This window comes from Zeus faber, assembly GCF_960531495.2.
Source record: "Zeus faber genome assembly, chromosome: 14".
Taxonomy (NCBI): Eukaryota; Metazoa; Chordata; class Actinopteri; order Zeiformes; family Zeidae; genus Zeus; species Zeus faber.
This window is the reverse complement of record NC_137200.1, coordinates 24,094,240-24,238,418: the sequence shown is the minus strand read 5'-3', so window position 1 is coordinate 24,238,418 and position 144,179 is coordinate 24,094,240. Positions and strand designations below refer to the sequence as shown.

At 46.4% G+C, this 144,179-nt stretch overlaps 3 protein-coding genes across 10 annotated transcripts in view; 1 reads left to right on the top strand and 2 right to left on the bottom strand.

The window, feature by feature from the left end:
• mtmr4 (myotubularin related protein 4) overlaps positions 1–42,581 on the bottom strand; it is a 52,122-nt gene extending 9,541 nt beyond the window's left edge. The window contains exons 1-12 of one of the 8 annotated variants that reach the window (XM_080014096.1): positions 39,025–39,145; positions 38,522–38,564; positions 37,921–38,019; positions 16,368–16,457; positions 10,078–10,194; positions 8,445–8,474; positions 6,546–6,628; positions 5,667–5,833; positions 5,040–5,136; positions 2,234–2,347; positions 1,362–1,546; positions 178–330 (exon numbers count right to left, since the gene is read on the bottom strand). In XM_080014096.1, coding sequence (XP_079870222.1) covers positions 178–330; positions 1,362–1,546; positions 2,234–2,347; positions 5,040–5,136; positions 5,667–5,833; positions 6,546–6,628; positions 8,445–8,474; positions 10,078–10,194; positions 16,368–16,457; positions 37,921–37,923 — 1,039 coding nt within the window. In that variant the 5' untranslated portion in view covers positions 37,924–38,019; positions 38,522–38,564; positions 39,025–39,145. Of the gene's footprint in view, positions 1–177; positions 331–1,361; positions 1,547–2,233; positions 2,348–5,039; positions 5,137–5,666; positions 5,834–6,545; positions 6,629–8,444; positions 8,475–10,077; positions 10,195–16,367; positions 16,458–29,651; positions 29,802–37,920; positions 38,100–38,521; positions 38,565–39,024; positions 39,146–42,473 lie in introns of those variants that run through there. The other 7 variants (XM_080014095.1, XM_080014098.1, XM_080014097.1 and 4 more) reach the window with 7 other exon arrangements.
• Positions 42,582–47,894: 5,313 nt separating this feature from the next.
• Positions 47,895–52,282, top strand: hpda (4-hydroxyphenylpyruvate dioxygenase a). The gene is made up of 11 exons (XM_080014284.1): positions 47,895–47,978; positions 48,079–48,121; positions 48,225–48,307; positions 48,438–48,527; positions 48,640–48,746; positions 49,252–49,329; positions 50,044–50,206; positions 50,304–50,375; positions 50,517–50,639; positions 50,732–50,848; positions 52,105–52,282. Exons 1-11 carry the CDS (start codon positions 47,898–47,900, stop codon positions 52,207–52,209), a joined length of 1,062 nt encoding a protein of 353 aa, XP_079870410.1. The 5' UTR covers positions 47,895–47,897; the 3' UTR covers positions 52,210–52,282.
• Positions 52,283–55,753: 3,471 nt separating this feature from the next.
• Positions 55,754–130,093, bottom strand: rnf43 (ring finger protein 43; the record flags this gene model as incomplete). Its single annotated transcript, XM_080014104.1, has 9 exons — positions 129,972–130,093; positions 84,119–84,232; positions 60,212–60,286; positions 59,918–60,052; positions 58,981–59,082; positions 58,457–58,624; positions 58,262–58,364; positions 56,663–58,180; positions 55,754–55,779 (listed from the first exon to the last, which is right to left on the bottom strand). The coding sequence occupies exons 1-9, from the start codon at positions 129,975–129,977 to the stop codon at positions 55,754–55,756; spliced, it is 2,247 nt and encodes a 748-aa protein (XP_079870230.1). The 5' UTR covers positions 129,978–130,093.
• Positions 130,094–144,179: the final 14,086 nt, after the last annotated feature.

Below are 144,179 nucleotides of genomic sequence, written 5' to 3'. Positions count from 1 at the left end.
TAAAAAGATCTCAGTGTTAAATACAGCTACATTAGGAGCCACTATAAACTATTACTACCATCAAAAGCAAATGTGCCACAACACACTCGAGCATCCCTTTAAGAGCTTGCCCCCCCGGTTGTTTTTTTTTTGACCTTGACAAGGTGTCAAAGCAGCAGTTTCACGGACAACACTAACCCTCGCACTCGCAGCCCCCGCCCTTGGCGCGGTTGGCCACGGCCGCGGTGTAGGAGCGCGCGTCCAAGATCAACAGCTTCTGCCGCGCTGCGTTGTCATCAGCACCGGGGCCTCCTGCCAGGGAGGAGTCTGGGAGAAGAGACAGGGAGACGACTTAGTGGAAGAAAAAGGAAGAGGAGCGGGGACGGGGAGAGGTCAGAAGAGAGGAGGAAGAGACGTTAGCGAAAAAAAATAGATCAATACGCTCCCCCGGTGACACGACTAGCACGCACCGGGGCAGGAGCTGAACTCTATTAGCGCGTGGAGGAAGACAAGTAACGACTCCTGGAAGCTACTGCTGATTTTACTCTGCAGTCTTCCTCAATCGGTGTCACATTGTGCTTTTCTAGCGTGCCAAAAAACGACGACCTGATGGATATGGACACACTGTACTTCACCCTCTCTGGGCAGGCCCGTCGGTCCTTTCAGTAACAAAACATATCTCAGTTGATTAGAACGGCGTTGCGCAGCTGGAGCCACTGAATCTCCTCCAGTGTATCGAGACATTTTACCTGCTGTAAATGTATTCATGACTGTAGAAAGAAACTTGACTATGTGTGAAAAAGTCAAGGGGAAAAAACAACTACATTTAGAAAGAAAGGAGATAAAGCTAAATTATCTGTCAATTATCGGACAAATCAGTGGAATTAGCTCTTAAGAGAAGTTCTGTTCAGTATCCGAATAATTGTATATACACCATTCTAGTACAACTGATCTCAAAACAAATAAAAATAAATATTAATAATAGAAATAAAATATTTCTATTGTGTATATTCAAGATTACCTGGATTCCTAAAAGGACATATGACATAACAGGGCCATAAGTAGAGAACATTAAATGCAGCATTTAATTCAACCTAACAAAGCCGCTCTATGTTGATGACAAGCTATTGTGCGTCTAATGTATGCGGGCATAATTGAGGACCGCACATTCCCAGGCACTTGCATCATGTGCTGCCTCACTGTCTACGTTAGCTCTCATTATTATAATTGGGTCCAGTTTAGAAGCAGGAAAATGAATGAAACAGATTATCACAAGTGAATCCTGAAATAGCGGTGGCCTTTTTTCGTTTTTAAAAAGAGGGCACGTTAGGAAATCCCACAAATGGCTGCACGCGCTACGCGTCGGCCGGAGTGGCTCGTACCAAAGTCGCTGTCCGAGGCATCGCCGCCCTCCCCGCGCGTTCGTGCCGTTCCCTTCAGCCCGGTGTCCATCTGACAGGCCTTGGCGATGGAGGTCACCAGGTACTCGTCCTCGGTGTTCCTCCAGCCCCACCAGCTGATCTCAGGCTGACTGCAGCGGGCGATGACTGCCCCGTTCCTCTGGTGCCTGGGTCACAGTCATTCAAAGACAAGAACACCGATTTTACTTTCTGGACATGGAGGAGAACGATATGCTTCGTGATTCTCTCAGTACTCTGGGATGGTTTGAAATATGTCTGCCTGTGTGTGTGTGTGTGTGTGTGTGTGTGTGTGTGTGTGTGTGTGTGTGTGTGTGTGTGTGTGTGTGTGTGTGTGTCTGTGTGGACAATCCAGCTAAAGACAAATGTTCATATAAAACTGTAAAATTTAGCTATATAAATAAGAGGATAATCACTGGAGCACAAAAACGTTACTATTTTTCTTTTTTCACGAGTACTGCTGAAGAACCAAGTAAACATGTGTTGCTCGGCTGGAGCTTCAACCACAGGGAACGCTATGCAGTAACCAAAGCCATATTCATTCGACACACTTTACAACTTGTCCAGATAATTCCACGCCCTCCTATGGGCCAATAAATTACTTTTTGGGACTTGGACTGCAATTCCCCTCACTCTCATAAGCCAGCGTAGGTTAGCATCTGGAATTAATGTTCTTCAACATTGGAGGGAAATTTTGAGGCCAATTTTTTACAGGTATCCAATAGTTTATTTAAATTTAGCTCCGTAACCATCGAACCCGCCACACGTTATATATTGTGAACCCTGTATTTCGTATCGTATTCTAAGTCCAATGAACGTGCGAGTCTGTAGCCCACCTGTAAACAACCACAGGAATCCTCTTCCAGGACCTGAAGGAGGCGACGCTCTCCAGCTCCTTGTCGGTGATCCAAACGGGCACCAGCAGCTTCTGTGGGTAGCTGGAGCAGAGTCTGAGGAGAGCACAGAGAGGGTTCACATTACGGCCGCCACTCCTCAGAGGTAGATGAGAAGAGTGATTATCCAACAGGTATACGGAGGCCAGATTTAGAGCTGGGTGATATTGACACAATAAGGTATCATTGTTTCGTTGACAAATATCAAAATTTGGGGATGGTTTTTGGTGCTTTCATTAAATATTAACATAAAATAAATATTTCAGAAACAATACTTATGGATATTACAACCAAGCAGCAAGAGCCATTGATTAGTACAGCTATTACTGGCTATAAAGTTCAGAAATATGCGTTACTTAAAGACAACATTTGACTTCATCACAATATTACAATAACTATAATCTCAGAGGATATCGTGTCTCATATGACAATATCGAAATAATATCAATATAATGCCCGACCGTAGTATGAACTCTGTAACCGTGGAAAAATATGGCAACAAAATGTTTTACTGGGCCATAGCTGGCGCATTTTATTCAGCCCAAATTCTCCGTTTCAGGAACATTTTTGTCTCCTTAATCCATTCAGTAAAAAAAACAAAAAAACAAAACAAAACACATAACACCTTCTGGCACCGTCTCAGTACCTTTTACTGCTGTGGGACATGACCGTCCCCTTCCATCTGTGTCTCATCTCCCCATCTCCCATCATGCATCATGCTCCCTCCAGTCTTTCCACTGTTAACCCGCTGACAGTCTAATAACTACTTCAGGTGGGTAAGCGAGAGGGAGAAGCAACGGAGGGACTATGGCAGCGTACTGAGTCATGGGTCCCAGCAGGCGGCGGCTTGTTTAATTAGCCCGTCGTCCTGTGTGTCCGTCTCTCCCAGCGGGAGGCTCTCTCTCAGAGCCGACGGAGCAGACTGCCCTTTTGTCTGTCGCACTCCTTTACCCCGACGGCAGAGGAGACTCACAGGTAGTGGTACAGTACCGGCACTCGACGCTCATTTTGCGCTTACTGAAGAATTCATTACAATATAAAATCTCCTTGGTTCCTGTCAACAATCGCTGCAATCTGAATTTTATCCCAACATTTCATCTGCATTTTTCTTTTTTATTGATCAGCCGGTCCTCATCACTCATTTTCGATTTGAAGGTTTGTTTGCAGTGCATTGGGAGTAACTTTAAAATCCTTTTTAGTATACTGCTTTATCTGTTTGTTTATATCTGTTTTATTTTTTATTAATACATTTATAAAAATGAATTATTTTAATAAATGTTAAATGCATAATAAATACATTAAATGTATGAATGGATCCATCAACTAAGGTTTTTTTACATTACATTTTTTTAATGTGTTTTTTTTTTTCATATTACGAAATTTTAAATGTTGAGGATAACACTCAATATAACAAACAACAGTTTTAGGATCACTGAATACTGAGTGACACCAAAGTAAGCTTGTTTTCGTGTCATCTGGGCCGCCTTTCGTGGGCGTGGTGGTCAGTTTGCATCTTTGGTTTCACTGGCTGTTTCGGGTTGAAACCCCTCCCATAAACACAACGTATGCTTGTGTCTGTTCATCTATGATGAGACGGGACTAAAATGTGAGTGGTGGGCTATCCGACATTTAAAAAAAATGTTGCGCCGCAACACATCAGAGGACACGAAGAAGAAGAGCTTACGTCACTTCTGTAACAATTTTTTTTTTAAGAAAAAAGCACAGATAAACACCAAAGCCGGAAATTTCACTGCTCCGTAAAATCAGTTCATCTCTGTGATGGATCATAAGAAGAGTGCGACAGACGCTCTCCTTTATATCGTGGCGCTCCCAGAAAATACTCATTCCCAGAATGCAAATGGCTGAGAAGACCCCCCATTTGCATTCTGGGAAATGTTGTCTGGTTATAGGTTGGAAAAGTGAAAGATCTGAAAAGCGCCACTTTCTTAAAACAATCATTGTTATAAAGCAATAAATACAGAAAATGGGAATGTTTGGAAGTTAGAGAATAATAGAGGGGGCATTATATCATAGTGAGCATGAACTTAGAATGAAAAAAAAAAGTAACTTCAATTTAAAATTAAAGGAATAACCTGAATTATGCATTTTCCAATATATATATTTTTTTTTTATAAATTAATGATATAAATATTATCGAAAAAATAAATAACATACTCAGGGAGAGTATCATATATTTTCATGTGTTATTTTTTATACTCTACATACTTTACACACACTTAACCCACTAATAATGACAGGAAGTCTAGTGGGGGAGCGCTTGGGGTTGGAGTTAACCAGCTATTGTTCCCACCCATTACCTGCCTCTGAAGTGGGAAAAACCTCAGGAGGGGCGTTTTCCCTGATAGATCCGTTTAGGTGTACCAACACTCAAATAAGCATATCTCCTTCCAATATATTCTGATTTCAATGTATGACGTTTTCCAAAGCTTAAAACCTGCACTTTCAAACGTGTAAAAAAAACTGAAAAATGACCTCGGCCTACTTGAGACCCAAAACACGAGTCGCCGTCAAATACATAAGGGATGTCTTTTGATTAAACACTTCTAGTGATAATGCATTAAACATCATTATCAGTGAAAACGTTATATATAATACAAGTAAAATAGTAATACTTAAGTCGTTCATGAGAAGAACACTTTTTACTTAAGTATTTAAATATTACTTAAGTAATACTGAAACTTTTGGGGGGCCTCCCTTAGCAAGGCCCCTCGTCAGGTCTGCGACATACTTGTAGTTGGAGTTGATGTCTGACACTCTCCAGGCGTTCTGCGTGTCAAAGCCCATCCTCTTCACTTCCATCTCCATTCGGTGGCGCACGTGATCACCTGAGTGCAGGAAACCGGTTTTGAAATCAGCAAAATGAGGTTGCAAAAGCACCCCAAGGACTCTTCGTTGTACAACTACAGTCTAGCAATTCCTGTGCGGTAACTGCTTTTGGATCATATGTGTATTGCATGTGTACCAAAAGTACAGGCATCACATTTTATTATCAGTTTACTTTAATGAGATGTTGACTAGTTTTTTTGTAGTTTAGAGTTTTTCCTGACTTGTCAATTGGAAATGTGTTTTTCATTTTAGAAACGTATTTCAGGGTACTTTTAGTTCAAGATAAATTTAGAAACAAAATTGAAATGTTCTTAAAAAAGGGCCAAATAACCAGTTGACTAGAGGGAGCACAGAGTACGGTTTAACTCAGCGGCAATTCTCAATGCAGCAGCAATGCGTCTACGCAAAGTGCCAGTCTGGAATCAATAACGCATAATACAATTCAAACGTTTAAAAAGTTTCAAAACTGTAATTTAACCATAGAACGCATATGCAAGACAACATTGTGTGTGTGTGTGTGTGCGCGCACCTGGGCGGCAGAGGTGCACGTGCTGATCCTCGTCGACCGTGCTGCCCCCCAGGCACCAGGCGTGATAGGCCAGGGCGAACAGGTCCTCCAGCCTGGACGGGTGGGCAGCAGCCCTGTTGAGACGCTTCACCCACTCCTGGCACAGCTTGAACGTGGAAAAGTGGCATCTGGACACAGACAAGAACGTGTACGTTAGGGAGGGGGACCGGAGCTTTCGACGAGTCCCTTTCGGCTTCTTTTTGAAGCGAGCAATCCCCACATGGGTTCTGAATCCAAACCGATTTAGATGCTCAGTGTTTTTATCCCCCCACAGTCTTCAAAGAGCCTGATCATTTTGTTGCTCCATTAAGGAGACAAGTTTTTTCCGTGGAACATCTGTCGCGGGAAACACAGGGCCGTGAGGTTCAAAGAGTTGGGAAATCTTCGGATGTTTTAGAAGAGAAGAGGGTTTATTTGACATTTGTCTCTGTCGCAATGTAGCTTGAATGTTATTCTCCCTTGTAAGTCGCTTTGGATAAAAGCATCTGCTAAATGAGAAAATGTAAATGTAAATAAATAAATCTCTACCTTTATACTGTACTGTGTAGAGTACTGTGGTAGTTACTGTTGTGTGATTGTTTGTGACTTTCACATTGAAATGTGAGAAGCTATGCCTACGTGTGTAGGTATGTATTACCAAACTGAGAGAGGAAAAGTGGTAATCCGTAAGATTATTTAGTTAATTTATACCATATTTCATACCATATTTAGCTGGCACTTTATAAGAAAAAGCCTTTCAATGTATTTGCTGTAATCATGTACTCTTCTATATGCAGTTTCCAGCGAATATCCCACATATAACACAGGTCAGTGGGGTTATCGTGACGCATGCCTCATTACCTGACAACTTTGGAGTCCTTGCAGATGATGTGCAGCTGGAACATCTCCCTGCTCTCCACACTCTCTATCAGCCTGAGAGGCACCTGCAGGGGGCGACAGAGAGCAGGTCTAATCAGGCTGAGCCGGGTCACGGCAGCTAGCGCATGTATTAAACAGCTGCTCTTTGCTCTAGTGCAGTCAGTCACCCAGCAAGACCCTGGCACACAACACAGGCTCTGTCTCCTCTGTCCTTTATTAACCCTTTCTGTCCCTCTCACTTTTTGACAATCAGCACTCCAGAAAGCTGTGATAAAAATGTAAACCCCCCCCCCCCCCCCCAAAAAAAAAGTGTTTTCAAGGACAGCTAGCTGAGGGCAGGGTTATCTGTGAGCTATACGGTCAGGTTGAGCTTGGGGTTAAGGCAAAGTTTAGGTTCATAAATTAAATGCTGTAAAATTGGGGAGTCCCGCTGTGACTACTTCTTGGTTGCCTCTTGTTGTGTTTTTTTTTTTTTTAGCTTAACAACAGATCCAGCTACAGCAATAGTTGTGCTACAAATCCATGATTAGCGCAGGTTGGTCGGCGCGATTCTGTGGCGTCTCTGATGTTCCGCGGACCTTCTCAGTTTTCCCACCAAAAATAAAAACAAAATAGCTAAATCACAGCTTTCAGGGGAGCCTGTTCAATATCTATAAGACTTGCTGGATCAATATCTCGTTCTATCCTGCCTTCTGATTCACTATTCTAATGAAACAAAAGCTTTTCAGTGACACTGCGGACTTGAGTGTTAAGGTCCAATCCGTTCACTTGGTCTTAATCCAAGACGATTCAGCAATGACTCAAAGTACATATTGCGTGACTCAAGAGGTGAACAACCACTCCATGCTAGGGCTGGGCTGGCCATGACATTTTTGCTGTCGATCGATCGTCACCCAATAATCGAAACGATTGGCATTATCGTTTTTCTTTTTTGTGTGAACGGGCATCAAGATTTAATTGAAAAAACCCCCAGCTGTTTTATAGTGTATATGGACTTAAAGAGGCGTCCCCGACCTGACAGAGCCCTGTGGGGGACAGTTGGAAGGTGGGGTACGGATGGGGGAACTGTTTCTCCAAGAGAGATGCGCAACGGCAGAGTGGAGTTGAGAGCGGAGCCTTTTTTTATTCAAAATCCGAATATCAATTATCAACTTTGGATAAAATACAATATAAGCCCAAATAATAACCATATTATGGCGGGCCCCACTGTGTGGTTTTAGTGGGGAGAAAAGACGATAACTCCTTTCCCGACATTATTTTTTATAATCATTGCAGGAGAATAACGTTGCAACTATAGTGTTCTAATGAGCGACAGCCCAGAATAAATTATTTTATTTAGTCAGTAGGACAAAGGAGAACGGAAAGTCCAGACAAGCAGCGGGGAGCGGGTTTATTTCCTGCGCAATTTCTGAATATTCATGAGGTACACGTTCTCAACTCATTAGTTGAGTCCAAATTCATCTTCAGTCTTCACCATCACTATTATCAATATTATTACAAAGTCTACTACAAAAGGGAGATTAAAAACAATGCTTGCTTTGCAATGCACGGTAAACTTTATTAACCGCCAATCGCCCGATTATGAAATAACCGGCCCAGCCCTGCTTCATGCTATTTGGCTGAGAAGGACTCTGGCTTTTTAAAGTGCACAAAGTGCCTCCATGAATAGAGGGGATCGTTTTTAGCCAGTGTTGGCTGACTAGCAATACTAAAATCCATATGACGGCTTAGACAAAAAAACGCCAAACAAAGACGGCATTTGATTGAAAGGCTTAATCATATTTGTCCCATGTGCAACTAAATCCTGTAGAAAGCCAAGCTTCAACGCTAAAAGCTGTCTAGACAGTGGCGGAGGGTGTTGTCGGTTCACACGGTACTCACAGATATCTCATTGTCCACACCTGGGGAGGTCTAAAACACAGTGAAACCATGGAGCACAGGGAGAGGGTGAGAGAAGAGGAGGAGGAGGAGGAGGAGGAAGAGGAGACACACAGAAAAGTAGGAAATGGAAAATCTATTAAACCAAAAAATAAAGAAAAAAACAAAAACAAAAACAAGCAAAAGCAGGAAAAAATGTTTAAAGTAATAAAGCGGGGCAAAAACATGAAAGAGGTGGATGGACGATAAGAGGCAGTGATTCATACTGGATCTATCCACCTCACGCATAGTCGAGAATTTTATATCAACAAAGAAACGAATACGATTCCCGACTGCGCCTACGCAAGGTAGATAGATCCGGTGAGAAACACGAAATAGAACAGCATGGAAGCAGTAGGATGTGGGAGGGAGGGGGGTGAAGAGGGGCGTTGGCTCGCTGGCGTTCAGGTAGATTTCCCTCATGTTGAGGGTCAAGGTGAGCGTCTGTTCTCAGACCAGCTGTGTACGCCTTCAAACTCACCGTCTCAAACGCTCATGCAACAGTTTAAAGGACTGAAGCGCACCAAGCCGTGACCGCATGCAGAAAATCTTAAGATCTATGTTTAAAGAAAACTAAAACAAATTGGCGAGGCCGATCGGAAAAGACGAGAGCCACTCGGGGAAAGTATAAGTGATTTCACTGCCAGCGAATGCAAACAATTGGGCTGTTTGTGTTTGAACAAGGCCTGACGTCAGCGGGAGTACGAGCCGCCGGTGTTGGCGTCAGCTGGAGGCCTGGCCTGTGGAATCTGGATGTCATGTTAAACCTTCCCTGCCAGGCAGATCACAGGCGCCCCGCGCGCCACGCTACGAGCCTGGCACACGGCGTGCCAACTCGGAGCGGGCGAGGTGATCCAGTGACCGTTAAAGCTGCAGAAACGGTCAACGTGCTGGAATAACCGCTAGAAAGACTTGCAACATATTATGTGTTACCTTTACATTGCGGTTGGGTATCATTGGAACGTTTTAAATATGGAAACCAATACCTTAAATTAAATACCAGTTCCTAAATGATCCAAATGTTATTTTTCATACTGGAGATACAAAGCTAAAGGCCAAACACTTGTTTGAAATTAATACATATTTTTAACAAGAAGAAATGTTCATAGCACATTTACTCCTAATCTGAAATCGGAATCTAGGCCTCAAAGGATAGGTTCGCTATTTTTTAAGCCAGGCCCTATTAAAATCATTTATGACTGTTCATAACTAAGTATTGAACAAATTATACTTATGCCATTTATCATCCAAATAGTGGAATAGTGGAATTCAACACCAGAGTTTGTTGCGTAATTAGTTTGTCTCTTCAGTATTTGCGAGCCATAAATAAAAGTAAACTACAGCGGTAAGTTTCTCAATAGTAAAGCGTTGAGCAAGATCCTATTAAAGTTTTGAATTTTTATACCCAGCCAGAGTTTACACAAATGAGCATTTTAAAACTCATGCTGTAAAGCGTCCTTTCTCATGCTGTGGATTCAGGCACTGCCCATCGCGCCACACTGAATGACGCAACACTTCCTGGTGCCATTTTCAATAAAACTGAGGCCTGCGGTTCTTCCAGTTGCCTTTGCGTCCAACATTCTCACTGTGCACTTACATTGATGACAGAATCCTTGAATTTAATGTGAAGCCTGTAGTTAGAGATGGCGATGATGGCTTCATCGGCGCGGCCAAGATACTCCACCCCTTCCCCCTGAAGAGCTGGGAACGGTATCTGGGGACGACACAACAACAGCCACTGTTTAGAAAAGCAGCAGCAGAAGGAAAGAGGAACGCTACACACTGGCCTTCTTAATCCCAATGAACTTCACTGAGCCAAGTCAAGCCGCTTTGACTTGAATCAGCAACCTTCATAATGTAGAACTTAACCAAGGTTGGGAGTGTCTGAGAGCCTATTGCAAGTAAGGACAGTGTTTGGGTGTCTTGTTTGCTAAGGCCATTGTTATTTTCTCCTGTGAGACATCAGGCAATTAGGCAGTCTCAGCCTTTTTATATCAAGGACCCTCGATTTCATATGCATTAAGGCCAGGGTCATGATACAATTTAGCCCAGAGGACCCCAAATCTGACAAGATTTTTTTTTTTTCTTAGATATGATTTAGCCCAAACTTCCTTAACTGTCTTCTACTATAATTCGATTGATAATAGTGAAACTATGATTTAAAAAACAGTCATTATTTTATATTATCGAATGGTGCTAATGTCTTATGAACAACAAAATTTAATTCAAGGACTTACAAGTACTTTTTTTCCATTTTCAAGGACACATAACAAAAACCTCTCATTATTAACTATAATCTCATGTATTATTTATATTAGTATATTTATATATCGATTAATAATCTCCTCGTCACTTACTATTCTTTTTATTATTATTAAGTGTCCAACCATGCTGGATTCAATTCACATTTCACTGGCATAGTCTATGTCGTAAAAGTGATTCTAGAAATGTTTTATTACGTTACAATTTGAATAACAAAACCAGGGGGAATCATTTCCAGCACTTCAGCAAGAAAAGGGGCTATATCTAAGGTATTCCAGTACTTCAATTTCCGAGGACAAAATTCAAGCACTTCGAGCACCTCAAGGACCTGGTAAGAACCCTGCATAAAATAAAAAATGTGAAGTTGAGGTATGAGAAGGTGAAGTTTAACTATGAATCATTTGGGGGTCCAAATCGGGGATGCCCCCCGGAAAGTACACACCCAAGACCCAAAAGTCTGCAAGTCCCAAAGGTGCGCAAGTGCTTTTACAAACAGCTGGTTATTGGAAACGCTCAATGTCTTTAAAATTCATAAAGAAATAAACCGGCTAGGGTGGTAATGAGCCAGACAGCTGGACTGCACTGGTCTGAGTGCTGTTCTACTGCAGAAATCTGAGGGAAGAGCAGAAAGGAGTGGCAGTCTTCACGTGCAGCAATCCAATTAGCAAGCAGCGGTTTTATCGAAAGATGTTTTGTGGGCAGAGGGATTTGCCGTTGAGCCTGAGTGAGCAGAGTGGGCTGGGAGGTCGACATCAGTGTCTACAACAGTGTTGACAGTACTGCGTGGGGCTCTCAAATTTTCCATTAACATTCCTGGTTCCACCGTTTTAAATACCAGAGTGGTCCGGCTCAGGGTGGAGATGGAATGAGACCCTGCATTAAGATAATTGGTTCCCATCAGAGGATAATAGAACACATTTTTCATTTTCTGAGGCGGAACGTTTGCGGCTTCAGTGGTTCGGCCACGGGACGAGTTGGCAGCGAGGGGCGGCTGCCAACTTTCTAAATGATGTCTCAATTCATCTATAAACAGGAGGAGTATACCACTACTAAACATGGACGCTGTTCTTTTTCCTCACAACGGGAGATGAACTGGGAACTTTTATCTGAAATGCTGTGGAATTGTTTTGTGATTTACCAAAAGTGAATGTTTTTTGGATAAAAACAAGACATGAAGTGGATGATGGATGGATGACGTGCAAACACCCACATGCCATCTCGCTCTCAGTCAAACCATGTTGATCATTTCATCTCACCTCATATTTATTCATTTATTCCTCATTCGATTCATTTCCGCATCATAGAATTCATTAAGGAAGCTGTTAAGAGTGTTTTTTTTCCTGCGAATTGTATTTTTAATTAATTTGAACAATTCTATTATCCATTAATCTAAGTGAACAAATAAGTATTTCTCTTGCTGTAATCAGCCACCGGGGAGAACACGGTGAGGTGCAGGCCTGCTTATTCCATTACAGCGTTGCCTAGAGACCATGTAATGCATTACCTCATCTCACATTAGCATGCATCTGCTGAGTCACAATGAGGACGACAAACTGATGCATGGCAAAGAAAAGAGGCCATGCAGCGGTGCAGATTGGGGGGGATTAGGGCAAAATGTCAGAAAAGCTCCCCGCTTGAAACCTGCTTGATGTGTAATCGCCGAAGCAAAAGTACAGCTCCTGCTGCTCCAAATTCAGCAGCAAGATGTTTCGAGAAACAGGCTGCAATTTGAACATATTTCTCATATAACATCTCGGCAGCATTGGCTACTATCAAAATAGAAAATAAGAGATGCGGTATTCAGGCCTCTTAAAGAAAACATAGACTGGCAATTGGCAATTAGACTTCTACCAAATCCTGTGTGAAGTACGACCAGCACATGTTTCTTTTTAAGAAAAGCTTTGAAGAGAAAATATACTGTTCATTTGGTTTAATACTGTCACCCTAGAGGACTCAACAGACCGTTCCACGTCAGCTGCAGCCATCTTGGTAAGGTGCGCCTCAACAGTTCTCCTCCGCATCGTCATGGTATCAAACCTGCCCCATATTAGACAAAAAGTTGTGATTGGCCCGGCCGTGGCAAAGTCAGGTGGAAAACTGTTTGAATGGGCGGGCGCATCAGACATATTCTGCAGTGCAAATGAAACATGAGCTGCAGGTTGGTCTGGTTCCCAAGCTAGTATATTAGGGCAGCAAAGCTGAACGGCTCGTTTTAGGACATGTTTTCTGAAATAGCTCACAAAACTGAGTTGTCTTTTTCCACAGTTTGTGTGTTAGTAGGCCCATCAGAGACCCAAATGTATGTGCACAAGCACTGAAAAAGGTGAGTTTTGCATAATAGGTACCCTTTCACATGTATAATATATTACAGTATAGTAGATATAGTATTCAGAAAAATCTGGATGCATTTTAAAACCTTTGATTTTTTTTCTCTTGGGTCGGCGGGGGCGAGTACTCACTCACTGTGATGAAACTACAATTTGAAATCAATATTGCCTCGACTGTGGAATCAATTCCCAAAGTCAATGTGGCTGTGCAGCAGTGCTGCTCCACATTGGAACGGAGTAAACACGTGCAACCGAGAGTGTCCCGATAGGCATGCTGTGCAGCCGTTGGCTCTGCATTAAACAACCTGTGTTTCAAGGGTAGTTGCGTGAGTCACTGGCAGCTTGCTAGAGCGGCACAAGATACTATGTCAAGCTTCTCCGGTGCTAGCCAACATCAGAGAGGAGAGGACAGTGGGGGGCGGGGGGCCAGGGGAGGGGAAAGTCCTATGAATAACGCCGTCCTGCTCGGCTCCCGAGTCGTGACTTCCGGTCCAAACGCTCTCCATGAGGCTGCACGCACTGCGCGCGCGCACACGCACACGCACACACACACACACACACACACACACACACACACACACACACACACACGCTTGTGAACACATGGATGCACACAAAGGAGGGAAGAGATGCAGCAGAGCGGTGTGGCATTAAATACCGTGGATGTAAACATTTTTCAGCGCTACAGCTTTTGGTGAGAGAGTAACTTGAGACCGCAGATGAGACGAGGCTGAGCGAGATCGTGTGAATTTTGGTGTGAACTCAGGAGATAACCCAGACAAACCATGTGAGGTTGCCCGACAGGAAGACGACCGTCGAGAGGGAAGGAGGAATAAACCAACGCCAGAAATACACCCATGCTGGCGGGTAAACCGGGAAGTTGGTCGTCAGAAATTGCCGTTAGTGATCAGGGAAAACATCGGCCGGGGAATGCGCTGCTCCACAGGGGCAGATCGGAAGAAGTAGATTTCTGATTCAGAACATGTAGAAATGTATGTTTTACGCCCCTAAATAGAGCTTAAGATACAGCGGGCTCTGATCGTATTTGTTAGAATGTCATGCTTCTATTTTTGAACTGCTAGCCCCCCGCCCCCGCGCCCCGACCAATTCCCTGTTTCATTGTGGTTAGAGAAAGAAGTCATTGAGACCCATTAAACATTTTTGCCGTTCGTCGGTGGAGTTCACGGAAAAAAAGCAAATGGTCGATCAATGAAGATCACAGCAAGTAAAAGCTTTGTTTTCGATAGATTTTAAGGCGGCCCCTAATTATGCTTAACGCGCATGCTGTTCTGGCACCTACTTATGTTACTGAGCTTTAAGAAACCTGTTGACAGCCTCAGGCAGGACACTCTAAGCCGTACATCAGTCAAATAGAAAATGTCAGAGTGACCGAGCTGTCTGTCTGCTCTGGAAACACCTCCCTGAGGGCAGCAGACCAGCCACCAGCATCTGCACTAACAAGGGTAAAACCCACTTTTGTTTTTTGAACATTTTCTTGAGGTTACGGTTTTCAATTAATTGTTTTATTATTTAAAATTCTAAATGAATCATGTCTGGACATTTTATCTAATTTTATACTTTTTACCTGTGCAGAATTGATAATAGCTCTAATAACTATATTATAAGTAGTATAAATAATTATCTTAATATTGTTATAATATAACAATTTTAATATAATATTATGATTGCATTCAACCTAAGTATAACATTCCATTATTGCATTGTTATTCAATTATTCTCTCTCTATTCTCTAGTGGTGCACTGACTTGTAGTCACAACTTAAGAGGCAGATCCACCGTCTGAACCTTCTCGATAACCATCAAAGAGGTGCCGAATAATCTCACCGAGGTTGACGAACACAAAACCTTTCCAGCCTCTGGTTTCAATTAAACCCCCTGTATCATTAAGGCCTTGCCTTAATGTGGGAGGGCTGATTGGGCAATTCATTTTACTCAGGCGCTCTTATCTAACTTAAAAAATATATATGTTTCTATTAGCACTCTGCTAAATCACTTGTAGGCAGAGTGGACAGCTGAACTAATCTTTGAAAATGTCAGCGCCTCGTTAAACACTGCGATGCATGATTAACTTTTTCCCGCGCCGAATGCTGATGAATGGAGGCAGAATTGGATAAACACAAATTTGTTCCTCTCACTCTGTCGAATCCGCCCGAGTTTCTAAACTCCTTGGAGCTTAAAGAGAAAAGAACAAAGAAGGGCAAAAATAAATGCCTCCGTCTTGAGTTTTTGGTGTGGCGATGGTGCAAGGCCACAGAGCAAAGACTTCACCAGTTCACAAACCCCAAATACCACACTGCATCTGGAGTGGCATACTAGCATAATATTTAGGACACAGAGTTAGCATTTAGTTTGTCGGAAAGCATACTGAAATAACATGCAGTAGTACCAGGATGACACACTGACACAATATCCTGTGAAATATCGTGGTATGCAAACACGGCACATCATGCTCATAAGTGTAATCCACAATGCATTGCCACACATTTATTTTACAGTTCATCTCATTATTGTGATCATACTGCTCCTCAGTGATGTGACGTGGAGTGACAAAACAAAACGTGAGATTCCTGGATTTTGAGTAAACCGACAAGTGTTTGGGGGATGCTCAGTGGTGGTTCGTTCTCGCCAAGTTATTTCTTTGTTTGTAGTATTAGTGCCCACTGCAGCCTGCTGGGTCATAGACGCCACTGACCGCGGCTCCTCTGCAGCTCTCTGACTGACTCGATTTCTGTAACCGTGTCACTGCAACACTGCCAAGGTGTGGCTGCAAGAGCTACAATTTGAAGTGATACAAGGTACAACTTTTTTCAATACCAATAGGAGTACTGACATCTGCAGTATCTGCAATACTAATGTAAATTTAATATGTTTTCTTTAACAGCTAGTAGGCTTTAAATAAGCATTTTATTTTTATTATTGATGCACTTTTTTATTAAAGGAGAACTGGTATTAACGTAGAAATCGAAGCCTTAGTTATTGATCATTGGTAGTCAACCTGAGTCGTGGCCCGGTGGGCTAGGCTAGGCTTTAAGCTAGCCGTCTGGCTGAATTAGAAGGTAGACAAATATTTAACCTCTGCACCACACCATGAGACAGATTTAGCTTGACTGCCACATGATACACTCTTCACCACGGGCTACCTAATCCACCAACAAATAGATTGTTGTCTTTGCAGAGCAAGCAGTATTCCAGACCGGTGATTAAGCGACGATCAAGAAATTATGCTTTCACAGAGGCGCTTTTCAAGAGCTGATAAAGGAGCAGCATTCCTTCCTCACCTGAAGGCTCTCGTCCTCCTTCACCAGCTCTTTCTGGGGGAACAGGTCCTTCGCCTTGATGTACTCCAGACTGGGAGGCCCCTCTTCACCCTGTCACATACAAAAAACACAACAGTCAGACAGCGTGCACAAACAAGACAGCACTGCTCTTAGACAACGGCACGTACTGAAGGTATATAATGGATAAATGTCATAACATTCTTCAACTGTGTACTGAACAAATGACTATAGTGATATACTTTACTGTATACACATTATACCTAAACAACTTTATTTATCTAAACCTAAGAGTATCAGCCAATACAGAGTCCTATCATTTCCTTTCACAGAACAGAGCTCGAGTTTGGGGTCATGAGAACGTAATGATTTAATTTACATCTAGACCATTTTTACATTAGAAAAGGGGTGGTCACATGGCCAGGGTTAGTGTTTCTTAGATTTGATCTTTTTTTTCCCCCATTTTGATAAAGTCGTCTGTTGTATTCCTTATTTCACTACAATTTTAAACGATGACGAAAACCTGCTTTTTTTTTTCCTTTCCCCTAACCTGATCTAAACGCTTAACTATAGGCAGAGTACCAATAGCATTATTTTAGCCCTATAGACTGTTCCTGAATTGATCATTGAACATTTTGGTATACTTCTGATGCAAGATGCCGTGTAGGTTGAATTTCTAAATCATAAGGAGCATATTCACAGGCATTACACATAGGACTAAATATTGATCATGAAAGATCGCCAATGCCCCTGATGCAGGAGGCAAAAGACCTTGATTTGGCTCAGAGGGGAGGGGAGGGGCAGCATCGCCTTAACGTTCCCTTGAGAAAAAAACACCCAAACTCTTGATAACGTGTAGGGCGACAAGACGAGGGCAGCCATGGCATTTTGAAATCACTGTTGACTGTTTGGGCATTCACTATTAATTATTGCCCATGTCAAATATTTACCTGAGCCCCTCCACCAGAAGTTGCTCAGGAAATATTTAACCTCTGCTGAGAAAAAAAACAACAACAATTGCACACATTGTTTCATTAAAGAACCTGCTATAGATTAAACAGCTGAATGAGATGGAATATTCCTAAATATCTTCTACAGCTTCAAGTAACAAAATATGGACACAATATCATAAATCCTTGATGCATAACCACTATGAGAGTGGTCTCTATATCTGCCATCCTCTGGTCTAAAACAGCAATTACAGCAGAAACTGTACTGTTGAAACACTGATGAAAGCCAGGAAAAGACACGTATGTCAGGGGTTTATCCTCCTGCCGGTGCCCCTAAAGGCACCGGCAAAAGAGCTGTAGTTGGTCCCCGGGTGGTGCACTGCGGCCGCCCACTACTCCTAGGTAAAGGATGGGTCAAATTTTGTTGTAGCCCACTTGTACAATGACAACCAGAGAGATATACTACTCTAAATAATTAGAAAATGTGTGTTGCAAATATCAGCCTCTCTCCTCTAGTATGTCACCATATTTATCATATTTTGTCATCCTGATTTGCTGCATAACAGACCTTTTTCCGTTTATCTCCACACTCTTCTTCTTGTGTTTTAACGGCAGCTCGCATCGAGCTGTAATGTTGCATTACCGCCCTCCACTGTGACTTAATGCTATATCGCCACACTCTTCTGTAAACAAAACTGAAGTAACTTCCATTACCAATCCATTACTTCGTTTTTGTGACATCATTAAGTTGTGCCGTCACAAAGGCATCACATGGTAATGCCTCTTGGTAGCTGCGGAAACCAGGTGGGGGGGGCTATGTGGGGGAATTCCCCTAAATATGTACATGTGTTTTCATGACGACTGGATCTCCTGCTCACGCCCCATTCTCCCATAGGAAACCTATTTTATCACTATTAACACAAACATTAAAAACACCTATAAACCTGACACACTTTGGGGCCATTAACAATACAAACACCAATGGTTGCATAACTACATTAAGTCACCATGATTTGAATTTTGCAACGAGAACATTAGAAGTGTTTTTTATTGTCACAGATCTTTGTGGAGAAGACAGAAATGTAAAGGACAACCCCATGGGAGCGCTGTACTGGGGGGTGGTGTTAGGATTTATAATTCAAAATGCGGTGTTCATGAATGGAAATGGTTGCAGAGGGAAATAAAATAACAAGAACTGTCTTGAAACAGCACTAACTTGGTGTTCCAAAAAGTGGGAAACTGAAAGTCTGGTGAGATCATACATTAAAAAGCATTATATTCGCTGAGTGAGACAGAGAGAAATTCATTGATGCAATTTCAAGGGGACCTATTATGCTCCTTTTACCACAAGTTAATATACGTCTGAGGTTTTCTTTTTGCAGAAAATACCACTCAGATGATGCATTAGAGCCATTCTAACATATCTCTAAATCCATTGTGTTCCTGATGCTCTGTTTCAGTGTGTGTAGCCACCCTCCAGACACCACGAGTTCTGTGAGCCAAGAAGGGGTTTGAGGATGGCTTCCTGGTTTCTTTATATTTTCTCTGTAACTTTCACTGATTTCACCTCATCAGTCCACCAAAATCTGTTTCTGAACAAATTTGAGACCAGAAATAATAACTGCAGTTGCTGAATCTTCACTCATATTGGATCTACTAGGCCTCATTTAAAAGTTTGTTCCCACTTTGTTTGCGGTGCTCCAGGCTTGTGGGAGACACCGTGACGCGATCTTCGCATGCGGGTATTTTTGTTTAATGTAAAAGTCGGGAAATAAATTTAAATAAATAAAATAAATACATCTACAATAAAAAAAAACACAATTTTAATTTGTTTTGTTTGGAGGAACACACAGCGGATGGGATGCAGCAGATGACCATGTCAAGAAATCTGTGACCAGCTGACGTCAGCTCGTACAGAGAGTAGAAAAAAGCTTTGGAAATGGTGCGTTCAGTGCAGTCGGAATCCTGAGGGTTTGTTTACAGCCATTACTTTGTCATAAGTTTACCTCATTATTTGACACTGTGGCCACGCCTAATTTGAACATTCCATAATGTATCATTATACAGTATATATATGACTTAAAATAAGGAAAAGCATAATAGGTCCCCTTTAATCTCTCAACATCTGTCAATACATCATTTTTTTCCCAGTGAGCAGATTTATAGACTTTATTTTTTTATAATCCTCTCCAAGACTGCAGTATAAATGATTGGATAAAAAGCTTGGTTCAAAGGAACTAATGTCCCGTGTATCGCTGGACAGAGAACTGCTCCCCCTCTTGATTTCACCGGAAGCTTTACTGTATTAAAAAAGGCAGAATTGTAAGGAAGTGATTACCCATAAATCACTAAAGTCAGTCCAACTTTACTTACACAACCTAATACTCCTCAGAAGAGGCCTTGTTGATGACCACCAACAAGGGAAACACAACCTACCACCATCACTCCCGATGGTAGGTGGTATTACTGTGTCCTCTTTTTCCTCTAAGTGATGACATTAGGCTAATGCTATAATCATTCTCATAATAACAGGTTGACACAATCATGTGACAGACCTTCAAGAAGCAATATGTACTCAATAACCAACACACACAAACCAGGATGCAGCCCTTGTGAAAGTATTGTTTACATTTTGATTGAACTATCATTAGCCGCTCTTTATTTATAGATGTCCAATCAATTGTTAAAGCCTTTAACTTGCCTTAAAGCTTCTCCAAATCCCCTTCACTGAGCAATCTTGCAAATCTCTCACTCCTGTGACCAGGGTCAGCCCTTAGCCTCAGTTGAACTATGAACCAGTACGTGCATGACGAGTGTCATAACAACAGCCATCAGTCACTGCGAGGGCCGCCTCATCTCAGGTAGATCTCTACTGTTGAAGGCCAGTCCGTCACAGAGGCACAGGGCATTTGCTATTGCTGGCTGGAATAAGGCGTGGTGGGAATTGCCAGGCATGAGCCATAAATTATCAGAAACACATCGGTTTAGAGTTCCACTTCAGGGATTCAATGCCAGTCACTAGTGAGGAGCACATACTTGACACAGCTCCATAATCAATCTCTTCTCTATTGGTTGCTATTTTTTGTCCTGCAAAACTTGCCCAGTAGATGACTTGGCACCATTTACTGGAAGCTTTTACAAGGCAGTCCTGACATTGCAGTCCTCTGAGAGGCCTGCGAGAACATAGTGTACTTCCAAGAGCTGGAGTCTACTCAAGCAGACAGGTGGGCTCGGGCTGATGCTTTGGTGCAAAATTGCGTTTAATATAGTCAAACTTTTGAATGAAGGAGACAAGGGGATGCGACTACCATGTGCAGAGAAATATTCTTACTTTTCGCACAGAAAAGGTGGATACGGAAAGTTCATGCCCGATTCAAGACGCAGGCCATCAGCCAGATTTGTTGTTCTTGTCACCCACATGCGTAAGTGGGTGAGAACAAATCTTAGAAATTGACAGGCATAATATTGAATATTTAATCATTTTTACTATTTGTAACTCTAATATCCCAAATGCATGTAGTCCATGTCATTTTCTACAGCTCTGAAGCATTTATGATTTGTGCATGCAAGTGGTCTTAGGAAGTTCTAAATTTGTTTCTAAGAACAGATTCAAGTGAGGAAATATTAATGAGTCCTGACGTTTTGCTTATAACGTGCATACGCAGTGCGGTGCACTGCTCTTAAAGAGGCCCATAGATTCTAATAGCAGTGGCTGTCAAGCCAATAGAGATGAGGTGAGAAATTTACAAGAACAAAATGGCAGATAATACAACATATGGATGAAACTAGGATTTTTGTGTAAGGATAGGGACAGTGTTGATTTAGTGTCAGAAGGATGTTAAACCTGTGCTGCGCACCACCAACGATTACATTCTGATAACCTTTGTGAGGCAAAATACCTGCATCCTTGAGAGCAGGACACATGCTCAGTTGTCAAATGTAAAATCCAGATACAATCAGCTTACAGCAGATTTAAGTAAAATAAAAAAATAAAAAGACCTTTCTCTTTAAATGTCCAACTGAGGCAGAACGATGGAGAACAGCATGTGCTGTGCCGGCACGTTTCTGCTTCGTCACTGCTGAAAGCCTTCCCCCACCCCCTCTATCCAGCAAGCGATCAAAAGGCTGTACCTAAACACACACACACACACACACACACACACACACACACACACACACACACACACACACACACACACACACACACACACACACACACACACACACACACACACCTCTAAAATGCATTAAAGACTTAATGCATTATAAAAGCTTTGATAAGATCATCTTTTCTATATTTTTCCTTTGAACAAGCATCTGGGATTGTAAAGACAGTTATTTCCCAACGTAATGCTGTAATCACTCCAGAGAAAGCGTGTGCATGTAAGGCCAACTGAGGATTAGAGTACTGTGCTTGTTTCAAACAAAAATCAAAATACACAAATGGCCTAAAAAACAGACAGCTGCAAAACAAAACAAAAATTAGATCAAAATAGACATTGGCACAGATCTCACGAAAAATAGTCTGTTGTCATGGATACAACAACCCTTTTGGCAGAGTTTGTTTTCTGGTTACCAAGGGGATCGGCAGAAAAAGACTTCCCAAAGTGCTAACTCCATCTGGAGATGAAACAAACACTGGATCAGAGACTCACTTCACAATGCAAAGGTGAACTTGTCTATCAACAACATGCACAAATCATGCTACGTCTGCAGTTCATTATAAAGCAAAGGTTAACACAAAAAAAGACGTATTTGTAATGATGCAAATCTTTTGGGGCGCTGACAACATTAACAAAAAGAGAAAACATTGCACAACTTCTTATTTACATTTGTTTAGCTTGTCTATTTAATCTTATCATAAAGAGGGAGTGAATGCAATAGAAACCCAATGGCGTGACCTTGTCATGTGATTTGACACATCGTTTGAAAACAAACTTGATAGCAGCAGTTGTATTGTCGTGCGTTGTTACTTATGAATGATGTCTTTAAAAGGCCACTTCCAAACTAATTTCACTTCCTGCCTTTGCCCTCAATTTGTTGTTTGTTTTAATTGAATTTGTTGTTGATATTTAGGTTGGGGTTGGTGTGGACCATCATAACAGATGATAAGGTAAGGCATATGGCAACAAGTGAATAAAAAAACTGACTCTCAGCAACACTAGCTTACTAGCTATCATCAATAATAATAATAATAATATAATAATAATAGTAATAATAATAATGGAGTTTGGTGCCGCCTACTGGCCATTTATATGCACCGTTTGCGCTTATGTTCTGTCCCTCCCAATTGTGGCATCACAGCTGTGGCATCCCAATCTGCATTGTGACATCAGTGCTGCGGCGTCCCAATCGCCATTGCGAAAAGGTAATGCTGTGAATTCCGCTGTGAAGCTGTGACATCTAGCTTGACGCTGTGAAGTCCGACTGGCCGTTTTTACACCAAAATTAGGGGGGAATACCCGTTTTTTTTGTTTTGTTTTTTGAAACGCAGGTGTTGTGGCGTCTCCTACCACCTGCCTCCTCATTGCCCTTGAAGCAGAATCTGTAAGTTTATTTGTTTACACACACATTGTAAGAGTGACAACAACTTATTAATAAATTAATTGCAATGCATAGAGATTGATTGTTGATCTGCATACTCCTGCGCTGTCCCACAGTTTCACACCGCTACCATTGAAAACACCTAAAGTCAGCCCCTGTATTGGGTACTTTTTGGGAGAGTGTTTAGCTCGCTGCATAGCTATGTACACATCCTCCGCTACCAGAGTGGGAGGTAGGAGATGATGCGTATAAATGGCCAGTAGGGGGGGCAGTGGCTCAGGAGGTGGAGCGAGTTGTCTAGTAATCGGAAGATTGCCGGTTCGATCCCCGGCTCCTCCTGGTATCGTGCTGATGTGTTTTTGAGCATGACACTAACCGCTCCCTGGGTGCCGCTATATGGCAGCCCACTGCTCCTGCTTAGCTTCTCCAGATTCGGCGTCCTTGCCGGTCGCCGATATGGAGTCTGGGGTTGGACTTACGGCCAACATATCTTGGGTTCCCTACTTTGTGTGGTAATGTTTAGCTCACTACGTAGGATTACACGTGGTGGCGGCAGAAGAGAGAAAATACTGACTTCAACCTCGAGACCACCACGTGGCCTGGAATCCCTGAAGCACTGCTGAGAGCAAGGATGTCGGTCGGCCCAGGCCCTTGTGATCAGCGCAACTTGGAGGACAGACCAGAACTGCGAAGTAAGGCATCCACCCGATTCCTCACTTACTCCTTGAGTTTAGGTTCCTGGTAATTTGACATCTTACAGATGCCAGACGGAGAGTGCTCGATCTCTCCTGAATCAAGCTTTAATCGAGGCTCTGCGCTCTACAAATAATGGAGTTCGGTGGAGCCTACTGGCCGTTTTTATGCATTGACCGTTTAAATGCAACTTAGGAGAGCCAGAACGCTTCCCAAAGGGGTATTACCAAGGGCACCAACGAGGGAAGAAATGTTTTTATTTTGCGTTGATGGAACATGACAGCTTGGATAATTATGTCAATGACTTAGAAAAACATCACTTAACAATGTGAGATGAATACCGCAGGTAGCCAAACCAGACACAACACGTCACGGTCGCGCAATCGGAGCCAAAAGTGTCGCGCCATTTTGTCGATGTGCCATTTCACACCGGGTCCGTCTTCATTCCAACAGCGACGCGGCTAGCGAAAGCAGCACTCTCCAGACTTTCTATCACTGAAACTACAAATTGTGGAACGTATCAACCTTTAATGGAATAAAGTAAATCCTTGTTTTAGTTTTCAACCCTTTGCGTTTCATTTCATTTGCATTTTGGAGTCTGTTTGTTTATGAACATAGCTGGACTAGTTCATGAGATTAGCACTCATTGTTTATATTTCACATTTGCGGATTGAAATATAAACAATCCTTAGGACCCCGACATGTATCTGAGCTGCCCTTAGGTGCCTGACTGAAAATAACGCAAATACAACAGAAATATAACGGGGAATTCAGAACACCTTCCCAGGTAAGAAGTAAAATCTAAAGTCTATTCCCGTGCGTGATATTTGTTTTCCTGCTGGAACGGTAATGATTTAATTACATAGGTGAGGTTTAATTTGTTGAAAAGAAAAATGTATTTAACTCAGTAATCCGTTAGGGCCGCACATCAGCAACTTTATATATGATTAATGCATACCAGGGTTGGTTATTAAACATTTTCAATACATCTTCCGGATGGACCTCTATGGGAATCTACGCTTGACGCGGGCAGACCGGAAAAATAGAGCCAAGGCATACATTTAAAAAAAGTGCGAAGGGTTAAGGAGACTTGCGGCATGTAGCTTTCGCTACGATGACTCTTCTGCTCAGTGTGACCTTCCATAATGATTAACATGGCAGCGCATCCATGCGCTTTCGTGACGCTCACGTGTCGCTTCGGGGGTTGCCCGGGGGTTACTCCGTTAAACATCAATGGGATGCCCACACCGTCCTGCAAACATTAGAACTTTTGTCCTATGCGTGATCAATACCTTGCTCTTGGTTGCTTTTATACTTTTTCACGTACTTCTAGAAGAACATGAAGAGATTTCAAATATGGTCTCCTCGGCAAGTTCAATATATTTGGGTTGCTTTGTTCATAGTCTAGGGTTTGCAGTTAGATTTTTATGTGTTCCGGAGCTCTGGAAACTTGGAGAGAAATAAGGTTCTCCGCGATTTCAATCACCCGCTGCTCACCTTGTGTTCCCTCACGCTCCAAAGACTTTGGTTGCACTTTTAAAGGTCAACCAATTTGACCTTTGAGTGGAGCACTGCAATGCCTGGTTTGAATCCACAGACCTTACCAAAACAATGGCTCAGCCAGCATTGAGGTATTTGATATTGGCATTTTGGTATTTGGTATTGAGAAGAAAAAATTCTTCTTATAACCTGTAGGTTGCATCAATTTTCTGGGGGACAAATAACTGGACAAAGAATTGACAAAATGTCAAAAGGTCAACAGATGAGTTGAGTTGTGAGAAAGACCGAAAGAGAGAAGTACAGGAAGGGATGGTTTATTATTTATCCTTTTTTTTAATCCTTTCATTATTTTTTTATTTATTACACTACGCATAAGTGAGAATTTTGAAAAATAGACATGTAATTATAAATGTCTATTTATACTCTGAAAACATTAAATAAAAGTAGGTGGGTTTATCAAGCATTGATTTTAAAATGAATTTGCGGGCCAGATTGAACAATATGTTAACACATTAAATTGTCTCGCAGGCCAGATGTGGCCCCCGGCCTGTAGTTTCAGACCCCTGCCTTAAGCAATCAAACTAATCAGAACCCATTCCAGATGCAGGAATCAGGGTCGGGGTCAGACGAGGACTATGACGAAGGCTCTGAAACTCACTCAACTCTTCAACATTTTTTTTCCCCCTCACTTTCTCCCCTTCAGCAAGTGTATTAATATTTCATCGAGCACCATGTTTCAAATGGGCAGGCCATTTTTTTGTTTTAAGATGGGGCTCTCTTCCATGGATTTGGGGAGCTAAAGAAAGGCAGAGTGTATTCAAGCATGAACCTTTTATCATCAAGTAGAAAGATGCAGTGACACCCAACAACAACACAACCCAGCAACTGTACCCGAGTACAAGGTAAGGGCATAAACAAACAGATATAAGGACAGAAATCAAAGCAAAGAAAATATTGTCTCTTTCTCTGTAGTCATACTAGAGATAACAGCTGAATTGATAATCAGAATAAGGGCATTGTTTATTGAACTTAGGTTACCAATCACCGATTCTACTGCGCTGACGAAAGTAAAACCTAATAAAAAAAGAAGCAAGAAAGACATTTCTGGATGGACTCCAAAATCTATCTCCTAAGTAGGAGTGTGTTGTGGCAAAAAACCCTGGAGTCATGGCAAATCCCATCGCCATGGGCCACAAGCTGGCATATTTAGGTGTTCTTCCTCACCAAGCAGGACAGCATAATCCAGCACAATCACCGGTTCTGATACTGGCTTACATACTGAAGCTCGAATCTTATGCTTGTTCGTCTGTGAACATAGGCGGGCGCCATACGCAGACGTTCCCGTTGGTGTCTGCCAACATACTCACGCTTAATGTTAACTTGTACACTAGTGGGCAGTGTTGCACGACCAGAATGTACAGGAAACAACTAAACAAAGACCTCGTTTGGTACGATGTCCTGACGTCCTTCCCTGCTGAGCAAATTGTTAGCTTAACCCACAGGAGCAGAGATTCAAACAACCTGGAGTTGAGATTTCAGACCTTATGCACGTCCAAGGGATTTACGGTAAGACATATACCCAAAAATCTCTCATCTCCAGTTTCACTCCTGATTCACTTAGCCAGTGGGCATTATAGTATCTGAGTCACGGTAAAACGCTCCTTCCAATTCAATTTGACTTTTTATAGTACCAGTTGGTGGTGACAACACACCACAGATAGAAAAAGACATTAGCTACAGAGGACAACAGGGACAAAAAGTGCAGTTATGAGTTATTTCTTTTTTAGTACCTCAACAACTCATGAGTGTATGTGTCATATACATTCTTGACTTCCTGCTCACTTTGCAATGCTGAAAGAGACGTTGTCTACAGAGGCGATGGGGGACGTTGATACTAAATTATAGAGACACTGAAGCAGGAGAAGCGCCGCCGACTGAAAGGCGGGCAGTAAAAACACATTCAAGTGGGATGATAAATTGTGCAAGGTCTAGCCGGTCGAGTCACAGGCTAGCCACAATAAAAAAGAGTGATGGTGAAAAAAGCCAAAACCCTCACTGTTTTCGATGCACCTGCCAAGCACAACAGTGTTTCAACAATTAAAACGAGTGTGAAAGGTATTCAGAGGGCAAAAGTGATATGGTTCAAGAAATGGACACATCCATCCTTGCCAGTTTGAAAACAAATTGCAGCATGAAAAGTTATAACACTTGAGGGATATCTCAAGAGTTAGTTGAATTAAAAGGCTTGAAATAAAAGACAATTTTCCCTTGTTTGGTTATTGTCTTACCTTGTGTTAAGCTGCTTTCACACAAGCACTCCGGACAATATTCCGATAATCAGGTCCGGACATCATCCTTAGTTAGCCTTTCACACATGTAGCACACAACCGGAGATTGGCTGTGTCAGATGCGTTACTTACTGAAAATACTCCATTTGGTTTAGATGACTGGTTGACCCGGGTAGTGTAGGAGGCAGGATGTGACGCAATGACACTGCACAGTTACAGTACACCCAAGATGACGGACGAGGATATGACTTGTCTTTTTTGGCGTTGATACTCCATGTATTTGGACGTATACAATCGCAAGTCTGGAAAGGAATATAAAGGAAAGCAGAAAGGAGGAGCTACAATCCATGCACGAAGAGCCGCACAAAGGTAAATAACTGGCGCATGATAGACGTCATCAACACGCAACACGCCCACATACTCGCTGTGAATGCCCCGGACAATCACCTGCTCTGTTTACACACACCGCTCAATCGGACATCATGCAGACTTTGTACTAGGGTGCTGGCTGGATAAAGTCTGGGTAATGTCCGGTCCAAATGATTCAGACATTTGCGTTCACACATACAGCTCCTCCGTGTAATGTCCAAACAATTTCAGGGTTGCAGTGCATGTGTGAAAGCAGCTTCAGAGAAAGCAGCTTTCTGCCACTTTCCTACAAATGCTGCGTTCAAGTCACGTGAGAATTGACAATCAAAACGACTTGCGGCTTTCTGCTGCTCGTAACATCAATCTGTTTTCTATAACCATAACCACTCTACTTATATTAACTTATGGAAAAATATATTTGGAAAAAGGGTTTGAACAAAAGTACCATCTAAATTACGTAATGTAGCCGAAATGTTGTCCAAATGTCCAAATCCACAAATAAATACTGTATTACTTGGGTTGTGTAAACCCTTTTTACAAATGAATGTAACTGAGCCGAATGAATAGAAAAAAATAAACTATGCTGAGACACGTTTTGCTTTCGTTTATGGTCGCGTTGCTTCTGTCACACCATGGGCGGGGCTCACACACACACACACACACACACACACACACACACACACACACACACACACACACACACACACACACACACACACACACACACACACACACACACACACACACACACACACACACACACTTTACTCGAGCCCACTTTATTCACTTAGAACAGGGGTACAAGGGAAACATGGGTTGTTGGCATTGTTTGCATGATTCATCGTCAATAATTTGCGATATCAAGCAATAAAACTGAAATGTGTGAATTTGGCTGGATACAGAATAGGCTTTTTATTATTATTTTTTTACACACTATTTTTCATGGCTGCATATTGTACAAATTGTGTGTTATTTTGGTTAAATGAGTAGATATTTTTGGGTTCAAAAACATGCTAAAATGTTAATTTACTTATGAGTTGTGGTTGTTCACTATTTTGTTCAAACTACGTTTACATTTTTTTATATATGTTACAATAAAATGTTTTCTGAAGACATGATTTACGGTATGTGTTTTATTTAATCATAAGTTTTGATTGTACTTTATTAAGATTGAATAATTATCAAGACAATAATGTTAGCATTTAGATAATTGTACTGCCGAGAAGCAAACATGTAGCATACTCAAGATCATTTAAACCAAAAACATTGCAAATTAAGACACGTTGCCACACAAGTTATTGGTGCTTTTACTGTTATAGGGGGGGCTCGCTTGCCACGACACACTTTCACCAAAGACGAGGCTTTAAAGCCTAGTATGACAGTGAGAAACAGTGAGGTTGGATTTGGAGTGCCCGTACCACTCTGGCAGGAGGAGCGTGAACCAAAATTAAGTAATTCACTCGTTTAAAGCACCTGTGCATCACAATGAGGCTTACTGCTGGTGAACACAGGTTCCACTATAGCATCACACGGAGCACCGCACAAGGTGTCTTCATCTTCTACAACAGAAGCGATTCCCTGCCTTCCCGCTAAACATGCTTTCCCTCCCTGAGGCCCCTCACGTGGCCCCCCCGGTCCTCGTTAGAAACAGAGGAGAGGACGTGACAGCCGGGACTAGCGGGGAGGCTTTTAAGCGACCCAAGGCACGAGCAGAATCTGATTTATTTCAATTATCCCAATGAGATAGGGAACCGACTTTGATTATTTAATAGCTGCAGTACTCACGTGACACCCGGCCCCCCCTCGCCTCCAACCAAACCCCCACACCCCACCGATCGGCAGCCACGCACTAGAGAATGAGCTGCATAAAAAAAACACAAGGACACAGCGCCGCGAGAACAGAGGACACGGCTAAGAGCAACACAAAACGCCGGTCGACTTACGAAGCAGCTGAGCATGGAGCAGGAGACCCGTCCGGTGAGGCTCATGGCGAGGGGAGGCCGGGCCGCGCCTCACGGACGCTCAGCCTATGGAGGGGCAGCAGCGGCAGCAGCGCGAGCAGAGCATGAGGAGCCGGCATCACCATTCTTCCCTCCCTGCCGGAGCCTCCCTCTCTGTCCCGCTCCGAAACCCCCCCCCCCCCCCCTCCCCTCCCCTTTCACCCACCCTCCCCGCTGCCGGGAGGTGATAACAGAGAGCACGCCAGTCGCAGCTCACGCTCACTGAAACCCCAGGCTACTCCACCCCACACCAGCAACGCCACCCCCCACCCCACCCCCCGCACCACATCGCTCAGATGAGGGAGTAGAAACAGAGTGAGAGCATGAGTCCCTGTTACACTGCCAAGAGGGAGAGGATACCCTTTGAATGTACACAAATACATACACACAAAACAACGGTAGCAGTCCACCCAATGAGAGGGGTAAAAAAAAAAAAAAAAAAAAGACTTGAATAGGAAGAAAAAAAGGTCTTGATGGAGATGAATGCAGCAGCAGTGAGCTGATAGGGAGGCTGTGCAGAGCAGCAGAGCGATGGAGGCAGGCAGAGGGGAACTGCCTGATGCTAGGCTCCGCCTCCTTCTGCCACATTCACATGCTCCATCTACCCGCCCCATCCACCCCACCTACTTCCCTGTCACCATTCACCGAGATCCCCTCGTAAGCAGGCTCCCATCTACCGCATCTAACAGCTGGGTGCATAGCCTTCTGCCGGTAAGCTGGGGATGCTCCAATCGCCATGTATACACAGTGGCTTTCCTAAAACATGCACATACATGCTGTTGGTACGGTCGCTCTAGGTAAGCTGTCACTACGGTAGCGGTCGGTACATGCATTGTTAAGGCTATTGCACCTCTGCTTTTCTCACTGAAAAGCAGAGGTGGAAAATCCGGGAGCAGAAAGAAAATTCCACGACAGGACGACTTCCACGACATGATTTGCTAATTGGCATAAATATTGGATCCATCTAATGAGTGGAATCGGCTGCTCAGTGGAAGGGGTGGGACCAGAATGTACAGGGGACTTTTCATTCCTCAACCTAGAATTTTCCACCGTTGCTGAAGAGATAAGGAGAAAAAACAAGGCGCAAAACGACAATGCTCAGTCTGACACAGCTCCACACACACAGCTGCAAACGGAGACACGAGGACGCTGAGCACACGGCGTAAAAGGGAGAGGAACGCATCGTAGGACAGAGCTTGTTCCTGGTTGGACGGCGCTTCCCCCCTGATGTGTTCTCATTGGCAGGGATTGATCATAGTGCAGCATGAAGATGCGATGGAGCCAGCGTACCGAGGGAGGGTCGTGGGGGGAGGGACTATGCGGAAGGTTCCAGTGACACAGCATTCTACATTTTCCTCCACTCTGGGTGTCTCCCTGGCAGCTAGTTGATGCAGCACATCACGGCATTATTTCTCCTGGTCAGGGGTGGTTATTGGGGAACAGCATCCATGTATAGGTATCGTGTCTTAAGCTAAGCATTTATGTGTCTGTCTGGAAAAGCACGATCCCACTCCTGGCATGCTGACAGTAGCAGCCGCTGCCTGCCAGTATTTTTTATTTTTTTAATCCGACTGTTTGGTGCCTCACAGCATGAAGCACGGCTAATCAGGGCTTGGACTAATCGATAGTCCAGTATCAGCTACATCAGTGATTCTCAACCTTTTTCATTTCTAGGACTTTCTTCAATTTGATACGCATTAGGGCACAGACAATCTGAGGTGCAACCGGTCTATACTACAGTTGGGAGGACAACAGGGAAACTATGATGAAAACAGTCTCACATTATTGTGAATCTCCCCACATTGTGAAACACTGAGATGCATTTGACAAGTCTGCAATGACAGGACAGTTGGTCTAATTTCTCTTCATTATGACCTTTTCATTACATTACATGATGTAATGTAAACCTCTTGAATTTGAATTGATCAGATGCATTTGTCTAAAGTAAATAAAAGTATAAAGACAGTATCAAACCAACTCTATGTCCCAGTCAGCTAAATATCTATCTAATCTAACTATAAAGAAGGAATCTCAAAGAAGCAGAGTCACTGTCTGTCTGTCTGTCATTAGAGTTTTTCGACAACGGTTCATCCGATCTACTTCACACTTGGCGGGTGTATTGCTGGGGACCCAAGTGTCAAATTTGGTGCAATTTGGACACGCGAGACGTGTAACAAACCTTCGATAAACAGCGAGCCACTGAGTCACAAAGAGTGTCTTTCCCCGGTGTATGTAAAGGTTAAATCAAACAGGAAACCTTTTTTTGATAAAAATGTTCAGTTTAAAATCAAGTTTGAGCTTAACCGCTTCATGCACACAGCCTTAAGTGTACACACTCAAAATCTTCACTTCGGCAGCAAAATCCTTAAACTGCAAAGGAGCCATGATGCAAAGCCCTGGAATGCAGCAGAACTTTCACCTAGTCTTGCCGATGGACGATCCCCCCCCCTCACAAAAGGCAAATAATTCTTCTTCTTCATTCGGCTGCTCGGCTCTTTAATGAATTAAAGGAAATCATGCTCGCAATCTAAGAAAGAACATTAGATTTACAGGCGTGCATGTGTGTATGTTCGAAACACAAATGTCTGTTTCTGCTAACAAATCCACATATCTCTGCATTGGGTAGAGTTCCCAATAAGTGGGAATAAAGAGAAAAGAAAAATGGTGTAAATTAGTTTCCTGGACCTGCCCACCTTGATGGAGTCTGGGGAAGGGACGGCTGAAGGTTGTCGGTTGATAAAGAAAAAAAAAAAAAGTTAATAAAAGCTCAAATGAATTTGAGGCCACATAACAGACGCTTAACCAGGAGAGTTCCTATAATTAATTTTAATTAGATTGTATTCTATTCAATTTTATAACATATCCAGGTTTTTTATTAAACTACAGGCAGATCGTACTATTTAACTTTTTTCTCCTTTATTATTCTTGGAGTGTTTTGAAACTTTCTTGAAACTATTTGCTGACTGAATCTCCAGCAGCTATGTCCACATGTCCAGTTACACCGCCACCCTCAAGCCAACATCATCCTTCCTCTCTCTCAGATGATCCCGGCTGCAACAGTCAGTCAGCTCCAGATATGGCCTCCTCTGTCTCCAGTTTTATTTTAGGAAAGGAGGGCAGGACCTAACCCAAGCAGAGAGCCTGCCACTATGTTGACATATGGCTATCAGAGGAGGACATCACAAGACATGAGACATTCGGAAGGTCAGTCTCTATGGTGAAAAAAAGTATTTTGATGTCCCGTGGCCTACAAAAAAAAAACCCATACATTTGTGTGAAAAGCTAAATAAATGTGTAACAATATGTGCGGTCATGTTTGTGTGCACTCATAAAGATCTCATCATTTTAAAATCTCTCAACCACGTTACCTCTGCTCTTCAACACTGTTTTGTATTTTCTTAAGATCTAGAAGGTGGACCAATCACGACCCCCACAAAAACCCAAACAGAAACCTCTAGAACAGGGTGGTCAGTTTTAGCCAAACATCGAGAAAACCCTGCTTTACCGCGTCATCACCCCAACAATGGGATTATCAATACATTACATTGATAGATCAATGTCTTTGGATACTTCTGTCCATTCCACATTCCCCAACTGAAGGCTGACAGCTGGCATGTCACGACAATCTCTTGACCGTGGGTGCATGTGCCTGTTTTTGGCATGGACGTCAACTGCATTGGATTTTAACAAAGGCAACAAAAGAGAAAGTGAAACCACAACTAGCAGCGGTCAACATAATCACTGAATATTATCTTGTACTTTAAAGCTGAGGGGGCACATAGGTAGCACCTTGATTCACAAGACACAGCTGTTCTTTTCCCCTTTTATAACAACTTGAATACAAACTGCCTAAAAGAGTCGGCGTGTGTTGGTGCCTTTTAACGATCTTCCAACGCCTTCCACTGGTCATATGCAGCACTGACAGCCGTATGCATTTCTGCCACTTGTTATATTCCCTTGTGACTTCGAGGCTTTCAGCAGACCAATTAATTTTTCTTCATAATAGCCACGGCAGCAAACTTGCACCGTCTGCTACTAGAGTGACTCTCTACCTCATAATTAATAATACATATACCACATAACTTCCCACATGGTGTTATTCTATTACAAAAAGTGCGTTTTACTTTTAAAAAGTAGAGAAAAAAAAAGGTTTTCGTCCAAAGCAAACAAATACATAATTAATAGCTTTAGGCATAGAGTACATTGTGTTTTTGTTTTTTACAGTCATTATGTCATGTTAAACAAGCAGGGAAGGATATCCATTGTCACTCTCCCCTTTAGTTAGTCCTGGTTCAATAAAACTCAGCTACTGAACCAGTCATATTCTCTTCAGTAACGTGAACAAAGTCTACAAAGTGCCGGAAGCAAAGGTTCATTCAAGGAGGGTCCACGTGAAATCATTTACCACAACCTGGAATGAACTCTCTGGTTGTAACAGGAACCTTGCCCTGGTGTCTGATCAGAGACCAGCCGCTGTCCTGATCGTGTAACAATCACACATACAGGCAACCTGGTTTTTAACACACCAGGGTGACATCACAGGGGGAAAAAAAAGAGGTAGCCTGGCAGTGCTTTGTGGGTCCGCAGCACGGGATAAAATAACCCCTTTGTCCTACTCTCCATGCTCCCATTAACCTGCGCACAATACAGAGACTCAAGAACGGCAGCACGAACCTGATAGTTCCCATTTTGTTTCAGCCGGGCTCGGAAACAATTAAATGCTGCTTCACAAGACAGTGTAAGAGGGATCATATTACCTGTGGAAAGACAGCTGGAGAACACTTCAAAATACACACAGTGCAAAAAAATATATACAGTATATAAAAAAAATTAAAAAACTTTTCAAAAATATATGGCTGAGATACAAGTAGGTTAGGTCAGGACTGGGGTTTGAAGAGCAAATTATGCACCAGAATTATGCACCAGCCCAGCCAGCAATTAGGCCAGAAGCTGGCTTGTCTGGAGACAAAGGCTGAAGTCTGGACAATACTGTGGCCGCATTCTGTGGACCCAGCCGACCAGAACTTTGGGACAAAAGTTCTCCTGTTACATTTCCTATTTCTGTCCCATGATGCTGCACCGAGCATTGAAAAAAAGCCGTTGCTCACTATGTCACATTTTCCTTCACTGACTAAGTGTTCAACTGCACTCTGGCTGGATGATATTGACAAAATCAAATATTATAACTTTCTTTTTTAAGAACACCTTGACATTCATAACTCCACAATGTCTACTGGTTCTTTCATAACTTACTTACACAAAAGAGAAACCATAATTAAAGATGTAGATAATATAACCCAGCAACCAAGGTTTTGATTAGAACATTTAGAACAGTCTTATACCAATACCAATGACAATCTGGTTTCTGATGTTATTTTAAAGCACAAACATCCCAACGTTGTCACACTTTCCTGAATTTACCCCCAGGGGATTAATAAAGTTTCATCATATCTAATCTTAAAAAGTGATCTGTAGGGTTTGCCTTTTCATTAGCCAGCATATCTCACTGATGCTATAATGACTTCCCTTGGGAACACAGTAGCAGCAGCATCTGCTTGCAGCACATACAACAAAACCTCAGACTCATTCACCCAAATTAATCAATCTTGTGTAATTTGTTTTGTCTCCCTCCATACCTGTAAAGCATCCATGGGTCCCTTGAAAGGCGCTATAGAAATGCAAGCCATTATTATTATTAGTTATTATTATTATTAGCCCGCAGGGCAGGAAACTCTTTTGTTATTGCTTGGGAAAAATTATCTGAATTTTTTGATAATTTTTCTAAAACAATTTAAAACAGAAGAATGGCAGAGGCTATGAAAACGGTTGACCGTGGTTGGTCTATGTTTCATCCAAATTGATCCACATATGGAGGAGCAATGAGTTGAAAAACCCACCAGATTTGACCCCAGATATCCAGGTAGTCGTGCTTCATCGACCATGCCACTGTTCATAAACAAAATAAAGGAGATGAGATTTAGAGTAAGACGCTTTATGACGTCATTATACTATTTACTATAAATGTGCAGGTTCTGATTAAGAATGGAAATTGGACTGGGTCCAGTGTGTGGTGTAGACTCAGTCACTCTGTTGTGGTTAGAGATTACAAACTAGGCGTGTGTCTATGTTTTTGTACCTTCTTACCTGGTAGATGTCTGTGGATCTGTTCCATTGATATTAAATTTTTTTGTTCTCCATTACTTTTACGGATTCATGAAAAAATACAAAAAAACATCAGTTCACAAAAACTTGTGAACACGTTGAATCGAGTCCACTCGACTGTACAAGTGTGAGTGACGCTTTCAAGATCCAGCGAGGCGTCGAAAAATACTCCAAACATGTGACATAAACAGCCAATCGTACACAGTAAAGAAACAACCATGTTACACAAACAGCCAATTGTACAACAGGAGCGCCGGTGCTTCCACCACTCTCTCCCCAGCTGCAGCGCTCTCCGACCGGGCAGCACGCAGCGGGGATCAGGCCCCCCGGAGCTGAGACGGCTGGTCTCCCTAAAATGCCAATTTGAACTGGAACTGTCACTCCTCTCAACCCGAGCCCTGCGCGGCCTCCATCCCCGCAAAAGGATAGTGATTAAAGAAAGAATCCACGGTAGGAAAAAGTCCCTTGGTCCGCTCCAAACGTGCAGATTATGAACAAGTAGCAATGGACAAGATTCTCAGGTTTACCTGCAAATGCAACCAGGAGCGAAAAGAAAATGAAAATAGGCAGCCCCAAACAGGCTCTCAGAGTGTAGCTGCAGTAGGGTTGGGGTTAGCCCACAAAATAACTCCAAGAACTTTGAAGATATTTGGCATACGCATTTATATATTAAATGACACACCAAGATTGATATACAAAGACTAATATTATTGACAGACTACATTTTGTTGTGTTGTGTGCACTTTTAAACTCCTATACACTTCTATAAAACATGTATATTCTTTCTGTTAAATAAAAGCTTTTTTTTTTTTTTTTTTAAACAAAGATGTGTGTCGATCATGCTCACATTTCCTCAAAACACAAGAACAATGCAGAGATTGCCCCATTCAGAAGGGTGTCAAGTGGCAAGTAGCCATGTGCCTCTGTTGGTCCTCCAATCATTTGCATTCTGGGAGCTGGCTGAATGAAGCCAAGTGTTGGGGAAACCTTGAAGGTGATTATCTCAGAAACACAGTTTGCCGCACCCTCGTCATTCACAGGCCATAGCTTTAAAGATATTTACTTGATTCACACAAGTGACACCTTGTTTTGAAGCTCTGATTCTCCACTTTCAAATGACGTGGGGAAAAAGGCAAACTGCACCAAAAGTACCTAAAACCTGCGGTGGGTCACAAATGTATTTTATTTTTCTGATTCTGCATATCCAGAAACCTTTCATTACCATTATTCACATTTTTATTTATCATGTCACTCGTAATGACCTAAGGGTCTCTCTAACCACCAAACAGCTCAGTCAAGAAGCAGCCAAGTACTGTTTTTTTAGACATGGCCAGGCGGAAAAGCCACAACAGTGGCTGATGTGGGCTGTGCACCAAAAACAGAAAGGGCTTCAGAAAAGTTGTACGGGAGTCATGTGGCAAGTTAGTACCCAGGTGACTACATGAAAGACTGGGGACATCTGCTATGTGCCTTGCAGCACTTTTACTGAGGCAGCAGCAGGTTCCTGAATGAAAGCGGAAGTTGTCTGAAGTCTATTTGCTTCTAACACTCCAAAGTGTGACATTAACTACTGTAACCTGTCTACAATAGGACAGCATAAATAGGGGTTTATTAATTATCTTACTTTTCTCTTGTCATAATACTATGAATGATATTATTAACCAAAATGATTAGGCCATGATGCTTTGAGAACAAATTACTTTGGTTCACCTTTAGATATTTAAATGACCACATTCAACTCCAGCTGGTAAGCTTTGTCATGAGTTTTGAATTTGAAAACTGAAACCATAATGTCAGAATATGATCAGTTCAAATTACAGCCTTATATGGTGAGAACAATGAAGTGAGCCCGAGTTGCGTTGAAGTATGTGTGTATGCAGCATTTGTGTGAAGGGGAAGTAATCTCCAACATTGAGCAACACCCCGTGCTTTGTTTAGGCACGTAAAAGTATGGTCTCAACTTCCTGTTACAGAAAGACTGAAAAGTGTGAATCCTTCAGTTATAAAGAATTACTTTTCTCTGGCATTTTCCTCAGAGTGATTGACTCACCATGATGTCTGTCAGCGGCGTGGGCAGTCAATCTGGGCTCCCCACTCAGAGTCCCTTGCTCCTCCCGTCTTGAGACCTCCGCTGGGTCAGAGACAGCTCCTGCAAACATCAAATGCTTACTTGTTTCGGAGATTGTTTGTTTCAGTAGATGAAATGTACATAATCACTCAAACCCCGCTTCAAAATAAAGCCAGTCACTTAGATAAACTGATAACCATACGATGAACACAATATTCAAAAATTATTGCAGGTAAGCAAATAGAGCAATCACAAATGATGAAGTATACTGATAATACCAACAGTACCAAAAAACAAAACAGAAACAAAGTACTCCTCATCCAGTGAGAAGGCAGCCAGCACTTATGAATAAAAAAAGAAAAATGTTTCTCCATAATCCATCTTTTAATGACACAAATAGCCAGCTGAATATGGGTTTAATGTATTTTATAACATTTTGATTGTTTTTTTATAATGCAATAATAAGCAAGGAGACACTGTGACTAGCGTTGAGTATCAAAGTCCAAACCTTCTTCATAGTACTGACTGAATCTCATAGATGGTATCGAACCATTCTGCGGTATTCAGTACCAGAGTTTGATACCTTAGGCGTTAATCCCTTCAGAGTCAGGTTTTGTAGTGCAAGCCTAAATTTAAAAAGAAAGTGTAAAAAGAACAAAACAGTAACAAAGTGAAGCTATTAGTACTATTATTGAAAATTGGCTGACAAACCCATTACTATTGCTGCATTAGGAAACAATCACAATATTTTCAGTTTGGCCAATAAATCAAGCAATGAATCCAAACCAACCAAACAGCAATGCATTGGAAAACCAAGCTTTTACCTCATCTGGTCATGCACACACAAGCCCAACCGGAAGGGAAGATGACTCAAATACCATTAAACAGACACTTTTTAACTATTACAGTAGCTAAAATGAAAACACATGCAACTACAACTAGAAACTAGCAAGTAGGTAATAAGCAGTGAGGTATTCTCATTTCACTAAACCTGCCCGCCTCTGTGACACACCCCCTTTTGCGCACTGCTCTACCTACACAAAGAGGGCCGAAGGTAATGTTCCTCTAAACTTTGACACATCTTACCTCAAAAGTGCTGAATCAGTAGTCCGCGTTTTGATAAGTGTTGTTTTGCTGGAGCTTCTCTAACCTTTTAAAAACACAACCGGGACTAAACTTCTTGCAATGTGCAAACACTCGTAGTCTGCTAAATGCACACTGGTCCAACTCCAGGGCATGACGTCTCTCTCTCTCTCTCTCTCTCTCTCTCTCTCTCTCCTTCTCTCTCTCTCCCTCCCTCCCCTCCTGCCCTCTTTCTGACTCTATGCCAGACTTCTCAAAGTAAAACTTGAAACGTGCTAGGGTGCATGGACCAGTGGGATGTCATATACTGTGCCACCCTCTATTTGGGAGAAGGTCATTTCCAGCTTGTAAAAGGCTAATTTTAAATCAACAACTTTGTTTTTCAACATTACTCAGCATGTTAATGTGCAGATAAGAAAACAAAACACATAAGATATATTGCAGCCACAATGGGGATAAAAAAAACATATCACTTAAAACCCAAACAAAATATATAAAAAATGCACAGTTGAGTCAATGATGTTCCAGACAGTGATAGGCAAGACAGAATTTTTTTTGTTCCTATTAATTATTTTCAATATCACTAACCTTATATGATTATCAGGATATTATTATTGTTATCATATATGATCCTATAATCATATGATTACTAAAATGTCATTAATTTAATCAAATTTTTATTTAATATCCTAGTATGTAAACAAAAAAAAATCCAAGCATTTCAATGAGGGCAACAGTATCTGCAGCATACCCCATTCCTTGTTGGATTCATTTTTACTTTGCACCAGTTACCAAAGTGAAGACCACAATAAAGTTGGTCATTCCTTTATCGCTATAAATCAGAACTTTTGAGTACTAACCACAACCATAATTCCATTTACTGCAGAGTGTGAATATCATAATGAGAACTTTACTACTGATCTTTCTAAACATTCAAATTGCCACACCCATGACAGGCACATGCAGGCCCATACATGCCAGACTAAGTTACATAAGCAGTATGCCTTGTAAGGCATCGTACAGTACACTATACTGCACATATTGAGCACAGCTGGCTGTATGCACATCATACCAGTTTTACCAGCACTTAAGCTTTAGTTTGATGAATGTAGTATCCAAGCTAAACATTAAAATCCATTTAGAATTTCCACACAGCGTCAATTGGAAATTACACCCAGAGTGCATTTTTTGCCTTTAAATCTGCTGCCTTCAGATTTTTTGCTTTTAAATCTAGAGCCTTCAGAAGACGATAGATGTATAACAGATGTTAGGCAGAATTGCAATAGTGAAAATCTTTGTTATGTCTTTGACGGTTGTTGAAAAGTAGAAAATATTATTCCAATTCCAAGAGATGTTTTTAAATATCCAATAAAAAAAGGGAAGTGGGACAAAACAAAAACAAAGCAATATCAATTATGTCAAGGTAAAGGACAGCAGAGACAAAACAAATGAAATAATTCTGTACAAGAAGGAGCAACAAAATATAGTTGTAGTAGTAATTGTATCTGAATATTAATAAATTCCAGAGGAGCTTTCCTGGAAAATCTTTTACACGGGTACTTAAATAAAATAACACATTGAGATGGATTATTGATTTGAAATGATTTTATAACTAGTATGACCAATTTTACATTGTCCGCTAAGGTGGCGACAACAACGTAGATAACACTCCAACATCATAGCAAACTATTTTATCCTACAAAGAAAACTTTGCACTATTATAACAAACCTATTTACTGTTGTTTAAATGAGGCATATCCACATTCATCTCAAGAAGTCTTTCATTGTAGATTCTATGTACCTTCACAAGATGTCACCACCAGCTAGTGATAGTATTAGTACGCAGGTGGAGCGATTTGAGGGAGGGGAAACCAGACAGGGAAGTGGTTGCCTGTGACAACAGTTATTATTAACAAACGGCACCAAACTCGACACTGCACGTCCTTGGGTCCCCAGCAATAAACCCGCCAAGTGTGAAGTAGGTTGGATGAACGGTTGTCAAGATAATTGAAGGAGAGACAGACAGACAGCCAGCCAGAGATTCCTTCCTTCATAGTTGGGATTACGTTTGCCGTTCCTGTTCTTTATGATCGCAGAACAGTCCCGGTCCCCGGTGACCAGGGAACCACAGCAGACATGAACGGGGGAGGAAGAAGAATGCTCCACGCCTGGTCTGAAATATGTTCAACGTATACAGCGTAATGGCGACGTAGACGTAGTCAGCATATCCGGTGAAGCGTCAGAACACAACAGGTGGGAAATAGTAAACATTCCTGAACTTTGCCCCTATGACGTTTTTGCTGTTCTTTCATAAACCGGGCGATCGAGGTTAACACTGTGCTTATAATCTCCAAGTTGTAAAGCGTGTGTGTGCGTGTGTGTGTGTATGAGATAGGGAGAGCGTGTGTGTGCGTGCGTGCATGGGTGACGAGGCGTCCCTCTGTACGTCGCACTGAGCCGCATTTCCACCCCTCGCCCCCCGTCCCACATTTCGATCGCCCCCCGGTTTTCAAAAAGTCAAAACGACCGCAGCACCCACGCTTTGCCCCCCCCCGAACGTCTGGCTTTCGTCCAGCGGCTGTGGAGGGAGCAGGGAGGAGTGCCGTCGGTCGAGCGGCGCACACGTGGGTCACGCAGTACAGGTGGATCCGTCGCCGCCCTCGCCACGTCCACCGGGGAGGGGGGGGGGGGGGGAAACTAGCGAGGCGCCACACAGTCACCAACTACGCCGGTGTGGGCGGAACGCGGTGGCAACGAGTGGGAAAGGGAACGCAGCTGCAACACGGGACTGCGAGGGCACTTGGAACCGGGCGAAGGCGGTGGGAGGCGATTCGCACAAGATTCTTTCGCTAAATTTGCCAGGTTTTCATCCGTTTATCGGGGCAGGGGCACAGCCGAGAGATCGGGGTCACTGACATGGGCGGACACGTGTGCCGCCAGGAAACCCAGCTCGAACCACTTCAACTCTCGAATCGCCGCGTTCAAAAACTGGATCACGTCCGCGTCCTTTTAATTCGCGTCGTTCAGGCGGAGCGAGCGCAGCGGCTTCACATGCACGAACACGCGGTCTCACGTGTCACGAGCTACGGGGCGGAACACGAGCGTTTAATTGTTTCTTGAGTTGGACGGACGTCACATCACAAAGTTTAGACTAACCTGTCCCGCACAAACACACTGTCCCGCACAAACACACTGTCCCGCACAAACACACTGTCCCGCACAAACACACTGTCCCGCACAAACACACTGTCCCGCACAAACACACTGTCCCGCATGCGGTCTGTTGGCATCTGGGCACCCTAGAGAGTGTGCGCGCGCGTGTGTGTGTGTGTGTGTGCGCGTCACAGACGGCGCGCGAGTGAGGGCGAGAAAGTAGCGTTAGCATGCTAGCACACATACATAGCCGCCGCTCAATAAATGGACATTTCTTTCTAATATTCCAAATTCCTTACGATTCCCCGCTCACGTCACAGCCGAGCTGCGACGTCACGGCCTCCCGCTCCCTGGCAAACGAACGCAACGTACGGCAGCCGCTTAACGTCGGGAAACGAGAAGACGAGTTACTCACTCAGAAAGAATCAGCTGATACAACGGTGACTCAGTACGCGGCGCCACTTCCGCATTCCTGCGCGATGACACGCACGCGGGCCAATGGACGGGCGGCGCCCTCGCGCCCCCGGCCAATGGCGCCGGCGCCGCGCGCCGCGGCCGGTGGCGCTCCGCGGCAGGTAGCGCGCCCACGCCGCGGCCAATCGCAAGCCTCCCCGCGGTTCGGCGGCGGACCAATAGAAAGTCACAGCGCGGCACGACTTGACCACGCGGACACGCGGACACGCAAGCGCACACGCGGGCTGGTTCGGGGGTTCCCAAGCGGGGCTCCGCGGCCCCTCGAAAGACTCGCAGCGGAAATATCTGTATATTTATTCTGTATGATATTATGTATATTAATTATGTATGTTATCATATCAATTATATTATGTATATTTATTCTGTATGATATTATGTATATTAATTATGTATGTTATCATATCAATTATATTATGTATATTTATTCTGTATGATATTATGTATATTAATTATGTATGTTATCATATCAATTATATTATGTATATTTATTCTGTATGTTATTATGTAAATGTATTATGTATATTTATTATGTATATTAAATATGTATGTTATCATATATATATTTATTATGTATGTAATTATGTATGTTATCATGTATATTTATTATTTATGTTCTTTTGTATGTTATTATGTATATTTATTCGTTTCATTTTACATTTTTATTGAAGTATCACAGAAATAATTGCATACATATTTTTTGTAATATACACTTTCTTTATTTTTTATTTTTGTAATACGTTTTTCACAAAATATTTACTCAATCACAATCTAAATCAGAATCTGTTCATTGGGAAAAGTACATTTTCATATTCATATTTTGGTGCATTGTAGTGCAGACAGAGTAGCATCAAAAACAATGCTTGACAATCTAAAAAGCGCTAAAAAAACAACAATGTGCACAGAATATACAGAATGTGCTCCGTGCACTAGATAAAGATGAAGTACTTCATTTGGTATACATTTCAATACAACAAATAAGAAAATATACATTTATATATGATAATATAGTATGGTTGGATATTTTTTTTGTCAGCAGTGTTTAAGTTCAGCGTATTACAGGCAAAAAGTGTACACCTTATAGGGGGAGGGGGCGTACCCACTTTACCATGAGAAATTTTCCATTTCTACTTCAAGATAAAGTGTGTACTATTTAAATACTGGAAGTTTAATTGTTTTATATAATCTCTGACTGAAAATTGTGCTATTGTTCATCTGACGAGGTGTTGGGGCTTGTGCTCCTTACTGTGGAAAATCAATGACCGGGAGCTTTAAGTTAAAAAGGGCAATGATTCCAATTTATTTCCTTATTATGCAGCATTTCAAGACCACCTATCAATGTTTATGGTAACATAAAAATAAATGATAATAGAGAACCATTTAAAAAAAACACTAAAATGAAAAGTAACTCATCAATAACGGAAGTGGATAATAATGTAACCATGTGGATTATGAAAGATCTGGCTTTGTTTTTATTATTATTATTATTTCTTCATTTATATATATTTATTTACTCGTAATTTTTCGAATTAAAACTGTCTACAACAGAACAACTGCAGGAGCTACGAACATGGTTGAGGTGTCGATAGAACCACGACGTCGCAAATATGTTGTGGTTCAAGTTTCATTGAAATCGATCCACATACGGAGAAGAAAGTAGAAATTTGGGAAGTTTCGAAAAACTAATGGAACGAGATAAGATAAGATAAGATCAGGGCAATACTTGACATTCTACATGACTCTCTACTTTGCCGGATTTCGCGAAAGAAAACACGAAAAAACATTAATCCACAGAAAGTCGTCACCACGTCGAGTCAAGTCCACCCAACTGTGGGAATGAATGATGCATTCATGTACTAACAACGCGACGGAAAACTAGAAGCCGTGAAATGGTAATTACTCACAGAAAGACGTCAACATTTTACCTATGACATGACTTGGCTTCACCTTCATAAACCTCCGTTAATACGTCACTATTGCCCCACACGAGACCAAACGCCAACTTCCGTCACTGTGACTTGAGATCTATTTACACAAACAATCAGGTGAGTAAGAGCAATGACAAGGTTTGGTTTAGAGACAAAAATAGACAGTTGTTTAAAAAAATAACTTGATGTACATGTAGCTTCCCACAGCTTAACATGGAACTTAATTTCAGACTTAAATGAAAAGGGAGGTGTTAAATTGTGATGAGTCCTTCCATGATAAGTCCAATTTTTTCTGTTCCATAAATGCTGTCTGCATTACAATATAGACAAGTCATCCATTTAACAGAATTTTCCAGTTGTAGATTGTTAACCAAAAAAATACAATGAAGAACTAATTAAAACTAACATTTATTTATCATATTTGTGAAATCACATGTATTTATTATTATTGTTGTATAAAACAATTCCAAAGATCGTGTTTATTATTGTTCTAGATACTTAAAAAATAGTCGGAAGTCTAAGGCAATAAAGAAGCAATTGTCCAAACATCCAGCCTTAGAGGTCAGTCACACTGTTCTAAAAGAAAACATAAGAAAACAAAACGTGAAGAAAAAAACAGATGAAACATATCAAGAAAAAAAAAGAAGAAAAACACAGAAAAAAATTATTGAAATTATGTCTCTAAAAAAAAGTATGTAGATGACAAGCATTGAAATATGAGTGTTGATTCCTTGTACATATCGGTGTTAAGAGGCTCATTTCATCAGGATGATTCACAGCTTGGAGACTCCAGGAAGAAACAGTGCACAGCTGTCAGTTTAACAGCAGTTCTTAAAAACAAGATCCAGAATGTTTGCACATGGACACCAAATGAACTATAAGACGTTTTAATTGAAGGAACTTATCTGGTAGAATAAAAAATATAAGATAATAATAAAAGAAAATAAAAGATAATGTTCCAGGAAGAGATTATATTGCAATAACATGACTAAACTGGACCCTGTGTATTGTTAAGAAAGAAGAAGAACAATTTTGCTGCCTAAGCCTATATTTATTATGATTATTATTATTATTTTTTTTTTATTGTATTATTATTATTATTATTATTATTATTATTATTCTTCTTTGAATCTTGCATCACACAAACACAAGAGCTAGGGGTACAGTATTACAGACAGATCTTATACATGAGGGCAATACCAGAATTTAATACCTGTACTGTTTCTTGGTGGACCGCATCAATATAATTTTTAAACTTTATCTAAGTAGTGATTGGCTGGATAGCTTATTCCTTCATCTTGCTGGTCATTCAATACTTTTTGGTCAACAGCCAAATATTCTTCAGGTTTATCACTAATGAACTTGTTCCAATAATAAGAAGGGTAATGGCGCCATCTAGCAGTGAAGAACGAAAGTTACGTTTTTAATAGTATAATAATATACAGTATATACAGTACGATTGCTTGATATATTGCTATGAATAAAATGGAAAATAAGGTCAAACAATACTTAAGGTGTATTCAAATAATTTAGAGATAAACCCCGCTGCCGCTTTGTTTTTTTTCTACACCGCTTACTACACGTTACCATGTGAAGGTCATTATTTCCAATATGGATGGAAATAGTCCTAAAGTGTGAACGAGCCCCAGACAAAGGGAGAAAACAGAATGGAGGACGGCAGTGACACGGGAAACACCAGTTCCTCAACACATCGCCCGCCGCTGAGTATCCACCCCGTGCAGGAGCAGGGGGCGTCCGTGTGGGTGTTGATCCAAAAAACCAATCCCCATTGGCCCTCCGAGCAGTGCTTATCTGAAGGCCCTGGGGCTGGGCGGGGATTTTCATCCACCTCCACCCTATTTGCATCACATCCAAAATCACACAATGGTAAGGACATTTCTAAAATATTGAATTTTGACCACATTGATTATTGGCTTATGCCCAAAGCTTTGGACACAATAATTGTGTTGTGTTTACTGAATATGATGTCATCAGAGAGCATTGTTAGATGAAAGTGTTGTAAATATCAAGTTAAGATGATTTATCTCTTGTTTTTTTAGACTAGCTACACAGACAAAGGCGAGAAGGTAAGATTCAATGAACATATAATGAGCGGTATGCATCTATTATACCTGATACATCTGAGCAAAATGCAATATACAAGCAGCATAGCTCCAGGATAAATGTCGACGAAGGAACCAGCGGAAAAGATTTGGTTTACGGTTTCAGATGAGCTGTCCCCAACGTTTTTAAACAAGTTTTTACCTCTTGAAGATTCTATTTCCAGAATCAAACCGTGAACGGTGTTTGTCCCTGAGGCCCGAAGTGGCCCCCATGATCCCTTTTCAAATGAAAGAAACCGACACGCGGAGAGCGTGCATCCATTTCTTGAAACTGTGTTATTCGGGATGAGTGGACGTGGCTTCCCCCAAACATCGGTCTGACCAACTCAGAATGCGACGTCTCACCTCCACTGTTTGTTTTCCAGCACAAAAGGGGAAAGTTTGTCCGCTTTCATCACCTCACATTCTGGGTGGGAAACGCCAAACAGGTAAGTGGAAAATCAACTTAAGGACAAAAGACTTTATTATTATTATTATTATTATTATTATTATTATTATTATTATTTATTTATTTATTTATTTATTTTTTAAGATTCTGTGTATTTTCTTATGTTCTAACCACCTGTTAAATAGAAAAACCACAGCATTCGTTTGTGTGTGTGTTTAAATAAAACACTAACTCTAGAAATATAAGATCTATTGAAATATGCTGCACGCCGTGATATCATTCCAGCAAGGTTTCATACTTGTGCAAATTAAAAAAACAAAACAAAAAATTATTATTATTTTTTTTTTTCTATTTGGCTTTAAATGACATGGCAGCCATCGATTTGGTGGGTGAATGTGGGTTATAAGTCCAACTCTCCATGCCCTACATGGACAGGGGTCTCTGCTGGAGGGAGTGATCTTTACACTCGGGAGGCTCACGCACGCCTTTTAACGATCACTCGTGTGTTGACTTACGCCTCGGACAAACGAAAAACAGCGGCGGTCCAAACCTCTCTCTCCCTTCTCTGGGCCGCGCATAAAAACAAAAAAACAAAACAAAAAAAAAAAACGCAGCGAAAGCGCGGTGGCTGTAACCGGGGACAGGCGGCGCGTACAGGCCGCGGCTCGGACGCAACTCCGACCGGTCGTCAGAGACGTCGGGAGGGAGGCGACGGGGCCTCGGCCGGTCGATGACGAGGCGACCGCCTCCCCCTCACAACGCCCTCCGTGTGTCCTCGCCCTCCTCCAGGCCGCGGCCTTCTACTGCAACAAGATGGGCTTCCAGTCGTGGGCGTACAGCGGCCTGGAGACCGGCAGCCGCCAGGTGGCGTCGCACGTGGTCAAGCAGGACAAGGTACGGAGACGCGTCCGAACCCGACACGCCGCACAAACGCGCGCGCAGGATTGGTTAAAGTCCCGTCAGCAAACCGGAAGCTGTTTGTCTCGCCCCACAGATTGTATTTGTGTTTCAGTCCGCCTTGAATCCGGGAAACAGAGGCAAGTGCTCGCCGAGAAAAAAAGTGGTTATGGGCTGGACCGGAGGTTCTCGAAACGAGGAAATGGAAATGTAAAGATGTTGTTTTTTTTATATTGTTATCAGAAATAGGAGAACACTTGATCAAACATGGAGACGGGGTGAAAGACATCGCTTTCCAAGTGGAAGACTGTGACTTTCTGATCAAGGTAATGATGAGGACTGCGCGTGTGCGTATGTGCGTGTGGACAGAGGGTTGGGGTTAAGTTCAGTCCAGAGATATTATCGTCTTTCGGGGGAAGCGACAACAGCGCGTGAAACTGTCCCTGAAACCGACAGACCGCGAAGGAACGAGGGGCGGTGGTGGTCAGGGAGCCCTGGGTGGAGCAGGACGACCACGGGAAGGTCAAGTACGCCGTGGTGCGAACGGTGAGTCGGGGAGGTGGGTTCACGCGAGGAAGAAAAAACGAAGAAAAACACGACGACGTCGCCTCTCGGGTGAACGTTTTCTGACAACCGAGAACATTCTGTCCCCATGCAGTACGGAGATACAACACACACCCTCATCGAGTACCTGGGACCCTACGAGGGCCTGTTCCTGCCGGGCTACAAGGAGCCGCTGTTCAAGGACCCCCTGCTGCCCAGTCTGTCAGTCCCCGACTCAAACGGCAGATTCGGTTCTCCCCCCCCCCCCCCCGTGCGACGGGATGGATCCCAACCCAAAACCACAAAACAAAACAAAAGGCTTCAGTTTGTGCTGAATTGTGGTGGTTGGACGCATCTTTTTTTTTTTTTAATTGAATTGGGTCGGAAACTTTCTGTTTAGTTTGGGGGGAAAAAATAAAAAAATAAATAATATATATATATATATATATATATATATATATATATATATATATATATGAATATTGATAGTTGATATGAATACTCAAATTGAAGGATTGCAGCTTTTTAAATATTATTTATTATTTTCTGTCAATAACACCGTATAGTTATCGTGATGTGATTTGAACAAGTGACTCCTCATCAGCTGCATTTCCTGGGGTTGCGGTGGTTGAAAGTGTCCCCCCCCCCCTTTCTCCTCCGACGAGGAGCGGGTTACATAACGCACCAGACTTCCTGTGACGCCGCTCTGTGCTTCCTCCCTGCGCAGTCCGCCAGGAGGTCTGAGCTTCATTGATCACATAGTGGGAAACCAGCCAGACGACCACATGGTGCCCGTCTCGGACTGGTGGGTGCAGTGCACGTACTCTGTCTGTCTGTCTGTGTGTCTGTCTGTGTGTCTGTGTGTCTGTCTGTCTGTCCGTCTGTGTGCCTGTGTGTCTGTGTGTCTGTCTGTCTGTCTGTCTGTACACACGCCGGGAGCAAAAGGACGAGCAAACATCCTCCCAGAGCCCAGGGCCCCACACAGCACGGCTCCGGTGTTTGCTTCGAGTAAAATATTTTCTATGGCTAATAATCGGTCCTAGAGAGACAGAGAGACGGATCGATAGATAGACGGATCGAAAGATAGACAGATCGATAGATAGACAGATCGATAGATAGACAGACAGACAGATAATGGAAATCTACAGTTTAAAATACCGGAAACAATATATAGAGCATACACACAAAATGCTGCAAAATACCAAGACAGAGAAGTTGAATACACATTATACTGTATACAATATCAGTATATATAGTATCAGTATTAGTATATAGTAATAGTGTATATATTATTTCCATACCCACTAACTCCAGGTTTCCTGAGTATTTCTTTCTTTTAAATTCGATACATCGACCGTTCGTAGTGAAGCGGGTCACGCCTTCAGAGACAAAGTAAACAAAGAAGAGAAGCGGGTATCGAACCAGGTACAGCTGTAGCCTCATCGACAGGTGCTTTTTTTTTTTTTTTTTCTTTTTCTTCCTTTCTTGGCTCTCGCCTCTTCGGCTCGACCGGCTCCAGGTATCAGAAGTGTTTGCTGTTCCACCGCTTCTGGTCGATAGACGACAAGCAGATCCACACGCAGTACAGCTCCCTCAGGTCCATCGTGGTGACCAACTACGAGGAGACCATCAAGATGCCCATCAACGAGCCGGCCCCCGGCAAGAAGAAGTCCCAGATCCAGGTCCGGATCTTCCCCCCCGAAAACCTCTCTCCGTCCACCCCTCCACCATCCCCCATCCCCTCCCCTCCACCCGGCCTGACACGTTTCAACTTCACAGGAGTACGTGGACTACAACGGGGGTCCGGGTGTGCAGCACATCGCCCTCAACACGACGGACATCATCCAGTCTGTGAGTCCGACGATCATCAGCAGATCGCCCTCAGCCGACAATTTTCTCTCCTCCTTTCCGCCCCGGCCTCCTGAACGTGGCGAGCGAAAGGCGAGTTCTTATGTCCCACGTGTTCTTCTCTGTCCCGTCGCCGCGATGCAGATCGTGAACCTGCGCGCCCGGGGGATGGAGTTCCTCTCGGCCCCGGACTCGTACTACCTCAGCCTGCGGAGGAAACTGGAGACGGCCAAGATCCGGGTGAAGGAGGACCTGGAGCGTCTGCAGGTGAGGCGGCCGCGACCTGACGGACGCCCCGGCCCCCGGTCTTCGCTTCCCGCGTTAAGTTGGGGTCCCGCTTTGTTGTTTTTCTCGTCAAGGAATTGAAGATCCTGGTGGATTTCGACGACAAGGGCTACCTTCTTCAGATCTTCACCAAACCCGCGCAAGACCGGCCCACCCTCTTCCTGGAAGTCATCCAACGGCACAACCACTTTGTAAGTTCCGCCAACCACGGCGGTTCCCGTGCGTACCCGAGCGGGGTGAAGGGAGTATCTCCGGCCGGGGGCGGCCATTCCCAGCGGTGGGCACAATTCATAGAGTGCGGAGACCGGTGGACGGTTCCAAACCTCGATTTAGTTTCACCGCCATCTTGGCAGGAAACAGAGCCTGAAGTTTCTAAGCCGGCGAACTATTCCTTTTCATTTGCGTTGAGCACGTCTGAAACCGTAGTGTTTGAATCGTGTGCAAAAAGGCTGAAGCGTCATGGTCTGCAAACGCCGCACACCACGCCGGCGAGCCTATCCCACCATGCATTGTGAGGACAAGACACCAACCGTTCCCCTCCTAATATCGTAACGGTTACCAGACCTTATCTGTCTTTGGTTGACTTCAGTGGAGTTTATGTGCAAAATTAGGGTTCAGAATTAAGCCATTTAACGGAAACCTTGCCGACAAAAGCAAAAAAGAAAAACAAAACCCCACGGACGATCCGCTGTGACTCGGTCCCAGACCCCTGGAGGGTCCGTCAACCTGTCCGGGAATGCTCTGCCGGAGATCACCAGGGCTATATTTGAGCTTGTATTACATCCAGTGCAAGGGCTCAAAAATGAGATTTACACACCAGCCGTGCGTGTCATTTCATTAGCCATTAAACAGCCGGCACAGAAGAGCCGCACCACCTGCTTCCAGCTCCCACCCCACAGGAGAACACCAGTAAATCTATCATGGGCGCAGATCGAAGGCTCCCCGCGCCCCGGCGGAGCGGGGTGGGGGGATCTCTGGATTGGGTTGCACCCCGTGGCACATTCATTCACCCACACCCGACCTGTCGGGGCAAGCCCCTCGCCTTCGCTCGGGCTGCCTTGGGTGGCGCAGATGAGAAGCCCAACCAATCAGAGCAAAGCCAGGATTGAAGCGTGTGAGCTCCTGCTCCCAAATTCAACCAGATACAGGTGCGAGATGCCGCAAGGAATGAGAATAAAATAGTGTCGCTGGTCACATTCTTCTTCCTTGTTTTTTTTTTGGGCGTACTCATATGTTGTTAGTGCACTGTGTCAAAACAACAACTTCAAACTAGTCGACGTCAACGGTGTCGTCAGGAGTAGAGATGTCTGCGGGTAAAAACATCTGACATCAACACGGTTCATCTCTTCGATGGTCGTCTATGAGAAGGCCCCGCCAGAAGGGCGCGCGTGTCTGGGGCGGTTTTCCCATGCGCGTGCGTGTGCGTGTGCGTGTGCTGTCTCTTCAGGGCTTCGGCGCAGGGAACTTCAAGTCTCTGTTTGAGGCGATTGAGAAGGACCAGGAGGCCAGAGGGAACCTGACCGTGGAGGGACAGAGCGAGGCCTTCTACTGAGCAAGACAACACCCAGCCCCCTTCCTAGACATAGATGTGTTGCTTATACCTGGGTTTGTTGAATTTAATAACAAACGAATAAAAGTCCTATTAAAACAAATCTCCACGTGTTTTTTTAGTTTGAAATGCACACATACACTCTATATAGATATGTTTATAACATATAGATGTTTATATATATATATTTATATATAAATGTTTCTTAATTATTATATGTTGTATGTAAATATGTTGTATGTAGATTTGGAGCTGTAACAAAAGTAATTTCCCCCTGGGATTATTTAAGTATTTCTGAATCTGATTCTGATTCTGATTCATACACACACATGTATACATGCATGTGATCCCATAATTGATCCTCTTTTTGTCTGGCAATTTATGAGAAAAATCGGAAGAATACATGTATTAGGGCCGGCACCCCAGGAGGTAGCGTGTCGTCTAGCAATCTGAAGGTTGCCGGTTCGATCCCCGGCTCCCCCTGCCGGCATGCTGAACCGTCCTCGAGCAAGGCACTTAACCCCTAATTGCTCCGGCGTCCATCGGTGTATGGATAATTGTAAATCGCGTCTGCTAAATGATGGGAGGAGGCATCCTGTCGAGAAAATGGGACTGACGTTGAAAAATAAACTGGGATTTGTGGTGTGATCCACCCGATGAAGGCGGTGTTATAGATTTCCTCCTTAACCTTTCCGCCAGCGAAGGGTGTGGCAAGATAAATATTCCAATTGTCAGTGCACAGCGAGTGTCCGGTGGAACCTACTGTGAAAGTACGATCTCACTTTAAATGCACAGAGCACCAATCCATCCCAACTGCTGAAATGTAAAAATGAAAAAGTCGAGACTGGAACGCTGGAAAAAGTACATATTCAGCACAAAGGGTATATTTCAAAATAATTTATTTGCATATAATTGGAATGGAGCCAGGTCGATACATCTGTGATGGCACTGGTTAGTTTCATATAGATGCATTCTATACACAACCACTGTTCTCAAACCTGGACAAATGGATAAATATATATTAGTAAATAAATATATTAGTGACGTGTCACCATATTGAAATGTTCTATTATATATAAAATACAACACTATTTCATTTCTGTTTTTGTCTTTCTCTTTTCATACACAAAGTATCCAAAATATACTGACACGCCCCTCACAGTTCTACAGGGACTGGACTCTATTTTTAAGGCAGTTTCAGCTCATTATTCTTGCACAACAGCAAACACAGAGAAAGATCTTATATGTCATAAAAAAAAAATAGTGTCCGATAATCAGAGTTTTGTGTTGACGCCACTGCTATTTTTTCTAATGTGGAAAATGGCTGAGGGCCGTGGGTCAGTTTTTCAGAATAATCTTTTGAAGCCAAAAGTGCTGCTTTGAATTCAGTCATTTTCCATTCTGGGCACAATAAATAACAGAGGAGCCAAACCGGGTGTTTTAGCTGGAGGACTGCTTTGACACATTCAAAAATGAGGTATAAGCAGCACGAGGAGTTTGGAAAAAAAGGTACGATTGTCCTCAGCTCTGATGGGAAAATGTTCTCCTCTTTCACCCCGACATGCTACTTCTTGTCAGCTTAAATACGTTTAATTGGTTTGAGATTTTGAGGAAAAGGGCGGGGAAGGAGGCTAAGGCGCGGCAGGTTCACGGCGTCGGAGACTTCTTTGGTTAGATAAGTGGGTTGGAAAGGCTGCGGCTTTTGGTTCACTGCGCAAGGAAGCGGGATCCGGGCGAATTAAGGCACGTACGGCGTGGGGAACATTTGCAAAACACAAGTCAAATCCGGGCAGCAACACATCGCATCACTAGAATACCTTCTACAAACACGCTTTCTGTAAATCTTCTAAGTGCTACCAGCTCCGTTGCAAAAAAACCCCAAAAAACAACCCCTAAATAGCTCCTTGTCTGGTGTCCGTGCCGAGCTGTCCGGCTGCCGGGAAGAAGAAAAGTCTCGTTTCACATTTTGTGAGCCTCGAAGAAAGATTTCACCCCAAGAGTTCCCATATGATCCGCATAGATATTATTTTTGTCCTTGTCATACAAACACACTCCCTCGAAAAATAGATTTTTTTTGGGGGGGTGGGGGGCATCCAATGGGACGCCATCTTTTGAGACACTCATTTCTCTGGAAGACTACTCTCCATGACTTCTTCTTTTCAGCCGAGCAACTAACTGAGGAGGGGAATGTGATTCAAGTGCTTACTTCTGTTCAATCTAGCTTTTAGCTGTCTGAATATAGACATATAATAAATGCATTGAGCTCAATTATGCTGATGGACAACATACATGCATAGTTACAAAGACGTCTTTTCGGGTATTTGCCAAATCTCAATCATTGTTTTCTCGTTTCCAGTGTTTGAAATCACCTGAGGCATCTCTCTCAGACATCGCTTTCTGGCCGTTTCAGCAATAAATAAAGGGAAAGTGCTCCCTGAGCACGACAGGCAGGTTCCGAGACGCTCCCTGTAAAGTCTAACCAGCATGGCTTGGCTCCAGCTCCATTATTGGATGAGAGTCACCGCAGCCGATGGACGACTGCAATGGGGCGGGCAATGGGGGGAGGAAAAGAAGGGATGGTCGCATTCCTCCTGAACACTCCATGAACAACAGCACTGAGGTCAAAACATAACAAGAAATCAATCAATTAAAAAAAAAAAAAAAAAAGTAATTCAGTCAAAAACGGTTCACTTTTAAAAGAACGCGAAAAACAAAATGAAAGACTCGTAACGAATCAAAAAAATCCAAAACAAAACAAAAAAAAAAAACATGAACAATTGTGTGGTGAAAACAGCTGCCATTATTGAAATATTGAATACAAGGCCCGTGTTGGTGGTTTGAGGGGTTCTCTCCATCCGGACGAGTCCGACGGTTTGAGAGAGAGAGAGAGAGAGAGAGAGAGAGAGAGAGAGAGAACAAACATGGCGTTCGGTTTACAGGAGCTTCACGGTTCTATTCACTACAGCAGTACCTTTGCGGACCCGACACCGGGGGGCGGACTATTTAGGAATCGGAGCTGAGGTAGGCGAAGAGAGAGAGAGAGAGAGAGAGAGAGAGAGAGAGAGAGAGAGAGAGAGAGAGGAGGTTCTCTCGGCTGAGACACAACGGAAGACAATGGCGGAGCGTGCAGAGCGAACCGCACGGACGAACCAGGTGGCCCCGGGGTCTCGCCAGGGAGCGCGGGGGAAGTCGGGGCTGAGATGTCCGGCGTTAAAGACCCAATTCCCTTCTCGTCCCGGTGTGTTCCGCCGTGGTCCACGTGAGAGCAGTCTGCCCCTCCCCGTCTCGAAAAAAAAGCTTGAAATTAATCTCGGGGACGAACGGCGACATCATGCACTCTGCGTTTAATGCGCTCCTCCATCATACAAACCCACAGATATGCGAACGTCACATCTTATGCATTGTTATCGGGCAATCAACGGCCGATTAAATACCCGGCTGGGGAAACGGGCGTGGCAGTGGGATGGCTGAGGAAGATGCGGGAGCGATGGATCGTCCGTTCCGACTCCTGTGTAGCAGCGCGACAGTTTTGGGATGTGGCGAGTTGTCACACGCCGGACTCCTCCTCTGATCCTGTCGACACAACAAGAGGCTTTGGTTATCGTGCACACATTCCGCGTGAAATTAACTCCTGGTTTATTGTAAAGGACCAAACCAAATATCAAATAGACTTTGAGCCAGTTTACTAGTCAGCACACACATTTTAAGATACGATAAAGCTGCCTTAATCCCCATGGGAAAAAGGAAATGATAATTACTTTTATTATTTTATTATTATTATTATTATTATTATTATTATTATTATTATTATTATTATTATTTTATTTTATTTATTTTTTAACCTGTGCTGTCAGCATGCTGGGCATACAACACACAGTATTTGTGTGCCATTTGCATCCAGGACAGAGTTCGTCTGCAAGAGGAGTTCAAGTTCTCAACCATTATTATTATTATTATTATTATTATTAATAATAATAATAATAATAATAATAATAATAATAATAATAATAATTACAGTAGCATTGTCAGATTCTAAATATCTTCTCAATTTTCGTCTTTTGGAAAATGTAAACGATATGGTCAGAAACCAACCTTAAAATGATCCCACATATTTTTGTGGAAGGGATGTCAGGGGAATTAACAAATAAAAAACACAGCTACATTTTGGAACTGACAATATATGTGTTACAAGGAGATCATTCCCAGGTCGGTTTCTCACCATGTTGTTAGAATTTTCCAGAACGCGAAAATACAGATAATGTAAAAAATCGAACAACGTGTTCACAATTGTTTAAAGACCAAAACATGGCAAGGTGGTTCTCCAAAGAGGGTGACTGGTGGCGGTTAAAAATTAAAAAATGAATACGTGAGCCACCTTCGGGGGTAAATGTGTGTGTTGACTAGGAAACAAGATGAACCTCAGGTTGACTGAGGTCCTACGTGCGGAGACACCCACCCTGACTGTGGTGATATTTGTGGCAGTACAAACAAACGTCCGCGCTGCAATCAGCAGAACGTCCGTGGTGGAACCTACACGGAGGCCTGTCCATTGAGGCCCCGGTCCCCAGGAGCTGTGGCTCCGAACGGGCCTGCTGTACGCGCTTCTGCCACACCACATGGGCCCCGCCACAGCAGGGCCAGTCCTCCATGCCCCCGGTGTCCAGAATGAGGGGCACGGGGAGCAGGGCTGGGGCCGGGGCCGGGCAGCAGTAGCCCGGACCCTGACCGTAGTGAATGTGAATGCTACAATCGTCTTGCAGGTCCAGGCTCTGGTGGAAGCGAACCGAGGGACCGTCGAGCACGCAGCCCCCCAGCCTCCCGCTCCTTCTGTGGGCATGTCCGTGGCTCTGATGGCAGCAGGGGGCCTGCAGCTGCAGGGAGACTGGGGAGACCAGGACAGGGGGTCCTGGGGGGGTGTTGGTGTCACAGTCCTGACCCTCTGTCCCAGAGCTTGGCCTGGGCTCTGTGGGGTTCGCTTTGAGGTTCACTTTGGAGCACTGGAAGGGGCTGTGCTTGTGGGGGCATTTTGGTGAGTCCGTGTCTGGCTCCGGGGCCACGGACGCAGCCTCAGCGGGAGCGCCCTGCTCCTCCTCAGAGCCCCCCCTGCCCGGACCCTGGCCGGGCTCCCCCTCCTCATAGTGGTGGTGCCTGTGACGGTGGTAGTGGATGTGGCTGAACACAGTCTGCGGCTGCTCATCGGGGCAGCCTGGTTTGTTCACCACAGAGTCCAGGGACCTGGGCCGGGCCTGGGACCCGGCTTCCAGGCTGTTCCTGCGGTGGGTTCGCCCCGGGCTCGGCCCGTAGTACGCAAAGGGATCATAGTCGCTGCTCAAAGAGCTACGGAACGTGGAGCAGCTGCCGTAGACCCCCTCCAGGGAGACGTCGGTGCAGTTGAGAACCGAGTCGCTGGAGGATCCGTGGCAAGGCCCCGAGCTGGAGTCGCTAGCGGGCCCGTCGGCCAGATAGCCGCTGCGCTCCGTGCGGTAGCTGCCGCCAGAGCAGCTTCCATCGTCCTGCCGGCTGTGCGCCGCCGCGCCGTGAGCCTGTGCACCGGAAGAGGCCGCGTGTGGCAGTCTGGAGCTGGAGGCGCTGCGCTGAGCCGGGCAGGACGAGCGATAGTTGTGGCAGGAGTGACGGGGGGCGTAGTGGTGGGTGGAGGTCTTGCAGTTGCCTCCTGTCCTATGGGGCCTCCTGGGGCCCTCTGCAGGCAGGTGGTATCCACAGCCAGGGCCGAGGGGCCCGCTGGTGACGAAGCGCAATGTTTGCGTGTCCATGGGAGACGAGCCGCTGTAGTGGCCCAGGGAGGGGTAGGGTCCGGAGGGCCCCCGGGGGTAGTGGGGCCTCAGGGAGAAGGGGATGGCGTGCTGGGGGAAGGGGTGGCCGTGAGGGCTGCCGTAAGGCTGGGGGTGCAGGAAGCCCTGGCTGTGCTCTGGAGTCTGCTGGAGTCGGTTTCTCTGGGGCTGACGTTCTGTCCCTGCAAAAGCACAGGATCAGTCGGACACACAGAGAATACACACACGAAGGAGTCACGACGGGATCACTTCTGGTTACGTACCCATGATGTTGTGCATGCAAAGGGGACAGGTGTGGTGCTGCAGCAGCCAGGGGTCCACGCAGTCTTTGTGGAACTCGTGAGCACAGGAGATGATCCTCAGATCCTTGGGGTAAGAACACACCACACAGAACATTCAAGGACAACGTTCTCCTACATTCTAGCACAGTTGTGTCTCCATCCGGCCCTCCGGCCTACCTGTCCGTCCTGGAATTCCTCCAGGCAGATGGCACAGACGGGGCTGGAGTTGGAGCTCGCCGACCCCCAGGCTCCGCGCTGACGCTGGGAACCCGAGCAGAGCTGGGAGCTGTAGGTTTTGGTCTCCAGACGGTTGATGGCTCGCATGGTCTGCTGATGGGCTGAGTCCTGCGCGCATAGAAGCAAATCGGAAAACGTAAGTCGCTGGAAAAACCTCGGCACATTTTGCCGCTGTCAGAATCCCTTCCCAGTATCTCCAGTTCCAGCACCAGCACCGCTCGCCTGCCAATTTCCCATACAGGCTATGTAAGTACAGGGTCAGTGGTCTTTGCTGCCCACGTTGTAGTTCACAGCTTTGAGCACCAAGGCTTTTGTCATCTTTGTTTTGATCATTTAACTCCAAGTTATTTTTCTTTCCGCGGCATCCTAACTTGCCAACTCATGCAGTCATGCTCTCATACTTGGGAACGCACCGCAGGCTCAAACCAGCAGCGTTTAAATGTGGGGACGCCGTGTTCGCTCACCCAGGTTCTGTTGGACTTGCACTTGTAGCGGAAAGCAAAGATCAGAACGATGGTGAGGATGGCCAGCACGATGGTGAGCAGGATCCCGGCGTCGTAGTGGGGCTGCGGGCGGAGAGGGGAAGGGAGAGAAAACAACCTGACGTCGGGCGATCTCACGTGCGGCCCAGGGGCGCCGACGCCCGCCTCACGCTCTCCCGCTTCAACCGATGGGGAAGCAGCGACGCCAAGACGCCGCTTCCTTCCTGCGCCGAGTCCAGTGACGGCATTAATGCCAGGCAGCTGTTTTTTGGCAGGTTTGAAACGTGGCGAATTATCGCCGTCAACTCGACGAATGAATGCGATTAACAACTCGACGAATGAATGCGATAAATAAAGCGATTCATTATTTGAATCATTTCACAGCCCTAAATATATACATATTTCTATATGTTATTTTTCTGATGTGCACATCGGTTTCTCTGCGGGTTAGCCAGAAGCCCCATTTCTTTATTTCTACTGAAGGCATTTTGGTCGTAGATCTGTTTTTCATCTCTCCAATCTGTTAAAGTAGGTGATGGATGAGCAGCTATCAACCCACACCTGAAACAACCAGCTCCCATCACTCGCCAAGTTCCCATTGGCGAGTGATTACCACTAAAGCACGAAGAAAACACTAAACTAAACGCAACACTGTGCAGGTATTGGTCACCGATAGAAACGCATCTTCAACGATGAAATCAAGGAAAAGAACGTCTCATTATTATTATTGGCAGAATATATCATTGAATATATCATCAGAATGCTTCTTTAACGCTAATGCAGCGAGTCAACCATCAGGATTTGCTCATTGGCACGAACAAGAGTGAAGTCTGCGGGATCAGTGCATGGACGGCGCAAAAAGACGTGGCAGAATTTTTTTTTGCTTTCTGAGCCTGGAACGGGACAGGAAGCTGCTTACCCATTTGGGTGGCTCCACCATGATCTCGATGCGGACCCTGGCCTCCTCGTTCTTGTTGACCAAACCCATCAACTCCTCCGCATTCTCAGCCTCGACCAGCACCACCGGGTGGGGAAGGGAGTCCGTCTCACGCAGCTGTGTCGGCGCAGCAGGGCGGCATCAGCGTGGGGCGGAAAGGAGGACGATCCGGCGGAAATATAGATGTAGAACTTTGCACCGTCACACAGACACACACACACACACACATGTTTTGCGCTCTTCCCTTTCAGGAAGTGTCTGTGCCTTCATACTGACCTCAGCGGCGGCGTTGGCGTCGTCGGTGACGTCGAAGATCACGGCCTCCGCTCCCCTCTCCAGCGCCAGACGAGCCTGAGGGAGACAACGGAGGAAGACCCTGAGAAAACCTCAAAAACTCAAGAAAAACCCGAGCATGGGAAGGGGAGAGCTCGCCGCATTTCTAACCGCCACCACTAGAGGGCAGCCACGACACAATCTTGCCACAAAATGCAAGCTCCACCTTTTGCCGGCCGGTGTTCAACTTCAATTCTGATTTATTACGAAAAGTGATTTGGTTAGTCTGATACCTGTTTTTGGGGGACATCAGGAAGGGTGGTTGTGGTTGGTTGCAGTACAGGACGAGTCCATATTTTGAAGGACTGTGTCCTTGACAGTGTTGTGGCTCAGGCTCGATCTCATTTCAAGAACAAAACACCACAATTTAAATGTAATGATGTAAAGTGTATGAGTGCGTGTGGGTCGGTAAGTGCGTGGTGGGAGTGCGTTTGCGCGCATGTGTGTGTATGCATGTGTGTGTGTGTGTGTGTGAGTGTGTGTATATGTATGTATGTATGTGCGTGTGTATGTGCGTGTGTCTGTGCGAGTGGGTGAGTGTGTGTGTGTGTGTGTATGCATGCGTGCTTGTGTGTGCCTGCATGTGTGCATGTTTTTGTGTTTGTGCGCACGTGTGCATACGTGTATGTGTGTGCATGTGTGTGTGAGTGCGTGTATGTGTGTGCGTGCCTGCATGTGCGCATGTGTGTGCGTGTGTACGTGTTTGTGCGCGTGTGTGCATGCGTGTATGTGTGTGTGTGTGTGTGTGCATGTATGTGTGTGTGTGTATGTGTGTGCATGTGTGTGCGTGTATGTGTATGTGTATGTGTGTGTGTGTGTGTGTGTGTGTGTGTGTGTGTGTGTGTGTCCCTGATCCTCAGGTGCTTTGGAAGCAGCAACAGGCAGAATGAGGATGAAAAATGAACACGACTCCTTTGATCTGCCGTCCAACTGTGGCGCAACTGACGCGTCAGACGGTGACTGTGCACACATGGAAGTGCGGTATGGCGCGGCGGGGCGGGGCGCAGGGCAGGGCGCGGTGCGGCGCGTCGGGGACGTTACCTTTATCTCTGGTATGTGGAAATACGCTTTACCTGGGGGATCAAAAGTTCCCTGCCCATGATGTCCTTTTAATGGAGGCCGTAAACGCAGTGAAGCCTGCGTCATCCCAGTGGGAACAGCTTTTTAAAGAGCGAGCTCCGGCTCGGAGCCGACTAACCACGGTCAGGATATATCATGAGAGATTTCCAAAACGACTGTTGTGGTCTTATTATGTCATCTCAGTATTAGTGGAGCTGCCGCCGCAGAGTGGTCGCTGGCCGAGGTCGGCGCCCCAAACCTTCTCAATCCCAGCCACAGGCGGAAACGGCCCAGCAAACGAAAAGGGAACCACGACATGATTACTGGGAGCTATATTTAACTTTTAACAGCCACATTAAATCCCGAGTCAGACTCTAACAACACAATTAAAAGAAGTGCCAGCGTGAGGCATTTTGTTTGGGCTGGAACACAGAACACAGCGCTGCGCTTCACACTCGTCCCGGCTTCGCGGCCGCGAGCGCGAGGGCCGTCCGTCTGGAGACGCTCGCTTTCATGGATCTCCCTCTGGAAGGTGAGGCCGCGGGTGACGTGGTGCCGTCCCCGAATGTCCAGACATATATTTCGCGTCGACAGGGAGGAGAACTACAGAAGAAACAGAGTTGTGGCGCTGGCGTTGACTGGCACAAACACTCTTGTGTTTGTGCCAGTGGGGTCAGACTTTTTAAAGACAAAATTCTAATAGAATTGAAGAGTTATTTCTGGACAAGTCATCTCTTTTTTTAAATCAATAATGTATTTCAGGTGAATGATGTACTGTTGTGACTGCACACACACACACACACACACACACACACACACACACACACACACACACACACACACACACACACACACACACACACACACACACACACACACACACACACACACACACACACACACACACACACACACACACACGCACCTAACCGACAGTGGCCTTGCTGACACAGATTTGAAATGCAAAACACACGGTGACAGAGTGAGGCCGGCGTCATGCGATACTCCTGCCCGACATCAAACATCTGCGGTGGATGGAGCTGAGGATGAAGATGGTGATGATGAGGTTAAAACGGGCCCTTCCCAATCCAACGCCAAGTACCACGTCGGCCCCCGGCGCCGAGCTCATACGTCGACTTCACACGGGACCATCTCGCTCGTTTCCTCACGGAGGCGGAACCCGCACACGGAAGAGTCCGCGCCTCTGATCCAGAGTCCGGAATGCGACAGATATTTTTTTGGTGGAATCATACCGACCTCACATTAAACCAGTGACAGGTGAAGTGAATAACATTGATCATCTGGTTCCAATGGCACCTGTCAAGGGGTGGGGGGGTATCAGGCAGCAAGTGAACGGTCAGTTGTTGAAACTGATGTGTTGGAAGCAGCATAAGGATCTGAGACACTTTGACCAGGGCCAAATTGTGATGCTAGACGACTGGGTCGGAGCATCTCCAAAACGCCAGGTCTTGTGGGGTGTTCCTGGTATGCAGTGGTTACCACCTACCAAGAGTGCTCCAAGGAAGGACGACTGGTGAACCGGCGACAGCGTCATGGACGTCCAAGGCTCAGTGATGCGCGTGGGGAGCCAAGTCTAGACCGTCTGGTTCGATCCCACAGAGGAGCTACTGTAGCACTAATTGGTGAAAAAGTTCTTGCTGCTATGATAGAAAGGTGTCAGAACACACAGTGCATCACAGCTTGCTGCATATGGGAGCAGTCAGAGTGTCTGTGCTGACCCCTGTCCACCTCTGAAAGCACCTACAATGGACACGTGAGTGTCAGAACTGGGCCATGGAGCAATGGAAGAAGGTGGCCCAGTCTGATGAATCACGTTTTCTTATACATCATGCGGATGGGCGGGGTTAGGGTCTGATCCGATGGAGCATCGGATGCATGTGCTGGAACAACAAGCCTCGATCCTTGGGGGCCCCACCTCGTAACTTCCAGGATTTAAGGATCTGCTGCTAACGTCTTGGTGCCAGATACCACAGGACACCTTCAGAGGTCTGGTGGAGTCCATGCCTCCACGGGTCACAGCTGTATTGGCGGCACAAGGGGGAGCTACACAATATTAGTGGGTGTTGGTGGTGGTTTTAATGTTGTGTGTGTGTGTGTGTGTGTGTGTGTGTGTGTGTGTGTGTGTGTGTGTGTGTGTGTGTGTGTGTGTGTGTATGTATATATATATATCTATATATATTCAGTCAAACCGAAGTTAAGACATATTAAGGGCCCGCAGACACCCTGATACACACTGATACTGATAGATGAACAAACTCCTCCAAAATGTCTGTCTATCCATCTATCCATCATCTATATCTCATTACCACCAGCAGCCTTTTAATCACAGCTAATCCAGGGTAAACCCGGCACACTGCCAGGGACGGCCCGCTCGCTGCTTCCTATTTACCTCTTTGGCGGTCGGGCAGCGAGTAGTGGCGCTCTGATGTCTTCATTTCGATCAGAGGCGGGGCCAAGGTTTCACCACACTCCCAGTTTGTCACGAGGGAGTTTTTATGTGGTGTGGAAACTTCCACTCATCTGGCAGCCGTGACCCAAAGTTATGGAGGGAAGGAGATGGGGCAGAAACGAAGGTAATGCACGATAACGTCCAAATGCACACGCACGCGCACGCACGCACACACACACGCACACGCACACACACACACACGAGAGAACCCTCGCAAAACATCTGCTACATTAATTGACCAGCTATGATTACAGGACTATCTTCAGAACAGGACGTCGACACAGGATCTCTACAACCTTTGACTTTTTCACAGATTGTACAACGACCGTTTTACATCTGCACAAGATAAACACGTGTGTTAATTTTATGTTTTTTTTGTTTTTCTCTCAACGTGTCTTATTTCACACACAATCCCACGCAGTCCTCGCGTGTCCCAAACAAACCAGAAGGTCTGAGGTGTGAGACCGAGAGAGAGAGCGAGAGGGAGAGAGAGAGAGCGAGCAGTGAGTGGTGTCGTAGTGAGCGTTTAAAGGTCTAATGACAGTGCAGCCTGCAGGACCGAGGCCCACGCTCTCCCCACCCCGCCCCGCCCCGCGACACACCGCACAGCCCAACGAGGAGCAGGCGGGTGGCGGCGGAGGTGGGAAGTCCAGGTGGAGAAAGTAAAAGTCCGTCCCAGGCGCGGTTTGGGTTCTGGACAACAAGCGGACCGAGCAGCCACACGATACTTTATGAGCGCGGACGCTAAGAGGTCGATGGATTAAAAAAAAAACAAAAAAAAAAAACTAAAAACAGGGGGACTGGATTGTTCACGACTCCAATTTCTTTTTAATAATAATAATAATAATAATAATAATAATAATAATAAATAAATAAATAAATAAAAGGTTCTTGATTTGGAAACTGTTTCCAAGCAATGCCCCAGAACGTTTTTCTTACGAGACCGCTATGAGGGGAGGGAGCAGGTCGTCCTGCGCCAGGTGCGGACTCTGCTCTCTGAGGGTTTGGAGTCAATGCCGTCACTGGAGCCTAATCGCTTAATAATAAATAGTTTGTACCTGAGGAGTCTGTACGTGTCTCGTAACAACCCCACGGGCTGTCTCGCACACATTTAATATACGTGTGTGTGTGTGTGTGTGTGACTGCTGGTTGCTTGCCACTGGCTGCACTGTGGTTGAGTTGGTTGGAGTAGGGAAAGGTGTGGCCCCGCTGGGTATATCTATTACTCACAGTGCTGCTTTGATGTGGAGCAGCAGTGCGCGCACCCGTGTGTATGTATGTATGTATGTATGTATGTATGTGTGTGTGTGTGTGTGTGTGTGTGTCTATGTGTGGAAGCGGGGGGGGTGCAGAGGAGCTGGCATGCCGGGACAGGTATAGAGACTCTGCGATCTCAGGAAAGCACTGCACTGAGCCTGAGGGGGCTCAGTTCACAGGAGGTTAACACTCTCACGCACGCACGCACGGGCGGGCGCACACACGCACACACACACACACACATACACACACACACACACACGCACACACACACACCTAACCGACAGTGGCCTTGCTGACACAGATTTGAAATGCAAAACACACGGTGGCAGAGTGAGGCCGGCGGCATGCTATACTCCTGCCCGACATCAAACATCTGCGGTGGATGGAGCTGAGGATGAAGATGGTGATGATGAGGTTAAAACGGGCCCTTCCCAATCCAACGCCAAGTACCACGTCGCCCCTCCCCCCCTGCCGCCGAGCTCAGACGCCGACTTCACACGCCGACTTCACACGGGACCATCTCGAGTCCGGAATGCAACAGATATTTTTTTGGCGGAATCATACCGACCTCACGGCCCGGCGCCATTATGTCCTGTGGCCTGGTACCGGTGGTTGGAAAACCCCTGTTTTAAAGGGCAGCGAAACCGTCTCTAGTTATGTTCACATTTTAAGTCTTGACTGACAGACAGTCTAACTGACAAAAATGCTCTTTAATATCTGATACATTTCTCCAGGAATTTCACTGAAATACAACCATTTTATACCTCATACTAGAGATAAACGGAGCTTTACAAATGTTCAAACGCTCAAACTGCTTCAACTCTGACTGTGACCTTCCAGTTTGAGTCCTGAGGATCAACTTGGGCTCAAAACCTCTATTTGAAATAACCTTTAATTTTAATTGTTATTGTTATTAACTGTATTGCGTTTTATTCGTCATATTTTTCATATATATATATATATATATATATTTATTTTAATTGTTCATATTTCTGTCTGCCCTCAAAGGTTCTTCTAAATAAAGTTTATTATTATTTTTTAAATTAAAGGCCGCCTTCTGTCACGGCCACTCCCGGGGCACCCACCATGATGCACGTCTCCGTCCCCACCAGCAGAGGGCGATCTTCAGAGCTCTGCCTGAATCAGTCAATTAGCGCTCCCTCTCCATTCGCCCAATCACAGCTCCCGGCCAATTGGCGCTCCCCTCTCCATTCGCCCAATCGCAGCTCTCGTTCAATTGGCGCTCGATCTCCATTCACCCAATCACAGGTCTCCCTCCCTGGTTGCCGGCGCTGGGAGTGCCCTGTAAATAACCGGGTCTTGGAGCAACACACGGTCAGCAGAGCTCACTCACTGTGCGGAGGATCCATCTGTCCTGCATTTCTAACTTATTGTTTCTTTTCCATCTGGACTTCTGCTCCGGCTTTGTTTTTGTTTGCGCTCGTTCGACCGCGTCCGTCTGTGCCTGGGTCCCCGGGAATAACAAATCAACAGGATAACAATCTGAATAAAGCCACGTTCGCGTGGATCGCGGCGGATGGGAGACGGCGGCGCCCTGTGGCGTCAAAGTTTCAATATTTTAACTTCTCGCCCGTCCTCCGCCACGGGATTACAGCCGGATATTACGTGGCCGCGACGTGGAGGGAGCCGGAGCAACATGGCGGATCAAGTCCGGTGCAGATACGGACGACGATGACACCCGGAATTATATGATCGGAGCAGATGGTTTTGCCGTCCCCCACTGAGCCCGTTACCCCGGTCCCGTCTGCTCCATCCGAGCGCAGCATTATGCAGTCATTCAGCTAAACCTCTATTGACCAAGAGGGCGAAGTTTTGCAGTTTGCGTCGACTGTGTCCCGATGGAACCTGGACTCGGAGCACACGCCGGGCCTTTTTTTTACCCGGATCCCACTTTTAGACGGACCCCGCTGAAAGTTCCCACGTGAGACACGCGGCGGCAGAGGAGGCGTCGTCCGATCGGAGGAGGCGTCGTCCGATCGGAGGAGGCGTCGTCCGATCGGAGGAGGCGTCGTCCGATCGGACGCGATCAACATGTCGGGAGGAGATGCTACTATAGAGCTGCTGGTTTGTTTCTGTTCTGAGCTCCGACGCTCTGGTTCGCCAGAGTATCAGTGTGTTGATACATTCCTATAGAGCTGATGGGATTGGGGAGGGGGGGCAGAGAGAGGGAGGGGGAAGAAAGGGGGGGGGGGCGAGGGAAAGCGAGAGAGCGAGGGGGAGCGAGAGGAAGAAGGGGGGAGAGGGAAGGAGGGGAGGGAGAGAGGAAGAAGAGGGAGAGAGAGAAGGGGGAGAGAGGGGGAGGAAGAAGGGAGGGAGGGAGAGGAGGGGGAAGAGAAGAAGGGGGGAGAGAGAGAGAGATAGAGAGAGAGAGAAATAAATATTTATTTACAAGTCGTTCAAATGAAAACATCTTGTTCCAAAAAAACGTTTTAATTTCACGTCAGGGAGGGAGGGGGGGAGAGAGAGAGAGGGGGAGAGGGAGAGGAAAGGAGGGAGGACGGGCGGGGGCAGCCAATCAGAGTCCTTCCTGGACGTCCAACAGACAGATAATGTTGTTTTCATAAAGCATCGTGTTATTTAATCAGGCTTGTAAGTGAGCTCCCCCCCCTCCCCCAGCGTGTCGCTCCCTCCCTCCTTTGTACTACACAACCCCCGCCCCCCCCCCCCCCACGCATCCTCCACCCCTCTCCCCCTCCCTCCCATCATTCCTGCCCCCCCCCCCCACATCTCATTCAACAGCTCTTGTAAGCCTGCAGGAATTCATTCTTGGAACAGACCGAGCAGCGAGCCGTGTCTTTCTGAACACACACACACACACGCACACACGCGCACACACACGCGCGCACACACACACACCTAACCGACAGTGGCCTTGCTGACACAGATTTGAAAGGCGCGCGCCTCTGAAAATGTGGCGGGTGAAGAGGCGCCGAGAAAATCCAAACCGCCCGAGCCGCTGCGGCCTTGAGCAGGTACGTCAGTGAAAGGTGTGAAGGCGCCCGTTTGAAGCTCCAGTTTTCGACTCGACTCCGTTGAGGATTCCAGGGGAAAGAGTGTAATAATACAAATTAATGCGACGCGTCAAAACACAAGGTCGCGGTACAAAATCTTCTAGAGATCTATGCGCTGCGTTCAAGTTTAACTGGGGGAAAAAAACAACGACAACCTGCTTGTGAAAAACCACGAACTTGAAAAACCCGGGTCGGTAATTCGGGACGTAACAATAAAAACATGGCGGCATACCAGTTCGCGGCATGATATTACATTTATATTCAGTTATATAATTATTATAAAGTGTGTGTTTGACATCTCCATGTGTAACCCCACAGAGGTGTCGCAGCGGGGATGGTTGGGTGTTCCGTCTGGGCCTGAACCTGGCTGGCTGTGCTAGGCGCGGGGCTCACCATGTGGCCCCCTTCGTGGGTGGCCTGTCATCCCACCGGGCGGCCGAGGTACCTGCCCTCTGACACTCTCGGTGCACGGGGTGCTCGTCGCTGGGGGGTCGGGCTGTGGGTGGGGGTGCTGTCTGCCGCCCTCTGTTCTGTAGTCCGCATGCTTGGCGGCTGGGGGCTGACCAGGGGCCTGATGTGGGCGCAGAGCTGCCCAACATGGTGGAGGCGCATGGCGGACGCATTGCGCCCCTGGCTGATCGCTGTGGGTTGGCTGCCACCAGGTACGGGAGGTGGGCGCACTGGGGTGCGTTTGGGTCCGGGGGGAGGGGGTCCCCGGCCTGCTGCGCCCCTGGATCGATTCGGTCGCGACTCGCCTATCTCTCCCAGTGCCAAAACGCTACTCTACTCAGCACATACACCACACAATAGACCGAGGGCTTGCGGGATGGCGGGGTGCAGGTATAAAGGCGGAGGGCCTGTAAACCTGGCGGCCTGCCGGCATCGCCGGGGGGGTGTAACATCGAGGTGCTACGTGTATGGTCACTTGACACTCATGCCAGGCGGGAAGCCTGGTCGGCTGTGGTGGGAGGGGCCCCCCCCCCTTGTGTGGGGCGTGGGTGGGCGTGGGGGTCTTGCCGGCCCGCCCATGGGCCGTGCTCCCTGCGACTTGGTCATGCTCCTCGGGCTGGGCGCGGGGGTTGCTCCACGGCCCTCTGGCTTCTCTGGGGGCCCGGGGGTCTTCCGTGGCCACAGGGTGGGGTACACGGGGATCTCCTGCAGCCGGGGGTTGTCCGCGGGGCTGTGGAGTTCTGGAGGCTTCGGGGCCCCTTGTGCTGCTTAGAGGCACCGCAACATAATACCGACCTTCTACACCAGTACCAATGGGGATTAGTCATATACACTCACCAGTGGACATCTTACACACACACGCACACACACACACACACGCACGCACACACGCACACACGCACGCACACACGCACACACGCACACCTGCTTGGAGTGCACCCCAGTAACCGGGGGTGCTTTCCTCTCCTTTCCTCCCTCATTTACTGCCATAACTTTGACAGGAAGAGGCCACGGGACCAGTTATAGTTCCAGTTTTCCTGGACCTAATTCAGTTTTTCAATACATGTTGTCGTCCAATGTTTTTGTGTAAATGTTGTTTGGTTCAATTTTCTTCCCCTCCAAGAGGGGGAGAATCACCCGTGGTGATTCTCCCCCTCTTGGAGTAGTGATCAGTTGTTTATAGACCCAAACATGATAAATAGTTCTCCAAAGTGGAGGGTTGGTGGTGGCTCTCCATAACCAAAACTGTGCTCTTCTCATCCCACAGGTCGTCCACAGGACAGAGTTATTGCAGCTGTTCTTGATGATTTAAGAATTAATAAAGAGTTGCATTGCAGGTTGAGAACTTGAACTCCTCTTGCAGACTAACTCTGTCCTGGATGCAAATGATATACAAATACTCTGTATGCTGTGTTGTATGGCCAGCATGCTGACAGCACAGGTAAATAGAAAAAAAAAAAAAAAGTGTACAAAGCAGACAAAGCTGAAATGTAACGATCATCAAGTTGCCTTGAATGCAGCACGAATCTCTCTGAGACACACGAGGTGTTGGTAACGCACGGCGAGATTCCACCCAACACACGTCCATTTACATTTACATTTAGTCATTTAGCAGACGCTTTTATCCAAAGCGACTTACAATTGTTCAAACACCGACGGACGCAGCCATCAGGAGCAATTAGGGGGTAAGTGTCTTGCTCAAGGACACTACAGCATGCTAGCAGGAGGAGCCTGGGATCGATCCAGCAACCTTTAGATCACTAGACCACCAGCTCTACCGCCTGAGCTACCATCCCCACGTCCGGCAGGAGCTTTAAGGGGGGGGGGGGGGGGAGAGAGAGAGAGAGAGGGAGAGAGAGAAGGTAGCGAAATGACAAAGACACAGAATAAGTGAAAATCATGTGTTTGAGACGACGGAGAGGGAGCGATGGAGGGAGAGGAGGAGGACAGACGGCGATGAAGAAAAGAGAGGGATAGGATCAACAACGAAAAGGAGGACCTCCGACCTCCCGCAGCGGTGGCGGAGGATGACCCCAAGCCTTCCAAAAGTATCACACCGATGTTTCTACTGAAGCCGTATTACATCAGTACCTGCTGTGACTGTAAATGTGCTGAAAGTACTCGTCACATCCGGCACCCTGATATAATGGCGTCTACGGTACCTCATGCTGCAGACAATTTTCATGCAAAATGAAGAGAGTAGAGAGAAATTAAAAAAAAATAATATATATAAATATATATCGTAGAAGATGTGTCATGGTCATTTCCAGATGTATACAATTATGATTTCGTATTCCTGCGATCCCTGCTTAAAACTGGATCCCGCCAAAACCGCCGGAACCCAGGCTGATCTGCCTGACGTAACCGTACGACGAAGAGGAAGAGGAGGAGGGGGAGAGGAAAGCGTAAGAGCCGTCCGAGCCCCAGGTCTGCGGCAACAACCACGCGACTCCAACCCGCCAACCTCTCCTCCTCCATCACATATCCCAGCCCCGCCACACCGCACCCCACCCCACTGCACCCGTCACTGCCCCCGATGATGGGGGAGGGGGAGGGCACGCCCATCCGGCAGCCGGCGGGGGGTGGGGGGAGATTTCTCCCGGCCGCCTCGCGATGGAGGCATTCTAATCGTGGCAATTAGGCGGAGCGCGATATCATCTGGGGCGCTGCCTGTCTTCAAAGCGCGGCGCGTCGCTTCTATATTAAGGCCATGGCAGGACCCCCCCCCCCGCGCCCCCATCCCCACCCTTCCCTCCCTCCCCGCCCGACGGTGCCTTTGAAGTGACGGGCGAGAGAAGTTCGAACGCCCGGCGACGCAGACACTTTGCACTGCGGGACGCCGACACGGAGGAGCGCGACGCTCTGCTGGTGCAGGGGTGGAAAGTACGAGCAGTGCATGACTGTGCGTGTGCGCCTACCTAATGTGTACCTACTTATGCATATTCCGTTTAGAGACAAAACAACCCGATTTATATTTATGCATATTAAAATCGGGGACTGGATCCATCAAATTGCTCATTGATGATTCACTCGATCCGTATCCTAAATGACCTGGATCTGCAGGAATAGGCTCTGTTATATCAGGACACTGGATATGTCAACTGTTACTTTAAGTACAAGTACTAATATACTTTCACTTTGAGTAGGAATTTTAATGCGGTACTTCAACTTTCCCTGTCAAGTGGAAGTATCACAGCAGTATACTTTCAAGTAATTGTCATCAGGGTATTTGTAGTTTTACTTCAGTAAAATGTCTGAGTACTCATACCACCACTGCCCTTGTGCGTATCTCTCACACACACACACACACACACACACACACAAAACCGATATTCCAACCTCTTCTATTTTGGAGCAGCGCTTCCCGCTCGGCGGCTCTCACATCTCACTGTTTGCGTATAAAAGCTTTGCGGCCGTGCTGTCGACAAACTTAATTTGGACTCAGACCACCAGCAGCTCAATCCTCCGTCCTCCAGCGCTGTAATTACAACACAACAATAACGTCCCGGAGAGGAGAAAAAGCCGTGCGTGCTCCAAAAGATCTTAGCGTGCCTCTTATGTGGTCACGGAGCCGGGCAGAACATCGGCCACGGCTCCTTTTAAACCCGGAAAGGACCTAAAAAGGAGGCGGAGGCCGCAAACTACCTAACACCAACATTTAGAGAAGGGAGGCTGGGACGGAAAACAAGTCGAGTTTCTGCGAGAGGAGGAGACGCTGGGGGGGGGGGGGGGGGTCTCCGAGGAAGCGTTGGATGGTCAAACCCCGCCGGAGGTCGAGCGCTTCCTCCGAGCCCCCGGTCCTATCTGTCCTATTGGTGCTATCTGTCCTATTTGTCCCATTCGTCCTACAGTATCAGTCCTATTTGTCCTATCTGTGCTATTGGTCCGAGAGCATCAGTCCTATCTGTCCTACCTGTCCGATGGGTCCTACCTGTCCTATCTGTCCTATCGGCCCTATTTGTCCTGTCTGTCCTATTGGCCCTATCTGTCCTATGTGTCCTATCTGTGCTACTGGTCCTATCTGTCCTATCAGCCCTATTGGTCCTACAATATCAGTCCTATCGGGCCTATTTGTCCTATCTGTCTTATTGGTCCGAGAGTATCAGTCCTATCTGTCCTACCTGTCCTATTGGTCCTACCTGTCCTATCTCTCCTATCGGCCCTGTTTGTCCTACCTGTTCTATTGGCCGTGTCAGTCCTATGTGTCCTATGTGTCCAATCTGTCCTACCTGTGCTATTGGACCTATCTGTCCTATCGGCCCTGTATGTCCTACCTGTGCTATTGGTCCTACGCGTCCTATTGGCCCGACTCTGCAGGACTGATGACAGCGCCGGACGGAGCTAAACAAGGCTTCGGGTCACGGCGACGCCTGTTCAGCTGCGACCCGGCGAGCCAACCAGGACGCGGTCACATGATCCCGGAGAAGCCGCGGAAAGTAGCAAAGTAACACTGTAGGTTTTGTTTATATATCAACAATCAAAGAGGAACAAATAGGAAACAATCCACTGGTACTAATCAGATTGCGTTGTCCCTACGACTTTCGGCCGATTCCGTGACGGCAGAGGGTCGGCCTCCATCAACCACTTCATTCTTACAGTCAAAGTCACTTCGTCGAGGAAGTGGATATGACGAGTACATTTATTTGTACCACTTTGAGTACATTTCATTTTGTCATACTTCCCCGATACTATCCTTCTGGGGGAAAGGAGTTCCCTGTGTTCGACCCATCCTAGTATCTGAGGGATCTAGGACCTGCGGGAGCGGAGACCAACTCCAGATATCGACCGGTGCCTTGCTCAGGGGCACCGGCAGGAGCGTCTAACCACCGCATGCATGCCTTTACAGGTAACCCCTGCAAGTGCATTGTTTCACTTCAACCTATGGAAGAATTATTTTCTCTAGAATGAGCTGTTCCACAGACTACGACTTACTCTAAAAGATGCCGTAAGTGATCTTTGGCTCCGACATGCCGTGTATAAGAGAATTTGAAGGCTCATACGTTGAAAGGAAAATGGAACCGTCGTTTCATTTTCTCTTTCACTCGAACGGAAATTCAAGTTCCAGTACGTATTAGCATTTGCCGTTAAAGTTACAAAAATACTTCATATAGGATACAGAAAGTTGAGAGCAAAACATCCAGTTTTAACATGACTCAAAGACCACTTTATAATTCCTATTTCTAGTTTCTAGATGAGAGGGGAGGGGGGGGCGAGAGAGCGAGAGAGAGAGAGAGAGAGAGAGAGAGAGAGACATCACATTAGAAAAAGGTCAAATCTGTAATTAAATAAAGCAATGACAGACTTGAGGGACTTTTCCTTCTATTCATGCTGAAGATATGTTTATTCACCCCTGCCTTGGGGCTGAGGGCCGGGCCACACGGCTCTGGCTCACTGAATGAAGGCTTACTGCTTGTTTGGACACAGCGATTAATGGAGATTTAGTCTATTCTCTGGCTGAGCCCTGTGTTTCTGGGACCCTGGGCTGCCAGTCGCACAAGTCTGTGAAGTCAACTCTCCTCTCGGCGAGGGGGAAATGTTTAGCTTCGGCTAAGCCTGGTATGCGCAGCTCTCAAACAGTTTGGATACAAACTATGAACTTTTGGGCATTTCACCTAACTTTGGTAAATGTGTACACAGCTACACGGCGGGAAGCTCACATGCATAAACAGAGACTGAGGACACAGTGTCGCCTCTGATGCTTGTCCGGAACACGTGTAGATCCTGTCCGACGGGGATGGCACTGGGAGTCCTATCTGGGGATGCGCAGATTTATCGGCCGCACTTCGGTATCGGCCGATAGTCGCCTTGTTGACTGCCACCGGCCTGTTCATCCAGTGTTCCCTGCGTAAAGACTGTACTTGGGCCCATGTATGTTAACGGCCGCCAAAGTATATATTTTTTAACACCAGCCACGATTGACTTTGGAAGGCTCGGACACGGCTCTCTGCAGCGCTTCGAGCGGGAAGTGATGCTGCGTTTAGGGGGAACTGGGAAAACTATAAGCGATGCAAAATTGTTATATCGCGTCGGCATCGGCCCGGAATTTCCCAAACGACGCATCCCTGCCTCTGAAGCAGCAGATGGTTGATGTTAGAAACCACTAGTGTAGCTCAAAATTGACAATTCCAATTCCTGCAGAAGCCGCCATTGCATCTCTACCTCTACCTACCTAGACTGGGCTCGTTTTAAGATTTGTAATCCCTTTCTTGGACTTCACAAAGGTTCCCATTGTCTTTTCCTTCCGAGCCCTCGCTCCGAGTGAAGCTTTTTGGGACACTATCAGCCGGTAAACATCACTGGAAGCAGCGGCGGCAGCGAATACTAACCTAGAAACAGCAAGTTCACTTCCCAAATCACAAAGAAGATGTGGACACAGCAACAGAACGGCCCTTCACCGCCTCCTCAACAGCCTGTGTGGTTTCACTTCTAACTACTGACTGAGGAACCACGTTCTTTCTTGGATGTGGGAGATCCCCACAAGTTTGGGGAAATAACCATAAACCTGATGATTACATATATAGCAGCTGATATATACAGTATATTGTGCAAATGGGCCTATCAAAAGATCTATCAGATCAGGTCCATTAAACCAACACACAACACAGGGACCAAACCAAAGGGGTGGAGCTGATTCACGAATAGAACTCATATAACTGCTGTGGAACCTCGATTCAAAGTTGGAACGTTTGCGTTTCTGTGTTTGCGGACCAAACCAAACCCAAGGACGTTTCACATTCGTCCCACACGCCACCGCCGAACTAAACTGGGAATTAAATTGAGACGCGGGGGGGGGGACGGACGGGAGCAAGCACTGTCGTCGTGGGCGAAGCGCGGCGACGCCGACGGACGGATGGGGGCGGCGAGTCGCCCCGTTGACACTCCGCCGCTTCGGCTCAGAGACGGACGGCGTGCAGCGCCCGGGGTAGAAGGCACTCAGAAGCTCAGAGCTCTTTGGAGGATTCGTGCCAAAAACACGGGGGCATATTCAGAGCCTTTTCCAGAGCGGCACCGTGACTTGGAACGACTTTGTCCATTTGCGCTGAGTAATGCCGTGAGTCGTTTATCTGTTCGGCGGCGCGGCCAAAAATAAAAGCCGAGCTGTGTCCGGCGATGGTAAGCGTGTCGTGTTTTTTTCCGTTTTGATGGAGGTATTATTAAAAACAAATCCAGGCAGAGGTATTTGAAGGGAATTGTATACAGTATGTACCGGTATAAAATTCTTTTTAAATGACACCCCGGCACAGTTTGGCAGATATGAGGTCTTCATGACTCAATTCAGCGTAAACCTCTCAAAGTATCCGAAGTTTGGAAAGCGAGGGATATGAAAACCAGGCCGACTGAAAGGAAAGGGACTGCGCTCCGATGTTGGGACTTGGGGAGTAAACAAAGTTTGAATATATATTTCTTTCACATATTGACATAGTAAAACGGTCATTTCACATCTACAACGTTCAATTTCAACCTCTTGCTGTGCATGTTTGCTCAGATTACAGTTTTTCTCAATTGCTTAAACACAAAAACTGGTTCCCAACACAAAAATGCACATTTCCCGTAACCGTAAAACACCATTCAACTGTTTCAACGCATGTTTCAATATTCAAAACTCTTTATGCAAAGTCTGACGCAAAAGTGGCCAAATAACTCATAAATCGCACTGTGTGTTCATTCAGCAAACACATACTCCCAATACAATTTACTCAAATCATCGCAGCTGGAACTCAAAGACCACACCTTTCTCCAGGTGCCCAAGTCCAAGCCTCAAAATTGTGAACGCACCAATCAGAATTTCAGGGTCAATGGGGTAATGCAAGGCGATGAAATTACCACGCAAGTCATTTTGTCATATGTACATCCATAAACAATTATTGCATCAGCATGTATCATATAATAATATAATACAATAAACATTTCAATAAAAATTAAAGAATAAACAAAGGGAAACAAATTCATCCCCTAAGGGCGCCAATGCACACGCTGAGTAACATGTGCATTTGCACAGACAAGGAAAGTGACTGGGTGAGGTTGGTGCATGAAAGACAAAAACCAACACGATGTCAGCATAATATTGACCAAATATTGAATGACAATTAAACAAAATATTGATTGACAAATATTTAAACACTAAGTTACAAGTTTTGCAGGCAATGAGAGGGCTACAGGCTATGAAATGAAATGGAGGCAAGTACACATTCATAATTAGAATAAATATAGATTTACATGTGTGTATGTATATAAATTTGCATTGCAGGTGTTTATTTTACACGGGAGTTAAGGGTTGTTGGTGGTGCAGGAACATCAGTGCATTGTGTGTGTGTGTGTGTGGGTGTGTGTGTGCGTGCGTGTGTGTGAAAGGGTGGGGTGGCAGGGAGTGGAACTCCCAGAGTCCGGAGGCGTTGTCACAGTTCCGGGGACTCCCTGGGGGGGAACTAGGAACTAGATACCTTCAAGGGCTTTTGTTTCTGGTCGCATTTGCACCAGCAGTAAGAGCGCTTTCAGCACGACTTCCGCGTCGTTTTTTAGTCTCTAAACTTTCTCAGATTTCATCTTATCAGTCCACCAAAATCTGTTTTTCTTTTTAACAATATCGAGGTGAGGAATAAGCGATCCCGACGTGAATCTTCACTCATATCGCATCTACAAGGACTCGGTTAAAAGCTTGTCTGTTTAAAAGCCCCTCAAAGCTGCGGTCCCAAGAAACGACGGCCGTTCCTAGTTCCTGCAGTGCGGACACAAAAAAGGGAGGGTTTCCCCCCAAAAAGTTCTTCGAACTATGAAAAAGTTGTCGCGGTAAGGAACACCCAGTGAGAGGCTTGTTTGTGAGCCCCAGCGATGATCTTTCCTGCTGCTGCTCTCGATTCTGGAGCGGCGCGGGTCCAGGAGAGGGGGCAGGTTGGGATGACCTTCCCGTCCGGTGCGGCCCGTTGTCCTCGGCGGTGGAGACGGTGACGGGTGAGCTCAGCATGGACTCAAAGATTTGCCGTGTGGAACTGGACCATCCTTCCATCCTCTGCCTGGCCTTCTCCATGGTGGCGGTGATGTTCTCCCATCCACCTGAGGGCCTGTGAGATTATTGTCCCCGGGAATCGGAATGACTCTAGGGTGTTAACGGGGAGAGTCACACATGATGAGGGGGGACGTTTGGCGACGCCTGCTACCATCTCTACGGTTTTTAACAGCATTCAGCTCCGAGTTGTTCCGGCTGCACCAGGAAGCCGGGGGGGTCCACTTTCTTTCCGTAGGCAGACTCATCCCCACTGGAGATTCATCCGATGAGGGTGTCCGCAAACTTCAAGAGTTTGACGGAAGGGCGGGTGGAGGTGCAGCTGTTGCCATGGAGGGAGAAGGGCAGAGGGGTGATGGTCCGGGGCTCCCAGACAAGCTTGCCCAGCAGCACGTGCTGCTTCCTGTCTGTCAGGAAGTCAGTGATCCAACCCGCAGGTGGAGCTCAGGCACGCTCAGCTGGGATAGCTTGTCCTGGAGAAGAGCATTTGCTGGATTTGGAAATAAAGCTTTTGGAAAATGGGTATTTCACTGTGCATGGACTCTTCCTTACATTTTTTGTCCGTGTGACCTTTCAAAGGTCAGGTTTTTGACCAAAACAGCATACACAGTGGTATTACCATATCCACTAAGGTAAGAGGTATTTATTACAGTACTGTTTTGTATTTTTCTCGCTAGGGTGTTCCCGAAAGGGTCATCTGGATCGTCAGTGATAGTCTGTGATTTTACAAAGTTCACAATTATTTCTCTGAAAACATTTTGGCCGTAGCGGTGTTTTGAATGAATCCCTGTGTGGAACAAACAGTCCAGTGTGGAAAAAAACAGTCTTGCAGACTCTGTTTTTCACAGCTTGTGTGCGTTGTCTAAGGGCAAAGTTTGAATTTGTACGCAGAAGTTAGATGTTTATAGCGTTGTGTGTGTGTGTTTTTAAAAAAAGATTTGAGAAAATTATGAGTTTCCAGGAATTGTGCCTAAGCAATTGAGAAAAACTGCAAAAATATTAAAAATGTATATTGGGTGCATTGGGCCCGACGCCAGTGGAATCTGGAGGAAGAAAGCCGGTCCCTTCCTGCTCATGGTGAACTAGAGGGGACGGCGCATCAATCTAACTCAAGAATTACCAGCGCACATACACCGACCTGTTCAAACAAACAGCTGGACCTTAGGTGAAAGTAGTTTTTATAAAAGATTTAAACAAAAAAAAAAAAAAAAAAAAAAAGGAATAGTTTCTGTCTTTGAAGGCAACTGTCTGGCAAGGAGAGGTAACTAATGGATTTCCTTGGGACAGAAATCAAAGTCGTCGCAGATGTTGGGACTCGGCGCACACCGATGCTTCTCGTACGGAGCCAAAAACCTCCATTATGTACCTGCTGCTTTTTGCATTTACTCCTAGAGCCGAAGCGCTCCCCTTTTTCCAGATGTTGTCCTGTGCTCCTCCTCCTTAATCCGTCTCAGATGAAGTTGAGACATTTTGACATTCGGGGACAGGTGGGAGGGGGCCGAGCGGCGGGCCGTGCCCCCCAGCAACTCAGGCCCCAGAAGGGAGACTAGAGACGCTGTCAGGAGGTGTCTCATTTATTCCCTCCCTCCCCAGGTGTTCTCCTCCCTCGCTCTCGACCCACTGGAACCACGCTTCCTTTACTTGAAGGTGTTTTAAGGTGTATGGTTCTGCCCAAGCGGTGTTGGCGCCGACCATCTTGGTCCTTAGCAACCATTACCGCAGAGTGAATCCATGCGGAGGTGCTTTAAAATGCAGTTCAGCTTATGGACTCTAGATGCTCCCAATGGCCAAGTCCCAGTGGGCGTCTCGGTTGTGATCTTGAAGGTTATTGTTTCCACAAAGAGGAAATAAGGGGCTCAAAGAGAGGTATATTCTGGAAGCGCAGCTGCCTTGATTGACAGGTCTCTTGTTCACGTTCGAGCAAGGCATCGAGGACACAGAGACTCCCCCCTGCTGCCAAATTTAGAAAGGTTCCGGCGGCAAGCATGAGCCCAAACTCAAGGCTTCAAATCCTCTCCTCAGAGAGACGTCAAAGAAGCTACGACCATTTTTTTTTTTTTTTTTTTGATAGTTTCTGGTTATGACCTCTGACCCCTATTAATAGAGTAGGTGCAGCCTGTCCTTATAACACCAGCTGAAACTGGTTTTAGTTGTTACTGGATGTTCTCAGGGTAATATTTTTACTGACACATGATTTCATTATGGGATATGTTTACTAGCACAATATTGTAAACTGGAAAAATTGATTCAGGAAATCCGATTTAGATGTCGCAGTGTGTTAAGTCAATCAAGCTTCAAAGCAGCTTCCTGTTCCGAGCCGATCAGGCTCCGCTATGGCAATGACAACTCAATAGGATGCATCACATGCTGCAAGGATCTTTTTAACTTCAATGAAATTCACTGGGCCAATGTAAAGCTTAGTATGGTACTGTACATGTATACTTTTTATGGTACTATACTGTATACGTACTGTACTGTATATGTTTTTGATATTTGCATGTAAACAAGGGGCCCCAGTTAAATATCTGGCACAAGTGTTCAGTCATGTGACAAGTACAAACAACTGTCACTGGCTTCAATAAGCCGAGCACTTAATGCCACCCACACAATTCCTTTCAACAGAGTGTGTTTTGTGGCGCATCAGAACACGGATCATCTCCGATCATTGCAAGTACTAAATGGTGAATAGTTGTAGTTCCTACAAGTGCACATCATGATTCCTACAGAAAACAAGGAGCCGTAATCCCTGCCACGAAAATTTGTACGGGGTGGAAAATTATTATGGAATTCTAACTCGCATGCGTTCTCGCACGCACGCACACGCACACTCACCTTTTTAAAAACCCCAGTTGGGAAAACAGGATTACGGCACTATTGAACCAAAATATGCTTTTCATCTGAGAGGAGTGGAATTAAACAGCATGTCCTTCTATGGAAGTCAACAAGTTCAGACACGGGCTAAAGAGCCAATTATTTAAAGAGCTGTTTTCACAAGACGATGTGCTCTTTGAGATGCACTTTATGAGGGGCATTTGTTTGGAAGAGAGTCTAAAGCCAGAACTTTCCATCTCTGAGTTTTGTGTTGATATCAGTGATAGTGCTGAAGTGGTCCTGGTGGTATCATGTCGCTTTGCTCTCATCATCCCTTTCCAGTGTAGTTCAACATAAATACAGTTTTTTAGTCTACTGTCTGAGAGAGCAGAGTGAGAAGTGAGATTTCTTCCCAGGTCGAGTAAGGTGTTACTCCAGGGGCGGGTGTCTCAATAGCAATTCCTGAAGGGGTTGCGGCGGCGTCGTTAGGGTTAGGCGTCCGGGGCCAATCGCGCATCGCTCCCTCGCTGACGGTACCGACCTGTGCCCATGGCGCGACCAGCGATGGGGCGCCCGCCACCGGCGTGCCGAAGCAGCGGGTTTTTACTTTCGATGTAGGTTATTAGGTACGGTGTCCCCATTACGCACCGTGCTTGTTTTTCGTTCCGTAAGGAAATGGATCAAAACAAGCACCTTGCGTAACAGGGACACTTTCTCCATCATCCCCGCCCCCCATATAATATATAAAGTATTAAATTATAGAAGTATCATTGTTAACGTTGACCAAACCGCTTGAAAATCGGTGGAAAACGTAGCGACTTATGATGATTTTAATTGCGGTTAGACCCTCTGTGGCTGAATCTGTGGTGAAATTTTGATTTACACGTTTTGCGTGGAGAGCTGCAGCCTTTTCTACAACGGAGTTGGGGGCGTGACATGCACAAGTCAGCAAAAATAATGCAAACTCTTTCATTTGCCGCGTTTCACTTTGACCACACTTACAAAGTTATATAGCACATACACAAAGGGCATTCATGGTGGAAATAAAGAGAACATTAACGTTCTAAAAATATGATTTATACCACAAGTGTTGATAAAAGCGCAGAGAAGCAGGAAGGACAAGCAGTGCTAAGACACAAAAAACTTTATCGATCCAGATCAAATCTGCTGAGCAAACAGGCTCTTGTCCAGCGCGGCCCCGATTCAACTCACACGGTTCCACAAATTCAACACCTGGGAGCTCAGCCCGGCCCGGCGCGGCCACAAGCCTCCTCCGCCTGCACCACCCACATTTTTCTCGGGTCATTCCGAGGATCCGGACGCCGAGCCCTTTTCGACACGCGGGCTCCGAAACCTACCGCAACCCCCTCCCCCGATGACTGCTGTGACATTAAAACACCGCTTTAACGGTTTTGTAAACCAGTTTTCACGGGATGATTCCGACTTCTGGTAGAAAAAGCACTTCATCCGGAGGAAGCCGCGTGAATATTCTGCAGGAAGGCAGGTGCTTGAACGCGCCGAACAGGGAACGCCGAAGATGGTGACGATATGACCCACATACGCGTGATATCACTGCTCACGATGCGCTGTAATCTGAGGTTTTCAGTCGGGCGTATGCTTTTTTTTTTTTTTTATAAACAGGAAATGATCGTGTGGAAGCGTTTGGAATTTCTCCGGCGCTGATGTCAGATCAAACCGTGCCAACTCACAGAAACAAGAGCGTGTGCTTCGGGGAAACCTCCGCCAAAAGTCACCGCAAATCAGGAAAGGAGTGCGGCTCGTCCCTTGTGTTCGCGCTGTCCGTGGGACGGGAACCTCAGAGCACCAAAATAAAAACAAAGGACAACAATGAAACCTCATCCCCCTCAAAGGTTTCCAAGCTTCACTTTTGTTTTCTTTATGGTCTATTCCGGGCGGTGTGCGGTGCAACATGAGCCCCCTGCGGCTGTCTGAGCATCTATAGATCAGCGAGGTTGGCCGTCGTCGGACTCCACTGTAAACAAGCTCCGTCCGAGAGGCGGGACCCCGGCGCAGCGCGTCCAAAACATTCGATTCATCCTCTTGAAAGGGTTCTGCCAAGGACCTCCTCAGCAGCTGCGCCGCTGCGCCACCCTCCCCCCCAACCCGCGCGCCCCCCGTAAATCTGCCACAACCGCAAGCTTTGAATCTCGCTAAGAAGGAAATGAGGCCGCAGGTGGCCGGAGTCGGCGCGAGTGCGACGCATACTTTCCAGGCAAACTCCAAACCACGTGGCTCTTGTTAAGGGGCCGCCGTCGCATCGAGGGAGGGACCCCCTTTATGTTTAGGGGACAACACGGCACCGCCATGACGGTTTTGACCGTTGTCGTTATGGAGTCAGCCTTGAGTGACGCAACCCTCCCCTCCCCTCCCCCGGCCCGCCCGTCGGTTTGGTTCCCACTGAAGAAGCAACAGGAGAAGAAGAAAGGACTGGGAAAGTGTGGGAATGTCTCTATGTCGCCGCCACCGTGGGCAGCTCCTCAACATGGCTTTAAATTAGGGGAAAAGAAAACACAGCCGAAAAAAGACACTCGCGTAACTATACTCTGGCCCTGCTCATTTGTTACCACTTGAAAAACTGGGGAAAAAATAGCGAGAGTTTTAAATCAAACTACTTCAGGGAAGGCCCTGCCAGCCGCTGTATGGTAGAATACTTAAATACAAGAGGGATTTAGGTCAACTTTGGTGCAGTAACACATACATCTTAGCCGGGGCGGGTTGAATTCTATGGCCCTCTGGCTGCGCTCATATTAGAGGCAAGCGGAAATCAAGAGCACCAAGTGTTGGATCCGACTGGCTGGCTGGATGGATCGCTGGGCGGCTGGCTGAGTGATTGGGTGGATGGCCCGCTGGTTGGCTGACTAGTAGGCTGGCTGGCTGACTGATTGGTTTGTTGGCTGGCTGGTTGGCCAGATAGCTGATTGGCTGACTAGTAGGATGGCTGGCTGACTAGTTGGTTTGTTGGCTGGCAGGTTGGCAAGATAGCTGGTTGGCTGACTAGTAGACTGGCTGACTGGTTGATTGGGCGGCTCGTATGGTGGCCAGTTGGATGGGTGATTGGGTGGATGAGCGGCTGGTTGGCTGACTAGTAGGCTGGCTGGTTGATTGGCTGGCTGGGCGGCCAGTGAGCTGACTGGGTGGCCGGCTGATTGGCTAGCTGGCCAGCTGGATGGGGGATTGGGTGGCTGACTGGCTCGCTGGTTGGCCGATTGGCAAGTTGACTAGTAGATGAACTGGGTGGCTGGCTGGAATAGGAGCAGTGACAGCTGGGCCCTGGAGGCCTCACATCTACAGCGAGGGCTCAGAGCTACGGGGGGAGGGGGGCGTCACATCATGGCCGACATTCTTTCCAACACATTCTACCCTCGCCAAATAGTCAATAGTACAAAAGGTAGGACTTTTGACTAGGGTGCCATTTGTACAGCCCACCCCACTCACACACACACACACACACACACATACACGTACACGTACACGTACACGTACACGTACACGTACACATACACATACACATACACATACACATACACACACACACACACTTACCCAAGTACTTAACTGTCGGTGAGCATTGACAAAACACATTATGTAAATGTAACAGTTCAGGTGTGTACTTTTGGTATGTTTTTGCACTGTGTATTTGTTCGTACATGTGTGAGTATGCGGGGTGTGTGTGTGTGTGTGTGTGTGTGTGTGTGTGTGTGTGTGTGTGTGTGTGTGTGCGCGTGTGCGTGCGTGTGCGTGTCTACCTTGTCCAGCAGCGGCAGACAGCGCGGCACCCTGCGCTCCAGCTTCACAATAGTGATGAAGTTGCTCTCCTGGCGCTCATCTTCACTCGTGTTGCACAGACTCAGAGGGTGATACTGAACAAACAGATGAAGACACGGACACAGATTAGCATCTTGTCACAACCTCTATCGACTGCACCTCCTGGACAATAAGGCAATAGTTAAAAGTCACATTCCTATGAACATCTGGCGTTAGGGAGGCACTTTGTGGAGGAGGAAGAGCTGCTCTCGCTCAATAATGGGAGACGCGAAAGCTGAGGCCTGTTCTGCACGAGGGCTGATTACAACATGGACTTTTGAGCGTTTCCATGAACATACTGTGGTTTGCATTTCTTATTTTTGTTGTCTGATCTGGAGGCTTCACACTGACTCTTTCTTTCTGACATTGGACATTTTGATTGATGAGTTTGATTCGAGAACCGTCACTTACTTTATTTCATTCCATTCATATTTTACTGTCCAACCTGATAGCAATCGCAAAAAACATGCAAAGGACTCAGAGCCCGTCTTCTGCCTTTTATAGTCTTGAGAGGGTTCCTGCCAATGGAAATCCACACGAACAGGCACGGGGATCCAGTCTCTGAACAATTAGCCCTAATCACCTGAAGCAGGCCAAAAATCTGCATATTTTCTGAGTCCCACATTTCAAAGGCTCTTTTATCAAGAACAGAAGAAAGAAGAATTCAAGAGAAGTTCTGTCAATGAGGCACATTGTCGTTTCAACCATGTCAAGTGGGTGGTGAGATGGAAAACCGTACACACCGTACACAATTGATTCCACGGACACATTGAGATGTTGGCTCCCCAGCGCTGAGGGCTGGGGCAATGTGAGATTGTTTTCGGTTAGAACATTTGATCCGCTCTGAAGGGGGGGAAATAGCTGCTGAAAGGGTGTATTTAAGAGCTCAAGGGATCGCAGTAATGTGTGCAAGTCACAGACATGCTGTCACGGGTCTGAGGAGTTGGGCTGCGGCCCAGGAGGGTGCCGGCCGACCCTTACGAGCTCACACCGCACGCCATGTTCCCCACAGCAGAAACCAGGGCAGAGGAACACCCGGGGCAGAGGAACACCTGGGGCAAAGGAACACCTGGGGCAAAGGAACACCTGGGGCAAAGGAACACCCGGGGCAGAGGGAACACCCGGGGCAGAGGGAACACCCGGGGCAGAGGGAATATCCGGGGCAGAGAAGCCCCCGGGGCAGGAGGAACGACCGGGGCAGAGGAGCACCCCGGGGCAGAGAAGCACCCGGGGCAGGAGGAACGACCGGGGCAGAGGAGCACCCGGGGCAGAGGAGCACCCGGGCCAGGGGGAACGACCGGGGCAGGGGGAACGACCGGGGCAGGGGGAACGACCGGGGCAGAGGAGCACCCGGGGCAAGGGGAGGGGAGCACAGACAGCAAGGCTGGTTCTGCTGCAATCACCCACATCCCCCTGGTGGAGCGGTCCCACCCTGCTCTGTGCCGTCTCGGCCTGGCCCAGTACAAAGAGGCCCTATCCTAACGGGACCCTTCATGTGGCAGCGGGCAAAGGTCATAAGACTGCCCCCTCCCCCTCATCGCACCCAACGGAAATCCCCAAATTAAAAAGACCCAAGGGTGACATCAACAGCTGGCACCCGGATCCAGGGGGGATTGACGTAATGGGTTGCAAAGGGCTGGTGCATGTCTGTCAGGGAGAGGGAAAAGGCAGAGAGAGGGAGGGAGAGAGAGGAAGGAGGGAGGGATCATGGGTGATTGGGTCGGGTTCCAAAATGTGGAGGTGGACGCTGCATTTGCATACCACAACTGTTAAATATGATAGTACGGACTGCGGTGTGGTGTCAACTCAAAAATAACAACATCCGCGATTTAACAACCTCTTTGGAGAACAGCCGGTCAGAATGTCTGCTTTAGAGCTGGATGCACGTGCACACGCACACGCACACACACCAATCTACACGGTAAAATTATTTGTGCATTATTATTTTTTCAAAATTTCTATTTGTTTAACCCACTTTCGTTTTTTATTTCTCCATTTGAAGGGTTAGGGTGTGGGTCCATTTATTTATTGGCCTAATATTTTTACGGCGCGCTGCCTCCTGCGTTCTCGGGCGCTCGTGACCCGCTTGGCTTGGCCGAGCCTCCACACCGCCCTGCAGCTCACTTCCCCAGTCCATGTATACTCTGCAAATTAGAGGACTACACTGGAACTTGGCCCTCGAAAAGGAAGAAGATGAAAATAAAATAAAATAAGAAAGAATGGCGGAGGCAGTACCCCACCAGTGCCATGACCTTTGCCCCAATTTGTGACGGGATTTGAACACTTAAAAATATGAAGGAATGAAGATGTGGTTTATTGTCAGTGTTACGGGATAGAAGAGAACGGCGCCAAGGACGTGTCCCACCCTTCACAACACAAGACCAGATATCACTGCTCTGAATGCAAACAGCGAATAATGCGTCCGACCCGAATTGAGACGCTCCGCTCGGATATTTTGCGAGAAGCGAGTAGGTGGGAAAGACAAACCCTACAGATCAACGGTGTCCACTCAATGACGTCATGTAAGGTACACACACACACACACACAAAAACACACACACACACACTCAGGACGCACAATGTAAACACAACGGACAAAAAGACCCAGAAACAGCGACATCCCGGACGGTTGATGCGACCAGGACACGCTGTGAGAAGCTGAGAGAGAAAAACAAAAACAACCCCCCGCTGTTTTCTTTCTTTCGCGGGCTCTGGAAACCACAGCGGCACGCACAGGAATCCCTTCGCTCCTCTTTCCCCGCTCCCTTCCCGCTCCCTCGCCTCCTCTTCATCAACCACCAGCACCACCACCATCGTCATCATCATCACCACCACGTCCTTCAGCTGCTCTGGAGCCTTCTCTCCTTCAATCCAGGCGTCGTACCAACAATATTCCCAGGCAAGACCTCCTGAAAACAGCCTTGAAAACAAATGTTCAGAAAAAGAACATTTTTCAATGGGGGGGGGGGAAATAGTAGCTGTGGTGAGAAGTCAATAATATTTACCCTCCCTCCCCCTTCCCCACTCCTTCCATTTAGCTATGCGGATCTTTCTTTTTTCATCTGCCAATAATCAGCGAGAGAACTTTGTGGTTGATCTGCTGCCAGCTGGGACTCAGGCCCAGGCAGTTAGTATGTCAGTGTGAGTTAGAAAGAAGGAGCCGGCTCTGCCCTCGGCCCCCCCCGGTACTGAAGACCCCGCGCCCCGTCTCCTTTTGGTGAGGGGGCGGGGTGGTGGTGGTGGAAAGACGCCGACGCCCGCGCCGCCCTCGGTCCCACAGGTTAGAGCTCTGCCCCGCGGGGGGCGGGGAGGGAATACAAAGGCCTGCGGCACATCAAGCAGGAATTTCAATAAACGCCGCTCGGCGCATTCTTCTCACATGACATGCACCTTAATGTGATCACTTAGAATCAAACTCGGTGTACCTGCTACCTGTGTTCCGACCGCATGTCTGCCGGGGGAGGAAGCCTCCGCAGTCGGATCCTGCTCGGCGGCGGGGCAGGAACCCACCACGGGTGCACTTCAGGTCAGTGCTCGTCGGAGGCGCAAGAGGGCGACCGGACGATAATAAGACACCCGACGCTCTCTGCGAAGGGATCGGATTTGCCTGTTTCGCGAGCAACAATACCACCTGGGGAAGAAATGACTGAGCACTGTGACTCTCTCGACCTTTTTTTCCCCCACATCAAGGTCCCCTAAATTTGAGCGACATTAGGCCACAGTCCCCATTTGACAAGATTTTGTGGCTTGAAACGCCAAACTGAGAAGATCCGCTTGATACGGTAGAGTCCAAACTACGACGTGGATCCTCGCAGGCGTTACTGTGATCTCCATAACGGAGCTGACGTCTTGTAAATGAAATAACAGTGGAGTTTACCCGTTAACCCTTTTTTTTCCCCGCTCCCGACCCCCCTGGAAGCTCTCGGAGGGCCGCTGGGGTTCCCCGGACCCCGCGTTGGGAACCACGGGTGTAGAAGGCTTTATGTAAGAATGCGGGTCAATTGATGAGAGTCATCTATGTAATGTGCTAGAGGCAGCTGCGCATGTGCTTGCATGACACGATATGTCTGTATGTTCATGTGCCTGTGCTTTTGTGTACAGTCGGTTTGTGTGCGTATGTGTGTGGGCGCGTGCGAGCGTGTGTGTGTGTGTGTGTGTGTGTGTGTGTGTGTGTGTGTGTGTGTGTATCTGATACCTCTAATCAGTGTACACATGCACATGCCTGTGTGCCCATTAATCTTCTGCTTCAAACGGCCTCAGCAGTGGGTCCTTCAGGGGAATCAGTAACTTAACACGGAGCTGGGAGCAGGAGTGTGTCGCACAACCTTTGGGGTTAGTTTTGGGGGTGTGTGTGTGTGTGTGTGTGTGTGGAACCCTCCTTGAACAATTTCACCCGGCTGTGGTCCAGCTTCCCGTGCCACAGATGACATAGATAGACGGCGTGGTACCGCACTCTGCGTTTAAGCAAGCCCGTGCGTTACAGCCCCGTACAAAGTGGGTCTTTATCAAAAGCCAATTTGAGACCGATGTTGGTTTGCCGTCTGCCAGGGAAGCTCTCTCCCCGAAATCATCTGGAAATGTGGGGTCTGTGAGCGTCGCTTGCTCCTCCAACAGGAGACATTACTGCTCTGTCCCTGTCAAAACAAGAGGCGTGTCGCCTTTCCCCGCGCTTTATTGACAGTGTCAGCCCCGTATCCAGTGACAGTGACCGCAGAGAGCGACTTGCTGGGGTAACGTGATCCCATAATGAGGCCCAAATAATTACCGCCAGCCCCAAAATTTACCCGGGCGCTTTCTTTAAGTAGGAGTGTAACCCCCCCGCCCCCCAGCTCAAAGCCAGTCAGGCTGTCTCCGCGTTCTAAAAAAAGGGATGAGAGGGAGAAGAAAGAACCTCGAGTGGAAAAGAGAAGGAGCAGGGCTCAAAAAAAAAAACAAAAAAAAAAAACCCGAAAGCCGGAGTTGTGTTTCTAAATAATAACTGCGGCGTCCCGGCGAACCGGGTGGGACTTCAGGTGACGATTTTTAGAAACAAGAGACTCCTGTCTCTCGTTTCTGCCAAACATGGAAACGCAGGTCCCGTAAATCCGCGCAGCAGTAAATCCATGTCACACCACGGTAATATTCGGTTACCGTTAGAGCGCTAACTAATAGCGGAGACGCAACGTTTCAGTCTGAATTCACGTGCAACTGGGATTTCGGCAAACATGTGACTGCAGAGGTAGTTTTACAGGACGCACTGCGGGCTCCGGGCCCCACTTGGTTGGCATTTTCTGAAGACCATTGTGAGAGCTTCAAGAAGAGTGTATTGCATTGAAAGCCGGAGTCACAAGCCTAACGGGCACCAACACCGTCTCACACACACACACACACACACACACACACACCCTGAGATGAAGAGGAAAGAAGCAGTGCGGGGCAGATGGCCGCTGTTATGGATAAGTGCACTCCGCGGGGTTACCAAGCAGTCGTGTTTAAAGCTTGCACCAAATAGCCCGTGACAGCATCACATAGACAAACACTGGTGTCTATGTACTTTGGAACTAACTTCTTCCCTGCGGTGACCGAATGAGTAGGAGTCATTGTGCACCTCGAAGACCAAAGAAAGGCGCTGGTTTTCGGGAAAAAAATAAAAATAAAGCGAGGGGCGCAGTCGGTCCGAGGAGGACCGGCCCGGCGGGCGGCCGCCCTGCCCGAGTGCCCGCCAAGCGCTGCGACCCGGCCATGCTGCATGGACCGGGAATTGAGATTGTCGGGATTGTCCATACCCAATCCGGTGCTATCCACATTCGTAAAGATACCTTATCAGGATATGATCCATTAAAATACTCCTTGAGTATAAGGTCAAAAGTATCTGGTTTTAAATTGTTACATTTATTTAAGTGTCAAAAGTAAAAGTACTTTCTTTAAATCCAAATGGGTATGGCGGTAGAGTCTCAGACAGGTAATACTGCAGACACATTTTAAATAATACTTTTGACTTTTGATGTGAGATGTGTAACACGCGGTCTGGTGGTAGTAGAATTAGTTCAGAAGTTGTAGCGGAGTAAAAGTGAAAGTTGCTCGAAATCCAAATGTAAAGTCATTGATAAAAAACGACTTCAGGACAGTAACAAAGTGTTTCCACTTTGCAACCCCGGTGGTATCCAAAAAGCAGGAGATGAGGTTCGGGAAACATTTGTTCAATCGTTTAACCAACGAAAAGATTCGGAGGCAAAAAAAAAAAAAAAAAAAAGCTGACAAATTGGCTGCGCTTTGGGGGAACAGTTCACAGACTTATTTTGCGAAAATATCCGTCTTCTTCACGCCTTCTTCCCGGGCAGCGGATAACGCGCGCAGGGCCAAACGGTGTTTGATTCTCCGATTTTACCCGGGGCTGCGGGCTGCAGCTGTGTGCCGTCCAAATGTAGCGGCCATCTGCGAATACGATAAGAGCTCAAGCCGATCAGGGCACTACAGCCGGCGCACGCCCGAGAGACGTCGGAACAGAGGGACAGAACCTGCCCGCTCCCAAAAGGTGATGAAGGGGTTCAATCGGAGCGAATCACCAAAGGAACATCCTGGAAATGAAGGGTCTGTGTCTCTCGCACGCATGATATTGATAATCAATACCTATTTTTAAGGTATCCACCGAAATAACCCGATACCGAGTTGCATGGAAAGCTCTCCAGTCAAACGGCACCAGCGTTCAAATCCTGTTCGTACCGGATCTATAAAGAAACAACTTTTTCCACGGTTTTACTCGCTGCCAATCAGCGCCAGCGTTCTTGTATTCAATGTGACGTGTGATTGGCTCACGACCGCAGCAGCAGCAGCATCAACAACAGTCAGTTAAAGGCTGGGTTCATCTTAAAACAACAGTCAGTTAAAGGCTGGGTTCATCTGAAAACAAGTCAGTTAAAGGGTGGGTTCATCTTCAAACAACAGTCAGGTGTCCGTATAAACAGGGGAAGAAGTGTTCCCCGCTCTCATCATTCCTCCTGTACTGGATGTTTGTTTCAAATGGCACCGCCCAAATACTTCCTTGTACAATTATTGAATAAATATTTCCAATCATTTGAAGACTTTCAAAATGTATGAGTGTAAAAATATTTTGGGTGGGGGGGAGCGGTCGCATTTTACACAACTGAATGCTTCCATTCACATGATGGGTATAGTAGAAAAGAAAGGTATGGAATGAAGTACTCTATTGGTACCGGTATCACTTTAGGGGTACTGGGACTGGTATCGTCATTTTAAACAAATACCCAGCCCTAACACACACACACACACACACACACACACACACACACACACACACACACACACACACACACACACACACACACACACACAGACGCACACTCACACACACGCACACGCACGCACATAGCCGCTCCATCAGCCTCAGGCTTGCGTTGGGCTATACATTTCAAAGCGCCAAGTCAAACACAAACACATCGCTTCCCTGTTATAACAAGTCGTGGCGTGGTTACCCAGGGCCGTGCTGCTGCTGCAGCGGGGGTCACATGCACATGTCCGCTGGGCTTCCTCCGTGGGCCCTCACACCCACGCTCAGGTTGCACGACAACAGACGCTGAAACAACAACCCCGGACACTTTTCAATGTGACGATGGCTCGAGGACGGAAAACCCCGGGGTCATCACAAAGATAGGACGGAATAGGTCAGGGATTCTAACTCTTTTGTGACATCAAAGACCCTCAGTTTGAAACACATTCGGCCACAGAGCCCCGTGCACGTGGGGAGTGAAGTGTAGCCGGTCCGGTTCGATCCCACAGAAGAGCTACTGTAGCACTAATTGGTGAAAAAGTGAATGCTGCTTTGATAGAAAGGTGTCAGAACACACAGTGCATCACAGCTTGCTGCATATGGGAGCGCTCAGAGTGTCCATGCTGACCCCTGTCCACCTCTGAAAGCACCTACAATGGACACGTGAGCGTCAGAACTGGATCATGGAGGAGTGGAAGAAGGTGGCCCGGTCTGATGAATAATGTTTTGTTCTACATCATGTGGATGGGCGGGGTTAGGGTCTGATCCGATGGAGCATCTCTGGGATGTGCTGGAACAACAAGCCTCGATCCATGGGGGGCCCCACCTCCCAAACTTCCAGGATTCAAGGATCTGCTGCTAACGTCTTGGTGCCAGATACCACAGGACACCTTCAGAGGTCTGGTGGAGTCCTGCCTCCACGGATCACAGCTGTTTTGGGGACACGAAGGGGAGCTACACAATATTAGTGGTTATTAGTGGTGCCTCAATGTTGTGGCTGATCGGTGTGTGATTTAGTGTCTCGGCTCAAGTCAGGCAGATGACAGTGAAACTAGGATCCATTATTAAACATTCTCGGACGGCGGAAATTATATAACGGCGAAGTTTAATTATCAGCCATCTTGCTGGGGACCCCATGGAACCTCTTGATGAACCACTGGGGGTCCCCAGACCCCACATTGCGAACGCTGGAGTAGGTAACACCACACGAACACAACCCAAAACATTCTTATATGCAGGACTGTCCGTCTCAGTTGCTCTGTGGGAAGCAACCGGTTGCCTTTGTCTGAAAGGGCATTAGGATCAGTTTACTCATAACTCAAATAAAAAAACAAAAACTGAAAAATGTCCAAGATCCAAAAATCATTCTTGGCAATATCATGATACTGTAACTGCATTTTTTTATACATTATCACACATTAAAAGTGCCTTTAAAGGGACCCTTCTTCACATCCAATAAACCTTCTGATCTGATCTTTCAGATTTGTCTACTATGTCTCTATTATTCGTTTCTATACTATATGACTATTACCTCCCTCGTTTTTGTAATTTATCATTCTGCCAAAAGAACCTACCGCACCTTTTATTAGCACAGCAGATCTCTATCCCTTCACAGTAATGAGACGTATTTAAGGCAAGTTAATTTAAGGGAGGAACCTGTGGCGAACAAAACATCAGACGGGCCAAAAGTGTTGACATATTTTCACGCAGATTAGATGTTATTCGGTCTGACTCAGGATCTGCCACCATTCCTTCCACTCCAGGGAATCCCTTAATCACCTGTGGCCAAAGTGATTAAGGGCAACAACACACAAGGACTAAATTAAGGGCTTTTCCATGTTATTTTTAAATCAAGGGGGGGAAAAAAAAAACAAGGCTCATCTGAGCAGACGGCGTGGCCAGACCCACCACATCCTTAGCAACACAACAGTAAATATTGACAAACACCTCCGTGTTGTGGCCGCCGCCCGCCTGCAACGCACCTTGTAATTGGCGGCGTAATCGTTTTTGCTTCTTTCTTTTCGGTGCCGTATTTCACTTTTGCTTTAAAAGACGACCATTGAGGCGGGGCTGATTTATGGTCAGGGAATGTGCTGAGAGCATTTCAAGACACGGTGGCGCAGATGTTTCTGTCCAACGTTCGGCGACGGACGAACATTTGCCGGCCTTGAATAGAGATCTGAGAGAGAGCGGCAGAGGAGGAACCGCAGAAGGCGAAGGGATCGAACCCCCCACGGTGCCGTTGGGCGTGTGACACGCTGCCCCAGCACTCCTGACTACGGCGCTGGGGGGCGTGTGACACGCTGCCCCAGCACTCCTCCAGTCAGGACTTGGTCCCTTCCGGTCTTTCATGTCAGGCCTCGTGAAAAATGTTGATCCCCATGATTCATAACTTCTCTCATGACTCATGAATTCATAGGCTTCTGACTGTGCTGCCGTGCAGTCCAATGGGGCGAACGTTTAGGCCTTAAAACAGTGTTAAACGTCCTTTTCGCATCTGAAAACGGTTGTAAGTTGTGTTTTTATCAGGTTCTTCAGGGTTTCACTGGCTCTGGTCCAAATCGTCCGTCGGTTACGTCGGCACTAACTATTAGAGACTGGAAACGGGAAGCTGCGTCGCTTCCTCATGGTAGTGGTTTTATTTCAAATGTGGCATTACTATTATTCGGAATATGTAAAAAAAAAAAAACACACTTAGACACGTGAGTTTGTGAGTTTCCCGTTTTCCAGAAGCGAACTGAACAAGTTTTTCGTGGCTTAAACGTTTGCCCCATTGGACTGCATGTAAGCACAAGAAGCTGCAGCAGCAAAGCGTTCAGCAGGTTGTTATGAACGGTTGTTATGAATCATAAGAACCAACATTTTAATGAGGATAATAATAATAATAATCATAACGATAATAAGTATTGTCTATGCATGTTTGCGGGGGGGGGGGGGGGGGGGGGGTGGCATGCTGGGTAAATGTTGCAGAGGCTTGGGATGAAAACCAGGAGCATGGAGCTCCTCTCAGAATGTCATGGAAAAATGAGACTGAGGAATGCAGACACCACTGAGCAGAGTAAACAGGCTGGACCCAGAGAACGCCGCTTTGAAGTACGGCCCCCACCCCGACCCCCCCGGGCGCCCGCACACACACGCACACGCACACACTCACACAGACGCACACACACACACACACACACACACACACACACACACACACACACACACACACACACAAAGTTAAATGACTAGCTGAATAAAGAGCTGCTTGTGTCTGTCACTTAAAAAAAAAAAAAACTTGCTCACACTTCTTTAACTTGTATGTTTTTAGGTTTGCGAACACTTCAGATGGTTGAGAACCCCCCCCCCCTCAGAATAGATGTCAGCTCAACAAATGGAAGCATTTGAATTTATCCAAGGATTTTTCTCTCGTTCGTCCCATGCAGGTGAATGTTTCCCCCCCCGAACCGACCGACAGTTTCTCCATCACACGCTCGCTCCCGGTGGAAAACAAGCTGGTGCAGGGTGCAGAGAGGTTCACACCTGCCCCTGCCCCCACCCCAACACCACATCCCGGCTTCCCGGACACTGGAGGTGGAGTATTTATGAGGCCAGTACCACCCCCCCCCCCTCACACTCCGCCTCAACCGTTCGAACAGCGCCTCCCCTCCACCGCCCCCGCCCCCACCCCCACCCCCCTCTCAATATGGGCCTTTCAACGTCTTTGTTGCACGCCGGGCCCTGGTATCAGAGTAAGAATGTCTGCCGTACAGGCCGTAGACACGCAGGCACCGCAGCCTTTGCCCCAGCGTCTAGGCCGGCTGGCTCAGGAATCCACTGCAGTGGTCAGGTAAACCCCACTGCCCTTCAGGACTCCACACCACCAGCAGGGCTGTGTGTGTGTGTGTGTGTGTGTGTGTGTGTGTGTACACCTATAAATTTGGTTTATAGGTACACCTATAAACAGTCACAGTGAGTCTCACATCGTCTCCATTTTGTGGCTTGGAGACTTGTAATATAAGATAGGATTACAGAAACCCATCTAAAGGCTAGATATCCATATATAAAATAGAAATGCATATATCTGTCTGTCTATCTCACTGAGGCAGAGGTGGTGGATACCTGCGCAAAGAGGTTTTGTCTATCTTTATGTATACACACACACACACACACACATACAGTATACTGTACACACCAGCATGTGGGACTTGACCTCACATCCTGGGTATTATCGTATGCTCATCACCACTAATGTTGAGACGGATATTCTGACAGTAATACGTCTGCTAGACACACCAAATAAAGCATTAAGTCCCGGTTCAAAAACTTAAAAGGTCCCGTCATGTTTTTGCTCCAGCTGATCTCAGTCATTAGTCGGACCCCTGGGTCTAAACAAAACTTAACTTGTGCTGATTAGCAAATCCACATGTTTGGCTCAAAATTACGGGGAGGACTTCTCCCCTGGATCTGGAAGTCCAGCCTCTGGTCGTACGCGTTGGGAAACACACAGGCATTAACGCAGCCAGCAGCTTCAAAACAAGGCGACTTGGCTGCCGCCGGTTGTTTGGAGGGCTCCGGTGTTTTCGCAGAGCTGTGCCACCTCAGTAGGAAGAGTCTGAGAGACTTGAAACACGGTCAGACTAGACCCGCGGCCCCGTGGATGAACCCCACACTCTTCACCTTGTTCTCCCTTCGGCGCCAGTGGTTTAAACTGCTTTTGAGTGGATAACAGAGCACAGACAGCCTCCAAAATAACCTCGGAAAGGCACAAAGGAACCAACCGGCCTTGTGCAAATGACATTTATTTAGACATCAATCCTCATTAAAATATATTTGGCACATAATTACAGAAGGGGAAAAGGCATGTCGAGCGTATTGAGCCAGACTGGCTCAGCCTCAGACAACACAACACAAGGCGCCATTTCACCACAACGGCAACATTATGGCACTTTCTACTTTAAAGGCCATTGGGCAGTCTGTTCTCTGTATGCTGAGGGATGAAAGGTAGAGGGAACCCTGAACAGAGCCTGGCCCTGTCATCACTAGTTCACTGTCATATCATGGTCAAATGCTTGGAATTGGTACTTATGTGGCCTGAAAAGGGCAGGTCTACCAGGGTATTCTGGTGCCCATGAGATAAATCTCTTTAGCGGGTACCGTTTGTGATTTACGTGGCCACAAGAAAGCATCAGCCCGCTAGTCTCCCAAAGCAAGAGATGTTAGTCAGGAGGCCGATGTAGCTCTCCTCGACTGAAACTCTGGGCCCGATGACAAAATACTGATGTTTTTCTGCTGATTCTTGGCAGGAATGGACAAGGAAGCTTCTGAGCCTCAGACAAACCCGGTCCTGTCCGAGTTTCGTTGCGCGTCGTGTGCATGCGTTAGGTGTTCGTCTGTGTATTTCACCATCATTGGCTGCGTTTCAATAAAATCAAAAGGTTTCCAAATCCTCAGTGCAGGGATCGGCGGAAGAAAAGGGAGATGCAATCCCACTCAAAGTGATCAGGCCTTTACTTTGCTGCTGCTTTCGGGCCTCTGGCAAATGACTAAACCAGTCCGGGGAGAGCTCCAGCAAGCTCCTTAAGTCATTTCCTGCTGGAATATTTATTTCAATCTCTGCTCTTTATGGGGTCACTCTCCTCACTACCGTGTCCTTTCTTCTGCGCCCTACCAAAACATCCCCCTTCCTGGGTTTGACTTGTCGTAGGGCCAGATTTATCACTGGCACCTCTTGTTTTCTGCTAAGGGGCTTTGGCCATCACTCAGACACAGAAACTTCCACATCCACAATGCCATGTTTTAATGTGAAGGCCCATCAACTGGGCTGCAGCAGGTAAGTCACAGAAGGCAACCACCAGCTGTCAGTCTGAGATATTACTAAATGATAAAGTACACAGAGGGTGAGGCTAAATTATTCTGCATGGCAAAGATCAGTGTGAAGAAACATTTCTATTTCTTGTTCAGGTACTCCCATTGTGCTGGGAGGTAAATAGGTTTAAAAACCTTTGGGATCGAGCCCTGTGTGCTTTACCCTGGGATGAGAGACCTCCGAGTGCCACCCTGGTGGCCATTCGGTATAAAACCTAGATGAGTCAGCCGAGACTAAAGAAAATAAAAATAACAATCTCTTCAACACTTAGGGTGGAAGCAAATTATATACAATGGTGTTTGTCCCCCTCTTTGGGACCTACGGCTCTGTTTGTAGGCTGGGTCTGCTTTTTGACGCCATCTTGGCTCGCAGTGGAACTTGAACATCGTGATTAACCCCGATGTCTGATATTTCATTCAGCCACGACGCTGCGAAATGAGACGTTCCGAACTGAAATCCCTCCGAGAGGAGCGTCGCAGCTGCTGCCGCAGGGTCTGCTGCGCGAGCCGGACGCCGCCGGTGCGAAACCCGGCCCGTTCACTGAGAGGCCTCGACGCTTCCTCACAATAAAGACCTGTCTGGCCCCCGCAACCTGATCCACACTCGGCCCTTCCATAGTCACTCAACAGGCTCACAGTGGGGCCTTACACTTCCTCTGGTGGAGCTCCTTCCTCGGTCCTCGGGGCGTCAGTGCTAGACTCCAAATTATCTCTGGCTGGGGGGGGGTGTGTGTGTGTTTTACGAAGGTGTTTGAGAAGACTGGTCGAGGAGGGTGAGTTGTGGAGGTCTTGGTACAAAAGCAGATGACCTCATATGACATGAAAGAGGACCTGGAGACTCCCACAGTCGACTTATTAAGTGTCACCTGAGTGGGGTTCTCCTGTTGGGAGGCCCAGGGCCCTTCTGTCCAAAGTCGAAATGCGCCGTGCAGCAGATGATAAACCCAGTCTGGTGCTGATTGAAGACCTCTCAGAGGTGAAAACAAAGGTGAAGGAGGCGGCGACACCACGATCTTTATGGAGGTGCTGATGCTGGCAAGCAAGATGCAAATAAGGAAGAACGCCAAACATTTAGCGCAGCTCCCAATTGTTGTTGCTGATATTTCCCTCGGGGGGTTCTGCATCAGTGCAGGAGTTTAAAATCAGGTCTCCCTGTCGTGGTGGGCTTGGTTGAGGGGGTTGGTTCGTGGCACTGGCAGTGTTGCTTTGTGAGGGGAGGGACCTGGCTGGTACAGAGTGGAACCAGAAATTCCTGATCCATTTTTATGTTGAAGCCTTTGTAGACAAGCCAACACATCTCCTCGGTCTAGTGCACACACACCTGTGCCCAGCACAGAAGAACAAAAAACAAAAAAGGGTGTGTGTGTGCGTGCGTGTGTCTGTGTGTGTGTGTGTGTGTGTGTGTGTGTGTGTGTAGCAGAGGCAGGAACTTTACAGCAGAACGCAGTAAATAACCGCATAACATAAAACCCCAGGCAGGGAAATGATAATGATTGAGGGGCAAGAGGGATTTTTATTTTTTTTTCCCAGCGAGTGTGCTCAAGCTGTGCCGCCTGGGTGGGCTGCACGTCAGACGCAGCCTGATTGGCCGGATGTCACTCTGCCAAACCGCATCACGGGCAAACCCGCGGCGGCCACCTTCTTTCCCCCGACCTTTAGGGGGAAAAAAGGTGTTCGAGACCGTTTGAGTTTGAAGTTGTACGAACAAAACGTTATTATCGACACCAGATTATGCAGATATGATGGTTTCACAACACACCCCTGTGTTTATTTACATGATCTCTCTTCTTCTTTAGATTCACTGGAAGACACCCGCTTTCCCCCACCCATCCGTCCACTCATCCATCCACCCACCCACCCATCCACCCATCCAGGCCATCACCGCAGGATGACAGGCTTGTCGCCAGCGTGGAAATGGGAGCTAGTGTAAATCATTTCACCTCACAAGTTGGAACAGTGCCCCCCGCGAGGCTCGTGCTGATGTTAAACGTCTGTCTTTAAGTTGAAAGGCAACAATTAAAGAGCACTCCCGTTCACTTTCCTCTCAGCTCATTTCCGTCGCACGCAATTATAGGCCGTGATAGATAAACATTTTACCACGTTTGTTTTACCGATTCGTATACTGAGTCTGATGTACGACCACATCCCGCCTCTGGAGTCAAATATATGTGTTAAAAAGAAAATTTGAATGTGGGAAATAATACTTACACTGTACGGGCAGATAAAGACTTGTACTACACTGCAGGTTGCATGTCCTATATTTGTGCCTCAGAATAGGCTGCCTGCATGGAGTGGTAAAAAAAAACAAAAAACAAAAAAAAACTTTTTTCCCCCAAATAAGTAAAATAAAACAAAAAATACTTACTAACTAAAAAAGGCTGCGAAACAAACAGGCTGTTATATTCATTTTGTCAACTTCCTCCGCCTCCTGCGAAGGCGTGACTGGCGGCATTCTCCGAGCCGGGGCAGCGCTCAAGGGATTAAATTCAGCCCCGCACTTGAAAGACATGGGTGTGCCTCCGTATGGATTTCAGAGAGCAAGCTCGTCGCGCACGTTGTAATGACGCGGCTAATTGAAAGTCATTCGGGACGCTGCTCCGCCAGCCTTTCATGGTGCTGATATCGGAGCAGCGGGGGATGTCTGCCTGGATATGTCAACCATTATTATTCATATAATGATGAGAAATAATGACAATGGCACAATTCGGTTCCTCTTCTGTTTCTCTATCCCACTCAGTACATGCACATGCACACACTACTCTGGATAAGAGGATCATTCCGCGTTCACATGCGTTTAAAGTTATTTTGATTCCGTCGACCCGCCGAGTGTGCAGGGCTGGTACGGCAGTCTAAATATTCAACGGAAGTCAAGTCGGGTCGGATCGGAGGAAGCCATGTGTCACACTCATTCCTGAAAAATTGGGCATTTCTGGTTTATCGCCCACCCAACAACTTCGAAATATCCAGCTGTTCATCTGAGCAGGAGCGGTGTTTCATCGTCACTCCTCAGCTTCCTGCGACCGTTCGTCGTGCACGCGGGCTCAGGTTCGAGGCTTTCCGGATGGAATGAACGGGCCAGAGGCAACAGGGTTGAGGCGTGCGCGTGCCACAGTCAAGCAGAATAAGGCGAAATCCTCAGGATCCGCAGTCCGTGTTACTTCGGAGTTCTTGCGACGAAACAGAAGCGAGTACGTGTCATTATGTGGACCCCGTAGGCCAGAGGGGTCTAGTAGGAGAGATATGACTGTCGCCCCCCCGGGGGTGACGGATGGGCCGGGAGATCAGTGGAGGGGTGTGAAAGGGAAGGAGGGACGGGGAGGGGAGGGGTGCGTCTCAACACGCAGCCCCTCCGGCGGGACCGCCGAGGACTTCCAAAGCACTTCCTCCCCCGTCCGCCCCCGAGAACAACACCTTGTTAAGGTGGTGCGCGCCGGGGCAGAGGATCCCGTACGGGCCTGCGTGTCAGTATGGGAGGGAAGCAGTTTAGTGGACCCCCGAACATTTGCTGATGGGTCTGTTTATCGGGCCCCTCAGGCCCCACCAGGAGAGGAAACTACAAGTAAACTCAAAAGATTCAGTAAGTCGCGGTGTCTGGGACCAAATAAGGAATGACCCATTCCACTGATCACCAACCTGCATGCGTCTAGAACTAACGGAGGGAAAACTAAATTAAAAAAAAAGGAAATATTCAGCATTGCTTGGTTGAATTCTGCAGAATGAACTACAAATATCAAGAGGATTGTAAAAAAGCAAGTGGCATGCAAAGCCCCTGTCTTTAAGAAGGAAGTGGAGCCGGCCCAGTATGTTTTCCACATTACATGCAGCTAATATCAAAGCAGATAACAATTCCAGCTGCGGCGCGGCTGCACAGTGTCATCTGGAGGAGTCGTACCACGGTACCACCACGCCCATCCACACTATCACCACAACGTACGGCGCACGAGAAAAACACAACCACGAGGAAAAGCAGACATGGTAACATTTGTATTTAAAAAAACAAAAAACAACAAAAAACAACAAACGACCCAATCCTCATTTGAGTTCCTGTCCCCCCTCCAGCAGGAGGGGGAAGAGACGGAGAGGAGTTGGGGGAAGGGTTTCTCCATAGAGTCATGCCTCTATTCTTAATAAAAAGCTGTCGCTCCCTTTAGAAGCCTAATTAAAGGCTCCACGTTGCACGCAATGGTTCTGGCCCGAGGCGTGGACCCGGGACGGCTGGGCCGCTTTGGTGCTGGGGCTCGAAAAGAGCGCTGCGGATCAGAGCCCCGGGTCGGAGAAGTAGGTGAGGGCGGAGCTGAACGGGTTTCACTTCCCAAACAAATATGCTTTCTGAATCGCGTAGTTGAAGCAAAAATAATTGGTATATTTGGTTTCCATCGATTTCATCGCTATCAAATATCCTGGACCCTATCAAGGTCATTCACCCTGTGACTGAAATGAGGGAAAATAACTACATTGGTGTATTCTAGGACACGTTGTCTTAATTAACCAAGGACAGGTAAGGGTGAGGGTGAGGACTTGGATGTGTTTTGTCATAAGTGTACTTATGTGTACAGTGCTCGGTACAGCGCTCGGTTTGGAACCAATGAAATGGGAAATTCGGCGAGCTTTAAAATCAGATACCAATTGTCTTTTTGTTTTCCCGTTTGAACCAGGTGTGGTCTAACCAGCTATAGGTGGAGACAAACACAAGGTGCTTGGCAGAGAGCAGCAGAGATCCCTTCCCTACGTCTCACGAGATACCTGTACAACATGAAGAATATGAAAATAGATGCACATTGTATTGTACAACATACATCCAGCACCAAATTTCTGTTGATTTTGCATTTACTGTTCACAACGAAAGCAAATATACACACAACTACAGTACATGGAACAAATAAATTAACACGACTCGGAGTGTTAGTCAACAGGGCTGTGGGCGGAGCGGAGTTGAGCCGGGTCCAAGGTTATATCAGTTCATGCACCGTGCGTCTCGTGCCGTGTGAAACCGTTGTCACGTAAAGACAAAGTGAGTAGAAACGGGTTGAAGAGGTTCTTAATCTTGTTCCAGGAGCACACGGTATAATTAGGAACTAGACTCCCGCTCTCCCTTTCTAACGCCGCTAACCACAGTGACAAACACCTCGAGTCGGAGAAAAACAACGAGGAAACCGCCGTCGCCGATTTCGGAGCTTCCCGTTCCTATGAAGGAAGATTTGGATAATACAGTTTATTCATGAGAGACTTCTCAAAACAGAGTTGCAGAAGTGCATCAAATAAATGCAAACATAGGTAGTCCCCAGATCTGTTTGGTAAACACCCCCCACCCCCCGGTGAAGCTGTGACATGTTCGCAAAGGTAAAGAGTAAGTAATTGTAAAAGAGTAATTATTGGTTAACGGGGGGTTTCCAGTCTACATTGTGTAGTTGTACATTATTGTTTATTTACGTTTTTTTTGCTTGTTTTCACATTGGCGAAAATGCTGCGACTAACCTGGACCCCATGCATTGTTGCCTGTGGCTAGACTTAGTTATAATTATTACTAGTATCAATAATAATAATGGTAAAAATAGCTGCAGGCAGCAATACACGGGGTCCAGGTTAGTCGTGTTGGGTGTGTTTTACAGTTTTGCGGGGTTCTCTGAAACGCAGCACGAATATACGCGTTTAATTGAATGCAGCACGGGCTGCCCCAGTCGGTCCCCACTCGTCTTTTTTCTTCAGTATTATTATTTTTTTTATATTGTGACTGACCTGGATGACTTGATTTTTGGAAAATGGCTTCATTATTGTCTTAAATTCTCAGTGATATTTCTGTGGGTAATTACCATTGCACGGCTTCTGTTTTTCCGACAAAACCTTGGATTTTGAACGCATCACTTAGTCGCACATTTCAGTGTTTGAGGGACGCTCACACAACATTTCAAGGATTAATTTCTATTATTTTTTCATTCATCCGGCAAAGTAATGTGCACCATGGATTTAAAATATCAATCTAACAGATCTGCTGACATCTACCAGGTAAGAAGCTATAATATAGCTTCTTGCCTGGTAGATGTCAGCAGATCTGTTAAATTGCTATTATTATTATTATAAATATACACGTAAATGGAGAGTTTGGTAACGTCTGAACACTACAGTGACCGAGTCCACGCCGCACACTGAACACGGTCCAACTGGACATTCTCAATCTGAATCTATATTCTTAATCTAAATTTTTAGTAAGTAATATGATGATCATCTTACTGTGAACCTCATCTCATTCAATTTCAATCGGCACGTGTGACCTGTCACATAACCAGAAATACTGAATATTTCGGGTCAAAGTTGTTCGGTATCTGCTCCGTATGTGGATCGATTTGGATGAAACTTCGACTACAAGGTCTTTGCAACAGCCCAGTTTAAACAAGACGTAACCGCATTCGTGTGTTATGCAGAAGTTGGTTTTCCAGATAGTTTTAGGATTCAAAATGTAGAGAATTTTGGGTTCCTTTTCCTTTTACAATAACAATGAGGGGCTGTCATACAATTACAATAGGGGTCCAGTTCACTGCCTCACTCATTTCTGCTCCGTAGATGGATCGATCGACCCTAATAATACCAGAGTCCCAGGAACTGAGGCTCGCATGGGGTTACGAGGCCTGAAGTACAGCGAGGACCCTGCAGGCCCACAAAGAGTAAAACCTTTGAATCGGTTCCAAAAGGTACAGGTAGCCAGGAGTAAAAGGACTGTGTCAAAGTAAAAGCATGGCCACATCAGAGAGGGCAAGAGAGAGAGAGAGAGAGAGAGAGAGAGATAAAAGGGCTCTGATAAGAGATGAGGGCCGATGATAAGAGACAAAAGCCGAACATGCAGAAACGCGCTGAGACCAGCAAGATGAGAGTCTGAGATAACACACACACACACACACACACACACACACACAGTGGCAGAACAGTGCAAACAAAAAGACACAGCGAAGAAGACGGACACAAGAGGAGGATGGGGGGGGGGGAGACGGGGGCCGGGGTTCAGGTGAGACCGGGGGCTGCACCTGCAGTTAATCTCCGGTCGGCCGGTGTGTTTCCACAGGGGATCTTGCAGGCACGGCTTCCTCTCAATAGACCAGAAGAAGAATACGTAATCTGCCGTCTTTCATTCCCGCCCTTTTATTTCCAGCCGCTCTGCTTTGACTATTCAGCCGGCGTGGAAACTCCGATGGAGGTGACACACACCCGGCGGTTTCCCGGGTCGGATCTCCTCCACAAACACCGCGGGGGGAGCGGTCATATTGAAAAAGGCTGTCTCTAAAAGGGACATTGAGGACGATTCCGTCTCCAAGCCGCGGAGATCTGCGGGAGTGGGAGAACCCAAAGAGCCAAAGGGGGATTTTTGAAGTTCCCAAAACAAACTAGATCCGGGTGAAGTGTGGGAGGAATCCCGCGGAGGAACGAAGGCAAAGCTGACCCTCAGCCGGTGATGGACTGCGATGATAAAGTCCCTGTTTTGACTGTTGCTCTTATCAGACGGGCAGTGATCACATCGGATGGGGCCGGTCAGGCTCCGGAGTTTACACTATGGGCTGACTGTTACACTTCCACCCGGGAAGACATGACACGGGAAGCTTAAAATTCCCCAATTTTAAAGGAATAACTAAGGAATAACACATTATAACGGCGTCTCCCAAATGTACTATTCCGATATTAAAGGACCGGGGGTCAAATTGGGTTTGAGCCCATTTACTAGGCCCCACTGACCATGATCCTGACGATATCTCACATTTCTAGATTTTTTATGTTTTCAGGTTTTGGAAAATCTGAACGATGCGATGGGAAAAACTTCCTCAAAAACTCCCTGAAAATAACAAACACTAACAAAATATAGGAAAAATAACACGCTTCCATATTTTGTATTGGCCATGGCTTTAACAAAGGCAGTAAACCATCTCAAGGCGAGAACAACTTCCTCTTCCGGTTCATTTCGTCACCGTGTCGGACGGCCCTTCCTTTTGAGCGGGTCCTTTCTTCCTTTGCGCTCCACCGACCCTGAATGAGCCGTTGGCGTTTGGTTTCCATGGATTCCGAGTCGCGCTGTCCGTCAAGACGCGTCGAGCCCCTCCGGCGCGCGGCGGCCTCCTCCCGTTAGAAACCCAAGGCCAAGGCGGGCGCCGGGCCAAACGCGCCAGATAGTAAACTCACAGCTGCAAGCAGGCGGCAGCCTCAAGGAACAATGGAGTCCACTCATTAAAGCTCGCCCCGCACTGACAAAGTGGGAGGCGGAGAACGAGGAAAGAAAATGGAAACGGAGGAAGAAAGGAAAGACGTGGTCAACTTGGCCACGGTTCCGCTGAACCTGCGACTCTTTTCCATGCCCTCGCTCTGCGCTCCGTACACACAACATCGCAGCCGCTTTGCCGCCGCCGACATCATTCTTTGAAAGATTGACAAAGAAATATATAGAGTTCCAGTGGGATCACAGGCATGAAAAGGCATTCTGGTCACCTCCAGAATGTCTCCACATGGCTGGGGCCGACAGTGCACACTCTGCAGGTAATAGTATTATACTCTGCTCAAACTCTGAGCACCTGAAACGCTGATTTACTCTCCTCTCAGCACCCTGAAAAGATTGGGGACGCGGCCTTCTCCAAAAACGCCAAGAAACGATGGAACTCCGCACCAGCCGATAACCAGTGGATTCAGTGGGTTGCTTTAAATGCCGGCTCCAAACCCACGTTTTAAAAGTGGCTTGGAGCTGACAACTACATTGATAAATTTGATTGTGTCTATATATATACACGTCGGGGTCGACAGCCCTCCAGAGAAGTTGGGCGTGGCCATGACACCCCAGGTCTCCAGATCAGATGTGAACATCAGAATGCTGATGGAACAGATCACATCAGGCAGCCCACGCGGTCAGCGGCCGCAGGTGACGCAGAACACACCACCCACGCAGGAAACACGTTTCACTCCTGCGCCATCAAAGGCTTCACCCACGGCAAAAACATTATCAGGGCTCCAGGACGGAATGGGGCAAAGAAATGTCTGTGTATACCACGCACAGTTAATTTTGCATAAAACGCATGGTGCGAAACAAAAAGCACAGTGATCTTCTTCGAGTTAACAAGTTCATCAACATGTGAAGGAGGAGTCAACAGTGTGTGTAAGAGCAACGTGCAGGTTGGCATAACTAGCAAATGAAAGTGTGGGGCAATTAGTTTTGAAAATTATTAGTTATGGCAAATGAATGTCAAAGTTCCATAAATGTTGTCTGCATTACAGTATAGACAGTATAGTAATCTATTCAACTGAATTTTACAACTGTACATTATGAACAGAACAAAATAAAATTAAGTAGTAATTACAACTAACATGTATATATTATATTTATTAAACAAAATGTATTAATTAAATATAATGTAGTTATTATTATTGTTATGTAATGTTATTACAAAGTTTGTTTTTGTTCCAGTTGCCGAAAAAAAAGCAGAAAATCTAAGACACTAAAGAAGTCATTGTCTTAAAATCCAGTCCTCAAGGTCAGTCCAAATATTAAAAAAAAAAAAAAAGTACTGAATATGAGCACTGTTTGCACATGGGCAGAACATGAACTACAAGACATTTTTAATTAAAGGAACTAATCTTTATCAGGATATGAAAAAGTCTGGTAGAATAAAATGTAATGTTGCAGGAAGAGATTATATTGCAATAACAGAATACCAAGAAGACGAACTATGTTTAATACAACATCCCAAATAACATATGCCGTATTGGTGTAGATCACCATGACTCTGCGTTGTATACTATAGCCATGCCAATTGATAGAATAATTCATAAATCACTGTTAAACAACAATGATGCACGTTTATCAACTGTTTCTCGTTACACATGTGCAATTATTAAGCGGAGATCGTGGCATGCAGTTGTTGATTCACATGCAAGGATCAAAACTGGGCTGCATGAGTATGACTCTTAGTTCTGTGGCTTACTACAACAAAAATGAATCTGTCTGTCGTCATTTCTGTAATAGTAATAATTCATTTACTCAAACATATTTCAACCGACATTTGAAATCACAGGACTTATTTATTTGTATTATCTTGTATCTATTTATTTATTGTTCGTCTCTTTATCCAATTAACAATGAATAAATTAATCAAATTACTGTTTATTAATGTACCTTTGCCATTTAAATGTGTCATTTGAACAATGCTTTTATTTAATCTGTCAAAGCACTTTGTAAACTGTATTTTTAAAGGTGCTATGTAACTTAAGCTGTTGTTATTTTTATTGCTATTACTACGAACATTCCAATAGGAAAAATATATATAACACTGATGATGACGACCGCAACCTGTCAGAAGTGTAATGGATTCCATCTCACGGAGAAAAACAAGTGCAACATGAGTGGAATGTAGCAGTTAACCATGATGCAATGCAACCTAACGTGGATGTCACAGTTACTATTACAATGTCTGTCATGCAGGGTTACATGGTACAAAACAACATGAGTGGAATGTAGAAGTTACCCATGATGCAATGCAACCTAACGTGGACGTTCCGGGGAATTATTACAACGTCTGCCATGCAGCGTTGCCTGGTTGAATACAAAATGACGACCTGACGACAAACATTTCCACCGTCCAACGACAGTTTATCACAGGGGGCTCCTTCTGTGTCAGATTCACCAACAACAATGTGATGACTGACGTCACCAAGTTACAGAAAATGGTCAAAAAAAGGAAAATGAATGTGAATCATTTGTTTACCTTTCTTAAGATGGTTTAAGTTTATTTTCCAGAAAAATAAAAATATCAAGCTGTCGATATAAAAATTCACTTCCTAAACGTTGGGGTTTTTTTAAGTTAAAAACCTCCACATAACACCATGTTAATTAACACTGTTTACTTTGACAACTTAATACAAGTTGTCCATTTTCTTTTTCATTAGTATTTAAGATTGCCATTTTAATAATATACACTGATTATTTATCTTTTCATCTTTATAAATACTGATATTTGTTTGATTATTTTGTCCAGATGGTTTGGACAACTGTTTAACAAAACAATTACCTGAAATGTCTTCAGCTCAGTTATTTAGAACTGAGCTTTCTAACGTGACACAAGTGATGTCACGTTACAACTGATGATCAATGCTTGAAATGGGAATGTTTCATATTTACCGTCGTGCAAGTTTGATTCATTCCATCTACATTTGTGTAAAGAACTATTAATACAACTTTATAAATTCTCCTTGAGAAAAGTTGGTGTTCTATTGAGAGCAGTCACTTTATAACATTACCAACCAACGCCGTACAAATCCACCGTAAGTCTCCAAGTGGTCGTAAAAAACAAAAACCTGTAACTCGTGCTACATTGAACAAACAATTGTATTGATCTCAATTCTAAAAAACGCCGTTCTTCAGGATTATTTAAATTCTGCTTAGCAGCAGAAGAGAAACATGCAGACGTCAGTCCACGTGGATCGGTCCGGACGCGAGTCCACCATGTTTGGAAGTTTAGTAACTTGTGAAGCATTTCACAGAAACCAAAAAACTGTAACGCGTACCTAAAAGGAATGAACTGGGTCCTGTGTATTTCTGCCTGCAGCTAGATTTATTATAATTATTATTATCAGCATCATCATTGTTTTACTTAGAATTACAACTGGACCCATTTTTATAATGTGACCAGCCACCTAAACAAAAAACATCGGCAGAAGTAATTCTGCGTTCGCACGGAACACGGTAGACGGGAAAAAGCCAAAGTCAGTGGACGACAGCGCGACGGCAGCGGCAGGGAAAAACGGCAACGCTACTCACCTCCAAGTTCAAATATTTAGTGAACCTATTTAGATATAAAGTCAACCAACTATGAATGACAAAAAGTTTTGCAGGGAATTTAACATTCATTTAAGTTTGTACTAACATATTAATAGTAAGCTGCATGCATTACACACACACACACACACACACACACACACACACACACACACATATATATATATATATATATATATAAAATAACAGACGTGAAATAATTAAGTATACTATATTCCATTGGAGTCCATTGTACATCGCCAAAGCAACATATGGTTTTCCACGATACCTCGCCCCCTCCTCGCCTGCCCTGCTCCATGTGGACACGGAATCAGAGACGGTTCCCGCGGCGACGGGGACGTCTCTCCGGTTCAGAGGTTCCTCTCCTCGTTTTACAAAAAAAGGCGGTGTATTTTATTGTAGATGCATTTGTTTTCCCTTCGTTTCCTACTTGGAACGAGACAAAGCAAAACCTGTGCCGTGCCATGCACACGTGTCTCCGTTGTTCCCTGACTTTGCGGCGTCTCCGTCGGTCGGGACTTCATATTGTTAAACCTGCGTCACGTCACCGGCCCAGATGTCAAAGAAAAAAATAAATAATAAAACAAAAAAAGAAGGCATTTTTAACCCACACTGACATTTTTCCTGTATTTCCGCCCTTTCTGCTTGTAAAAGGTTTGGTTTTTCCCCTCAAACCATCTTCTCCATCAGCCCAAAATTGTAAATTTCCAAATAAGAATGCTTACTAGGACTAGATGTTACAATCTCTAAAGATTCAGCACACAACGGCCTAGAGTGGGGCTGAGCTTGGCGGTGACCACTGAGAGATGTTTCCACCTATGCGACACATCTTCAGTTGTAGACCCCAGCTTCATCAGGTGTTTTGGGCTTTTATCACAAGACACCCTCAGGCGAGGCAGGCCCACCGCAGGCTGCTCGGACCTGGGTGCGTGCCGCATGGTGTCTCAGTGATCACTTGGCAGCCCACGCTGTCTCCTTTTGTTTCAGCCACAGCCAGTGACTGCTCCTTTCGGCGACAGTGGTGGCAAGTTCTGTGATTGCCTTCCACTGGGCCTGCCCTGATTTCTACCTCCTTCAGGAGACTTGTGATGGACCTGGCTACAAAGCCCCTGCAGCTCACCTCCACTGGACGCACTTTCACGTTCCATCCCTGCTTCTCTGCTTCCGCTGCCAAGTTGGTGTAACGCAGCTTTTTCCTTTCGTATGCTTCATCGATGGCCTCTTCCCAAGGGATCGTCAGCTCAACGATGATGACAGGGCGGCAGCCGTTGGACCAGAGGACCAGATCTGGGCGCAGGTTGGTCACTGCGATTTCTGGTGGAAAGGTGAGTCTCTGACTTAGGTCCACACGCATTTCCCAATCTCGGGCTGTATTCAGTGGGCCTCAGTCTCGAGGAGAGGTGTTGATCTGCTGTTTCTCGTCTTCCCGGATGGAGGATGACAGCTGTGGGAAGGCAGTCTGGGCTTTTGGGGGGATGGCATTGGTTGTAGTTCTTTTGTTCTCAAGTGCTGATGCCAAGCACCTTAACACTTGGTTGTGGCGCCATGTTTATCCATGCCACTTTCATTAGCCTCCAGAGGTACCTCAGGACGCCGGCCGTGTTCTTATAGAGCCTATATGGAACGCCGTTGGGCCCAGTGGCAGATGCCGATCTTGCCCGCTTGACTGTGTTCTCAACTTCGCTCCACATAGGAGGTCCTGTGTCCATCTGGTATAGTGGTGGTTGGATCGGTGGCATGTCGTTCGGAATGGTGGCTGTCACATGCCTCTGATTGTCAGGATAGGTCCTCCTCAGGTGCTCCTCCAGTTCCCTTACTGGTACTTTAAGGGGCCCAGTTTTCTCCTTGACAAAAAGGCTTTTGGTGAACTTGTAAGGCTCTTTGTTGTAGGCAGTCTTCACTCGCTCCTTCTTCTTACCTTGCTTCCTCAGGCACTCTGCCCTTCGCATCGTTGCCAGGCGCTGCTTGATGTCACTCTGTAGGGCCTCAAGTCCTTTCCTTTCGACTTCTGTGGCCTTCTTCCACCGTTTTCTCACACACCTTTCCTTCACAAGTCCTTCCATCTCTTGCTGTCTCCTGGACTTGTGCTGGGCTGATGGTTCCTTCGGTGACATCGGGTTCTTGCTTCTCACCCCAAATTGCTCCACCCCATAGCTGTAGATGATCTCTCCCATCTTCTCCAGTTCCCTTTCCACATCTCCTTTCAGACCTTCCAGAATCTGGCCATGGTCTGAGTCGATGGTTTCCCACTCTTTTTGGCAGGATTTAGGCCACAGGATCTGAGGTTTTCGCCCAATCATCTTCCTCTCTACTGCTGGCTGTGGCTGGATGGCCTCTGGGCTCGGGACTTTTGGTGGATGTGAGCTTGGTTGAGCTTCGTCTGGAGTTCTGATACCCTGTGGACTGTGGTGTTTGTCCTGCCACTGGGCTTCACTCGACTCCTTTGCCCTACCTCTAAGGAAGTAGTGGTCAATGCGAGGCCCCTCAATAAGCTCTCTCAGGCACTTTTTCCCTCCCTGGTGGATCTTGAGACCCTTCTCTGATGTTATCTTTTTCCCAGCCACAGATGCAGCTTTGTAGCTTGTGTCCTGCCAGACCTGTTGCTCCATCATCTGCCGCACTGATCGTTTAATTTGTCGTTGTTTCCCTCCTGTCAGTTTTTTCTCCCCCCTTTGTTGGAACGAGACAAAGCAAAACCTGTGTCGTGCCATTCACACGTGTCTCCATTGTTCTGACTTTGCAGCGTCTCCGTCGGTCGGGACTTCATCTTGTTAAACCTGCGTCACGTCATCGGCCCAGATGTCAAAAAAAAAAAAAAGAAGGCATATTTAACCCACACCGACATTTTTCCTGTATTTTTGCCCCTTTCTGCTTGTAAAACATGTTTTCATCAGCCCAAAATTGTAAATTCCTAAATAATTTTACCTGATGCTTGCTCTTCAACTCCGATTTCACTGATACTACTAACGAGTTAACTTGATCTGTTAACCCTACTAATCAGTAAAATCGGGACTTAGGTCATAAAGGTCAATACGACTATTTATCCAAGTGGGAACTAGACTACACAGTTCTGTACCACCAGCGCTGCTTTTTATTTTGATCCATTTTTTGGAGGGGCGCTGTTCTGTCATCTTACACTTCCCCCGCCCCCCCACTCCTCTCCCCGGGGGGATTAATAACGTGTTATCTTATCTTACTACTGCTGCAGTCCTGAGAACACTTTAAGAAACTAATCCTTCTGTTGGAAACTCCTAAAATGTGGCCTATGCAGCAACCCACATCCGCTTGATCCACGCCAAGTTTCACAGCATCCAGCGCCCAAATTTAGAGGCATCGGCGTGAGCGTATGTACAGTACTTAAGTGCGTGTGTGTGTGTGAGCGTGCGTGTATGTGTGTTTGCATGTGTGAGTGTGTGTGTGTGTGTGTGTGTGTGCATGTGTGAGTGTGTGCATGTGTGTGTGAATGTGTGTGTGGATGTGTGTGAGAATGTGTGTGTGTGTGTGTATGCATGTGTGAGAATGTGTGTGTGTTTGTGAGAATGTGTGTGTGTGTGTGCGTGATTGTGTGTGTGCATGTGTGTATGCATGTGTGTATGTGCATGTGTGAGAATGTGTGTGTGTGTGTGTGTGTGTGTGTGTGTGTGTGTGTCTGTGTGCCTGTGTGTGTGTGTGTGTGTGTGTGCTTGCGCGTGCCTGAGTATGTGTGTGAGAGTGAAAGCCAGCGTGCAGATGAATGGAGTTATGCTGGCGGTTCCGCTAGCATGTAGCATGCGAGCTCCTCGCCACATCCTCTTCCAACAGCGGGGACATATCTTGGTGCGCTGCCCGTGTAACCTGACGCCGCTGGTAATGGCATTTCATGCTTTCACAGGAGCCTGGGCCCCGGGTGCTGGCGGGCGGGCGGGGGTCCCATCCCGGGGCTTTCGGGGTTTTAGATGGGTGGTGGTGGTGGTGGGGGGTGTTGGCAAAGTGGGGGCAGGACCGGGGGGGGGGGGGGGGGGGGGGGGAGTTGAAGGTGGGGACAGCTGCCTCCCGTTGGAAGGCTTTGAGGCTCGGGGAGCCAGTTAAGATTTCAGTGCAGAAAGAGGATGGAAGGAGCTCTATTGTAATAACTTAAGCAGCAACTAACTTAGTACTAACTTAGTACTAACTTAGTACTAACTTAGTACTAACTTAGTACACAGTCACCTGGTACTTCACACATCACAGTAAACCACGGCACATACTGTGTGTACTGTAAATGGACGGACGACAATAAAGCAAACTTGAATAATAATGATGATGATAATAAGAATAATGTATGGAAACCAAAAGGGTTTTCGGGAGCGTGAACTTGCAGGTGTTGGAGAGAAGTCCAACTCACTGCCCGCCGCTTTAAAACGCCCACGTCAGGCGACTCGGGGTCCGAGGGTTTGGAACGGGGCGGAAGTTTTACTGAAAGACGAATAAAACAAAGTTTTGGTGAATTGATGAACCTCACCACCGCAGCGCCGCGCTTTGTCTGGAAGTTGACGTGTTACGCAGCGCATACTTGCACGCCGCAAAATGTTCTTGTTTTTTTTCCGGGACTCGACACACGCACACCTCCTCCTCCCCCGCCCACATCGCCCCCGGGTCACATGGCTGCTACGCCCGCCTCGCCACCGCCTCACACCCGACTTTGTCCTCGTCCCCCGAGAGAACTAGGCCACCCGGTGAAGACATGAACATGCTGATTGTTGGGCTCCCGGATACCCCCCCCCCCCCTCAGGCCCGGCGCTCCGGCCGCTCAGTTCCCACACTCCCCCCCCCCCCCCCGCCCGCCCCCGGCTACACCCACAATGAGGCCAACCAGCGATGACCTCACGGAGCGCGCGGAGCGCATAAACACAGGCGCCAGATTCACATGCGTGTACCCGTACGCACCCACATGAGGACGTGCCCAAATGACTCCACCGACGCCGCCGCACACGCACACACGCACACACACACACACACACACACACACACACACACACACACACACACACACACACACACACACACCCTCGTCGACACCAGATCCCACAATGCCGCAGTGTCAGGGAACAGAGGAGAAGCCGTAGCGTTTCCAATGTCACCCGCCTCAGCTGACTGTTTCCTTCGCAAACACTGTTTGCGGCTAAATGTGTTTCCGCCCGACAAACGCACCCCTGGCGACGCCCCCCCCCCCCACCGCCCGCCCCCAGAATGCGGCGTTCTCCTGCGACCGAATCCATCTTCCGTTTATCTTGCGGCCTCTCGAGTTCCCTTAGAGGGAAGAAAAGAGCTCGCTGATCAAAGGAGCCGACGACGGGCTACGACTGCAAAAGCAAAGCCGCTATCAACACGGGGTTGTTTATTTTGCATCGCCATGACGATCTCCGATAAGAGATCTAAAAATATAGAGAGCCTCAGAAGCGGGCGCAGAGTGACACTGCGAAGCACGCAGGTTACAATGGCTGGATCTCAATCGTACGGTGGGGGTGGGGGGTGGGGGGGTTGAGATAAAATACGGAAATTCCTCCTTTCATCGCCGGGAGATACAAAAGACTGCGACCGGCAACACAAACGCGGGAGCTCAGTCACCCCGGGTTCGAAGGTGTCAACCGAACGCCAGGGCGCAGCGGATCGTTTGGGCCTGACCGCGACGCGCACGTATCTGACAGAACGCTGCCGCGCCGGGTTAAAAATACTCCACAATGTCTGTCCTGCCGGGGGCAAAGCTCAGGTGAGAGGGAAAAGACAAACGGTGGAGTGTGGATTTAACGGCCCGGTGGTATAAAGAACCTCTCATCTATTTACATAAGATAAGCTACCTGAACGAGACCAAAAACGCTCTCCCGGACCATAACTCCGGATTGGGGAATAAAAAAAGGCCATTAGAGAGAGGTAACGTGGACATCGCGTCTACTGTTCCGTTGTGAACCCGGCGCCCTGGGATTCTCCGATCGAGGTGAAGCGTGTCAAATAAAATGGTTTGATGTCGTTATGACCAAAACAAACACAGAAAGGCCAGAGCAAGAGAACATTTCATCTGTTTATTCATTGCAATGTCTCAACTGGGAGGTTTGGCTTTCTTCTAACCCTAACCCCTAACCCCTTACCCTAACCCTAACACTAACCAGAGTGTATTTAAGACCAGACATTCTGAAAATGTCATCTGTATATTCATTGCAGTGTCTCAACTGGGAGGTTTGGCCTTTTTCCAACCCTAACCCCTAACCCTAACACCTAACCCTAACCCTAACCCGAGTGTATTTAAGACCAGACATTCTCAACATTTCATCTGCTTAATCATTGCAGTGTCTCAACTGGGAGGTTTGGCTTTCTTCTAACCCTAACCCCCTAATCCTTACCCTAACCCCTTACCCTAACACCTAACCCGAACCATTCTCTATTCTACAATACAAAACCCAGTGGTCCGCCACAGAAAGCATAAGAGCAGAAGCTAGATGGATCACCCAACTGGAAACCTGAACAGCAGGTGGTCTGAACACCAGACGATGAGGGAATCCATAAACATCCCTGCCTTTCGGCAGACTACGATAGCCTTTCACTGCCCGTTGCGGCCTTTTCTCCTTTTTTATCTTCATCTTTAGGTTTATTTAATTATACAGGGGAAACACGTAGGAAGAGGTGAACGCCCGGCATAGCAGCAGCGAGTGCATTCTCCACCCAACAATGGGTAGGCAGATCCCCAAACAACCTAACCCGAGTGTGTTTTAGACCAGACATCCATCCTCATTAACCTGAGCAGTAGGCCAGAGTCTCGGGAAGAAGTCCAAATCTGAGGAGAATGTTTTTATTCCATCATAAGCGAATTTAACCTTCTCTAACCTTCTGTCACTGAAATAAGGATGAAGTTTTATTGTTCTTGCGGTGGGAGCGGCCAATGATCTCCAAGGGCGGCGTCACCCTGAAGATGATTGACAGGGGAAAGGGCACCGGCTGCCCGTGAAAGTTAAGGTAACGGAACCTATAGTAGTAGTAGCCCCCCACCCCACCGGCACAATAGCCCACAGCCACAGCACCCTGCCTCCCCCCGCCTCCCCCCGCTCGGACCGTGACTCTGTAATCCTAGAGCCGCTAACAAGGTGGCCTGTCGCTCTGCACCCGCTATTTACTTTGCACTGGATTTACGATGTCTTCTCTTGGTCCGTTCCCCGGCCGGCCCTGTCTCGGCTCCGCCCCTTTTTGATTCCCTGGCACGTCGCCCTCCTATAAAAATGTTTTGTTTTTTGGGTTTTTTTTTTTAAAGACGCATGTGTTTATCGTGTCAATGATTGCTGGGAGCCAGCCGTGAACTTTGAACCCGCCCCGGAGGGAGGGGGGGGGGTTAACTCGTTTACGCTTCGCACCATAAAGCTTCCTGAAAAGGTTGGTCGGGCTGAATAATCAATGACGTGTTAACTCTTCGCCCCCGCGCGGCCGGCAGCTCCCAGCTTCAAGGGTTTCGGTAAAAACGATGAGTCGGTGGCTTGTGAAACATCCCAGGAGAGAGACCCTGTCTGCAGCGCACCCGGGTCCTTCCCACCCGCCAACATCAAATATGAGCCATTTATTATAAGGGGGGTGGGGGGGGTCTTATCTGATGGGACCGTGTAACCGAGAAGCCGCGGACGGATCCACTTTCACTGCCCTGAAAGGCCACACAAGTGACCCAACAGGAAATCATTATTCGGGGAAAACAAAAGGTGTGCAGGCGTGGAGGAGAAACCCTCCAAAGTCCCTCCCTCTAGTATGTCCACCCACGGATACTGAATCCAACTGTGACTATTTTTATCGTATTAAAATAAAATGTAGTGTAGTCAAAATATGAAGAAATGAAAAGAAATACAAACTTGAAAAAATTACTTAAATACAGTAACAAAGTACTTTCCACAGTACACACACACACGCACACACTTCAAAGCCATTAAGTGTTACCAAAACAATTATAAAGAATCATATTCCAGGTTTAATGCACACATCTATCCACACTTCCAAGTCTGATTTGTTTACATGTCAACAATACAGTAAGTTGCGCATGCTGATGCGCATAAGTTGCACATCAGCATCACGACTCTGTGATACTCTGTGATGCTGATGTTGTCATTATGTACGGTTGAATCCATTTCCAATGACACTAATTATATTTGACATAATTTTATATTTTATTATATTACCATTAATTTCACCTTGAACTCCACAAAGGGCGATCTAGAAAAGCGTCAGAGAGAGAGAGAGAGAGAGAGAGGGAGTCTGAAAAGTGGGACGGAGCAACATGGAAAGAAATGAGAAGAATGCTGTGGAATAGTTTTAAAAGCACAAGCTGTGGCTGTGGGTTGTTTGGAAGGACTCCAGTGCTTGTAGTGCAGGTCTACTTTGATAATGGGCCACAGTATGTGTAAGAGCGCTGGTCTCCAGCCAAGGTACACAGCCTCTTGGTAATAGTTAACAGAGCGGGCAAACGAGAGGCAGCGGTACGAAGGAGGTCAGAGAGCTGCACTGGACCTTCCATCGTGCGGCCCTCCCGGGTCCCCTTCGACCCATGGGGCGGCGCAGATTCTCTGGGACCGCTTGGCTTCGCTCCTTGGGCTCGGGCAGCGTATGAAGCTCCACAAAAATCTGGCCGATTCACAGGGTAATAAGTGTTGTAGTGAGCAGCCTCCACAGCTTAGGACCAAAGGCAGCAGTCGTCCGACGCTCATGGCCCCGCCGTGACTCCCACCCAGGGGATCAACGCACACGTGGGCACTAATGAAATCCACATTTTTGTTTTTTGAAAACTGTTTCACGCGAAACACTGTTCCACTTTGGGGCTCTCCAAGAGATGAATGAAGCAAACTATGAGGAATGAGAAATATGAGTGCTCTGCGATTACCATCACAATCCATTACCAGCGTCAGTGCCGTGGTAGAGACAGCAATGAGGCAAAACATAAAAAAAAAACAAAAAAAAAAAAACTTCTTTGTGGAGAACATTCCAAGCATGTCCAAACACACAGGTCTGTGAAAGTGTGTAAAATGGAAAGAATGCAAACTGTCAGTCGTATCAACACTAATTGATCCTCCGCAATAATGTACAGAGAAAAGAAGGACTACGTTTGTGCATCAAATCCTCATCTTTCCTGCGGTCATCGTTTGCGATGCGGTCATGCTGTTCCCCTTCCCGTTCGACCCAAGCTGTGAGGGCCATGTCCTCCAAAAATAGCTAGGATAGAAAAGTACAGACCGAAATGAGGATAAATCAATAACGACTGTGTGGTGAATGAAGACTGGGTGCATCTCTGGGTCATCAGCTATTTGTGGTTGACCACATAACATCTCATTTAGCAAAGACACCAAAGCCTTCCTGCAACCCTGTGTCAAACTCCATGGTTGTTTATGGTAAAAATCAGACTACCATTATACAAGTGTGTGTGTGTGTGTGTGTGTGTGTTGCGTGGGTACGTAACTATCTCGCCCTCCTGCTTGTGTGTATGGCGACAAATTAAAGTAGCTCTAAGAATCCAAGGACTTGGTAGCAGTAGACGTGTCATTATCCAATCTTACGTTAGGCCGCCACTCTAATCTGGGAGTGAGCAGACTAAACACTGAGTCTTTACAGCCAGTTATCATGGCTGCTGTGTTGTAATGCTGCACTAACCCAAGCCCAGGACCCAGAACAAAGAGCAGCGCCATACTTGACTCCATGAATAGACAGCGTGGAGCTCCGAGCAGCTACAAAGAATTTCTCCCCAAGTACAAAAGTGCCAGAGTTGACGATGCATACAGCCCTATTAATCAATCAAATGCTACTCTTTCATTCCCCTCTTTCCAGGGTTTATTGCGCTGCAGTAGCCACTGCAAAGCCGAGGTTATCAGGTTAGGGTCCTAATGGGACGTCGTGGCCCAATTTTCTTCAGGTCCAGCCGTCTTTTGATCCAACCTCCTGCCTCCAATCAATTGCGGTTGCACCAAGGGAAGCTGACTTTGAAACAATGAAGACCTGTGTGTTCTGGTCGGCGGCTGCAGCCGGACCGAGTCTGTGAACGCAGATCCAGATTCACTACGGTAGATGATATTCCACTCGCTCCACGCAGCTCTTTGCCTGGCGAGTACCACGCTATGGACCAGGTTTTCTCGCGCGGCACCACTTTTGTTCGACCTCAACAATGGCGCCACGCGGCGAGTCTTTACGTTTCCCGTTCGGCACAGAACCCCAGAGGTTTAAACCTGTGAAGCTGTTCAAACTCTCACGGCACTCTCAGAGAACCCTAAACAGCAGTCCATCAGCCTTCCCATTGAATGCCAAGGTATTTACTTAGGAAAAATAGGGAGGTACCATGAGGGACAGTTTCTAATTACTGTAGGAGAAGCGGTTAGGAGGTCATGGCTAACTGGAACAGGCCCACTAGATATGCGGTGCAGTCAAGTCGGGCTGTAGTTGTTTTTGGATCAGGCACTGAGGTCACCGCAGGGCTGGACTAGATCCGTTAGTCCACCTTGGGAAGACTAATTAATGGCTAGCGGCAACATAGTTATCTTGCCTGGTGGGTCCCGCTCCCTGCATCGCACACAGTATAATGAAGTCACTAAAATAGGGCTTTGCAGTGGAATGGTCATGGACTACAGGCAGCATCACAGGCCTAAGCAATGCCCCAGCTGAGCACACTGGCTATGCGCCTGACCAAGCAGGGAGCAAACGTTTGCAGCAATGGCTAGAATTTGAGGATGTCATGTCAAAGACATTTATATGAAACCTGTAACATTTTTGCGACTTGAATCCAGGACATGTCAGCAGTCTTATAGCATCGGCAAAGAACTGACCGGAGCTGTTTACTGGACTCGAGTAGATGTGATCCAGCCAACGATACAGTATGTGTCTGTGCTTGCATTTGCACCAATTTTCACCCTCGCACCAAGTAATGTGACCGTAGATAACCCCAGGGGCACAGAAGACCTCTCTCTTTCACCTCTCTCTCCCTGTAGCGGCGCAGTGAAGAGGAAGTCCGTTCAGCCCACTCTTCTACTTTGTCTGATTAGAAGTCATGCACTCCTGAATTAGCCGGATTGGCAGCATCAGCTGTGTGCCTCTTTGATTCTGAGACTCCCGCTGTGACCACCCAAGCATTGGAAGAAGTCTCCACAGTGCAACAACAAGCCAGTTCTGCACATAGAAGCTGCAAACTACATGGAGGATAAAGGCTCTTCCAGCTCTGTTCAATTCGACCGAAACGACAGTGCTCAATCTGTCTTTTACGTCCTGTTTGCATTCTACACCTTTTATTTTGACCGGAGAGGATTGCGGTTTTGTGATGACATCCATGTGTTGTGTTGAGTTAGAGAACGGAGAACGAGGCCGTTGGAGCCCGGGGCCGACTTGTGGCCGCACCCTTCGTCACAATTCATTCATCAAATTCGGTCAAAGTTTTCCCCCTATAGCTAGACGACACAGACCATCAAACACAACAGCCATCTGTCTCGGTTGCAGCGGGGCTTCCAGAGCCGAGTGCCATTTGTTTAAGCGTAAGCACAGACACTGTCATGGTAACTAATGTTCCCAGCTAAACGTATCCAGGAATCCACCTCACCCAGCAAGCGAGCGACACGGGCTCGGATAGAAACACTTCGGCCTTTCTCACCAAAGAAGGTCAGAGGCCGGGCACGCTGTTTGCTGTTTGGAAGTGACCATGTGATGTTTGGAGGCATCAAACATTTTCCTGTCAGTGACGTCATCTCCCTTAATCTGTTACTGTGCGGTGACAATATGGCTTTTGTTGTCACGCTGCGCGGAGAGATCCAAGACACTTTGATCCAACTTAATAGAGTTTGGTAAATGATCTCAGCCACGGCAGCCCCTCCTCCTGCACACACGCACGCACGCACGCACGCACGCGCGCACACACACACACACACACACACACACACACACACACACACACAGGTGAAAGTTACTCTTAATGGCCAGCACCGAGCCAAAGTTTAAGCCGAAAATAACTTTTGACTTTTTGGCCAATAAGTAGAACAGATTGTGCTTCCTGTAGATGCTGGTATTCATCAGTATTTCTCTGCATAAGGAAAGAGAAAGACAGCCTTGGACCAACTGAATCACGGTGCACCAATTACTTGGTATGTCATTAAAGTTCTCTAAACTCTGAGCGGTCCACTTGCTGCCCACTACGTATGCATGTGTCCAAAGTATGTATATTTTCATTACATTTGTGTATTTGTCATTTGCATTTAACCAAAGTGAGAAAAAGAAAAAATCAACATGTAATTTGTATCAACACACTTTTGAAGTATTCTTTTTTTTGTATTTTAAATACTCACAATACTTTTGCAACATTCAATTACCTCAAGAAGGTCGGACCGAATGAAATAATAATATTCACACGACACCAGCCCAGTTTAGTGGTTTAGACTGTTTGTCTCAGGCGTCTCATGTTGCGGCTCTCCCCTTCCCCGCTTTGCGCTGACAGAATTAAAATGCATTTCGTATAACATAACATGGGCTGCTTAAAAACCACAAGCCAAAACGAAAAGAGTCTGGTATAATCAAACTGGCTACAGCAGCGTGGTAACTGGTTTTAATAGGGAGTCATTCCTATATAATATATATTTTCCTTTTACTTTATATGGCTTTAAAATCCACTGTAACATTCACTGTCCAGAAAATCTAAATGAGCTGCAGACGTGGAGAACATATTATTGATGGCTTGAATATATGACATAACCTCACCTCAATTACAATTTGCTTTCATCCATGAGATTTGGGCTGAGAAAATGCTTAATTGAGGTTTATTGAGGGTATTTTGTTTAAAAAAAATAAAATAAAAATATTTCCACACACTTCATTACACAAGCACTTTGTCAATTATTTTGCAATATTTAATGGGAAAGTATTTGTTATTTCTATCTCTACACATTAGTACAACTGAGCGTTTATCTGTGGTATGGTGATGACCCTCTTCCTCCTTCCGCTGTGCAAACTGAGCACTTCCTGCATTTTGACTAAATGGAGTCCTTTCTGTCTCGGATCCTAAAGCGCACACAAAGAATTATTACCATTGTAATGCCGGGTGAAAACAAAATACTCAGTAGTTGAAAGAGTGTTTCTGGGGGGGGGGAGGGATTTAAAGCTGCTTGGTTTGAAAAAAAGGAGAGAGAGGAATAAAAATACAGAATATTCTAAACTAAGGATCCTCAGTGTTGATTATAAGGACAAAATAAGTGTGTGTTTGTGCGAGTGTGTGTTTTTTTTTTGCAGAACTATTGGATTTATGAGCCACAAATGTAATCATCAATGCAGAAACGGTACAACTCGCAGCCACAACATTAAAACCAGTGACAGGTGAAGTGAATAACATTGATCATCTGGTTCCAATGGCACCTGTCAAGGGGTGGGATGTATCAGGCAGCAAGTGAACAGTCAGTTGTTGTAGTTGATGTGTTGGAAGCAGGAAAAATGGGCAAGCGTAAGGATCTGAGCCATTTTGACAAGGACCAAATTGTGATGGCTAGACGACTGGGTCAGAGCATCTCCAAAACGCTAGGTCTTGTGCGTGTTCCCGGTATACAGTGGTTAGTACCTACCAAGAGTGGTCCAAGGATGGTGAACCGGTGAAGGAGTTAATGCTGCTATGATAGAAAGGTGTCAGAACACACAGTGCATCACAGCTTGTGTGTATGGGAGTGGTCAGAGTGTCCGTGCTGACCCCTGTCCACCTCTGAAAGCACCTACAATGGACACGTGAGCGTCAGAACTGGACCATGGAGCAATGGAAGAAGGTGGCCCGGTTTGATGAATCACGTTCTCTTCTACATCGTGCGGATGGGCGGGGGTTAGGGTCTAACGTAACCTCAACGTGTCAGAGCTGTTTTGGCGGCACGAGGAGGAGCTACACGACATTAGTGGTTATTAGTGGTGGTTTCAATGTTGTGGCTGATCAGAGTTTATTCCTCTGCAACAACTAACACACAAAAACAAACACGCGTCAGAATTTCAGCTCACGTGACTCATGTGGCCTTTGACTCAAACCAGGCCTTCGTCTGAACAGATTTCAAGAACGTCTTCCCCAACCTGGACCTGCCATGGTGACTTATGCAGGCGAGGAGTCTGCGACAGTAGCAGTAGTTTTCAATATGTGGCGGTGGAAAATTAGTGTGGGGGTGGGGGTGGGGCGGTAAAGGAGCCAGGTGATTATTATGAAATGCACTACATAGTCAAACCCGTCATGCACTAGTCATTCATCTGTTTTTTGAGGAGACAAGGTATCGGGTAAATCTCTGGAAATTGTGGCTTTCGATCCCCGGGGAGGAGGCGGCTCGGCCTGCATGGCCGCCGCGCTGGATCTCTGGCCTCTCTGCACTCCGAGCGGAGCAGTTTTAGACTGGAAAGAGACAGGTGTTCCACTCCACCCAGAGCTCCACCCACCTATCCCATCCCTATGAGAAATGCAGAAATGGACGTCCAAACAATGTGGCTCTGTGACTCTGAGACAATTAATTTCCAGTGACCCAGACTTCTCCCTGGCCCGTCCATGCCAGGTAAGGTGAGGGCTTCACTGTCTCCAGGCTGCGCATGTGGACCACGGTGTGTGTGTGTGTGTGTGTGTTTGTCTTGAAACGACTTTCATCTTCATTGTGCCAATCCATGGCTACATAATGGCACCAACTTAAAAGGGTTGCTGTTTTTTGATTTCACAGGCGGATAAACTACTCCTGCGAGTACCAGATCCAAATTAACAACCAGAGAAAGCCAATTAAATTAAACGGTGTGTGTGTGTGTGTTTGTTTCTTTGTAAGCTGAATAGGAAATTATTGATTTTAGAGTTTCACTCATACACGGCAGAACGCTGTATGATCAGGATCATTTAGGCTGTTTGAAGATGTTCCAGTTTTCCTGGACGTAATTAAATCTGTTTTGTTGATACATGTCATCTGATGTGTCTATGTTTTTTTTCCCCATGTACATGTTTGTTTCTATGCTCATGTTTTTCTGTGTACATGTTTGTTTCTATGTTTGTTTTCCGTGAACATGTATTTGCCTCACCCGTGGTGATTTCCCGCTCTTGGAGTAGTAATGATGATTAATGGTTTAAAGACCAAAACATGGTAAGATGGTTCTCCAAAGAGGGGGGTTGGTGGTGGTTCTGTGTTACAAAAAGCTGTGCTCTGGTCATCCCACAGGTCGTCCAAAGGACAGAGTTATTGCAGCAGTTCTTGATGATTAAAGAATGAATAAAGAGTTGCATTGCAGGTTGAGAGTTCAACTCCACTTGCAGAATAATTCTGTCCTAGATGCAATGGAACAAATACTCTGTGTTGTGTGTCCAGCATGCTGACAGCACAGGTAAAACAAATAAAAGAAAAAGGATCATTTCGGCTGTTTGTACAAGACAGTTTGTGGATGAGACCAAAGGTAACACTTTCACTGTCTGTAGAATATCTTTGTGTACCTTGAGTGGATGTAAATAAACTCTCTTAAGAAAAAGTGTTGGGAAGCGAGGGAGACTTGGGAGTGGGGGTGGCATAAAACCCAAGTATCTACTGAAATAACAGAAGCCTTTCAAGGGTTGCATGAAGGGACCTTCAAAAAATAGACAAGAATGTGTTGTATAACGCGCGCCTGCCAGGAACATTCAGGAATTCCAGGACAGCTCTAATGACTTAAAAATAAGGGGCCGGCGGTCTTAAGAGCTTTGCCACGTTTCCTCCACCTGCCAGTCCCTGCAGTGCCCTGAGAAACATCTCCGCAGTCCTCTCCTGTGGAATCAGGTCAACAAGACAGCGCTGGACCCAGCTTCCTGTGCCGCGTTCTGCGGCCTTGTCGGCTCCTTTCTCAGGAGAAACCATTAGAACGGGCCTTTTTTTTTTTTTTTTTTTACTGACCGGCCGAGGAGAGCACGCCGCTTTGCTGGAGACTGTGTCCACGGGGTCCTCTGTATCCCAAGAGGGGGCGTCCTACTCCCCTGAACTCGCTGCAGGGTTCAGACTGTATGGTCACAGCCTGTATCGTCAGACCACGAGGAACGACTAGCCACGGCTGATTTGCAAACGTCGCTGATAATTTATCAATAACATGTGTCAATGGGCAGCGAGACCTAATGAGGCCAAAATATGAAGTCTTCAAAATCAATGGCATATGAATATTCCCTGCAAAACGTTTCTGGAAAGCGTGTCTTCAAATGTCCCTCCTTTCTACAAACAAGCGCGAGTCAATTACAGTAAAATCAGCATTCCTCTGCAAGGCACTGTGACCACGCGGGCCGTTCCCATTCCACCCTTATGGAAGTGCTCTGTGGCCGTAGGGACAATAGGATGAGGATGTGATTACACCGCCGTTTATGTTGAATCCTCATATGGTGCCCATACCAGGAGCGACGGCCACAGCTTCGCATGCCACTTGGCGTTGGAGGAAGGCTTTCCGAAGAATTCAGGAAGGACTGTTCCTGTCTTTGTGGCTCCCATTATATTGACGAGATGCGAGGCCCTGACAGTGAAAAGGAAACGTGCTTTGAAGTGGCGTGCCAGGTTCATTAGAGAAAAGCAGAAAGTAAGAAAACTAAGTTGGGAGTGAAAGGAGAGAAGACCATGGAGATGTTCATGTATTTACCACTTCAACCAGTTGACACAACTAAACTACACCGCTGGGAATAACTGATGTAATCCAAACCCACCTCACAGAGCAAACACACTGCCACATCCACGTTGAACATTTTAATTCAATGGAGTCAAATCAAGAAGGTTTCTCGTAATAACAATTAGATTGAGGAGCACGGATCGCCCGTGAATACTAAGTGGACGTCCCAGCGCTAAAGCAGCTGCTACCGCACACACGAGGAAGCCCTCACCGGGCCTTGACCAGCCGTGCAGGAGCTGTTATCTCAACCAGGGAGATAGGAAGTGTGGACAGGAAGCCTACAGGGAGGCCGAGGAGGCGGGCTGAGTGGGAAGTGCAGTGTAAACAGTCTTTTTTTTTTTTTTTTCCCCTCTCTCTCTCTCTCTCTCTCTTAATCATCCCAACTCACGTTCGGAACTGGACGCACTTTGATCTTCTCCTCGGCGCTCCCTCGGCTCTCTCTCCGCCCTCCCTCCGCCCGCCCTCCGCCTGCCCTCCGCCCGCCCTCCCTCCCTTCATTCCCCGCCGCGTGGGCCAGCTGCAGAGGACACGCAGATAGTGGCCCTCAAACTGTATCTCCTTGGAGGCTGAGAAATACACGACAAAGAATGCGGAGAAAGCATTCTGTCAAGTGCCTGAGCGGCCCTAATGATACCTGATGTCTTTGTGGAGACTTTCACTGGCAAACAGAACCCGATATATACAGCCTCGCACGGTGTAAGGGGCACGGGGAATTTTAAAAAGAACGGCGGATAGACGGGGGCTCTTAAAAAATCTGTAGCTTCCTTTCATTTGGGCAGAGCGCCTGTCGGAGGATTAACTTCAAATAGTGTGGCAGGAGCGACCGACTCCTCCTCTTTAATGGGCCCGGAGGACAGTCGACAGCCCTCTCAGGTTCAAAGGCATCCCAGAAGCCCTTTCACTTCGCGTCTGGCCAATCTGCAAGATTTGTTTTGGAAGGGGGAGCAAATCAGAATTCCTTTCGCACTCGCCTTTGTCCTTGTAAAGTTTGCCAGAACGCTGCGCGCGCTCGCTCAGAGGGCCGGGGCCTTCCACCAGAGAGGTTCCAGTTTAATAGATCAGAGGGAGACATAACAACAGTCTGGTGACCTGGATCCACTGGAGGCGAGTGGAAAGTTCCCGTCAAACGATCCTGCGCTAACGAATCCTCATGAGATTATGTTTGTGTATGCGAGTTGGAAAGGACGGTCACCACTGATGGAATCAACTCGGGACAAAACCGTGTATTGTCAGGATTGATTTGAAATTACAATTCTGGTTTTCTTACTACAGCAAGGGGAATCTCTTTTTTTTTTTCCTTCTCTTTTCTCCCCCAGGAGAGGCTGGCGAAGTGAGCAGCAAAAGTACCAGCGGCCAAAAGAGAGACGACATGCTCAGGAAGATCGAATGTGGCCGGAGAGGCGCAATTACTGTGGTTTTCGAGTACTGGCCGTCATGCTGCCCCACGGTCAAAGCGGCCCAGGAATGGCGAGTCAGACATGCCTCTCCACTAGAAAATAAACCCACGAGGCAGATGGGCCGACGGGGCCTCCGTCAAGGCCTTTGGTCCCCACCTCCTCCTCCTCCGCGAGTCGCTCCGTGAAAAAAAAAAAACTATTAATCCGTCCGGCAGGTGTGCGTCCGCCAGATTCCGTCCTTGTGACTAATATCATTAAGGCGGCGGCGCTGGACCGCGGATGGAAACTTCAAGAGACGGAGAAGCAGGAGTGGTGGAGGTGGGCGTGGCGGGGGGGACGGGGCCGTTGAGACCTCCCTGCACCACACACACACACACACACACACACACACACACACACACACACACACACACACACACACACACACACACACACACACACACACACACACACACACACACACACACACACACACACACACACACACACACCTGGAGTAGAGGAGAAGAAAGCAGGAGCATGAAGCCGCTTGCCGAGGCAGCGAGGGCCTGTTGGGGCAGGTCCAAGCTGCGACAAAGTGCATCCTCCTGGATAACACCCACCTCCACCCGCTGCGGCTGGAGGCAGGGAAACGGGGGAATCAAACCCAAGCGCCTTCATGTCTTCAGAGGGGAACCACTTGAAAAATCCCCAAAAAGGACTTTCTCCCTTGGGCCCAGAGCTCGGGGGGGAGACCAAGTTCCCGCCCCTGTGAGGAGCCCTCATCTCAGGCTGATGTGCGCTCCGGCACGGTGGATTCATATTTTAGCAAAGAAATCGTCACCCACAAAGTTCGATTGAAAAAAAATAAAAATAATCGAACAAGGTGGTATTTTAAGGAAGCGCAAATTGGCTTTCATCTCTTCCAGAACATATTGTCGACATCGTCTCACAATCAAGACATCTGATTTGAAGTCGGGGAAACTGACTTTTCACCACGTCTAATACGGGGCTTTCTCTGCGGAGGCACAATGCAAATCCTTATCAATTATGACAAAGTGCGGCATCTGCCTCGCCATTCAGAAGGCAACGCTCCCACACCTGGTGGGTGAGGAGAGACAAGATCCTGCAGAACCTTGCATCTGTCGTCCCGTTTCTTTGGGAACGGCAAATAAATTGACGCAGCCTTCGCTTTATGTCCCAACAAGCTTAATCCACCCCTGAATCCTAAATATGCAACACTGAATAGGCCGCATGCTTCACACAGCTTTCGCTCGAGGTCCCATTGAAGACTCGGCAATTAAATTTACCTCTCCACAAATCCAGCAAAGTCAAATCACAAAACACACACACACACGCAAGAAAAACATGACAGTGTCGAAGAATTGATGAAGAGGCCAACCAGGGGAATGAAACACATAAACAACAAACACGAATGAAAAGCCATTAAAATGCATAAAACAGAGGCAGGAATACCATGTGAATGCATGTACAAGGGGTCAATATGGGCGCTAGACATTGTTCCGAAACCCAATAGTTCAAAAAAATGTCCCATTAGGCATGGATGCCACCCTAACCCTAACCTTAACCTTATACCTCTCATACCAGATTTTCAGACTACTGCAGTTTCGGAACAATGTCCCCGTCAAGGTGGACAGTAGAATGGAATGGATGTTCAAGAGTCGATATTAATCGACTAAAAAAAAAAAAAAAAAAAAGTTATGCATTTAATACAATTGTGTAAACGAAAACACAAAAAAAACAATAGGAAGATTCTCGTCTTGTAGAAATTGGATGAGATCATAAAAGTGGAAACACATTAAACCCAAAAACAATCATTTAAAAGGACATTTCATATTCTGTCATCACAAGCTGTGTGTGTGAATCTTGTATGTGTGTGTGTGTGTGTGTGTGTGTGTGTGTGTGTGTGTGGGACTGAGGCATCATCACATATACGTATCAATCCATTAAATGAGCATGGCCTCAACCATCTGCTTCATCACGTTAGACTGTGGAATCTAAAATCCAAAACTTATCAGAATGGAGTCTTAGAGCTTCAATAGAAAATATTGGTGAAAGGTTTGTCTCCTTTTTTCCCCCCACATTAGGTTCTTAAAGATTCAGTCAATAAAATAAAAGAGTTGTTGGGTTTTCCGAGAGAGGACTTCCGGTGAAGGGGATCCCCACAGGAAGGAACCTTTTAATTCTGACACTATTCTATATCATGGAGGATTGGTGGAAGGTCCCCGCACTGTAAGCCTCGTTCTCGCGGCATCATTTACCAGATGAATGCAAAGTGTGTGAAGCACAAAAATAATTTTACTTCTGTCAAAATTCTTTTAGTGGAATGTGAATGTTAAATCAGTCCCATTCAATGTGAGTTATGCCAAGCGCCTTGAGCATCCCACCTTGAACTTTTAATTTATAGTCTCCAGGCATTACTTTCATCATATTCTTATTATTTTCATTAAATGTATGTTTTCATTATTTTCATTATATTCTTATTTATCATTGTGTAATATTATTGTTATTATAGTCATATTGTATTTTTTTTCACATTTTACATTAAATGTATGTTTTCATTATTTTACATTACTAGAATTTTCATTATATTCATTTTTTTCCCCCATTATATTAGTATTTAGGTTATTTTCATTTGTATTATTTTCCATTATACTCAAGTGTCATTGTATTTCTTTTACACTATATTCATATTTTCATTATATTCATATTTGTATTATTTTCATTATATATTGTCATATTTGTATTATTTTCATTATATATTGTCATATTTGTATTATTTACATTATTTATTTTCATATTTGTATTATTTTCCATTATGTTAGTCTGTGTAAATGAAGTGGTGTTCGCTGCGACTCGTCCCGTCGCGGCCGCCTCACCTGCATCAGCTTCCCCTCCGCGTAGCCCGCGCTGCCGCCCACGAACACCCCCTCCACGGCCACGGCCGGCTTCCCCGCCGGCTCCTTCAGCAGCGTCACCCGGATGGCCGCCCGCAGGGCCCCCGTGCGCTCCGACTCCCCGGCGGCGGCGGCGAGCTCCAAGCCCGTGTGGCCGAGCACCACCTGCAGGGCCGCCGCCAGCAGCCACGGCCAGAGCCCGGCCGCCGCTCGCCGACACCGGGGAGCGGTCATTGCTCGGGCTGCGGCCGCCGCATCGCGGGGCTGGAAGTCGGCAAGCTCCCTCCCCCCGAGCCGCGGCGGAGACGAGGAACGAGGAGCGGGAGGAGAGTCCCCGAAATCCTTGGGTTCGGGTCCGGGTCCGCGTCCGAGTGGCTCAGGACGCGTGGATCCCCATAATAAGATGAGATGCGTCCGATCAGACTTTTTACTTCCACGGATCCGACACGAAGCTCCTGGTCTGTTTATCCACTTCCACACGGGACACGCGGACTTTAAACAACTTTTTAATACTTGAAAAATACATCAATAAAAAGTTTGCGTCGGTTTCACGCAGCCGGCCCACGCGTGGCGTCAGTCACCAGTGGGTATTCGGCTCCTGTCGCTGGAACGGAGGCTCCTGGCAACAACATGTCACGTTTGGCTCCGCGGTGGATTTCCACACACACACACGCACGCACGCACACACGCACGCACACACACACACACACACACACACACACGCACACACACACACACACACACGGACGCGCGCTGCAACCGGGACCTGTCTGTGGCTTTTCCCACGATACAAAAAACCACTTCCCCCGCACCGAGTTCATTCTGTTGAGACTCCCACGCGGCGCCTGAGCGGGTTCAAAGCTGCCGTCGAATAATAAAACAAACAAACAAAAAAAAAAAATCAATAATCAATAATCAGTCATTGGAACGAGACGCGGGAGCGGCGCTTCCAGGCGCAACGTAGCGCGGACTGAGCGTCATTCTACCTGCGGGTCCCCACGGGGCGGAGCGGCAGAGGCGCGGCGGCGGCCGAGCGGCCACCAGCGGGAGCGCTGCGCTCTCTAGCGGACGCTCCCCGAAACACTTTTAAAACAACGAGCCACCATGTGTTGTTGTTGTTGTTGTTGTTGTTGTTGTTGGGGATTCCAGCCTGTAGTGTTCGGTAAAATTCCCTATTATTATTATTATTATTATTATTATTATTATTATGAGGGCCCGCAGGGACCAGGCTAAAAGTGAGTGGAGCACGACAACCGCAGCACACACAGACGTGGCCGAGGTGTCCAGTGTGATAATTATCCATGTACATTTGGAGCAGAAATGAGTGGGAACAACCGTCGCGATTCCACCAGCAGCAGGGGAACGTCGGCGCGTTTTGATTCGTTTTGGGGAGCGGGCCTTGGCCGTGGCGTCATCCTCCGAAGTTGCGCAAGTCCGAGCCGCGTCCCTCCGAACGCACTCGCATCCAGACGCCTGCGAGCGCGAACCCCGCAGACAGACGACCCGAGCCGCCGCTGCGTTGAGCGGAAACTCGGGAAACTCACTCGTGCCGCGTTTCACAAAACCCACGAACGCTACGATCGGTCACAGAACACGTTTTCGCAGGAAGTGCCAAGGTCCTTTGGGAGGAACCGCCCCTTTGTTTTGTGTCCGCACTGCGTCATTCAGGGATGATCGTAAATATTAAGACACCGTTCCTGAGGGATTTTTAACATTCAGGGATGTAAGGCCATGGTGATTGGTCGAACACATGAGCATGAGACATACCCGTGAAAAAACTACAGAAACTCGGAAAATTGTATCGAATACGACTAAACTGAACCCTGTGTATTGCTGCCTGCAGCTGTATTTATTATTATTATGATCATATTTTATAACCAAACCATTAACTTATCCTGTGCATAGGATGGAATAACATTCCGTTTATTTCATATATTTGACTATTCTTGTTTTGCTTTTTTCGGCTCTTTGTGTATACTTGGCAAATTGTATTTATTACTTTTTATTTATAAAATAAAGTGGGATAAGTAAATAAAAAGTAAAAATACCTACTTTTTATTTGCTTATCCAACTTTATTTTATTATTTTATTTATATTATTTTCTTTACCTGATAAGATTTTTGTAATAATTGTCTGCAGACACGCAGCAATAATCATCACAAGCAGTTGCTTGTACATGTAAATACCCCTGGCGGAATAAAGTAAATCTGATTCTGATTATTATTATGGTTGTTCTTCAGAAATGTTTGAGCAATTTCCCGACGTGATAGCGACATGAAATTTGGCACATGCGCCGATATTCTCGCGCAAATGGTGCACAAACAAAAAACATCCAAACTTGGTCTGTACATCCAGACAAATGTCTCTTCAATGCCAAGGCTTGGTCAAATTGGTTCAGGACACAGAGGGACCCTGCCTCACAAAAGTACAATACAAGACTTATGATCCGATAAACAATATGGGCCGCTGTTCATGCACGGAGTTCAGGAACCCTATTGTTATTGTAATGGCATGACTTGGGGGTTTACACAGGGTTGTATGCCTTTTGCCAAAACCGTTACGTTCACGTGTGGCCTTGTAAGTGCCTGCCTTTATGCCAACTGTACCACATGTGACATACATTGTGTATTGCTGTGTATTGCCGGTATTTGATAGTCTCTTAATGCCGACACCCCCCCCCCCCCCCACCCTCCACTCTCTACAATAAACACCAGTTTATTGTAGAGTGGGCTGGCTGGAATGGGCCTGGAAGCAGATAGAACATGTCATGACAGGGCGTCTTTCCTGAGTGTGTGTGGGAATGGGGGCTTTAGCCTGTTGCTCGTTAGACCAACCAACAAGCAACAGGTACTGTATGCAGCCACACTGATCCCAATCACCTGGATCCAGGTAAGGTGTGGCTGCCTTACCACACCATCCCCACACCACATACCCCCGACACCAAACTGAGGCCAGGGTCGCCCGCTGAACCACTGGTGGCTCCGGGGCGTCTTCGGACGGCCCTTCTGTGTCCCTTCTCTGTGCCTGAGTCTCTGTTCAGGCGCCAGTGTGGCAGTTTCGCCACCACACGCCACCCAAGGGGTGTTTTCAGGGCCCTCCAGCACAGAGACACAGACGACCGGGGGTTGTAAACACCAGTTTATTGTAGAGAGTGGGCTAGCTGGAATTAGCCCAGGAGCAGATAGAACATGTCATGACAGGGCTCCTATCCTGAGTGTGTGTGGGAATGGGGGCTTTAACCTGTTGCTCGTTAGACCAACCAACGAGCAACAGGTATGCAGCCACACTAATCCCAATCGCCTAGATCCAGGTCAGGTTTGGCTGCTCACCACACCATCCCTACACCACACTATTATTTATTATTCTATTATTTATTACTATTAACCCTTAAACTTGACAATGGGTGTGGTTTAACACAAAATCGCCCAAATTTCATTGACCGTTGGAATGTATGTACCAAATTATGGCAAAATTGCAACAGTAGGGGGCACTACAAATGCCAAAATCGAGTATCTCCTTATGTGATGGTGAAACTATGGAACTTGCTGTACATGAGTAAGAGGTAGTTATTAGTCTAAATATGCAGTTTGGTTGTAACAAAGTCCAAAGGCCGGAGGGAGCTTGGCGAGTGCTGTTATTGCTGGCCACAGATCTGGCAGGCGGCGATGAATCCCTTGGTATCCTCCTCCATGGGGGAACACCAGATGTCGCAACAACGCCAAGGTGCGTCTCACCCGTGGGGGTGAGAAGCCCGCGAAAGGGAGTGACCACACCTGAGCGGAGACTGGCAGGGACAAACGGCGGTCATTAGGACAGGCACTGGGAGCAGGGCACTCCGCATGGGAGCGTTTTACCTCATTCTCCACCTCCCAGGTTACTGTGCTGATGATGCATGTCAGAGGAAGGATACCATCAGGTTGTGGAGAAGCGCTTTCAGGCTGGAACTGACAGGACAAGGCGTTGTGGGTTTGATGTTCTTAGAACATGGTCGGAAAGAGAAAAAACGGTTAAAGAATAGGGCCCACCTGGCTTGACGAGGATTCAGCCGTTTGGCTGAACTGATGCGGTCCAGATTCCTGTGACCCGTCCAGACCACAAATGGCTGCTCTGCCCTTCCAACCAGTGCATCCACTCCTCAAGCACAAGCTTCACTGCCAACAGCTCCTGGTTCCCAATGCCATAATTCCTCTCCGCCGAAGAAAGGCACATGGGTGATCCTTCTGATCCTCAGTCGACCACTGAGACAACAGGAGTCAATTGTAGAAGGCGCCAAAAAGTCAAAGAGCGTGCCAGTTGGTCTCCACCCTCATAATACAAAACCCAGTGGGGTAATCGGACACAGAACTTCCGCCATGCACCAGGTTGAACCTTCCCTTCCGGGAGTAATGTGATCGAAAACCTTCCGCAGATCAGCAGAGAACAATGTGACCAATGAGCAGATGGAAGATTGCTTCTCCCAATTGGCGGTTCCCCGGTCCTTGGCTCGGCCCGTAAGCAGTGAGACAATATACAGCACCTGGGATCTCTCTGTGGGAAAAGCTGAAGGCTGGAGCTCAAAGCTGAGTGAACACTGCATGAGGAATGGTCGGCAGGAACCAGGAACGCCGGAATAAAGTTCTGGTGGAGGTATGCGTGCATCAGAAGCTGGAGAAGTAACCGGTCCATGGTCAGAAATGGAGTCTCTGGAGATGTTCCCGGATGCTCTCCGTACGTAGCTCTTTCCTGGTGAGCCGCCATCTCCTGCAGTGCCTCCGCCATGGAGGTAAGTTGCTGGTCCTAATGCTGTATGGCACCAGCCTATGCCAACAGCTCCTCCCGAAGGGAACCAGAGTCGGCTGGGTTGGTATTGGCCAGATTGTACTGTTTGAACCCAAAAGCACGACAAATAGAGACAAAGAGTCAAGTTGCAAGGAGAGTTCAGTTTACTTAAGTCAACAGGCAAGGTCAAAACCAGAATATCAGTCACTCAGCCAAACAAAACCGAAAGGGGGCAGGCAGGGAATCCAAGGTCCAGAAAACAGGCAAGCAGAGTCAAAAACAGGCAGGTCAGAAAGAAACAGCAGTAAGTAACGCTGGAACACTGGGTGAAACACACAAGACAATCTGGCGGTGGACTGGTATAGAAGCTGAGGGACTGAGGGGGGAATGAGATGATGGAAACCACAAACCCTAATTCCGATGAAGTTGGGAGGTTGTGTAAAACGTAAATAAAAACAGAATACAATGATTTGCAAATCCTTTTCAACCGATATTCATTAGAATACACTGCAAAGACAAGATATTTAAAGTAAAAAAACATGATGAACGTTATTGTTTTTTTGCAAATATTCACTCATTTTGAATTTGATTCCTGTAACATGTTCCAAAAAAGCTGGGACAGGGGCAACAAAAGACTGGGAAAGCTGAGGCATGCTCAAAAAACACCTGTTTGGAACATTCCACAGGTGAACAGGTGAATGAGAAACAGGTGAGTGTCATGATTGGGTATAAAAGGGGCCTCCCCGAAAGGCTCAGTTGTTCACAAGCAAGGATGGGGCGAGGTTCACCACTTTGTGAACAACTGCGCAAGCAAATAGTCCAACAGTTTAGGAACAAAGTTTCTCAACGTACAATTGCAAGGAATTTAGGAATTTCATCAGCTACAGTCCATAATATCATCAAAAGACTCAGAGAATCTGGAGGGATCTCTGCACGTAAGCGGCGAGGCCGAAAACCAACACTGAATGCCCGTGACCTCCGATCCCTCAGGCGGGACTGCATTAAAAACCAACATCATCCTGTGAAGGATATTACCACGTGGGCTCAGGAACAGTTCGGAAAAACATTGTCAGTGAACACAGCTCGTCACTACATCTTCAAGTGCAAGTTAAAACTCTACCATGCAAAGCCAAAGCCATATGGCAACAACACCCAGAAACACTGTCGGCTTCTCTGGGCCCGAGCTCATCTGAGATGGACTGACGCAAACTGGATGAGTGTGCTGTGGTCTGACGAGTCCACATTTCAAATTGTTTTTGGAAATCATGGACGTGGTGTCCTCCGGGCCGAAGAGGAAAAGGACCCTCGAGATTGTTATCAGCGCAAAGTTCAAAAGCCAGCATCTGTGATAGTCTGGGAGCGTGTTAGTGCCCATGGCATGGGTAGCTTGCACATCTGTGAAGGCGCCATTAATGCTGAAAGGTACATGCAGGTTTTGGAGCAACATATGCTGCCATTCAAGCAATGCCTTTTCAGGGACGTCCCTGCTTACTTCAGCAAGACAATGCCAAGCCACATTCTGCATGTGTTACACACTCGACTTACGACTGTAATTCGTTCTATAAGAACGGTCGTATGTTAAAACAGTCGTATGCCAAAGCAATTTTTCCCATATAAATTATGAAATCATGAAGGGTGAATATGAACAAAATACACGGACACAGTAAATATGAAAAAAATATCGATAAGCCACAAACAAGGTGCACACACGATATGCTGACTGACTGCTGACTGACTGCTGACTGACTGCTGACTGTCTGCTGATGCGCCAACTGCAAATTTCCACGGTCGTATCTTGGTGCAGTCGGTCGCAAGTCGATACAAATTTTCGTGACTATCGCTGCTCGTATCTTGGATTAGTCGTAAGTAGATGCAGTCGTAAGTCGAGGTACCACTGTAACAGCGTGGCTTCGTAGGAAAAGAGTGCGGGTACCAGACTGGCCTGCCTGCAGTCCAGGCCGGTCTCCCATTGAAAATGTGTGGCGCATTATGAAGCGCAAAATACGATAATGGCGACCCCGGACTGTTGAGCAACTGAAGTCGTACATCAAGCAAAAATGGGAAAGAATTCCACCTACAAAGCTTCAACAATTAGTGTCCTCAGTTCCCAAACGCTTATTGAGTGTTGTTAAAAGGAAAGGTGATGTACCACAGTGGTAAACATGCCCCCGTCCCAGCTTTTTTGGAACGTGCTGCAGGCATCAAATTGCAAAATGAATATTTGCAAATAAACAATAAAGTTTATCAGTCTTTGTCTTTGTAGTGTATTCAATTTAATATAGTTTGAAAAGGATTTGCAAATCATTGTATTCTGTTTTGATTTACATTTTACACAACATCCCAACTTCATTGGAATTGGGGTTTGTAGTTAAAGGTAATGAGGTGACTGCATGGCAAGAGGGAGTGACAGGATCTGAAATGACAGGAGTAGTGACATGGCATCATAACAAAAACCCAGATGCAGTTAACTAATACTTAGGGGAACTTGTGACACACTGATACAGATAGGACCTCAAATCTATGTTTTGTCATGCAAAAGTTAGAAATTTGAAATGATTAAAATCAATTGTGAAAATGTTTTGCCGAAAATGTTTGGGAAAAACATGGACAATTGTGGTAAATGTGAGAATCTGAGAACTTCATTGTGGATTTGAATCAGGACTCCTCGTCCCATGAGATCTGAAACACAGAACGACCAGCCATCAGTCGGCGCTCCACTTTCTGACGGTCGAGGGAGTGTTTCCAAAAAGGGCTTAAACGCTTGACACCTGTAGATCTTTTGGATATGCGTCTCCTGGCGTCTGGAGCAGCAGTCGCTCCTTCCCCTCTGCACCGCTCACCTTGGCAGAGCACAACAGGCCTTTACATCCCATCACGTGTACAAGTAGAGTATGAGGCTTTAGTCCACCCCACAAATGCAACTTTCAATTTGAATGCACGAAGAAAAAGGGTTTCTTCATCCAAAACATACCTTGAGCAGAGGATCTTTGTTTACCTTTTGAGGTGAAGGAACTGCTTCCTCTTTAGCTTCGTCTTCTACTTTGACCAGGCAGAGAATCCCCGGAGGCTGCAGGTCCCCCATGCTCTGGAAGACAGTATCCAGGTTCAAACCGCTTCTCATCTCCTCCTTTTCACAGTGGCCTGAGTTCTGGTTGTGGCTCCCAGGGAACAGGAAACTGGGAGGACAGCTCGGCTACCAACATGGTATGAATAAAAGGGAAATAATCCATCGTTAATATTACACCTCTATGTGAAATCAGTGTTACTCATGCAGGTACAGTGGGGCAAAAAAGTATTTTGTCTCTCGTAGTCGAAGTGTACCTATGATGAAAATTACAGGCCTCTCTCATCTTTTTAAGTGGGAGAACTTGCACAATTGGTGGCTGACTAAATACTTTTTTGCCCCACTGTATCTGTCGTCAATAAGACTTTAGAGAGCGATCAGCGTGTCAATCCATCAGATCGTCTCCTTTCAAAACGGAAATGTTTTATTCAACATCAGAGTTTTACCGTCGTCTTTGCGCTAAGACGTCATTTTCTTTTCTCCAAATTTTTCACTTGGTCACTTGAGGTGGTGGGGATATTTTTTGTACTTTTTTATGAATGTTCACCCATATGGACAGTTTACTGACCACAACCTGCTACGCTGCTTTAGCTAATTCACCACGGCTTCCTCCCACTTCCTGTGTGAGCCCGATCAGTGCATTCTTGTCGCGGAGCCCGCCACCAAAAATGGTAACAGCATATAGAGGAGCCCATGTGTCACCCAAATACATTGTACTGCTGTTTCTTATAAAATGCCATCTTAATAAATATGGGAGGAACATCAAATGTGTTTTGTTTTTAACAAAAGAATGTCATGGATTACCACTTTAAAGATGTATTAAATAGGGCCAACCTGATAAAGACCGATGTGAGCGTATGGTGCTGTTTGATTGACACTTCCTGCCATATCTGTGGCCACTGAGCTGGGGAGGTAACGCTCACAACCTTATGGGGGAAAACAAGAGTAAAAGCAAGAACAGGAGTCAAATGTCTCTTCTTAAATTGCTACTTCAAAAGCATTTGCAGGCGTTCAGTCAGCCGATGGATTCCATGCTCACCAGAGGAATAGAAACCAGGCAGAAGCTGTGCACTATGGGGGTTAAATCTGTTCAACTTCTGCCCAGGGTTTGCAAGACCCTGCATGCCCTGCTGAAGAAGCATGGTGGTGGGACCCGAAACATCTCCGGGACCGTGATGGAGGAGAGAGAACATGGTGTTGCCATGACCCGCCGTCCAACTACGCTGTGGGACCGGACTCCGATTGTACTGAGTGATGGACTGGGGCCGACTGGGATGGTAAGGAAGAGGTGACGCCTGATGAGCCTCACTAAGAAACGGGGAACCAACTGGAAAGGATAGAAAAAACATGTCATTTTTATTCAAAATAAATTAACTTTCATAAATAGATGGACGGATGGATAGATAGATAGATAGATGGATCGATATAGATTATAGAGTATTTCTGGCTGGATTTCTTTGCTGTACTATTTCTTAAAGAGACCTCTTTATAACAATTATGGACTCGATTTTTGGATTGTGGGTTAGGGAACTAAATTGCAGAAGTTTCTTTGTATAATATGTGTCTTTGCAAAACTGTGGGTTCTGTCTCTGCTGCATTAGAAATGTGTCCAAGTGGTGACATTTCTCAGCCACTTTATTTTCCTGTACGAAACCTCTCGGGCAACATGTTGGCACAAAAAGTCATGTATTTCGGAAACCACCAACCAAAGCCTTCCACAAATTAACAGCAGAGCCGTAGGGATTGAGCCGCTTGTTTTGATGTATTTCACATGTATGTGGCTAGAAAACTGTGGGAGGAATAGCGACGGTGATACGTCTATAATAATAACAATTATAATAATAAAATGTACAATAATAGTAAGTGCAATTAAAAATAGAAAAATGTGGCAATATACAATAAACCTAAGATTTAACAATAAACCTCCGTATCAACAACATTCTGACAAAATTAGGAATTGGCGGAAGTACCTATAAATGTATATAAAATCTATGATATATATATATATATATATATATATATATATAAAACAGACACTGTATTAACATATACACAAAGTGTACATACAATATACTAAGTATTTACATGCAAATAATGTCATTTTCTTCATTCACAGACTCAGTACATTACCTTGTTTGTAAATAGTATCTTTGACGGTGCTTTTGCCACTTGCCAAGACTCGATGGGAGCGATTTGGAGGTCGACAGTTGACCTCCAGCCCTGCTTCCAGTTTGGCCTTGTTGCTGACAGTCAGTCTCATCATGCTCACCAGAAGCTCTGGGTGGTTCCTCTTGAAGTTCTGGTTGCAGTAGTAATGTGTTTCAGCTTTCCCGAAACGAAAAACCTTCTTGAATCCGTAGAGGTTCATCTGACGAATGAAGCTGACAAATTTCCTAGTTTTGAAATTATCCACACATTCAGAAGCGTTCTTCTGGGTCGACAGGAGATGTTTCTGGAGGATCTGCTGGTCCAGGACCACCAGCTCTCCACTGCTGTCCCAGCAGACGGCTCCATTACTGGGATCATTAACCAAGCGCCACAGCTTAGCGGGGAAGGTTCTAGGATTGATGGAAGCTTTGCCAGCGTCCATATTGTAATCTGAAACAAAGAAAACAATTATCTGTCTCCTGAAGTAGCACCACGCCGCGGCTGAATGCCACGCCCTGGTTGTGATGTCACAAAGTCATCACTGCAAGTCTTGCATCATGAGCACAAACACCGACTTTGTGACATCACAACTATCCCCTTATAAAGATGGCGGCTTCAGTATGAAGCTATTCCACTCCTTCCCTTACACACATATGAAAGGCCACACAGGCTTACCTGCAGATCAACAGAAGGTAACGCAAGCTAATGGCTAAGCAGGGCGTGGCATTCAGCCGCGGCATGGCGCTACTTCAGGGGACAGATAATTGTTTTCTTTGTTTCAGATTAAAATATGGACGCTGGCAAAGCTTCCATCAATCCTAGAACCTTTCCCGCTAAGCTGTGGCGCCTGGTTAATGATCCCAGTAATGGGGCCGTCTGCTGGGACAGCAGCGGAGAGCTGGTGGTCCTGGACCAGCAGATCCTCCAGAAACATCTCCTGTCGACCCAGAAGAACGCTTCTGAATGTGTGGATAATTTCAAAACTAGGAAATTTGTCAGCTTCATTCGTCAGATGAACCTCTACGGATTCAAGAAGGTTTTTCGTTTCGGGAAAGCTGAAACGCATTACTACTGCAACCAGAACTTCAAGAGGAACCACCCAGAGCTTCTGGTGAGCATGATGAGACTGACTGTCAGCAACAAGGCCAAACTGGAAGCAGGGCTGGAGGTCAACTGTCGACCTCCAAATCGCTCCCATCGAGTCTTGGCAAGTAGCAAAAGCACTGTCAAAGATACTATTTACAAACAAGGTAATCTGTCTGTCTGTCTATCCATCTATCCATCCGTCCATCCATCTATGAAAGTTAATTTATTTTGAATAAAAATGACATGTTTTTTCTATCCTTTCCAGTTGGTTCCCCGTTTCTTAGTGAGGCTCATCAGGCGTCACCTCTTCCTTACCATCCCAGTCGGCCCCAGTCCATCACTCAGTACAATCGGAGTCCGGTCCCACAACGTAGTTGGACGGCGGGTCATGGCAACACCATGTTCTCTCTCCTCCATCACGGTCCCGGAGATGTTTCGGGTCCCACCACCATGCTTCTTCAGCAGGGCATGCAGGGTCTTGCAAACCCTGGGCAGAAGTTGAACAGATTTAACCCCCATAGTGCACAGCTACTGCCTGGTTTCTATTCCTCTGGTGAGCATGGAATCCATCGGCTGACTGAACGCCTGCAAATGCTTTTGAAGTAGCAATTTAAGAAGAGACATTTGACTCCTGTTCTTGCTTTTACTCTTGTTTTCCCCCATAAGGTTGTGAGCGTTACCTCCCCAGCTCAGTGGCCACAGATATGGCGGGAAGTGTCAATCAAACAGCACCATACGCTCACATCGGTCTTTATCAGGTTGGCCCGATTTAATACATCTTTAAAGTGGTAATCCATGACATTCGTTTGTTAAAAACAAAACACATTTGATGTTCCTCCCATATTTATTTAGCTGGCACTTTATAAGAAACAGCCGTACAATGTATTTGGGTGACACATGGGCTCTATATGCTGTTTCCATTTTTGGTGGCGGGCTCCGCCACAAGAATGCACTGATCGGGCTTACGCAGGAAGTGGGAGGAAGCCGCGGTGAATTAGCTAAAGCAGCGTAGCAGGTTGTGGTCAGTAAACTGTCCATATGGGTGAACATTCATAAAATAGAACAAAAAATACCCCACCACCTCAAGTGACCAAGTGAAAACTTTGGAGAGAAGAAAATGACGTCTTAGCGCAAAGACGACGGTAAAACCCCGATGTTGAATAAAAACGCTGCCATTTTGAAAGGAGACGATCTGATGGATTGACACGCTGATCGCTCTCTAAAGTCTTATTGACGACAGATACCTGCATGAGTAACACTGATTTCACATAGTGGTGTAATATTTATGATGGATTATTTCCCTTTTATTCATACCATGTTGGTAGCCGAGCTGTCCTCCCAGTTTTCTGTTCCCTGGGAGCCACAACCAGGACTCAGGCCACTGTGAAAAGGAGGAGATGAGAAGCGGTTTGAACCTGGATACTGTCTTCCAGAGCATGGGGGACCTGCAGCCTCCGGGGATTCTCTGCCTGGTCAAAGTAGAAGACGAAGCTAAAGAGGAAGCAGTTCCTTCACCTCAAAAGGTAAACAAAGATCCTCTGCTCAAGGTATGTCTTGGATGAAGAAACCCTTTTTCTTCGTGCATTCAAATTGAAAGTTGCATTTGTGGGGTGGACTAAAGCCTCATACTCTACTTGTACACGTGATGGGATGTAAAGGCCTGTTGTGCTCTGCCAAGGTGAGCGGTGCAGAGGGGAAGGAGCGTCTGCTGCTCCAGACGCCAGGAGACGCATATCCAAAAGATCTACAGGTGTCAAGCGTTTAAAGCCCTTTTTGGACACACTCCCTCGACCGTCAGAAAGTGGAGCGCTGACTTATCGCTGGTCATTCTGTGTTTCAGATCTCATGGGACGAGGAGTCCATGTAATGGATTGGGTGTAGCCCTCACCTGGACACCAGAGGGCGCTGTCTGCAGAATCACCAGCTTCTTGGGATTTTGATTTAGCTGATTTTATTCAGCTGCACCTCATTACCTCCGAGATAAGCCTGGCCTTGTGTTAGGAACTTGGCTCAGTTGTGATAGACCGTGCCTTGTGTTCACCCCCTGGTAAACCCTAATCCGTTTTTTTCGGGCCAATTACTTTTGTTGTCGCTGTTTTTGAGTTTATTGTTTTTCCCCCTCTTCGGAGTTGTTTAGATTCCTCAAGTAAAGACTATCGTTTTAAAATCTTTTTGTCTCTTGTCTAGTCTTGTCTAGTCTCTCCACTTGGGTTTGATTCCATCTGTCTCCTGACAGTTCTGATTCAAATCCACAACGAAGTTCTGAGGTTCTCACGTTTACCAAGTTAGTCCATAATTTTGCTAGAACTTGCTCAAATAGTTCATATAAATAATATCACAAGTGGTCCATTTCTAATGGAATATAACTGAGACAGCCAACAATTGCAATTTAAAATTGTAATGACTTAGAACTACAAGCTAGATCCAGATGCAATATTAAGCAAAACAAAGGTCTACTTGTAGATGCACAGATGATTAAAATTACAAAGAGAGTAGAGATACAACTCGAGTACAGAGAGTAGGTAACTAGCGCCAGGCTGAGAGGAAGTCCAGGATCCAGGCACACAGCAGAGTGCTCAGTCCAAGCTCCCGCAGCTTGACAGCCAGTCTGGTGGGGAGTATGGAATTGAAAGCTGAACTGTAGTCGATGAACAGCATTCTCACATAGGCCCCCTTCCAGCCATCCAGGTGCGTGAGCGTGGTGTGCAGTACCTGGGAGACTGCATCGTCTGTGGATCTGTTCTGCCGGTACGCAAACTATAGCGGGTCCAAGGTGCGGGGGAGGGGGCACAGATGTAATCCTTAATCAGCTTCTCGAAGCACTTCATGACCACTGAGGTGAGGGCCACCGGATGGTAGTCATTCAGGCAGGCTGGAGAGGCGATATTTGGGACAGGAGTGGACCTCTTGGAGCAGGACAGGACCACCGGAGGCCAGGGAGGCATTGAATATCGTGAACACCGGGGCTAGCTGGTTACTACAGGTCTTCAGTACTCGGCCAGATATGCTATCTGGGCCCGCAGCTTTCCTGGTGTTCACACGCATCAGAGCCCTCCTGACGTCATGCTCGGACAGAGAGTGCGCGCTCATCCCCAGCGGTGTAACTCCAATTAACTGGTGAGCTAGCGGTGTTG

Bases quoted from the DNA above. Each gene is read 5' to 3' on its own strand.
- hpda (XM_080014284.1), top strand. From the start codon at position 47,898: ATGGGCTTCCAGTCGTGGGCGTACAGCGGCCTGGAGACCGGCAGCCGC. The intron at 48,308-48,437 runs GTAATGATGAGG...TGAAACCGACAG, and splicing joins ACTGTGACTTTCTGATCAAG to ACCGCGAAGGAACGAGGGGC. The intron at 48,528-48,639 runs GTGAGTCGGGGA...GTCCCCATGCAG, and splicing joins AGTACGCCGTGGTGCGAACG to TACGGAGATACAACACACAC.